Source organism: Ranitomeya variabilis, chromosome 4 (assembly GCF_051348905.1).
Source record: "Ranitomeya variabilis isolate aRanVar5 chromosome 4, aRanVar5.hap1, whole genome shotgun sequence".
Lineage (NCBI taxonomy): Eukaryota > Metazoa > Chordata > Amphibia > Anura > Dendrobatidae > Ranitomeya > Ranitomeya variabilis.
Genome location: NC_135235.1, coordinates 495,744,527 through 495,888,705, shown reverse-complemented (window position 1 = coordinate 495,888,705; position 144,179 = coordinate 495,744,527). Strand labels below are relative to the sequence as shown.

Here is a 144,179-nt window from a genome sequence, read left to right as displayed (position 1 = left end):
TATGACTGGTGGCCTGAGGCTTTTTGCAGGGACTCTATCACGCCCCGGCCTCCACAAGTTGCCACCGTGCCTCCTGGGTATAGGTCGGGCAGGTAACGTGGAATTATCAGTCCTGCCAGTCTCTGAAGTAAAGCATAGAGATTCTTACTCCCTCGGTATTCTGGCTACCGGATTCCTGCGCCTCAGAGGGAAGCAGCTTGCTCCTGGCTGATCTCCCTCTGATATTCCTCTCCTGTGCTCTGCTTTCCTGCACACTCTCTGCAATATGTTCACTTTAGTGTCTTCTTCCAGGAGCTGCAGCACTTCAGGCTCCAGGACTCCTTCCTCTCCCACTGTCTTCCTGACAGGAACTGAACTCTGAACTCCTTTTCCCTCCAGATCAGGATGTTTTATAGGGGAGTTCACCTAAAACAGGCTTAGAGCTCCCCCTTCTGGTCTAGAGTGTGAACATGTTGCATGCATTATGTTACCTGACAAAGAGATCTTTATTGCCTTTAGACGTAACATCACTCCCCCCTAGAGGAGAATGGTATTACTGCAACGACCAGGACTCTGGGGCTCTGCACTCCCCCCCCCCCCCCGTTAAATCCAGTACTCCCAGACTGGGAAAAGAAAACAACAATACATTAGCAAAAGACATGTAAATTTTGAAAAACAGTTGGACAATTACAAAACTTTGGCTTCCCTTTATGGGAGGTGAGGACACTTGAACATTGCAAAAACCAGTTTGTAAAAGTACATCTGTATTGTCTTTAGACAGATGAATCAAGGAAAGGCTCTTACCCACGATAGCAAAGTGGGCAGAACCAGAGTGCACCTTGGAGGTGCCAAACTATTTACAAACAAAGTCTTTGGGTAAGCATTGTCCATTACCGCAATGTCCATTTTTTAATCCTGTAACAAAGATGAGCGAGCAATTTAAACATATAACAGCAATTATTAACACTTTTAATCCCTATAACGAGCTGGGATTTGACTCTTGGTGCTACGTGTAGACCTGCGTAGTTCCTGAGCTACTGTGTCTGTTGTAGCGTACCCACTAATGCATGTACTATGTGTAGGTATACTAGGTAGTCGTCTGCGTGGTCTCAGATTCACCATGGGTCTAACAGTTTCACCAATAGCAGAGGGTGGATTTACCGATTCGACTGCTGGCATGACGTTTTGCTGAGTCACTGTGGAGGTGACGGTTGCTGCTTGAACCTGTTGGTGCGGAGTCTCTTCAGGTTCTGGATGGCTCTGAGTCGCATTTTGTTCTGGTGTTCCCAGCTGGGGAAAAGTCAAGACAGGTATCACAATGGCCTGATTTATTTGAGTCCAGGACTGGGGAAAATCTCCCAGAACAGTGTGTATCATCTTCTCTTCCATAGGTGGAGATGTTCCTGGATCTGTTCCTCTGTTCCTCAATTTATCAGGGCATTTCTTGAGATGGTCTCTGGATACTGGTGTCGAAGTTTCTCCTCCATCGTTGCTGATAAGACAAACTTTAGTATTGTCAAAGTTGGACGGCAAAATGGTATATGCCTCTGCTTCCCACTGATCATCAAGTTTGTTCATTCTTCTTTTACGCTTTAACACTTGTTCAACTGGTGACAGGGGAGTTGCAGGAGCACGTTGATTGTAATCTCTCTCTTGTTTTTGTCTGGCTTGAGATAGACTTCTTTCAACACACTCTTGCACTTGACGGTACTTTTGCTGTCTTTCTGTATCCCAATCTGCATCAGATGATGGATTTTCTGGGGTTAGGACTCCCATATCTAGATCAACAGGTAGTTTGCTGGATCTTCCATTCATCAGATATGCTGGAGTACAGTTGGTGGAATTCACTGGAATGTGGTTATACAGATCTACCAAGTCTGGCAATTTTTCTGGCCATAAGTGCTGTTCTTCCACAGCCAAGGTCTTCAGTAAGTCGATTACCACTTGGTTCATCTTTTCGCACATTCCGTTGGTTTGTGGGTGATACGGTGTTGTTCTGATCTTTTTGCATCCGTATAAGTTGCAGAACTCTTGGAATACCTCTGCTTCGAAGGCTGGACCTTGATCAGTAAGGACCTTCTCTGAGTATCCGTGTGGTCTGCAAAAGTACCGTTGAAAGGCCTTGGCTGCTGTTCTTGCCGTCAAATCCTTGACAGGTACAACTACCAGGAATCTGGAATAGTGATCCACGATGGTCAGGGCGTAGACATAGCCTGACCGGCTTGGTGTTAGCTTCACATGGTCTAAGGCTACCAGTTCAGGTGGCTGTTTGGTGACTATGGATTGTAGGGGATCCCTCTGGCTGTCACGATCCTTCCTGCGTAGGCTACATGGGCCACACTCTCGGCACCACTTTTCGACGGTTTTTCTCATGCCAACCCAGTAGAACCTTCCACGAAGTAGACTCTCCAACTTCCTCCATACGAAGTGTCCTGCTCCATCGTGGTACGCTTCCAGAACCATTGGCGCATCTTGTCTTGGGACTACTACCTGCCATACCAACTCATGAGTGCGTGGGTCGATGCTTCTTCGGCACAGCTTACCATCGTAGATAAATAATCTGCCTTTCTCCTTCCACAGTTGTTGCGTCTCTTGTGGATCATCTGGGCCAGGGTGTGAACCTGCCTGCGTCAGGAGTTCTTTCGCCTGACGGACCGCGGGGACACTGTCCTGGGTCTCTGCCCATCCATGGTGGAGCAGGGGATTCAGCGTGGCGTCCTGCTTGTTCTTGCGCTTGTTCTTCACATGATGGGAATACTGAGCGGCCTTGGGGCGATGGAAAGCTGGCAACTCTATTTCTTCAAGGGTTTCCGAGTCTTCTCCCATTTCTGGCAAGTTGGGCATTCTGGACAATGCATCGGCATTCACATTCTTGTGCCCTGCACGGTACTTGATAGTGAAATCATAATTGGACAACCGGGCCATCCACCGCTGCTCTAAGGCACCAAGTTTTGCTGTGTCCAAGTGTGTCAGTGGATTGTTGTCCGTGAAGACGGTGAATTTTGCTGAGGTCAGGTAATGCTTGAATCTCTCCGTCACTGCCCAGACGATGGCGAGGAACTCTAGCTTAAAGGAACTGTAGTTGTCAGGGTTCCTTTCCGTGGGACGAAGTTTCCTGCTGGCGTAAGCAATTATCCTTTCTTTGCCTTTCTGGACCTGGGTGTTATGACCCCAATGGCAGAGGGTCTCAGGAATAATTGCTAAGTCTGCAAACACAGAAAACCAGCTCATAGGGCAGTGGTAACTGAGCTGACCATATATCTAATCCTAGCACCACAAATACCAGCAGCCGGGGAACGTTCCTACGTTGATCCTAGACGTCTCGTGCCAGCCGGAGAACTACCTAACCCTAGAAGGGAAAAGAAAGACCTTTCTTGCCTCCAGAGAAAATACCCCAAAAGTTGGATAGAAGCCCCCAACAAATAATAACGGTGAGGTAAGAGGAAAAGACAAACATAAGAATGAGCTAGGTATTTAGCAAAGAGAGGCCCACTAGCTAATAGCAGAATATAGAAAGATAACTTATATGGTCAGCAAAAATCCTATCAAAAATATCCACACTGGAAATTCAAGAACCCCCGAACCGTCTAACGGCCCGGGGGGAGAACACCAGCCCCCTAGAGCTTCCAGCAAGGTCAGGAATCACATTTAGTACAAGCTGGACAAAAATGAGAGCAAGCAAATAACCCAAAAAACAAAGAAGCAGGACTTAGCTTAATTTGCACGAACCAGGACCAGCAGATAGGAGCAAACAGAATGTGTCTGATTACAACGATGCCAGGCACTGGACTAAGGTTCCAGGAGGTTTATATAGCAACACCCCTGAACTAACGACCCAGCTGGGTGAAAACTGAGGGAAGAAAATCCCAGAGTCATATCACTAGTAACCACAAGAGGGAGCAAACTGTCTAATTCACAACAGTACCCCCCCCCCTTAAGGAGGGGTCACCGAACCCTCACCAAGACCACCAGGGCGATCAGGATGAGCAGCGTGAAAGGCACAAACTAAATCGGCCGCATGCACATCAGAGGCAACCACCCAGGAATTATCCTCCTGACCATAGCCCTTCCACTTGACCAAATACTGAAGCCTCCGTCTGGAGAGACGAGAATCCAAGATCTTCTCCACCACGTACTCCAACTCGCCCTCAACCAACACCGGAGCAGGAGGCTCAGCAGAAGGAACCACAGGCACAACGTAGCGTCGTAACAAAGACCTATGGAACACGTTGTGAATGGCAAACGAAACCGGAAGATCCAAGCGAAAGGACACTGGATTAAGGATTTCCAATATCTTGTAAGGACCGATGAAGCGAGGCTTAAATTTAGGAGAGGAGACCTTCATAGGAACAAATCGAGAAGACAGCCACACCAAATCCCCAACACGAAGTCGGGGACCCACACCGCGGCGGCGGTTGGCAAAACGCTGAGCCTTCTCCTGTGACAATTTTAAGTTGTCCACCACATGATTCCAGATCAGCTGCAACCTATCCACCACAGAATCCACCCCAGGGCAGTCAGAAGGCTCCACATGTCCCGAGGAAAAACGAGGATGGAAACCAGAGTTGCAGAAAAATGGCGAAACCAAAGTAGCTGAACTAGCCCGATTATTAAGGGCAAACTCAGCCAACGGCAAGAAGGTCACCCAATCATCCTGATCTGCCGAAACAAAACACCTCAAGTAAGCCTCCAGAGTCTGATTAGTTCGCTCAGTTTGTCCATTAGTCTGAGGATGAAAGGCAGACGAGAACGACAAATCAATGCCCATCCTAGCACAAAAGGATCGCCAGAACCTGGAAACAAACTGGGATCCTCTGTCAGACACAATATTCTCAGGAATGCCGTGTAAACGAACCACATTCTGAAGGAACACAGGAACCAGATCGGAAGAGGAAGGCAGCTTAGGCAAAGGCACCAAATGGACCATTTTTGAAAAGCGATCACATACCACCCAGATGACAGACATACCCCAAGACACCGGGAGATCAGAAATGAAATCCATGGAAATATGTGTCCAAGGCCTCTTCGGGACAGGCAAGGGCAAGAGCAACCCGCTGGCACGAGAACAGCAAGGCTTAGCTCGAGCACAAGTCCCACAGGACTGCACAAATGACCGTACATCCCGTGACAAGGAAGGCCACCAAAATGACCTAGCCACCAGATCTCTGGTGCCAAAAATTCCCGGATGACCTGCCAACACCGAGGAATGAACCTCGGAAATGACTCTGCTGGTCCACTTATCAGGAACAAACAGTCTGTCAGGTGGACAAGAGTCAGGTCTACCAGCCTGAAATCTCTGCAACACACGTCGCAAATCAGGAGAAATGGCTGACAAGATAACTCCCTCTTTAAGAATACCAACAGGTTCTGTGACTCCAGGGGAGTCAGGCACAAAGCTCCTTGAAAGAGCATCAGCTTTCACATTCTTTGAACCTGGTAAATACGAGACCACAAAGTCAAAACGGGAGAAAAACAATGACCAGCGGGCCTGTCTAGGATTAAGGCGTTTAGCAGACTCGAGATACATCAGATTTTTGTGATCAGTCAAGACCACCACACGATGCTTAGCACCCTCGAGCCAATGACGCCACTCCTCAAATGCCCACTTCATGGCCAGTAACTCCCGATTGCCAACATCATAATTCCGCTCAGCAGGCGAAAACTTCCTAGAGAAGAAAGCACGTGGTCTCATTACCAAGCAACCAGGGCCTCTCTGTGACAAAACGGCCCCTGCCCCAATCTCAGAAGCATCCACCTCGACCTGAAAGGGAAGTGAGACATCAGGCTGGCACAAAACAGGCGCCGAAGTAAACCGGCGCTTCAACTCCTGGAACGCCTCCACGGCTGCAGGAGCCCAGTTAGCAACATCAGAACCTTTCTTGGTCATATCCGTCAAAGGTTTAACAACGCTAGAAAAATTAGCGATAAAACGACGGTAGAAGTTAGCAAAACCCAAGAACTTCTGAAGACTCTTAACTGACGTGGGTTGAGTCCACTCATGAATAGCTCGGACCTTGACTGGGTCCATCTCCACAGCAGAAGGGGAAAAAATAAACTCCAAAAAGGGAACCTTCTGTACTCCAAAGAGACACTTTGAGCCTTTAACAAACAAGGCATTCTCACGCAAAACCTGAAACACCATCCTGACCTGCTCCACATGTGAGTCCCAATCTTCAGAGAAAACCAGAATATCATCCAGATAAACAATCATAAATTTATCCAGATACTTCCGGAAAATATCATGCATAAAGGACTGAAACACTGAGGGAGCATTAGAAAGCCCAAAAGGCATCACCAAGTACTCAAAATGACCTTCGGGCGTATTAAATGCAGTCTTCCATTCATCACCTTGCTTAATGCGCACAAGGTTGTACGCACCACGAAGATCTATCTTGGTGAACCACTTGGCACCTTTAATCCGGGCAAACAAGTCCGACAACAGAGGCAAAGGATACTGAAATTTTACAGTGATTTTATTCAGAAGCCGATAGTCAATACAAGGTCTCAAAGATCCGTCCTTCTTGGCCACAAAAAAGAATCCCGCACCAAGAGGGGAAGAGGATGGACGGATATGCCCCTTCTCCAGAGACTCCTTGATATACGAACGCATTGCGGCATGCTCAGGTACAGATTAAATAATCTTCCCTTAGGAAATTTACTACCTGGAATCAAATCTATGGCGCAGTCACAGTCCCTATGAGGAGGCAGAGCACTGGATCTGGACTCGCTGAATACATCCTGATAATCAGACAAATACTCAGGAACTTCCGAAGGAGTAGAGGAAGCAATAGACACCGGCGGGGAATCAGCATGAATTCCCTGACAGCCCCAACTTGACACAGACATTGCCTTCCAATCCAAGACTGGATTGTGGGTCTGTAACCATGGCAGACCCAAAACGACCAAATCATGCATTTTATGCAGAACAAGAAAACGAATCACCTCCCGATGTTCAGGAGTCATGCACATGGTCACCTGCGTCCAAAACTACGGTTTATTTTCCGCCAATGGCGTAGCATCAATACCTCTAAGAGGGATAGGATTTACCAACGGTTCAAGAACAAAACTACAGCGCTTGGCAAATGACAGATCCATAAGACTCAGGGCAGCACCTGAATCCACAAACGCCATAACAGGGTAAGAAGACAAAGAGCAAATTAAAGTCACAGACAAAATAAATTTAGGTTGCAAATTACCAATGGCGACAGGACTAACAACCCTTGTTAGGCATTTAGAGCATGCTGATATAACATGTGTAGAATCACCACAGTAAAAACACAACCCATTCTGACGTCTATGATTTTTCCGTTCATTTCTAGTCTGAATTCTATCACATTGCATTAAATCAGGTGTTTGTTCAGACAACACCACCAGAGGATTAGCGGTTTTGCGCTCCCGCAAACGCCGGTCAATTTGAATAGCAAGCGCCATAGAATCATTCAGACTTGTAGGAATGGGGAAACCCACCATCACATTCTTAATGGCTTCAGAAAGGCCATTTCTGAAATTTGCGGCCAGAGCACACTCATTCCACTGAGTAAGCACGGACCATTTCCGAAATTTTTGGCAATACACTTCAGCTTCATCCTGACCCTGAGAAATAGCCAGCAAGGCTTTTTGTGCCTGAATTTCAAGATTGGGTTCCTCGTAAAGCAATCCGAGCGCCAGAAAAAACGCATCAATATTTGCCAATGCCGGATCTCCTGGCGCTAGCGAGAAAGCCCAATCCTGAGGGTCGCCCCGCAAAAAAGAAATAACAATTTTAACTTGCTGAGCTGAATCTCCAGATGAACGGGGTCTCAGAGAAAAAAACAATTTACAATTATTCTTGAAATTCCTAAACCTAAATCGGTCTCCAGAAAACAATTCCGGAATAGGTATTTTAGGTTCAGACATAGGACTACTGGTAACAAAATCTTGTATGCCCTGCACACGAGCTGCCAGCTAGTCTACACTTGTAATCAAGGTCTGGACATTCATGTCTGCAGCAAGCACAAGCCACTCAAAGGTAAAGGGGAGGAAGAGAGGAAAGAAAAAAAAAAACCTCAGAATTTCCTTTCTTATTATCCCACTTCTGCAATGCATTAAACATTCAATGTTGGCCTGGCATACTGTTATGACCCCAATGGCAGAGGGTCTCAGGAATAATTGCTAAGTCTGCAAACACAGAAAACCAGCTCATAGGGCAGTGGTAACTGGGCTGACCATATATCTAATCCTAGCACCACAAATACCAGCAGCCGGGGAACGTTCCTACGTTGATCCTAGACGTCTCGCGCCAGCCGGAGAACTACCTAACCCTAGAAGGGAAAAGAAAGACCTTTCTTGCCTCCAGAGAAAATACCCCAAAAGTTGGATAGAAGCCCCCAACAAATAATAACGGTGAGGTAAGAGGAAAAGACAAACATAAGAATGAGCTAGGTATTTAGCAAAGAGAGGCCCACTAGCTAATAGCAGAATATAGAAAGATAACTTATATGGTCAGCAAAAATCCTATCAAAAATATCCACACTGGAAATTCAAGAACCCCCGAACCGTCTAACGGCCCGGGGGGAGAACACCAGCCCCCTAGAGCTTCCAGCAAGGTCAGGAATCACATTTAGTACAAGCTGGACAAAAATGAGAGCAAGCAAATAACCCAAAAAACAAAGAAGCAGGACTTAGCTTAATTTGCACGAACCAGGACCAGCAGATAGGAGCAAACAGAATGTGTCTGATTACAACGATGCCAGGCACTGGACTAAGGTTCCAGGAGGTTTATATAGCAACACCCCTGAACTAACGACCCAGCTGGGTGAAAACTGAGGGAAGAAAATCCCAGAGTCATATCACTAGTAACCACAAGAGGGAGCAAACTGTCTAATTCACAACACTGGGAGAACACGGCTCCCAGTCCCATGTTGCTGGCATCCGTATACAGCATAAACGGTTGGTCATATTCAGGGTAAGCCAGTACCTCTTCTCCCGTCAAAGCTGACTTCAAACAAGTGAAGGATCTCTCCAGTCCGTCATTCCAGTCAAATAGGGTATTTTTACCCTTGGTTTTCTTGGATTGGCCCACTAACAGGTCTTGTAGTGGTGTGGCTTTCTTGGTGAAGTCTTTGATAAATCTTCTGTAATAGCCTACCAACCCGAGGAACTGCCGGACTTCATGGAGGTTGCTGGGCTTCGGCTAATCTCTAATCACAGTGACTTTGTCAGGGTCTGGGGCCACTCCTTCGGCACTCACTACATGGCCAAGGTTCTGCACTTTGGCCTTTAGCAGATGGCATTTAGATGGTTTTACCTTTAGGCCAAAGTTAGACAGAGCTTCGAACACCTCAGCCAGGTGCTCCAGATGGTCCTCATAAGTCTTGGAGAAGACAATGACATCGTCCAGATAGAGCAATACGGTTTCAAAGTTCTTGTGTCCAAGACAGCACTCCATCATCCTCTGGAACGTTCCTGGGGCGTTGCACAGTCCGAATGGCATGTAGTTGAATTCACAGAGACCCATCGGTGTGGTGAAGGCCGTCTTTTCCTTGTCCGCCTCTGCTATGGGAACCTGCCAGTACCCACTGGTGAGATCCAAGGTAGAGAAGTAGTTAGCAGATTTTAAAGCAGCGAAGGACTCTTCTATTCTGGGCAGTGGGTATGCATCTTTAAGTGTAATGTGGTTTATCTGCCTATAATCAACACACATCCTCATCGTGCCATCCTTCTTCCTGACGAGGACTAATGGAGCTGCCCAGGGGCTACAACTGTCTCTAACTACCCCAGCCTCCTTCATCTCTCGCAACATGTCTTTGGCACACTAATAATGAGCTGGGGGTACAGGACGGTATCTCTCTTTAATAGGTGGATGATTTCCCGTGGGGATATGATGTTGAATCCCTTTTACCTGCCCAAAATCTAAGGGGTACTTGCTGAATACCCACTCATACTCATGAACCACCCTGTAAGCCCCGTTTTTGGTGTAATGGGGTAGAGTCAGTGCCCACGTGTAATTTCTGACACCAATCTTCCATTTGTCCCGCAGAGCCATTGTCCTCCGCCTGGTTGGACGGGACCAAGGGTTCTGTTGCCTGTATCACATTATTATCAACAGCAAACAGTTTGGCAAGTGTGGCATATTTGGTTAGGTGGACCTCTTCCTCTCCACAGTTAAGGACACGCACTGGTACCCTCCCCTTGCGGACTTCAACCACCCCTCTGGCTGTCAGGATTGTGGGCCTACTGTCTGAATACACAGGTTCTACCAGGGCCTGGTAGTCTTTACCTCTGAGGCCTATTGCTGCCCGACACCATATTAACATTTCACTCCTGGGGGGTATTGCAATGGGGATTGAATCACTCACTGTGGCACGGCCAATTTCTCCACCAGATAGTTCTACCTGCTGTCTCTGTACCAGAGCTCTGATTTCTTTCTGCAAAACACGTTGCTCACTGGAACCAGCAGTTTCGGCCACCTGTTGTAACAAGACAATAACCTCTGCAAGACAATTTTCTATGACATTAGTACCAATGGTTATCATAGGGTTACATTCACAGCGATCAATATCAACAATCACAATCCCTTGGTATTTTAACTCTACCCGCCCCACTTTAATGGTGACCTCTTTGTATCCCACTTGTGGTAAGGGCTGACCGTTACTGGCTACTATGGTGAAATCATCATCAGGGCCACGAGTAATGTCTGTGTCAGCCCAATAATGCTTATAAAGAATGAAAGGCATAGTTGTCACCTGAGAACCGGTGTCCAACAGAGTGTTCATGGGGATACCATTGATCACAATGGGGAGAACAGGTCGTCCTCCAAAGTACTTGGCTCGCCAGTTTTGTGGGCCTGGTCGTCCTACTCCTGGGGGTTGGCCCTCTGCCCCAGGGGTTGCTCATTTAAATGACAGTACCTTGCAATGTGGCCCGCCTGATTGCAGCGGCGGCAGATGGGTCATCCGTCCTGATGATAGCGATCGTCGTCTCTGCCTCTGGTCGGCGGGATCCTCTTCTGTTGTCGCCAGGGAGCATCCTCCGGTCTGGAAGCCAGCTTAATCTTCTCATTGGGGGCCTCCTGTAGGGACTGCACGGTCCAGGCTAATGCAGCAACGTTCTTGGTCAGCTCCTGTAGTTGGAGGCGTAGTCCGGCGGGGGAATCATCTTCAAGGATCTGAGCATCCGCCTCAGCAGAGACTTGAGGAAAGAGCGCCACCTCCTGGTGGTACGTGAGGGCTGGACACCTAGGGGGAACTGCACGACTGAGCTGCCGTTCCTGTAGCACCTGGATGGCCTTGTCTTTGAACTGCGCAAAGGTGAGGTCAGGCATGACCAGGAGGTGCAGTTGGGCCCTTTGGTTATTGCACAGGAGTCCCTCAATGAACCGCTCCTTTAAGAGTTTGTCCTCATCTGGCACACTATTAGGGTCAACCTGCCTGATTGCCTGCAGTGCTTCCTGGAGATTAAGGGCATAGTCCCGTAGGCCTCTGCTTGCACCCATAGAACGTCACTTTAATTTCTGCAGCGGTGCGGGTGTCAAAGGTGGTCTTAAGTTTGGCAAAGACCCGCTGCACAGTCTCTTTATCTGCAGCTAGCCAGGATTTCATCTCCCTCTGGGCCGCTCCAAGCAGTTGGCCCCTTACAATGTGAACTTTCTGATGCTCTGTCAGGGGGTAAACTTCAAGCAGGCTGCAGAGTCTCTCTTTAAAGTCAGCTAATGTATGCGATTCCCCGGAATATTGCGGGAGCCAGGCTGCTCCAGGTATGTATAGCATGGAGAAGGACATGATGGCCGCTGTAGCTGAGGCGGCGCCCGGCTGGCTGATAGGAACGGCAGGCTCTGCGGCTGCGCCTATCGCGGGGCCTGCGGGCACGTCCGCTGCGAGGCCTGGAGGTGCTACTAGGTCTGCGGCTGCGACCGCCGCCGACTCCCCTCCCAGATGAGACATGGCAATTTCCCCTCGCTAACCTGATAGAAGCCGGCGTCTCCTTTTGCGGCTCCGCTGTACGACGTCTTCACTTCCGGCGTTCCAGGTAGCAGCACGGCACCCGTTCTTCCTGCCTCGCGCTCGTTTCGGCTAGCTCCGCCCACGAAGGTGCGTCTCCTCCCCCTCGCGCTCCACGCTTGCGCGACAATGGCGGATTTTGGCAGGAATTTTGGTGGCAAATGGCAATACACAGTTCTTTAGTAAATCACAGTTCAAATACAGTTCTGGCACAGTTCTTAGGCGCACATGACATGATTTTCATTTCAGGCTTAAGTAGATCCTGTTCGTGACGCCGAAAGATTGGAGCGCCCCCAGTAGGGCTATGGGGTACTCGGTACCGGGTCCTTCGGTTCTCAGTGGGGATGTCACGGTGGCTGACCCGGTCCGTGGCCCTAGGGACATCCGTTGTAAATTGGGGAAAGGTCTTTAAAGGGATAATGTTCGTGATGCCACCTGTGGTATTCGGTCAGGGTGACCGACGCTGCTTAGGGGTCCGCTGGGGTGATGTGATGGCAGCTAGATGGTATACCTTCCCACAGGTGAAGTGTATCCCCAGGGCTTCCCAGAGTGTAGATGGTGAATGGTGTGAGGTACAGTGAAGACACAAGGACACAAGGTTGCAGTCTCTTTACCTCTACTGAAGGCTTCAGCATCCACAGTCCCAGGGTACAGACCACAGGGTAGGCAGAGTCTGGCCAGTCTGAAGGCAAATCCAGAGTCCCCTTATCCAGGTGGAAATCAGTAGCCTTCCTCTAGCGCCTGGGTGTTGTAGTACCTCCCTGCTGAGCTTCTCGGTAAGGTCCTCACAACTGATGTTAGTGTTCTAGATATTTCTCTTTCTCTCTGTACCCCTGATGGAATGGATAGGACAAACCCATATGACTGGTGGCCTGAGGCTTTTTACAGGGAATCTATCACGCCCCGGGCCCCACAAGTTGCCACCGTGCCTCCTGGGTATAGGTCGGGCAGGTAATGTGGAATTATCTGTTCTGCCAGTCTCTGAAGTAAAGCATAGAGATTCTTACTCCCTCGGTATTCTGGCTACCGGATTCCTGCGCCTCAGAGGGAAGTAGCTTGCTCCTGGCTGATCTCCCTCTGATATTCCTCTCCTGTGCTCTGCTTTCCTGCACACTCTCTGCAATATGTTCACTTTAGTGTCTTCTTCCAGGAGCTGCAGCACTTCAGGCTCCAGGACTCCTTCCTCTCCCTCTGTCTTCCTGACAGGAACTGAAATCTAAACTCCTTTTCCCTCCAGATCAGGATGTTTTATAAGGGAGTTCCCCTAAAACAGGCTTAGAGCTCCCCCTTCTGGTCTGGAGTGTGAACATGTTGCATGCATTATGTTACCTGACAAAGAGATCTTTATTGCCTTTAGACGTAACATCACTCCCCCCTAGAGGAGAATGGTATTACTGTAACGACCAGGACTCTGGGGTGCTGCAATCTCATTAACTCAAACCTGAAAATAAAGATTAAACAACAACCACAAGACGGATTTTATCACCCAGGTATCATTTCAATCAGTATAACGGCCCCAACCTGACACTGTGTAGGTTAGGCTACTTTCACACTAGCGTCGGTACAGGCCTTTCGCAATGCGTTGGGCCGACGTACCGACGCATGCTGTGAAATAACTGCAAGAGGTGGGTAGCGGATGCAGTTTTACAACGCATCCGCTGCCCATTCTGCAGTCCGGGGAGGAGGGGGCGGAGTTTCGGCCACGCATGCACGGTCGAAAATGGCGGACGCGACGCACAAAAAAAGTTATATGGAACTTTTTTTGTGCCGACGGTCCACCAAAACACGACAGATCCGTCGCACGACGGATGTGACCTGTGGCAATCTGTCGCAATGCGTCGCTAATGCAAGTCTATGGAGAAAAACGCATCCTGCGGGCAACTTTGCAGGATGCGTTTTTTCTCCAAAACGACGCATTGCGAAGGACGTTACCCGACGCTAGTGTGAAAGTAGCCTTACTGTGCACAATCCTGCCGACAGGTTCCATTTAAGCTGTGTATGGCGATTTTTTGGGTATTTAACTGCAGTGAAATGTGGGAACTACTGATATATATCAGTAGTAGGTAGGTTCTCAAGTGAGTAGAAGCTAACGGACGGTACTTGTTAGTACACTGTCAGTTTAACTCCACTCAATATTTACATCCATCCACCACTGGAGCTGATGACAACTGATCAGTGGGGATGCCGGGTGTTGGGTACCCACTGATGTGATGTCGGATACTGATCATCTATCCTAAGGGTATGACCAGAGAAAACCTTCAATTGTTCCTCCGTCAAGCTAGAAACAGGTTTTCTACAATCAATATGGATTTATATGTGTTAAAGGGAACCTGAAGTTGTTAAGAACCAACAATTAGACTCAATTTGTAACTACAGGAGATTATCCAGCAGTGAATTTTATAAAGGTTATGTGGCTGTATCCTTCATTTACAGCCATACTGTGATGTTCACAATGTAACTACACTAATATGCAGAGGTGTAGCTTTTCTTTCTCTGGGACAAAATTTCAGTTTGCTCCTCTACCCCTGTATCTAAATACTCTTGCCAAGGCACAGTGGCTTGTTGGCTCCCTCCATAGCAGTCAAAATGTTCCCCACTACAGCTACACCTCATCTATAACAAAATTATTAATTGACGAGACATTTAGTACATAGGTCATCAATCTTTTCAACTTACGAGCAAGTTGAGCCACAGTCGATGTGAAAATAATCTGTTGAGGATATGACCTAGCCACATGACTTTTACCATAATATTAGCTGTTGATGAGATAAATTTGACACTTGTGTCAAAGCTAAATAAAACTACGATATCTCTGGTCCCACCAGGATATATATTGCTTAGAGCTACTAGTACTACCAGCTTGGAAGCCACACTCTTCTATTCAGTTGAGCTACTAGTACTACCAGCTTGGAAGCCACACGCTTCTATTCAGTTGAGCTACTAGTACTACCAGCTTGGAAGCCACACGCTTCTATTCAGGTGAGCTACTAGTACAACCAGCTTGGAAGCCACACGCTTCTATTCAGTTGAGCTACTAGTACTACCAGCTTGGAACCCACTGGCTTCTATTCAGTCGAGCTACTAGTACTACCAGCTTGGAAGCCACGCGCTTCTATTCAGTTGAGCTACTAGTACTACCAGCTTGGAAGCCACACGCTTCTATTCAGTCTAGCTACTAGTACTACCAGCTTGGAAGCCACACGCTTCTATTCAGTGGAGCTACTAGTACTACCAGCTTGGAAGCCACACGCTTCTATTCAGTTGAGCTACTAGTGCTACCAGCTTGGAAGCCACACGCTTCTATTCAGTCGAGCTACTAGTACTACCAGCTTGGAAGCCACACGCTTCTATTCAGGTGAGCTACTAGTACAACCAGCTTGGAAGCCACACGCTTCTATTCAGTTGAGCTACTAGTACTACCAGCTTGGAAGCCACACGCTTCTATTCAGTTGAGCTACTCGTACTACCAGCTTGGAAGCCACACGCTTCTATTCAGGTGAGCTACTAGTACTACCAGCTTGGAAGCCACACGCTTCTATTCAGCTATTGGTTGGGGGACACCGATTTAGTGCCAGTATTATAACAATTGTAATGTATGTGATTTTGAAACAAACTAAAATTAGTGTTTTACCTCAATAGATTGGCGAAAAAACTGTAGAGAAAATGTTGAAACTATAAATATTCATTTTTTTATTAACCTGCATATCTTGAAGAACAATGCTGATACAGCAAAGGTATTTATGAGTTTTATGCACATTTTATGATTGTAATCCAACACTAATAGAAAAAATTGACGAGAGATTAGATTGGAGTACAAAATTTCCCTTATAAGTTTATTTATTACGTCTTAGAATTTTGAGACATTGTGGTTTATTTTCCTTCATTTATTTTTACTGCATTTGGATAATACTTTATAAACATGTTTTTCACAATATCTATGGTGTTCCCAGTGGGAGATGGACTATATTGCTTGCCATTGTAGATGAACGCCTTCTCTACGTCGAATACAGCATGAATGAATTTTTCTTGGTGGAAGGGTTGATGTGCATTCAGGCTTTCAATCAAGCACCAAAGAAATAGGCTCCAGCGTTTAGAATAATAATCTCGCACTAGCCCACCAAATTGTTTGTTAGCATAGTCCAAAATGTTGCCAGTTGGACCCCAAAGGGTGATCTGGTTACGAGCATTCATGTCATAAAGTAAAGCCTCTTCTGGAGTTACTGCCATTTTACTGGCATCTTTCAACCATCTGCCAAGCAAAAACTGGGGTTGACTGGAAAGGAGATTATCTAGTTCAGGGAGAAGATCGTAAACTAACACACCACCTGCAGTCATAAGTTTTTCAAGATCTTCACTTTCATAAAATGTTTTGATGTCTATATAATATTGAGTCACCAACTGCTGTGCAGCTTCTCTAGTTACATCCACCAGATCATAAAGAAACGTGCTACTGTTTGACAGAGCAGGAGCAGCAAAATACATAAATTTCCAAGCTTCAAAGAGGTAGCTTTGATTGTAGCAGACTTCTGTGTTCATTTTAAGAGATGGTCGTCTTACTAGGGGGGCGTGATTATGGTCTTTCCAATATTGGGTACAGTTGTAGACACTTCTAAGAAGAAGATACCAGGCATTGAGAGCATTGGGGTTCTTTTGCCCATATCGTCTGGTGGAATAACCTACGATCCACTCAGTAAGGTTAAGGGGCTGGGAGCTCCAACCTATCTCATTCATCAGTTCATATATCATGTCATTCTGTTCAATCCCTTCTGGGGTCAGTCCTGTTCCAACCATGGTTGAGTCATTGAATGACATGGCCTCAAAGGGCCCAGAGTTGACAGTGTCAACATTTCCATATAAACCATGGTTGCCACCAAAGTTATGCAACATGCACCAAATAAATGGTTGTCCAAAAAAAGACTTTGTTGATTGATAAACAGGCGAATTCTCTGCAAACAAGTCAAGGACAATTATTTTACCAATAGGTGCCCCGTGAAGTAGTGCACGAATCTGTGCTGGCTTCCAGAACGAAGGATTGTTAACAAACAGCCAGCCCTGCAACAACCAGATTGCTCCAGGATCCACTAAAAACAGATAAAAACAAAATGTTAGTTTACGATGTAAAAAACACTAATGGCCACCATACACATTAGAGAGCTGATGGACAAAATGATCGTTCGGACAACAGCTATCTATTCCGACTCCCCCAGACACATGAACATTTAGCTCAGCCAAATGTGCACTGGTGTTTAAAGGGAAAGCAAAGAAAGCCTCTGCCATACAACTCTGACGGCAGCTTACCTAGCGAATAACAAAAGGGTTGGGAGAGTAAAAATCAAATTTCCCGACTCTTATCTCTCCAGACATCATGTGTCGGGGGATACTCGGTGTAGTATGTACTGCATATGCTGATTGAGTAATGACAATATAACTAATATGTACCACATTTGAGATATTATATCATCCTGCAATTAGCAATGTGGTCTAACGCTTCTTGACCCTGGGCTTAAAGCAAAGCAGATTTCTCTTTAGTGAACCAATGACAGTGCCGAATAGCACACTTAATTACAGGTAAGAACATACGTTTTACTATTGGTCAACTTTGCCTAGAAAATTAACCTTAAGGGACAGAATCTTCAAGAAGTTTTTACCAGAAATCTAGCATAAAACCGCTTGAAATGTTACAACATTTTTGTATAAGTCCAGGTCGAAAGTGTCCATTGGGTGGTACCAAGCCAAGCAAAGGCTCCAGCTGTCATCACTAAAGCCTCCATCATTAATCCCCATAGGTGTTGATTGACATCATTTCAGTCTGGACACGTTGAAGTCAGTGCAGTGCAGGCAAAGTCAAGTACCTTGCTGGAGGAAGCAATGGGCAGAGTATATTGACATCATCCATGGCACGTACTTTGCTTAGAACCACACACTAGTCACTGGGCAAGTGATTGAGAAACTGTTTCTATATACAATTTTAAACAAATGTTTTTGTATATAGAATAAAATCCATTCTTCATCTGAAGTTTTGCTAATGGGTCTTTTTGTCATTGCGTTTTCTGTTTTAGAACTGGGGAGGACCAGTGAAGTGGTGATCTATTTATTGACTGTGGATTTTAAAGAACTTGCTCTGACCCTCAGGTGCGAGTGTGAAATATCAAGATCAAATGGTGAAAAAGTTCTCACATTGCCCATACCTAATGATAAATGTGACTTTTCTGTCTGGTCACTTTCACTGTATTTGCAGCAGTGAGAACGTTAAAGGGAACCAGTTATATTAAAAATTGTATGTGATCTGCAGGCAGGATGTTATAGAGAGGAGGATCTGATCACATTGATCTACATTTTAGTGGGAAAAAAATCAATGAATCCTGTCTTTTATTCATTGAATTTGGGTGTTTGTATACATATGAATCCAGGGGGTGGTCTTATTCACTGATTGACACTCTTCCCTGTATGACACTGGGGTCCTGGGTTCAAATCCTACCAAGGACAACATCTGTCAGGCTTTTCTATGTTCTCCCTGTGCCTGCATGGGTTTCCTCCCACACTCCAAAGACATACTGATAGAGAATGTAGATTGTGAGCCCCAGTGAGGACAGTGATGATAATGTTTGTAAAGCGTTGCGGAATTAATGGCGCTATATAAATGAGTAAAATAAATAAATAAAATAAAAATCACTAGTAGGATTGTCCACTGGACTCATATGTACACAAACACCAGCAATTTCAATGGATAAAGCTTCTTCTTCTGTATGACATACTAGTAATAGATCAGACTGCCTGTACAACATGACAGGTTTGAATGTGAAGTGTTGTTTTTTTGTGTATTAACTAAATGGGGAAAAAAAATATATCCAGTTTTTCCCATCTCATAAATGTAGTAAGTTGAAAGGTTAATATAATTAAATTGGGCCTGAAGGTGAAATCTAAGATTACAGGCTCCCCTGGTGCAGAAAGGGGTTGTACATGCTTTTAATACTGTGGACCTATCCTAAGGACTGGTCATCAATGTCACATCGGTGGGTGTCCAGCACCAGCGCTGCCACTAATTAGCTATTTTCAGCTCCAGTTTTTGAGTTGAAAACAATTGACTGTGGAGGGTGCTGACTTTAAAACCCCCTCAATTTGATACTAATGACCTATCCTAAGGAAAACCCCTTTAGTAGCATTAATTCCTGAGTAGTGCACAAGATAAAAAATGATTAATTTACTAATTAGTAGGTTAAATTCATACCATTAACCATGGACTTAAAGATGGAACTACTGATTGCAGACAAATAGGCAGGATCAGAAGAGGTTGGGGTCATCTCGTTGAATGTATCTGCATTATAAATATGGTCAGTTCCAAATTCCCGTATTATCTCAGTCATAAAGAGCCCTCCAATCTTCTGGAAAAGGGGATCCTCCGGGTCTAGTAAATAACTGCACGAGTATGTACAATTGAAGTTGCTCCATCCACCAAGTCTTGTCACATTGATTTTAGGAAATATTCTGTAAAAATAATAAAACTAAAATGAGGGAATTGAACTTTGACCACCCATCATATAGTTTTAGTGCGAAAACAAGAAACGATAAGGAAAGGCAAACTGAACTCAGGATTGGAATAAGATGAGATCGCATCCTTAGGTGGAATTTCTCAGTGTGTAGAAAGTGTCAAAGCCAGGTATGGCTCTACAAGATGAATGGACTATGGGGGCTAATCCCCATCTCACAGCAGAGAGATAGGCTGGATAACAATATATACGAGTCTTCCCTTTGTAACATGTTAGTACTCCATTAGGTACCTCAACTATCTTTCCAGTCATTCTTAAAAAGTTTGTATAGCAACCTTTGACAGTCATACCAGCCATCATTAAATGGGTTGTCCCCTTCGGGGACATTTTTTTTACTGAAATGCGTGTTTTTAGGACATAAAATGATTTTTACAATCAGGACAGTCTAATAGGTACCAAGATATATTTCTTTCCTGTAACTCTTGTATGTGTTTTTTTCTGAGCTTTTCTCAGCAGATTTACGACCACAGACCACATCAAAGTTCAACGTGCAGGGAAACTAAGAGCCTGTAAAAACTAAATGGTTGGAAATATTTAATGAAGCCCAATTGCAAAAATGATCACTTTATCAGGTCATTTGGCCATATGTGCTATTTTAGAGCAGTATAGAATACACACAACTCAACAATAAGTAATGAATTACCTTAGCAGGCCTTGTGGAATATGTCCAGCAAATGCAGGCAGCACCGTGATCATTCCGAGAGATCTCATCCTCTCTACAATCTTGTTCTAAGATTTAACATGAAATAAATGCATTTATCATCAGGTTCAGTTAGGCTCAAAGGGTTATCAACACCCAGTACAGTCATGGCATATAGTTGGGGCAAGTGACATCATCACTTTATGATCAGCGCGATCCGACTCGTGTGACCCCCACTAGCGCTGCTTTATAACTGCAGCCTCTTCATGGTTTCCCTGCACAGCAATGCCCCAAGGAGGACACATTGCTAAATCATTCTCGGGATCAGTGTGAGGCCCCCAATCATAAAGTGATGACATGGTCTAGCAACAAGCCATCACTTTATCAGATCAGACTGACCCTTGTAGCGTTCCTATCCAGTGGGCTTCATTTACTTAGACAGGTGTCAACAGTCTTATTTAGACAGACCGATTTCTGCCCATAAGTGATCAGTTTTCAAGTGGCCAGCTCTTGTTTATAGTCGGCTCAGACTGGCAGACAAAACTGTATTGGGAGAGAACTATTGTTAATGTGATTGTTCTGTCCCCACACTGAGTGCATGTTTTCGGCAGCACATCACGTGTTTACTGGGGGAGATGTGCTGCCGACAGGGATGATGTAATGATCTGCATAAATGATCCAATCAGTCAAAGAAAACATTAATCGGCAGCATGTTTACATAAGCGGATGATAGGGAACTACCGGTCTTATGTACATTTGTTTGCCGATTACACCAGCATGTGTAAATTGACTTTTAGACTATTATTCCCACATAGCCTTTGAAAGGAAGCAGCACTGATCATCATGATCTCATTTAATAAAAGTTGGATATAGCTATTAATGCCATCATCTGTAACACGTTCCTAGAAGAGAACATGTCAGTAGACTCATGCTCCTCAACCACAGGAAGCAGGTATCAGGGCTGAATTTGTTTCCGAAATGAGGAACAACAAGGAAGGGACCTGTCCATCACCTGGAGCACGGCAGGGAGAAGCCGGCGGGGGGTGGTTCTGTTGGACTAGTCTGGTCCATTTCTATAGTGTGTGCATACAATAGTCTTCAAACTCTGTTTTCTCTGAAACACTTAAGAGTTTCAGAGAAAGCATACCAAAATGCAATCATGCAGCCAGGCACCGATTCCTGCTACCTGCAGTTTTGGCAGCAAGAATCGAATGACAGGTCCCCTTTAAATAAAATGAATGAGTAGATCAGGCCATTATGCTCCAGCCACCCAACTTCTTAAAGGCATCAGACAACATTCTGATGCGTATGAGGGTGAGGAGTGTCAATAGCTGATGTCACTGAAGATAAGTGTCAGGAAGTGTAAACTTTAACACTTGGCCTTTGTTATTCCGAGCTCCCCTTTATCCAAGAAGTAACATTTCTCCTTGCGGAGAGTGACATGTTAAGCATGCTGAGATGAGGAGATTTAAAGTAGCAATGCTCCTCTGGGAAATATGCTAATTGTCTCTTTAGAGAGGAAGAGAACTAGAACTCTACTGTGACCTATTGGAAGTAGCAATCCTAACAGTCAATGTCAACCCTTTAACGAGCCTTGTCACATGACTTAGGATAAGAGCCAAACCAGAATCTCAATTAACAGACACTGTGGTTCAGGGTACTGCCCCTCGTCAGTGCAAAGTGCAAGATCTGGTTTGGCTGAGTGAGAGGCGTCTGACCGGTATCCAAGGGGTAACATTTCTCCTTGTGTAGAGTGACATGTTAACCATGCCAAGATGACGGGACTTAAAGCCACAATGCTCCTCTGGGAAATATTCATGTTAAGATTGAAGAGACTATTTGCATGTTAAGGAGAGTATGGAGTCAGGAGAGATAGTCCACAGTTCACAATTCTATTGAAGGTATGGAACAATTTAACATTACTACTTGTATTGCCTGTTATCACATTGCATCTCCTAACCTAACAATTCCTACAAAATCCTGTATAATATTAAATTTGTTAATGCATAAAATAAGGAAATAGATTAGCATTTAGCATTACGTTTCATCAAATTTCTATTCATTATTAGCCAGTTTAATAAAAGGCTAAAACTCAGATCTTCAGCTTCTGATTTTCCCCATTTCTCGGCATGTCACAGTACACGGATTATCTACCTGCAGGAAGAGCTGCTTCTCCATCCAATTGGAAGACAATGGACCACCCCATGTGTGAATATTCCCCATCCGACCCCAGGCAAGAAATGCAGGACCTGTGAAAAAGTCATCAATCTCCGACTGGTTTAATCCCAAAGTCAAAAATACCTAAAATTAGGGGAAAAAAATATATACCTTTAAGAATAACAGTTCCTATGGTCAAATAATTATCAGGCTCAACTGCTTTGTCATAACTTGTTATATGGAGAAAAGAAAATGTATATATAATGGACATCGGGCCAGAAAATGTATAAATAAATAAATAAATATATATATATATATATTATTATTATAGCGTCATTAATTCCATGGCGCTTTACATGTGAGTAGGGGTATACATAATAAAAACAAGTACAGGAATCTTAAACAACACAGGTCATGACTGGTACAGAAGAAGAGAGAACCCGGACCATGAGTGCTCACAATCTACAAATACTGTATATATATATATATATATATATATATATATAATTGTTCCCATTAGGAGGATATATATACCGTATATATGCTCCTAATGGGAGCAATTAATAAATCAGAGATCTAATTAATAAATGGAGCTACCAACACTTCTCAAAGTATTGTGTACAGTGTGAAAGGTCTTTTTGGCAAGCATTTCTATATGAATCAATAAGAAAATTCTCATATCATACCCCACACATGAGCAAACATCTGGAGACCATCTGCTTGACTATTGCATCCTAGGGTTTTCCATAAAATCGAGCACAGTCTCAAAGCAGGGAAAAAAAGAAGCAAAACGTTTTATCTCGGCTAAATTAGACAGTGGTCAAAATGTGAAACAGATGTTTCGTGATCACGAACAATATACCGGTCATCAGGAATGGGTAGTATCTACATACAATTCATATATAATCATGTAGTGCCACCTAGTGGTAAAACGTGGAGCTGGGTGTAACAGAAAAATCGCATAATGCCAATGTGGTGCCGTAGGTTATTTATTTTACTCTGAATCTGAAATATCGGAAGCTATACCAAGCAGTGGGAGACAGATATTTACAGTGGGTACGGAAAATATTCAGACCCCTTTACATTTTTCACTCTTTGCTTCATTGCAGCCATTTGGTAAATTCAAAAAAGTTCATATTTTTTTCTCATTAATGTACACTCTGCACCCCATCTTGACTGAAAAAAACAGAAATGTGGACAGTTTTGCAAATGTATTAAAAAAGAAAAACTGAAATATCACATGGTCATAAGTATTCAGACCCTTTGCTCAGACACTCATATTTAAGTCCCATGGTGTCCATTTCCTTGTGATCCTCCTTGACATGGTTCTACTCCTTCATTGGAGTCCAGCTGTGTTTAATTAAAATGATAGGACTTGATTTGGAAAGGCACACACCTATCTAAATAAGACCTTACAGCTCACAGTGCATGTCAGACCAAATGAGAATCATGAGGTCAAAGGAACTGGCCAAGGAGCTCAGAGACAGAATTGTGGCAAGGCACAGATCTGGCCAAGGTTACAACAGAATTTCTGCAGTACTCAAGGTTCCTAAGAGCACAGTGGCCTCCAAAATCCTTAAATGGAAGAAGTTTGGGACCACCAGAAGTCTTCCTAGACCTGTCCGTCCAGCCAAACTGAGCAATCATGGAAGAAGAGCCTTGGTGAGAGAGGTAATGAAGAACCCCAAGATCACTCTGGCTGAGCTCCAGATATGCAGTAGGGAGATGGGAGAAAGTTCCACAAAGTCAACTATCACTGCAGCCCATCACCAGTCGGGCCTTTATGGCAGAGTGGCCCTACGAAAGCCTCTACTCAGTGCAAGACATATGAAAGCCCGCATAGAGTTTGCTAAAAAAAAACACATCAAGGACTCCCAGACTATGAGAAATAAGATTCTCTAGTCTGATGAGATGAAGATAGAACTTTTTGGTGATAATTCTAAGTGGTATGTGTGGAGAACACCAGGCACTGCTCATCATCTGCCCAATACAATCCCAACAGTGAAACATGGTGGTGGCAGCATCATGCTATGGGGGTGTTTTTCACCTGCAGGGAAAGGACGACTGGTTGCCATTGAAGGAAACATGAATGCGGACAAGTACAAAGATATCCTGGATGAAAACCTCTTCCAGAGTGCTCTGGACCTCAGACTTGGCCGAAGGTTCACCTTCCAACAAGACAATGACCCTAAGCACACAGCTAAAATAACAAAGGCTTGGCTTCAGAACAGCTCTGAAACCTGAAAATGGCTGTCCTCCAACCCTCACCATCCAACCTGATGGAACTGGAGAGGATCTGCAAGGAAGAATGGAAGAGGATCCCCAAATCCAGGTGTGAAAAACTCCTTGCATCATTCCCAAGAAGACTCATGGCTGTACTAGCTTAAAAGGGTGCTTCAGGGCAGCACAGTGGCTCAGTGGTCAGCACTGCAAGGAGTTTGTATGTTCTCTCTTAGTTTGCGTGGGTTTCCTCTGGGTGCTCCGGTTTCCTCCCACATTCCAAAGACATACTGAAAAGGAATTTAGATTATGAGCCCCATCAAGGACAGCGATGATAATGTGTTCAAAACTGTAAAGCGCTGCGGAATATGTTAGTGCTATATAAAGATTATTATTATTATTAATATTATTCTACTCAATACTGAGCAAAGGGTCTGAATACTTATGACCATGTGATATTTCAGTTTTTCTTTTTAAATAAATTTGCAAAAATTTCTACATTTCTGTTTTTTTCAGTCAAGATGGGGTGTAGAGTGTGCATTAATGAGAAAAAAATGAACTTTTTTGAATTTACCAAATTGCTGCAATGAAACAAAGAGTGATAAATTTAAAGGGGTCTGAATACTTCCCGTACCCACTGTATATTCATTTACACACACACCATATACACACACATATATATATAATTTTTCTCGGCATTTGATATCAGGATAGGTTGTTTTACCCGTTGCCATATGACCTCCTGGCCTGTAAATGCGAGAGGCATGTTGATTCCATTCAGCGCCATCCAGTCTATTTCCTTCTCCCACCTAGCCCAGTCCCACCAGACAAATGAATAACTTGAAGTGCAGACATTTTGATAGTAGCGAAACCTTATTTAAAAAAAGAGAAAGGAAAAAAAAGAGGAAAGTCTGTCACACAAACATGATATGATTTACGCTCAGTGGAAACAGCCAGTGTAGATCTGCGCGGCAGCCATGTAATGGTCAGCACAGTTCAGGGGAATAGGGCCCGTGTGCAAGGCAACGCTGTACACATGGACCTTGTATGGCAGCACACAGTTCAATCCTACAGAGCCATATACAGTCTGTATGTTGCCATATGATACCTCCATGAAGCATTTTATGCCATCAGAGGAAGAAACATCCATAATACAGCAGGCACTGGGGCACCCCACAGTATTTCCACTCATGAATTCCATGTGATTTTATGTGGACTCATACTGTAATATCTCTATGCCTCCATCACAATGAACATTGCATAACAGATCAGTTATATACATTCCTTAGAGTGGTTTCACACAACTTTTTTTTATGAAAAAAAATCACAGCATTTTTTCCAGAGGTTTTTTTTTCTTCACACTGTGGCTGGATGTTAACTATAATGTGCTTTTTTTTATTATTTCTTAAGACAATCGCTAAATGGATAACAGATTACTCTAGGCAGCGGAGGGGAGAAGAAATGAAGGCGAGTCAGCCACACGTTTGTATGGTACTTTCTACTTCAGGCAATTGCGTACCACAGAAACTATTGTTCGTCTAGTGATCACTGGGGTTTATAACAGGAACACACTTTTAAGAGTAATAATAAGTAATAAGAGTATTTGGAACAAGTTCAAATCTTGTGACTTATTTGCCATATTACCTTGTAGGTCGAAATGCAGCTCCATTAACTTGCAGTATACAGCTACAGTGGAATACAGCAATCTTTGGCCAAGTTACCTGTATCATGGCAAAAGTCGCCATGTACCCCCAGCCTGAAGTCTGCAGAAAGCCATGTATGTGCTGCACAAACAACCTTATTCAGACATATGAATAGGAATTTCACACGCAGAACTTTCTGTAAAAATAAATCTGCCGCATGTGAACATATCATAAGTTTATAATCTGGTTCCCCTCATTATTATTTACAGTGGCTCTGCCGTGTCGCCTCAACGCAGGCTGCGCAGAGTGTCTCACCTAGTCTGGACCCCCCTTTGCTTCTGCTTACTGGGCCCCATCTAGCCGTAATGGCAGTAATGCCCTTATGGCGACCCTGATTGCAGGGGCGATGTTCTTAATGAGTTAGGCAAAAAGAAATATGCTGCACATTTAAAAATCACCTTGCATGATAGTTTATGTATGGAAAATATTTACAACATTTACGTGAGATTTTTCATATCTTTGTATACCACACATGGCTGCATACATGCACCTCTCTGTGAAACAAGGGTTCACACTGCATTAGAGGCGTCCGTTAGACGGACTACGTTACACCGCGGCATAACGCGGTGTAACACAGTTTGTTAACGCCGCCATTAAAGTCCTATGTCGGACGCATTGCTAGCGCACGAACACAATGGGCGTGCGCTAGCGATGTGCCGTCATTGAGTGACGGACCCTGGGACGCGGGCTGCAGCGTTTCCGGGTCCATCACTGCTAGTGCAGATAGAGCATCTGTTAGCTCTATCTGTGCTAGCGCGACGACATATCGGCACTTGCGTTAACAGCAGCCCGTTAACGCATGTGTTGAACGGGCTGCTGTTAACACAATGTGAACTCGGCCTAACTAGAGTCCAACAAGCCCTGATTCAAAATTTGGGTCTGGGCTTCCCTCAACACAAACCCCGTCCCTGCATGTTGATCAGATATATGGGCTCCGTCCTGTTACATACGTCCCCCATCCTAGTTTATATGTCCCCCATCCTAGTATATAAATATATATGTCCTCCATCCTGGTATATATGACCTCAATCCTGGTATATATGTTCCCCATCCTGGTATATATGTCCCTTATCCTGGGCCCCTTCCTGGTATACGGTATGTCCCCCAATCTGCTGCTCTTCTTTAATGTATAGAAAAAAAAATGAATCTACTCACCTTACCTCTACTCCCTTGCTGCACGGTGTCCTCTTGTGAAGCTGCAGCTGACTTCAGCTTTCAAGCAACGAGAGCGTATAACTTCACTGCCATGCACCCCAGTCATGTGCACGCCAACATCAGCTACTGGCCTCTGATTGGCTAGCAGCATGTATTTCAGCGCACGTACCCGTGCCACAATACACTTCAGCTGAATGTGCGTCCACGCATTCAGTTGCAGTTTGTGCTGGCGTCAGTGGTCCCCTCACCCATACGAGCCCAGTCGCGACCTCTATGCCCTGTAGTCTCGGGCATCTGCTGAATTTCCCTCACTGCCAGGGCTTCTCTAACATCTCATCCTGCGAGGGTAGAAAGAAATGGTAAATGGACACGGACTGGGGTGTGGCTAAAATTTGTCCCTCTTTCTGCTCTTCAAAAGTTGTGAGGTATACTTTACATTTCATCTTCAAAACGATCTCAACGATCTCCCAGGCAGCAGCTGCCAAGGCAAACAGGATCATGGGGTGCATTAAAAGAGGTCTGGATACACATGATGAGAGCATTATACTGCCTCTGTACAAATCCCTAGTTAGACCGCACATGGAGTACTGTGTCCAGTTTTGGGCACCGGTGCTCAAGAAGGATATAATGGAACTAGAGAGAGTACAAAGGAGGGCAACAAAATTAATAAAGGGGATGGGAGAACTACAATACCCAGATAGATTAGCGAAATTAGGATTATTTAGTCTAGAAAAAAGAAGACTGAGGGGCGATCTAATAACCATGTATAATTATATAAGGGGACAATACAAATATCTCGCTGAGGATCTGTTTATACCAAGGAAGGTGACGGGCACAAGGGGGCATTCCTTGCGTCTGGAGGAGAGAAGGTTTTTCCACCAAAATAGAAGAGGATTCTTTACTGTTAGGGCAGTGAGAATCTGGAATTGCTTGCCTGAGGAGGTGGTGATGGCGAACTCAGTTGAGGGGTTCAAGAGAGGCCTGGATGTCTTCCTGGAGCAGAACAATATTGTATCATACAATTATTAGGTTCTGTAGAAGGACGTAGATCTGGGGATTTATTATGATGGAATATAGGCTGAACTGGATGGACAAATGTCTTTTTTCGGCCTTACTAACTATGTAACTATGTAACTATGTAAAAGTGACCGACGCAGCTTAAAGGGGTCCACTGGGGTGATGTCATGGCAGCTAAGATGGTATAACTTCCCACAAGTGAAGCTGGGTCCTTAGGGGCTCCTGGTGTGTATATGGAGATAGTGTGTAGTGTAGAAAGGAACAGAGGACACAGGTTTGCAGTCTCTTTACCTGGTTACTGAAGACTTCAGGCAGCCACAGTCCATGGTCCCGGACTACAGGTACAGGCAGGGTCCAGCCGGCTTGGAAGTGAGTTCAGAGTCCCCTTCCTACTAGCGCTTTGGTATAGTCCCTTGCTGCCTGTGGCTTCTGTCAAGGTCCTCACTGTTCTCTCTGTCCTCCTTAAAGGTGGGACACTAACCCATATGACAGGTGACTCGAGCCTTTTTACAGGGTCTCTATCACGACCCGGGCTCTATTCGCCACTGTGTCTCCAGGTGTTAGGGCGGACATTTGATGTGTAGTCCAGCTATCCTGCCAGTTTCTGCTGTAAGTCTTGGAGTCCCTCGCAACCTCGGACTTCTGGCCACCGGTTTCTGCGCTCTGTAGGGAGGTAGCCCACTCGCAGCTGTCCTCCCCAGTTCTCACTCTCCTGTGCTTCACTTCTCCAACATGCTCTCTACAAATTGTTCAGCTTTCTCCTTCTCTTTCTCTAGGAGCTGCAGCACTTTTCGTGGCTGCACGGTCCCTCTCCTTCCTTCTCCTCTGTCTCTATGACAGGAACTATCTCTCAGACTGGCTGACTTTCCCTCCAGACCAGAATATATATAGGGGAGCCACCCACAAGCTGGATCAGAGCTCCCCCTTCTAGCCTGGAGTGTGAACATGCTGCATGTTTGTGTGTACCTGATAGTGAAGATCCTCCCTCGCTCCCAAGCGTGACATCACTCTCCCCATGAGGAAAGCAATGCCAATGTGACAACCAGGAACCTGGAGTGTCACACGTGTCAGTCCGACAGTGGTCTCAGGGCTACCAGTTTAGGCCTCTCCCAGCTTCTCACTAAGCTGTACTCCTATGATAATGCTTCTGCCATTTTTTCTTGATTCCTGTTCTAGTAGAACTTTCTGACTGGTTGATGCTCACCATGCTGTAACTAAAGGCACTTCTTGTGTTCTTGGCCTCAGCAGCCCCTCATATTGCTACAGCCCCACCCTGAGCTTCCCACTAATTGCTAACCCTTTCCTACCCAAAACTCCTGCAGTTTTTCACAGTAATCTTTAAAATCAATGCATCATATGAAAAATAGCACTATAAGGGCTCATGCAGGCGATCATATTCTCAGTCTGAGCGCGATCTGTTAAAACATTGGATTGCACTTGCCCAAGGAAGCAATAGCACAGCATGCATGATTTCGATCCACTATTCAAATCGCACTGGGCCATACAAGGTAATAACGGATAACATCTGGATGCTGTCCAATTTTCTCGGACTGACAGATTGTTTCCGATTTTTTTTTCATCTTCTCCACATCCGAGAAAATCCGATCACACTCTAATCATAGTATGATTAGCATAATCGGACAGACTTAGTCGGATGATAGAAAATACGGTAGTGTGGCCTTAGCCTAACACATAATATTTATTATACATCAGGGTATGTGCAGCGCCCCAGAGTCCTGGTCGTTGCAGTACTGTAGCTCCGCCACTAAGGGGGGCTATGGTACGTCTGATGGCACTGAAGGAGTTCATCTGACCAGGTATCACAGTCACCAATACACTTCACAGTCTGGCCTCCAGGGGGAGCTAAGGGTTCTATTCATTAGGCCACTCCTCACAATCTGGTAAAACTGGGGGTTAGGTAGGAAGTTAGAAGAGAAAGCTGACTGGGTTGGAACAAGGCAACACCTTGTGGCAGAGGGTGTTGTAGGGGAAGATTCAGAGGGGTCCCTGTCAGGGGTGGGATCCTGACAGAGGCCTAGCAACCAGAGAGAACGTTACGGGACCGCGCCTGCACGATATCTTGGTACCCCATGAAAGGATAAGAAGCGAGGTTTATTGTGCTGAGTGAGAAACGAGATCAATGCAACAAGGAGAATAACAGTAGGAGTCGTGCTGTAAGACCGAGGCAACATCCTATTGAGGCGCATAACCGGTGGCCGGAACGCCGAGGAAGTATAGAGCTCCAGGCCAAACTTCAAACCTACGGCAGGACAGTCAGTTATAGGCGGGCTGTCTCATCCAATTCACCTAGGAAGACACAGGGGGTAACAACAGGAGTGGGGCGACGCTAGAGTCCCGGAAGAGCTCCGAGCCTCCCCGTCATACGGGTGCGTCCTAACCATAAGATCTGGGGGACGTGGAAGAACATCAGAATCGAGTTGTGAGGGAACACGAGAAACAGACACAACAGTTGTGGGGTACTATCCCGAGAGCACAGCAGGGGAGGACCACAACACACAAGCGCTAGAAGGTAGGCACAGATTTCCACCTGCAAAGGGAACTCTGGAGGTGCCATCGGACCGGCCGGACTTGCGCAGCCTGGTTATCCGTATTCCGGACTGAGGACCCTGAAGCCTTCAGTAAAGAGGTAAAGAGACTGCAACCTGGTGTCCTCGTTATTTACTGCGACCGGCACTTCACCGCACCATAACATCATCACCATACCTCCACTTTCATTGTACGCCCCTCAGCAGGGTCACGGACCAGGTCTAGCCACCGTGACAACCCCAGAACAGAGACTCAGAGGCCCGGTACCGGGTACCCCTCGGCCCTGCGGCAGTGGGGGCGCTGCATATACAGGTTCACTCTGAATCACTTGCTTCTTCCCTCATCCTACCAGCACTCTCCTTGTTTATTCTAACTTTCTAGTCTTACTTTTCTACTTCAAATTTATGCAGAACCCTGTATTAGTTCCATTTTCTTTTATGGACTTGTCTTTGCCCCTTTTAATCAGCACTTAGCGCTCCAACGTTCACCCATGTCTGCACTGGGCTGCGCTTGTGCCCACACTGTCTTTGGCATCTCCTGCTGCAAGCTTGTAGGCATTGCAGGGTAAAGGCAGCAACATGAGCTTTATCCATACTGGATGACTGCATTGAGGTTTTTACTATTTTAAAGAACCTTCTCATTTCTATTCAGTACATTCTTACTCTTGCATGTTTATTGAATGCTTAGTGTAAATTTATAGCTTTATACCACAGCATTTGGAGAGGCAATATCTGTCAATAAAATCCTTAAAAGACATCAGGCTATTATGACCAACAGGAGGCCAGGAAGTTACGGCTAACCCTTCCAGATGTCCCATTACTACAACTACTTTGGGACTGACCACAGGGAGAGTGCAGGGCATGTTTGTGCAGGGGTAGCTGTGGACTGCCCTTGTAAGGGCAGGAGTTTTTGGGGATAGACTACTGTTAGCCCCATAGGGAATGACAGGGTATTGTCAGTTCCCTTTTTCATACTCCGGACCGCGGCCTGAACAAGAGGTGTTCCGGGTCTCCTGCCTATTTATCCTGGAGTTGGTGAGAATGTTCCATTTTTTTACCATGACTCTAACTAATGACACCGTGGTATAGGTGCTATGTTTTTTGCCATTGTGCAATATCTCTCTATTTACATGCAACCAATTATGTGTACTATTGCTTCATGACTCATATGTATTTGTTTCTTGTAGCTAGCTTTTAAATCATATATTGGTCTGCTTTCCATCTGCAAGCGCCTCTGCAGGCGGTGTTTTTTGAATCCTTTTAGGGGTTTTTTTGTTAGGTCCCTTTGTTGAGACCTTTCCCCTTGTGGTTTTATATCACTTTTTTGGGTGGCTTTTTTTGATTTGTACTTTTATATTATCTTAGTAAAAGTTACGTTTTAATTCCACTTGCGCTGTATTTAGTTAATTGTTCTAGTGGTTACATCTGTGTGGCTCATCTATATACAGAGTTATTTGCTATTTTTTTTGCCATTACTACAATGGACTTGTTAAATTAATGTGCATACCATGTTTGAACATATTTTTTATCGTGTAAGACCTGAAGGTTTACAGCCATTTGCACTGGGGCGGCCACAGTCATAAGAGGGCCCCTGTGCAGTAACAGTATATGGGCCTTTGGAAACCAATATCTCATCATAATACACTACTTTTTGTGTCTGCGACAGGAGCTGTTTGCTTTACTTCTTTGGCCCATATGCAACTGCAAAGGTTGTCCAAATCGATGTCTTTCCCTACATCTTCAAACCTCTGAAGTAGTACCGAAATGGTTATTCAGGCTTTAGTGCAGAGCCTGTGAGCCAATGGCCAAAGTGGCTAACGGTAAGGCTAGGGCGAAACAGTGACGTGTATCGCAACAATAATTCTCAGACAAGTAGTACACAAATCGCAAATTGTATGCAACTTGCATGGAAGTATATGGCATGTGTGTCGCATGTTACCCGGTTGAAGGCAGCAATGCGACGCAGTGATTTCAGGTAGCCCTAGGCCAGGGATGTCAAACACAAAATACTAAATAGAACAAATATACAAATTTGGACAAAGTTGCTTGCCAACCTTGATATTTATTTAAAAAAATTGAGGAAGTTTTTCCTTATTAAATAAAACAATTAACTTTTTCATATAGAAACAAACTCAAAAAAGATTGTCCCATGAAGAAAATACATTTTAATTAATAGATCTTAGAATAAAATATTGGAATAATATAATTTGTTATGCAAGAGCAGTAAAAAGCATATGGCCCTAATGGCCTAATTTAAATATGTAATAACAAAGAATAAAGAACCTTAAATAATACAGATCATAAAGTATGATGCAAACAAAAGTGCCCCCAAACGCAGTATGATACTCTCACAATTTCTTCATAGTACCCACGACATGCATGCTATGATGAACCTACTGTACCAACCTCCACCCCCGACAAAGAATAATGACCCCATTACAGTATGATTCCCCAACTGTAGTCCCCATATAGCCCTCCATACAGTATAACGGCCACAAAAAGTGCTCCATACAGTATACTGGCCTCACATTTACTCCATACAATATAAATGGTCTCATATAGTGATCTATATAGTATAATATGCTCCACGTAGAGCTTCATACAGTATCATGGCCCCACAAAGTGCTCCATACTGTATAATAGGCCCCACATTGAAAAAATAAATACTCACCTCTGCCCGTTTCCCCGCTGCTCTGGTGTCTTCAGATGCTCTGAATATCTCGGTACAGCAGGTGCATTGTAATGAGGTCACCCGCTGCGCCGAGACGTCAGACACTGAGGGGGAATGATGGGAAAGGGAGCGTCAGCTGACGCTCCAACCTCCATCATTACTTTCAATTGTATCAGCATCTACCATACCTACAGTGGGGCAAAAAAGTATTTAGTCAGTCAGCAATAGTGCAAGTTCCACCACTTAAAAAGATGAGAGGCGTCTGTAATTTACATCATAGGTAGACCTCAACTATGGGAGACAAACTGAGAAAAAAAAAATCCAGAAAATCACATTGTCTGTTTTTTTATCATTTTATTTGCATATTATGGTGGAAAATAAGTATTTGGTCAGAAACAAACAATCAAGATTTCTGGCTCTCACAGACCTGTAACTTCTTCTTTAACCCCTTAAGCCCCGAGGGTGGTTTGCACGTTAATGACCGGGCCAATTTTTCCAATTCTGACCACTGTCCCTTTATGAGGTTATAACTCTGGAACGCTTCAACGGATCTTGGCGATTCTGACATTGTTTTCTCGTGACATATTGTACTTCATGTTAGTGGTAAAATTTCTTCGATATAACTTGCGTTTATTTGTGAAAAAAACGAATATTTGGCGAAAATTTTGAAAATTTCGCAATTTTCCAACTTTGAATTTTTATGCCCTTAAATCACAGACATATGTCACACAAAATACTTAATAAATAACATTTCCCACATGTCTACTTTACATCAGCACAATTTTGGAACCAAAATTGTTTTTTGTGACGGAGTTATAAGGGTTAAAAGTTGACCAGCAATTTCTCATTTTTACAACACCATTTTTTTTTAGGGACCACATCTCATTTGAAGTCATTTTGACGGGTCTCTATGATAGAAAATACCCAAGTGTGACACCATTCTAAAAACTGCACCCCTCAAGGTACTCAAAACCACTTTCAAGAAGTTTATTAACCCTTCAGGTGTTTCACAGGAATTTTTGGAATGTTTAAATAAAAATGAACATTTAACTTTTTTTCACACAAAATTTATTTCAGCTCCAATTTGTTTTATTTTACCAAGGGTAACAGGAGAAAATAGACCCCAAAAGTTGTTGTACAATTTGTCCTGAGTACGCTGATACCCCATATGTGGGGGTAAACCACAGTTTGGGCGCATGGCAGAGCTTGGAAGCAAAGGAGCGCCATTTGACTTTTCAATGCAAAATTGACTGGAATTGAGATGGGATGCCATGTTGCATTTGGAGAGCCCCTGATGTGCCTAAACATTGAAACCCCCCACAAGTGACACCATTTTGGAAAGTAGACCCCCTAAGGAACTTATCTAGATGTGTGGTGAGCACTTTGACCCAACAAGTGCTTTACAGAAGTTTATAATGCAGAGCCGTAAAAATAAAAAATCATATTTTTTCACAAAAATTATCTTTTCACCCCCAATTTTTTATTTTCCCAAGGGTGAGAGAAGAAATTGGACCCCAAAAATTGTTGTGCAATTTGTCCTGAGTACGCTGATACCCCATATGTGGGTGTAAACCATTGTTTGGGTGCAGGGCAGAGCTCGGAAGGGAAGGAGCGCCATTTGACTTTTCAATGCAAAATTGACTGGAATTGAGATGGGATGCCATGTTGCATTTAGAGAGCCCTTGATGTGCCTAAACATTGAAACCCCTAACAAGTGACACCATTTTGGAAAGTAGACCCCCTAAGGAACTTATCTAGATGTGTGGTGAGCACTTTGATCCAACAAGTGCTTTACAGAAGTTTATAATGCAGAGCCGTAAAAATAAAAAATCATATTTTTTCACAAAAATGATCTTTTCACCCCCAATTTTTTATTTTCCCAAGGGTAAGAGAAGAAATTGGACCCAAAAAATTGTTGTGCAATTTGTCCTGAGTACACTGATACCCCATATGTGGGTGTAAACCATTGTTTGGGCGCAGGGCAGAGCTCAGAAGGGAAGGAGCGCTATTTTACTTTTCAATGCAAAATTGACTGGAATTAAGATGGGATGCCATGTTGCGTTTGGAGAGCCCCTGATGTGCCTAAACATTAAACCCCCCCCACAAGTGACACCATTTTGGAAAGTAGACCCCCTAAGGAACTTATCTAGATGTGTTTTGAGAGCTTTGAACCCCCAAGTGTTTCACTACAGTTTATAACGCAGAGCCGTGAAAATAAAAATTATTTTTTTTTTTTCACAAAAATGATTTTTTAGCCCCCAGTTTTGTATTTTCACAAGGGTATCAGGATAAATTGGACCCCAAAAGTTGTTGTCCAATTTGTCTGGAGTACGCTGATACCCCATTTGTGGGGAGGGACCACTGTTTGGGCGCATGACAGAGCTCGGAAGGGAAGGAGCGCCATTTGGAATGCAGACTTAAATGGATTGGTCTGCAGGCGTCACGTTGCATTTGCAGAGCCCCTGATGTACCCAAACAGTACAAACCCCCCACAAGTGACCCCATATTGGAAACTAGACCCCCCAAGGAACTTATCTAGATGTGTTGTGAGAACTTTGAACCCCCAAGTGTTTCACTACAGTTTATAACGCAGAGCCGTGAAAATAAAAATTATTTTTCTTTTTCACAAAAATGATTTTTTAGCCCCCAGTTTTGTATTTTCACAAGGGTATCAGGATAAATTGGACCCTAAAAGTTGTTGTCCAATTTGTCCTGAGTACGCTGATACCCCCTATGTGGGGGGGAACCACTGTTTGGGCGCATGACAGAGCTCGGAAGGGAAGGAGCGCCATTTGGAATGCAGACTTAAATGGATTGGTCTGCAGGCGTCACGTTGCATTTGCAGAGCCCCTGATGTACCCAAATAGTACAAACCCCCCACAAGTGACCCCATATTGGAAACTAGACCTCCCAAGGAACTTATCTAGATGTGTTGTGAGAACTTTGAACCCCCAAGTGTTTCACTACAGTTTACAACGCAGAGCCGTGAAAATAAAACATATTTTTTTTCCCACAAAAATGATTTTTAGCCCCCCAAATTTTTATTTTCCCAAGGATAACAAGAGAACTTGGACCCCAGAAGTTGTTGTTCAATTTGTCCCTAGTACGCTGATACCCCATATGTTGGGGTAAACCCCTTTTTGGACGCACGGGAGAGCTCGGAAGGGAAGGAGCACTGTTTTACTTTTTCAACGCAGAATTGGCTGGAATTGAGATTGGACGCCATGTCGCGTTTGGAGAGCCCCTGATGTGCCTGAACAGTGGAAACTCCCCAATTCTACCTGAAACCCTACCCCTAACCGTTTACTGAACATTTTCTGACAGTCATAAGTGCCACGTATATAAATGCCACGTATATAAGTGCCACGTATATAAGTGCCACGTATATAAGTGCCACGTATTTAAGTGCCACGTATTTAAGTGCCACGTATTTAAGTGCCACGTATTTAAGTGCCACGTATTTCAGTGCCACGATATTTCAGTGCCACGTATTTCAGTGCCACGTATTTCAGTGCCACGTATTTCAGGCACTGAAAAATACGTGGCACGTAAATACTTCAGTGCCACGATATTTCAGTGCCACGATATTTCAGTGCCACGTATTTCAGTGCCACGTATTTCAGGCACTGAAAAATACGTGGCACGTAAATACGTGGCACGTAAATACGTGGCACTTAAATACGTGGCACTTAAATACGTGGCACTTAAATACGTGGCACTTAAATACGTGGCACTTAAATACGTGGCACTTAAATACGTGGCCACTGAAATATCGTGGCACTTATATACGTATATACATATATAAACGTATATTTCAGTGCCACGTATTTCAGTGCCACGTATTTCAGGTTAGGGGTAGGGTTAGGGGTAGGGTTTTTTGTTTTTTTCTTGTTTTCTTGTGTTTTTCTATAAAAACGCATGCGTTTTACCGCGTTTACATGCATTTTTTCACACATGCGGTTTTTTTAAAAAACGCATGCAGATAAAAACGCAAGTGTGAAACCAGACTAAAAGACGCTTTTTATAGCAAAAAAGTTTTTGCGTCTCCACATTTTGAGACCTATAATTTTTCCACATTTTGGTCCACAGAGTCATGTGAGGTCTTGTTTTTTGCGGGACGAGTTGACGTTTTTATTGGTAACATTTTCGGACACGTGACCATTTTTTATCACTTTTTATTCCGATTTTTGTGAGGCAGAATAACCAAAAACCAGCTATTCATGAATTTCTTTTGGGAGAGGCGTTTATACCGTTCTACGCTTGGTAAAATTGATAAAGCAGTTTTATTCGTCGGGTCAGTACGATTACAGCGATACCTCATTTATATCATTTTTTTATGTTTTGACGCTTTTATACGATAAAAACTATTTTATAGAAAAAATAATTATTTTGGCATCGCTTTATTCTGAGGACTATAACTTTTTTATTTTTTTGCTGATGATGCTGTATGGCGGCTCGTTTTTTGCGGGACAAGATGACGTTTTCAGCAGTAACATGGTTATTTATATCCGTCTTTTTGATCGCGTGTTATTCCACTTTTTGTTCGGCGGTATGGTAATAAAGCGTTGTTTTTTGCCTCGTTTTTTTTTTTTTTTTCTTACGGTGTTTACTGAAGGGGTTAACTAGTGGGCCAGTTTTATAGGTTGGGTCGTTACGGACGCGGCGATACTAAATATGTGTACTTTTATTGTTTTTGTTTGTTTTTTTTAGATAAAGAAATGTATTTATGGGAATAATATTTTTTTTTTTATTATTATTTATTTAGGAATTATTATTTTTTTTTTTTACACATGTGGAAATTTTTTTTTTTTACTTTTTTACTTTGTCCCAGGGGGGGACATCACAGATCGCAGATCTGATAGTGTGCACAGCACTCTATCAGATCTGCGATCATACTTTCATCGGAGCAGGCTGCAGCTTTCATCTGCAGCCTGCTCCGACCCGGAAGTGCTCCCTGCAGGACCCGGATACAGCCCCTCGGCCATTTTGGATCCGGGGCCTGCAGGGAGAAGACGTTCGGTACGAGGTGAGTACATCACCTTGTACCGATCGTCTCAGGGAAGCCCGCAGGGAGCCCCCTCCCTGCGCGATGCTTCCCTGTACCGCCGGTACACCGCGATCATGTTTGATCGCGGTGTGCCGGGGGTTAATGTGCCGGGGGCGGTCCGTGACCGCTCCTGGCACATAGTGCCGGATGTCAGCTGCGATATGCAGCCGACACCCGGCCGCGATCGGCCGCGCTCCCCCCGTGAGCGCGGCCGATCGCGTATGACGTACTATACCGTCACCGGGAATTAAGGCCCACCCCACCTCAACGGTATAGTACGTCATATGGGATTAAGGGGTTAAGAGTCTCCTCTTTCCTCCACTCATTACCTGTAGTAATGGCACCTGTTTAAACTTGTTATCAGTATAAAAAGACACCTGTGCACACCCTCAAACAGTCTGACTCCAAACTCCACTATGGTGAAGACCAAAGAGCTGTCAAAGGACACCAGAAACAAAATTGTAGCCCTGCACCAGGCTGGGAAGACTGAATCTGCAATACCCAACCAGCTTGGAGTGAAGAAATCAACAGTGGGAGCAATAATTAGAAAATGGAAGACATTCAAGACCACTGATAATCTCCCTCGATCTGGGGCAAAATCCCACCCCGTGGGGTCAGAATGATCACAAGAACGGTGAGCAAAAATCCCAGAACCACGCGGGGGGACCTAGTGAATGAACTGCAGAGAGCTGGGACCAATGTAACAAGGCCTACCATAAGTAACACACTACGCCACCATGGACTCAGATCCTGCAGTGCCAGACGAGTCCCACTGCTTAAGCCAGTACATGTCCGGGCCCGTCTGAAGTTTGCTAGAGAGCATTTGGATGATCCAGAGGAGTTTTGGGAGAATGTCCTATGGTCTGATGAAACCAAACTGGAACTGTTTGGTAGAAACACAACTTGTCGTGTTTGGAGGAAAAAGAATACTGTTGCATCCATCAAACACCATACCTACTGTAAAGCATGGTGGTGGAAACATCATGCTTTGGGGCTGTTTCTCTGCAAAGGGGCCAGGACGAATGATCCGGGTACATGAAAGAATGAATGGGGCCATGTATCGTGAGATTTTGAGTGCAAACCTCCTTCCATCAGCAAGGGCATTGAAGATGAAACGTGGCTGGGTCTTTCAACATGACAATGATCCAAAGCACACCGCCAGGGCAATGAAGGAGTGGCTTCGTAAGAAGCATTTCAAGGTCCTGGAGTGGCCTAGCCAGTCTCCAGATCTCAACCCTATAGAAAACCTTTGGAGGGAGTTGAAAGTCCGTGTTGCCAAGCGAAAAGCCAAAAACATCACTGCTCTAGAGGAGATCTGCATGGAGGAATGGGCCAACATACCAACAACAGTGTGTGGCAACCTTGTGAAGACTTACAGAAAATGTTTGACCTCTGTCATTGCCAACAAAGGATATATTACAAAGTATTGAGATTAAATTTTGTTTCTGACCAAATACTTATTTTCCACCATAATATGCAAATAAAATGATAAAAAAACAGACAATGTGATTTTCTGGATTTTTATTTCTCAGTTTGTCTCCCATAGTTGAGGTCTACCTATGATGTAAATTACAGACGCCTCTCATCTTTTTAAGTGGTGGAACTTGCACTATTGCTGACTGACTAAATACTTTTTTGCCTCACTGTATATAGTTGAAAGTGCAATGCAGGGTAAAAGTGCGATGCCGATTGGGGGACCTGCCCGTCGTCGAGGGCAAAATATACTCCAAAGATACCATTATTGTGTTGAGGGCCAAATATACTCTCCCTGTGGGCCAAATTTAACCTGCTGGTTAAAGTTTGACACATGTGCCATAGACCAAGTCAGATGAATATAACATTACAGGAATTTATGATCCCAGACCACTCATATATTTTCTGGTGTTTTTAAGCACAGGACTACTCTTAGTTAAAAGTCAACTTTGGCAGCATACATTTTGTGGCGATTTATAGGTTAGGAATCACAAAAGTGAACTGATATGAAGATAAGTTTCAATCCTGTACTCAACTTTTTTAATGATGTATTATAGGCATTGACAACTGCTCATCTGAAAACCCAAGGCATCCAAAGAAATTGGAGCATGGCTACACTACATATGTTCTTTATGTGCATAAAATTATATAACCATAGTAAAAAAAAAAATACAAACACATTTTTTTGTTTATTTCCTTTTTTAATATAAGCCATATGTTCACAAGTCTGCTTTTCATTAACACTATGGGGACATTCTTTACCTCCACTCAATACTATAGAGGCACATCTGCATTTACTAAACGACCCCATGGAATCTGTATTCCTAAATTAAAAGAAGAATGAATATGCTTTGATACACGTTGGAGTTCACTTGGGGCAATAGCTGACCTCAAGGGTTGCTGATGTAAGTCATAACCCCTGCCTCCCAGGTCCATTGAATGTCATAGTAGAGATCAGACTTTGATGTTCTCCCTGTGAACTATTAATGACGTCAGGGGGGGCTGCTAAACTTTGTAAAAGATTTTTTTTGTGATTTCTCATGGGAAACCTGTACTGCTCTCACTACTCTGCTATTATTATTGATGAGAGGTGTTATTTTTATGGGAAACAAGTATTTGCTTAAATTAATTCCTCCGGAGCAGATGACGCATGTGGTTATCTCTATGAGAATAGCACCAGAACACTAATTCTCATGATCGTGGGAACAAAAATGTAGTCCCTACCTACGGTATATTAACATAATTCAGATGCAATGAGTAGAATGCCGCTTTAAGAAGCAGCAAACTTGGATACTTGTAAGGCAAAAAATGCAAGCTGACAAAAAATGCTTAACATATGAGGAAGTAACGTGCGTATGACGGCCTGCATTATCACGTGCAGAAAGAAGAAGGAAGTAATGTGTCCTCAAGGAATGAATCGAAAGAAAAAAAGGGAATAAGAAACAGCTCCTGGTCCATGTACAGTAAAAGTTGGAAATCAAAATGATACAACTGTCACATGACTCGGCTATCAAAAATTATCTTCTTAAACTTGTACATCAGAAGAATTAGGATACATCTGTATAATGACACACACAAACTCGTCCTGTACAATAAATGTGTGAAAATCAGAGGATACAAGGAATGAGTGTTGTGGCCCAATTCTGTGTTTAGAGGTGTAATCTGGCTCTGATTACTTCCACATCAAGACATGAGCAGGGCCAATATCTGCCGGCTCGTGTGCTCGGGAGGCAGGTATCACACACACGTGCTATTCTAATAATAATGTTCCTGTGCTGAGGTAATCTCACAAATGTGCTACTGTATAATGGAAGTGTCTGACCGTGCAGGAACAAGGTCTGATACACCACTGCTCCTGGGTAAGGGAGGATGCAAAGGAGAGAATGCAGCCATTACAGCAGAGAATCGTAGCCGACTCGTTCTGTGACGTAAAACACCAGGAACGGAAATGTTTTTCCTTACAGAAACCTGTCCTGCCTGTATACTCTCTTTTGCTTCCTCCCCTGCCCAGGAGCTGTGGTATGATCAGAGCATGTTTCTGTATGGTCAGACACAGCCATTACACAGTACACAGCAGGGACACATTTATAAGATTATCTCAGCACAGGGACATTTTCTAACACCTCCAATAGGTGTACTTATTTTTATTCCAATATGTATTGATTAAAGTGTATTTTTGTATGAGAAAACCCCTTAAGGATGCTATATATTGTGTGGTATATTTCACGTTTTTTACCTACATAGATAAAACATCTTTCACTTTGAACTTTTATATATGGCATTAAGCCATTGTACGGCCATACAGGCTCCGTGAGGTGTCATTGTAGAGATATTCTCCCCTAGAAACAAGGCCTCAATGTTATTTTCATCAATTTTATAAACAAAAATGCTGTAAATTTGATAGAAACAAAATAAGTCAAGAGCGTATGGAAGGAAAATAAAGCCCCACATGCTTCTATAGGTGTCACATTACAGTACAACTCTAGCGGGGTTTCGTTTTGTATTTCCCCATTCGGTCTTCTGTCATTTCCAGCGCAGTTCCTGTCCTGCTTCACGTGATCACAGCTCCTTTTTGTTGGTTCACATCATGAACCGTTCGTTCCAGTCTTCATGTAAGTCTATGAAAGCCTCATCCTGAGTCTTATAGACATATCATAATGTCAATATACATTACCCAATCCCAAACCCTGATCAGTTACGTGTGGGCCCTGTGCGGCTGCACAGATTGCATCAATATGTCCGCCCCTGGTTTAATACCGTTTACCCAGGCAGACTGCATCCTAGATGCACCATAGGTAAAAAATTGTTCAGTGCAGATAGGCTGCCATTATTTTCCTCAGCATGAGTCCGGTTTAGACAGTATAATGTGCTTCCGAGAGCCATAATCTTTTGTGAAGCACAAATGATCATTTCACCAGACGAATAATCTAAATACTCGTTCGTCAGCTGAAACAACCTTTTGTGCTACACATCCGAGCGTCTTTTGTCGGATGATCGGCAGCCTTCAGACTGCACAGTTATCATGAAACAAGCTTTCCTAGGAACTCATTTATAATACTGTAGTGGAACTGCACCTTTACATTAAGAAAGTGATTTTTGCTGCACACAGCACTGCTGTCTGAGCCAGCTAGTCACTCACAATTGTGGTCACGTGATCCATGAGAGGACGGGAGTAGTTCTGGAAACAGAAGACCAAGACCGGTAAGTATTTTAATGCACACACAAAATATACATTACTGGATGGGAGAAAAAAGTGGAGCCCAAATACGGACATGCGATATGCCGTAAGCTTGCATTGTCCCAATTTTTGCCGATCTATTGCTACTAGTGATGAGCGAATATACTCGTTACTCGAGATTTCCCGAGCATGCTTGTGTGACGTCCGAGTATTTGTAAGTACTCGGAGATTTAGTTTTCCTTGCAGCAGCTGAATGATTTACAGCTACTAGCCTGCTTGATTACATGTGGGGATTTAATAGCAACCCCCACATGTACTTAAGCTGGCTAACAGCTGTAAATCATTCAGCTGCGGCAAAGAAAACTAAATCTCCGAGCAATAAAAAAATACTTGGAGGACACCCGAGCATGCTCGGGAAATCTCGAGTAACGAGTATATTCGCTCATCACTAATTGATACGTTTTTAGATTTCTTACCTATTAGGTGTTTTCACAGTGATGGGTGAAGGCACTCTAGGCAGAGGTGATGGGACTTGCAGCTGGACTCCTGACCATGAAATGTGGCAACCACAGAAATATTTCAAGTAGTTGTAGCATCCTGTGGCAGCTGCTACCCCAGTGCTGCCCACAACAGCCACTTTCTCAGCACCCACAGAGCTTAGCTGATAAGTTTCCAGACCATCCTTTCCAGCCAAAGATCTGTTTACTGTGATCACAAACTCATCCGCACGGTCCCCAAGCAGCCGATGAAGGAGATCTTGAACGGCGGCTGTCTGTACTGCATCCCTGTACTGTGGCTTAAGGTGGGATAAAGTCTGGAAAACTTTTCCTGAATCCACCAGACCAAAAGAGGACAGAAGAATCAAAGCCAGATCCGCTACCTTCATCTTTGTGTTTGCTATCAAATGTTCATTGAAGACTCTTGGTCAATGTTGTCCACCTCAAGTGTGCAAGAGTTCTTCCTTAAATCCTGGATTCTTCATCCATGTCATCTACAGCTTGGATGCATTTGCATGTAAACTGAGTTTTAAGAATTTGTGTTCTCTAAAGAGTTAATAGTTCAGAGCAATTGCAAGTGTGGGCCACTGCTGAGCCTTTCCCCAGCCTGGGACAAGATGCATCTGCATTATAGATCAGCTGAGGGAGACTTGTACATTTCCTGAATGTGGTAACATGAGACCCAGCGCCTTATTGGCCTCATACAGTATGGTACTATTGGTGGGCTGTCAGACGCTGGAGGATTGGTTACGGCAGAGATATGATTGGTTCTTAAAGTGTCTCATTAGACGAGGCTGACAGTTTGAACAGGCTGTAGGCACAACAATGGACAGGTCTGCTTCTAGTTAGTTGCAGGGAATTGCCTGGAGAGAGGTTTTGCAATCCTTTATGGTTAATGTATGTAGTAACTAATCCAGATGGCCCTAGTTCTGGGTTACTACACCCCGCCTTGCTGTATATAACACGGTGGAAAAAGAAGCTGGGGTTTAGACTAATTCTTCAGGTATTGTTCACGCAAACATATTTCGTTCCATGTGGAAAACAAACCACACACAGACAGCAAGCTGACAAACGATAATGTGTTAGTTCACATGAACGTTCTTCTGCATGGATCAACTTTTTAGTCTGATTCATTTAGCATTAGGCCAGGGTCGCACGACCAAAAATATCATTTTGATTATGCTAATCATGATCTGATCAGAGTTTGATCATGATTTTGTGATCTGATTTTCTAGGACAATGAGAAGAAAAATAACATTTCTCCATTCTGGTAGTCCGTGAAAATTGAACCGGATTCCGAGGTCATCTGAGTGCCGTTTAGTATATATATTTTTTCCATGGACTCATTTACTTGCATGGCTGAGTGCGATCTGAATATCTGATGCCAACCATGCATGCTGCAATTTTTTTTTTTTTTACCTTGGACAGATTCAGTCCCAGGAAAAAAATTTAACATGTGCACGGCCCCATAGAAATACATTGGTCCAAGTGCAATCCGTTGTTTTGTCGGATCGCCCTCGAACTGAAAATACGGCCGTTTGCACGAGTCCTTAGACTTGCCATTATATATTTTAATGGGTGTCCAGAAAAATGGATACCATACAGACCCCATTCTTGTGGCATCCATTATTAATGGATCCAATTAAATTACTAACATATATAATGGATTAGTCTATGACTAAGGGTGTGTATACACCTGAAACGCGTCAGGAGGCCTCGCCTTTTAATGTTTTAACTTTGAATGAAGAATCCATTTTATCTCTGGATGGTTGTGCCGGAATTTTTCCCCATTTTTCGTCTATCTTCCTGTGATTACCAGTGGAAACAGCACTCTCAGGAAGAACTCCTGGCCAAATTTCCAGCTACACATTCACAGCATGGTAAGCTCCTTCATCCCTCTTCCTCTCTCTGCATCTCATAATGGATTAACCCCTTACTGCCATCGGACGTACTATTTCGCCGATGGCAGTACCCCCCACTTTGATGTCAAACTCTGACAGTGGCATTTAACAAGCGCTTACGGCCATCGGCCAGAAATGCACGTGCAGCGCCCCAGAGTCCTGGTCGTTGCAGTATCATGGCTCAGCCACTAAGGGGGGCCATGGTGCGTTCGATGGCACTGAAGGAGTTCTCTGAGCAGGTATCACAGTCACCAATACATTTCACAGCTGGGCCTCCGGGGGGAGCTAAGGGTGCTATTCATTAGGCCACTCCCCACCATAGTGGGTAAACTGGGGGTCAGGCAGGAAGTTAGGGAGAACGCTGACGGGATTGAACGGAGCAACACCCTGTGGCAGGGGGTGTTGTGAAGGGAGAGACTGTAGGGTCTCTGCCAGGGGTGGGATCCTGGCAGAGGCTTGGCATTGAAAGAACGTAACGGGTCCGCGCAGGCTCCTGGAAGCGGCGGGACTCAAGAAAGGATTAGAAGCGAGATAGATTGTGCTGAGTGAGAAACGAAATCAAGCGAAAGGAGATACCAGTGAGGGTTGTGCTGAAAGAGGCAGCACCTTACTGAGGCGCACTACCGGTGGCCGGAACGCCGAGGAGGTAAAGAGTTTCAAGCCATACCTCAGACCTACGGCAGGGCAGTTAGCTTGAGGCGGACTGTCTCACGCATCACCCAGGAAGGCAAAGGGGGGTACCAACAGGAGAGGGGCGCAGATAGAGTCCCGGAAGATCTCCGAGCCTCCCCGTCATACGGGTGCGTTCCTACCATAGTATCTGGAGGGACGAGGAAGATCATTGCGAATTAAGTTGTTGTGAGGGAACACGAGAAACAGACACAACAGTTGTGGGGTACTTTCCGTAAGCACAGCAGGGAAGGACTGCAACACATAGCGCTAGAAGGAAGGCACCGATTTCCACCTGCAAGGAGAGCTCTGGAAGTGCCATTGGACCGGCCGGACTTGCGCAGCCTGGTGAGCCGTATTCTGGACTGAGGACCCAGAGAGCTTCAGTAAAGAGGTAAAGAGACTGCAACCTGGTGTCCTCGTTATTTACCGCGACCTGCACCCCACAACTGCACCGCTACACCGTTACTACACCACTTATTGCACCGGACGTCCCCCACTGAGAGACAGGGCCACGGACCGGGTCTAGCCACCGTGACAACCCCAGGACTGAGACCTAGAGGCCCGGCTCCGGGTACCCCTCGGCCCTGAGGCGGTGTGGGGGCGCTCCAACTTGGCGTCACGAACAGGATCTACTTAAGCCTGAAGAATCAGGTCATGTGTGCCTAGAGACTGTGATTTACTGTGCTTGGACTGTACTTTATTGCAAGACTGTGTGCTGTGCCATTTGCCGCCAAAATCCGCCGCCATTGCAGCGCTGAGGAGAGCGCAGGAAGAGAAGAGGGGCGTGGAGTGGGCGTAGACGAGCCGCAGAGCGCGAACAACAATGGCCGCCCAGTCTAAGTATTTCTGTGTCCTGAGGACGTGCCCGTCAACAGCCGAGGTACGCCTCCTGATCCTGGTTGGGGGGTGGAGACCATGGGGACGGGGCCGCCCACGAAAGAGACCGCGGGAAGAGAACGCGGAAGAGGAGAAAAAGATGGCGACATCCAGAGTGCCACGCGGAGCTGACCCGGCTCGGCCTGAGGATACGCAGCCTGAGGTAGCCTCAGGGACGCCCACACTGCGGGGTTCGGCCTTGGCAGGGCCACCGATGGGACGACCCCCTCCGCCGATGTCCGCGGAGTGTGCGGCTGCAGCCGAGACCCGACAGCTGGCACGCCGCCTAAAGGTTGACACCCGTGTGCTAGCTCGGATGGGGCAGCCAACAGAAATCCGCCTGTCCCCAGTGCCCCCCGCTTCTTCCCACCTGGCCGCATCCGAAGATACACCACCGACGCCGGACTTGAAAATAATCCCGGATGCGGAACATTACCGGCGTCCGATGACAGCCTGGCGGAGCCGGCCCCAGCCCGCTGAGCAGATTGACCTGGTGAGCCCCCCAGAGATCCCACCGTCGCACTGGGGTGTAGTGGTGGCCTTCAATCCCCAGTCTGGACGGGGGATAATCCAGGAGATCGGGGAGCCACTACAGGTCCGTGTGGATCGGATAGAGGTGGAACCAAGCAGCGGGAGGTTTGATTGCAACTTAGAGCCAGGTGATGCTGTCACCTACACGCGGTGGAGGAGGGCCGCGGGTGAGACGGGCTGGATAGCCCGAGGCGTGCAGCGATGCGTTGCCCTCCAGGCTGCTGCAGGAGCACCGGAAGACGATACTCCGGCGAGGAAAGCTGCAGAGCCCGGTCCCGCGGAACCATCAGAAGCTCGACCTCACCGTGCCCCGGGGGAACGTGTACGGTTACCGACCAAGAGGATCTCCCAGCGGGGGATTCTGGCAATGCTGGGACCGGAACGACGCCCTGGCTCACCAGAACGATCTGTTGGTTTGGTGAGGCCGGAGAGGAGACCCCCCGCCACATCTCAACGGTAAAGTAATACCACTGAAAAATGTAAATAGTTAACTGTTCATTCCTTTAACTGTTCCTGTTTGCTGCTAAACCCGTCTAGGGTTAAAGGTGACCCCTTGTTGACCCGGGGCCACTATTGTTGTTCTCAAAGTTTTGCACAAGTTTAAAAGAACTGCAGAAATCATGGACTGTGCATGATTCGAACTTCCCTTGTAAATAGTTTGCACCTTCTTAAAGGTGCTCCCTACTGGTTTTAGCCAAAGACACTTTGCGAAGATATTTGCCCTATTTGTTTTAGTTAAAGACACTTTGCGAAGAAACCTTTCCTACTAGTCCTAGTTAAAGACACTTTGTGAAGATCCCGGACTGGAACTTTGCATAAGACTGGTAGGCTGAGAAAACGAGCTACCTCAGAAAGACTTGGTCCCCTCTTAAAGGGGATGTGACGAAGTAAATTTGAAAGAGATACTGTTACCGAACAGTAATGTGATAATGATGCCTTGAAAAAGAAAATGTAACTGTTTTACATGCCGAGTTATATGTGTTGAAGTTGTTGAAATGTGAAATCTGAATAATGTTTTGAAGAAAGGAAAGATGCAGAGAGCCCGTAGGGGTAGATGTAGAAGCCTGCATAGTTGAAAGTAAAAGAAGTAATAATGAAAGTGAGGATAGAAGGTAAACCCCGCGTCCCCATTGAAAAGTTACTTTGTTACTAAGGACAGAGAGTGAACCCGTAGGGGTTAGAGAGTGAGTCCTTAAAGGAGCCGAGTAGAGCTGGCTCAGAGTTCTTCAACCGAAAGGAATGTTATGTCTATACTGTGTATAGTAGCGAAAGGCAGTAGGCCCTGGCTGAACAGGGCGGTCCTGTAGAAGAAAGGAGAGGCAGTAGGCCTGGTGCCGTAGGGACAGGCGGTCCTGCAGGTTCACAAGAAGGAGAATGTAAAGTTGAAATGCCTTATAATGTGATTATAGGAAGGCCTTTGATAGACTAAGAGTGTGAGTTTCTTAAAGGCAATGTTAAGTTATTGTTCCAAAAATTGCACTAAGTAGAATACCCGGTTGGGTAACAGAAGTTATTTATGCTCTGTAATTTATAATGTTGATTATGTTTGTAACGTTAAAAGTGTCCTCACCTCCCATAAAGGGAAGCCTACTTAAGTATACTTACTGTTATTTGCACTCAACAAAATTGTATGTCTTTTTGCTAACCTGTATTGTTGTTTTTCTTCCCAGTCCCGGAGTACTGTGTTTAACCAGGGGGGAGTGCAGCGCCCCAGAGTCCTGGTCGTTGCAGTATCATGGCTCAGCCACTAAGGGGGGCCATGGTGCGTTCGATGGCACTGAAGGAGTTCTCTGAGCAGGTATCACAGTCACCAATACATTTCACAGCTGGGCCTCCGGGGGGAGCTAAGGGTGCTATTCATTAGGCCACTCCCCACCATAGTGGGTAAACTGGGGGTCAGGCAGGAAGTTAGGGAGAACGCTGACGGGATTGAACGGAGCAACACCCTGTGGCAGGGGGTGTTGTGAAGGGAGAGACTGTAGGGTCTCTGCCAGGGGTGGGATCCTGGCAGAGGCTTGGCATTGAAAGAACGTAACGGGTCCGCGCAGGCTCCTGGAAGCGGCGGGACTCAAGAAAGGATTAGAAGCGAGATAGATTGTGCTGAGTGAGAAACGAAATCAAGCGAAAGGAGATACCAGTGAGGGTTGTGCTGAAAGAGGCAGCACCTTACTGAGGCGCACTACCGGTGGCCGGAACGCCGAGGAGGTAAAGAGTTTCAAGCCATACCTCAGACCTACGGCAGGGCAGTTAGCTTGAGGTGGACTGTCTCACGCATCACCCAGGAAGGCAAAGGGGGGTACCAACAGGAGAGGGGCGCAGATAGAGTCCCGGAAGATCTCCGAGCCTCCCCGTCATACGGGTGCGTTCCTACCATAGTATCTGGAGGGACGAGGAAGATCATTGCGAATTAAGTTGTTGTGAGGGAACACGAGAAACAGACACAACAGTTGTGGGGTACTTTCCGTAAGCACAGCAGGGAAGGACTGCAACACATAGCGCTAGAAGGAAGGCACCGATTTCCACCTGCAAGGAGAGCTCTGGAAGTGCCATTGGACCGGCCGGACTTGCGCAGCCTGGTGAGCCGTATTCTGGACTGAGGACCCAGAGAGCTTCAGTAAAGAGGTAAAGAGACTGCAACCTGGTGTCCTCGTTATTTACCGCGACCTGTACCCCACAACTGCACCGCTACACCGTTACTACACCACTTATTGCACCGGACGTCCCCCACTGAGAGACAGGGCCACGGACCGGGTCTAGCCACCGTGACAACCCCAGGACTGAGACCTAGAGGCCCGGCTCCGGGTACCCCTCGGCCCTGAGGCGGTGTGGGGGCGCTCCACACGCACCGGTGACCCCATCACATGATCGGGGGTCATTGATGCATCGGCATAACAACCAGAGGTCTCCTGCAAACCTCTATGGTTGTTGATGCCAGATTGCTGTGAGCGCACCCTGTGGTCGGGGCTCATAGCAATGCTGTAATTCTCCTACATAGAGGTGATGTGAGCATCGCCTCTATGTAGCAGAGGCAATCAAGTTGTGCCAGCTTGTACCTATGGAGGCAATTGAACAATGGCAAATGTAAAAAAAAATGTTTTTAAAAATATGAAAAAAATAAAAAATATATAAAAGTTCAAATCACCCCCCTTTCGCCCCATTCAAAGTAAAACAATAAAAAACAAATCAAACCTACAGATATTTGGTATCGCCACATTCAGAAATGCCCCGTCGATCAATAAAAAAGGATTAACCTGATCACTACACGGCGTAGCGAGAAAAAAATTAAAAACGCCAGAATTAAGTTTTTTTGGTCTCCGCGACATTGCATTAAAATGTAATAACAGGCGATCAAAAGATCGTATCTGCACCAAAATGGTATCATTAAAAATGTCAGCGTGGCACGAAAAAAATAAACCCTCACCCGACCCCAGATCATGAAAAATGGAGACGCTACGTGTATCGGAAAATTGCACAACTTTTGTTTTTAGCAAAGTTTGGCATTTTTTTCACCACTTAGATAAAAAAGAACCTAGACATGCTTGGTGTCTACCAACTCGTAATGACCTGGAGAATCATAATATCAGGTCAGTTTTAGCATTTAGTGAATCTAGCAAAAAGCCAAACAAAAAACAAGTGTGCGATTGCACTTTTTTCGCAATTTCACCACACGTGGAATTTTTTTCCCGTTTTCAAGTACATAACATGGTAAAACCAATGGTGTCGTTCAAAAGCACAACTCATCTCACAAAAAATAAGCCCTGACATGGCCATATTGACAGAAAAGTAAAAAAGTTATGGCTCTGGGAAGGAGGGGAGCGAAAAACGAAAATGCAAAACCGAAAAAAAGCTAAGGGGTTAATATTTCTCCTTAGAGAGAGCGACATGTCAAGCATGTCGAGATGAGGAGACTTTATATATATATATATATATATATATATATATATATATATATATATATATATATATATATACAGTATATATTGGACATACAGATGAACATTCATCTTTTTTTCTGGATAAAAAATGGACAGTCTTATAGTCATCAATCATATAGTACTTAAAAGACAATTTAATTATAAATTTCGTTAAAAAACCACCAACCTGTGGTTACACCAAAGAAGAACACACAAAACACACCGTGAAAAAATAGTGTGGAGGAGCTGTAATACCCCTATACTCCGTCTACGCTGAGAACTGCCTAGCTGCGGGGGTTAGCGCCCTATGGGATGCGTATTGGCGCCCCTGCTCAACGTAGGCTGTCCCTGGGGTCCCTGGGGTACCCTGATCTACCCGTTGGGCCCCTCTACCCCTCTACCCACACAATATTATCTAAAGGTCCTCTATAGACTAAACATAGACCATTCCTGTATCTAGGGAATACTATACCCCACACTGTGATTTAAAAACAGACAGAGAACATGAAGAAAAGGCTGTCAGCGGTAATTGCGAAATGGCTGAAGTTAATTTCTCCCCACTGGAGTAATAACAAAGCGGTTCACTCATAAGTGATTTCAAAACGATACCCACGCTTTTCTAGCTAACAGCCATAATGTGGAACCAACCACATACAAGATCTTATTGCCACATTGCACATAGAGATATAGTATATTGATAAAGATCTTGATACTTATCGCAATGTCAGATCCCGCCCGCCCTATGCCTGTGTAGCCTCAACGCGTTTCGCCTCTCTGGCTCATCAGGAGGCTCGATTAAATGCCATGTGTCTCGATATATTATGATGATCGTCTTATAGTCGGAATATACTTACAAGTAGTGTGGCGGCAGCAGGAGTCGGGCGATTCTGCGGCGGTCCGACGCTGCTGGGCGATGATCACACTCCCTTCCCAAGCTGGTGCGGCAAGTTCGGCGGTGCTCTGTGGTGCAGGGGGCTCCGCTGGCATTTTGTGAAAGCCCAGAGGTCCCGCACATCCATTGCTGTGATGCGGTGGCCTCTGGGAAAATGGCCGTATATGACTTCTATTGCTGAGTCCAGTTAAGCAAAAGATTTGTCATGTTCTAGAAAAGTGTCCAGTATTGTCCTATGTGGCAGTCAGAGGACCAGAAAAGTCAAAGTCTACGTGTGACATCTTCCTCACCAGGCCCCAATACGTCAAAACAGGACTGGGCACTACAGAAGGATTGCAAATAAGTTCATAAAGGATGGCATACGACTGAAGCAAATGTTCAGACTGGACCAGAAGCATATCTAGGGGTAGGCAGCCCGGGCATGTGTCCCAGCTGCAGGGGGCTCAGTCAAGCCGCCTACAGCGGCGGTCAGATGTGTCTTCCCCTGCATTCTGCCGCCCCTCAGACTGCTGGCTGTCAAGCTGACAGCTGACTCACAGAACGAGCAGCACGCCAGTTCCCAGTGATCAATTGTACGTGTGTCCTTCAGACATGAGCACAATTGAAGCTCTGGCCGCCGGCTCAGAGCGACTTCAGCAGTGTGATCAGGTCATGTGATCACTCTATTGACATCACTCCCCGACACAGAGAACACTGGTGGGAAGTGCTCCACGTTAGTGGAGCTGAAGACACTGAAGATGGGAGGGGAGTATTTACTGTGTGTATTGGGTATTTATTTCCTGGGGTCTTATTATTGTGTGTGGGGGTGCATTTACTGTAATGAGCCTGGGAGAGATTTATTGTGATGGGTATTTAGTGTAATGGGGTTGGGGGAGATTAACTGTACTGGGGGATGATTTGAGGTCAGAAAGAAGGGACAGAAGCAGACACAATATGAGTAGGAAGTGGTGAGGTGAGGGGATGAGTACAGACACAGTATGGTGAGTGGGGGTATGGGTGAGGACACAGTATGAGGAGCTAGGGCAAAATGTATGTGGACACAGTATTGACAGCAATGAGAGCGAAGGTGATGGGATGGGTGCGGACGAAGTATGGGGAGTCAGGGATGTGTGAGGAGGCAGTGTGGAAAGTGAGAGGGTAAATGTATGAGGAGGGAGGGGGAAAGTGTGAGTAGACTATTGAGGGGAATGGTGCGAGGAGACAATATGGGGGAAGAAAAGTGTGAGTGGGCACAGAATAGAGACTGAGTAGTGTGGGGGTACCATGGCGGAACAGTGCAAGCGCAAGAAGGGGGGAGTGTAGTGAGTGGGGAGCATAGTATAGAGAATTGGCCCTATCGGAGGGATCCAGTGGGAGTGAACAGTGTGAAGAGGGGGCAGCACGGAGAGCATATACCATGAGGGACAGTGTGGGGATCATATTTTGTGCAGGGAATATAGTGAGGGGCAATTATTCATTTAGCTGCTCAGCGTAGGGCAGATATCTTTATTCAGGAGCATTATAATGACGCTGCTATCTTTAAGGGCAACATGTGGGGATGTGCTGCAGAAGACCAGAGAAGATGGAAGTCTTCAGAGATGGGCTGTGGATGAGAAAAGTCATCATGGCATCTGGGCAAGATGAAGAAGGAAAGAAAGAGAACGACTCCAGAGACTACATCACATCATACATCAGATACCTGGTGTAAAATTTTTTTGCGATACTAATTCTCATATGTTTATTTATATTAGGCGCATTAAAGGAGTTGTCAAAGTTTGCAATGAGTCTGCAGACATTCTATGTGACTGCAGACTTCTGAATTCTCACAGTGCGCACTGCACGCTGTTAGGATTCTCTTGTGCCGGTGATTTGCATACATGTGGTCATGTTCCGACTAGACATATGTAGCTTCAATAAATTAAAATGAATTGAGCGAGGCAGGACACGTCTAGTCCAATCGCATGCTTGTGCAAGGGAGAATCAAAAGCGTGCAGTATATGCACTATGTGAATTCACGAACCTGCAGCCACTTACAGTGACTGCAGACTTTCATCTCAAACCTGGGCGAGCCCTTTCATTATAAAATGAAGCACTGTAGCCAATCCTAACAGGGTGTCATATACAGTTAGTCCTCGGGTTACAACGGTCTCGAGTTACATCGTTTTGTGGTTACAACGCTTTATACGAGGCCTCGTTCCGACTTACACGGTTTGCGTCGTAAGTCGAACTACATGCAACTACGTGCAGTGGCAGAAGAATAGAGTCCAGTACTGTACACTGTACCCGGTTACACGAGGAAAACGAGTCTCCTGCACGCAATAACACCCTAATTATGTAGGGTACTGTGTTAGGATAGGTGTTTGGATAGGCTAAGCGTTTGCAGTACTGTACTGTTATTATGGTACAGTACTGTATGAATGTATGGTCCGACTTACATCGAAACTCGGTTTACGACGCTGTGTAAGAACGGATCAACGTCGTAAGTCGAGGACTACCTGTACTCACTGTCAGGATTCAGCTCTGCCTGCTGGTTCCACCAGTCATCACATGACCACTTCCCTCAGGCGATTTTCATACTTATGGTCACATGACAACGAGCTTTTCCCTCAGTCTTTCACTGAACATTGAATTAGGGTGAGCAGCTCGTTGGCACGTGACTAAGTGTGGATATCCCATATGTGCTAGGAGGTGGGATTGGGGGGCACCAAACTGAATTCTTTCCCTGGTGCCAGAAAATCTGGATACACCTCTGGACTGTCTGCACGTTAAACCCAGAAACCTCTTCCCTGACTGCAGGGGGGTAGAATACTGTCAGCTCTATACTCTAATTGTACTTTTCCCTTTCATAATTTAAGAATAGTTAATTAAAATAGGAAAAAAATCTACAGTTATTAGTGTCATCAGTAGCGAGGATTGGGCTTGTTTCACATCAAAATCTTGGTATGCTAATTGGAAAGTCGGGTTCACTGACATCAAAACGTTATGTTAATTTGGAAATAACTGAAACCCAACACATACTGGATAGTTGTAGAACAGATAAATGAACATCTTCAGAACTTAAAATTTAATGCACTATTCTTTCATTAATTTTTCTACAATTTACCATATCCCGTCTTCCATCAGCATCTCCAGCTTTCTACCTATTGAACTCCTGCAAGTTGTTCTTTCATCACCAGCCCTTGGTTGTGTAATTATAGACCTCCAGGACTGGTCATTGTAGCGCCCCCACCGCCGCAGGGCCGAGGGGTACCCGGTACCGGGCCTCTGAGTCTCTGCTCTGGGGTTATCACGGTGGCTAGGCCCCGGTCCGTGACCCTGCCGAAGGGCGCACAGTATCTGATAGATGTGGATAGTGGTAGTGGTGGTGGTGGTGCGGTGCAGTAAATAACGAGGACACCAGGTTGCAGTCTCTTTACCTCTTTACTGAAGGTCTCTGGGTCCTCAGTCCGGAATACGGTTCACCAGGCTGCGCAAGTCCGGTCGGTCCGATGGCACCTCCAGAGTTCCCTTTGCAGGTGGAAATCTGTGCCTACCTGCTAGCGCTATGTGTTGCGGTCCTTCCCTGCTGTGCTTACGGAAAGTCCCCACAACTGTTGTGTCTGTTTCTTAAGTTCCCTCACAACTTGATTAGATGATGTTCTGCTAATCCTCCGTCCCTCCCTGATGTTACGGTTAGGACGGCACCCGTTTGACGGGTAGGCTCGGAGCTCTTCTGGGACCCTAGAGTCGCCCCTCTCCACAAGTTGCCCCCCAAGACTGCATAGGTGATTTAGGTGAGACAGCCCGCCTGAGACTGACTGTCCTGCTGTAGGTTTGAAGTATTGCCTGAAGCTGTATATAGAAATACTTCCTCGGCGTTCCGGCCACCGGTTGTTTGCGCCTCAGTAGGATGTTGCCTCGGTCTTACAGCACGACTCCTACTGGTATTCTCCTTCTTGCTTTGATCTCGTTTCTCACTCAGCACAATATATCTCGCTTCTGATCCTTCCTTAGGGCACCGCCGCTATGCTGAGCAGGCACGGTCCCTTGACGTTCCTTCCTGTAGCCAGGCCTCTGTCAGGATCCCACCCCTGACAGGGACCCTACCGAATCTTCCCCTACAACACCCTCTGCCACAAGGTGTTGCCTGGTTCCAACCCAGTCAGCTTTCTCCCTAACTTCCTGCCTGACCCCCAGTTTTACCAGTATGTGAGGAGTGGCCTAATGAATAGAACCCTTAGCTCCCCCTGGAGGCCCGGCTGTGAAATGTATTGGTGTCTGTGATACCTGGTCAGATGAACTCCTTCAGTGCCATCAGACGTACCATGGCTTCCCTTAGTGGCGGAGCCACAGTACTGCAACGACCAGGACTCTGGGGCGCTGCACTCCCCCCCGGTTAAATCCAGTACTCCTGGACTGGGAAGAAAACAACAATACAGGTTAGCAAAAAGACATACAATTTTGTTGAGTGCAATAACAATAAGCATATTTGAACAGAGCTTCCCTTTATGGGAGGTGAGGACACTTGAACGTTACAAACATGGTTAAATATTATAAATTACAGGCTATAAGTAACTCCTGTTACCCAACCGGGTATTCTACTTAGTGCAAAATTGTTGAACAATAATTTAACATTGCCTTTAAGGATGTACACTCTAAATCCACTAAAGACCTTCTTATAACACATTATAAGGCTTGAGCAACTGTGCTACATTCTCCTACTTTACGTCTGCAGGACCGCCTGTCCTAACTGCTCCAGGCCTGTTGCCTCTCCTTTCTTTACAGGACCGCCCCTTTCAGCCCGGGCCTACTGCCTTTTCAACTACTATACACAGTATAAAACATAACATTTACTTTCAGTTTGAAATCACTGAGCCATCCCTATATGGCTCCTAAGAGGACTCACCACTAACCCCTACGGGTTCATTTTCTGTCCTCATTCTTCTATTAACATTATCAAACATTTTCTGTTAAATAAAGCATTAAACTTCCTTCATTACTTTCTTACTGACATGTATGCAGGACGCTATGTCTACCCCTACGGGTCTGCTGCATCTTTCTTCTAGCTTTCACCTATGCAGGACTTTATGTCTACCCCTACGGGTCTACTGCACCTTTCCAATAATTACTTTATTTCAGAGTGCATTATCAACATTTCTTATAATTGTCTACCTGACTACATATAACTCACTATATCAAAACATTATCATTACTCATTTAAGGCAACATTATGCGTTAAGTATGACAAGTCAACATTCCCTTTAAGAGGGAACCAAGTCTCTTTGAGGTAGTGCAACTTCTCAAGTTGCAAGTCCGTTTTCCGCAGAAACTCTTGGACGGTTTCCAGGAACGGTTTCTTCACAAAATGTCTTTGATAACCCAGTAGGGAGCACCTTTAAGAAGGTGCAAATTATATACAAGGAGTTTGTATCATGCATTGTTCATGATCCAGCAGTTCTTTGTAAACTTGAGTAAACAAGGAGCAAAAGGAAAATAAAAACAAAAATAAAAGCAATAGGGATCCCGGGTAAACTAAGGGATCCCTTTAAGAATAACCCAGGTCGGGTATTAGTAGCAAAAAGCAGGGAAACAAACAGTTAACTATGTACAGTTTCAGGTTTCCGAGGTTTAGTTGGACGGCTTCCAGGGCTGCACCTGGCACTTAACCCTTCCTGGCCTGGGAAAAGTGAGGTCCAGGGCTACACCCAGTGCTGGACACACGCCGTTAATCCGTCTTTCATGTACGGTTAAATCATGCGCAGCTATGGAGGTCTGCGCAGCTTGAGTATGGGCATTTGCTGCAGCAGAGGTAGCAGCTGCTGCAAGATCAGTCACTGGAACGGAGTCAGCAGCTGTGGCACTAGCAGTCACTGGAGGGGTGTCGGTCGTCAGGGCAGGGTCGCCCTTCATACCTGCTTCAGATGCGGTTCCTCCAGTGCCGGTCTGCTCTGCCTCCGCTGGGGTCTGGAACGCTGGTTGCAGGGCCTCGTGCTGCGACGTTGTCATCTCTGCTTGCAGCATCTCGCCTTCCGGCAGGGCCTTGCTTTCTGGCTTCGGAGCGCTGGAACTTCTTTCTCGCTCCGGACCAGATGAGGCTGCCGACAGACTTCTGGCGAGGCTCCCGATGATGGTCTTCTTCCACCCGACCTCAGTGCTCAACTGCGTCTGCAGGAGTTGGTGGGTCAGCTCGTCCGCTCCGATCTGCAGGAGGTCAGCGTCAGCTGCGGAGGTCTGGCTGCGGTGCCTCTCCGGGTAGCTGGGGGAGTCCTCGGCTCCGACCCCACACTCCGGCTCCGGGCGGCTGGCCATGGCGTCCTCCATGTCGCTGACTTCTTCTTCCTGGTCCTTTTCCCGCTCTCTCCTTCGTGGGTGGTTTCGTTTTCTTTGTCTCTGCCCACCATTGAGGATCAGGAGGCGGATCTCGGCTGCTGACGGACACGTCCTCAAGGGGCCGAAATATTTAGACTGGGCGGCCATTGTCTTTCGCGCTCTTCAGCTTGTTCACGCCCACTTCCACGCCCTTCTTCTTCTCCTGCGCTCTCCTTAGCGCTGTAATGGCGGCGGTTTTGGCGCGAACTTTTGGCGGCAAGTGACAATCCACAGTCTTTGCAATAAAGTACAGTCCAAGCACAATAAATCACAGTTCCAAGGCACACATGACCTGATTCTTCAGGCTTAAGTAGATCCTGTTCGTGACGCCAAGTTGTAGCGCCCCCACCGCCGCAGGGCCGAGGGGTACCCGGTACCGGGCCTCTGAGTCTCTGCTCTGGGGTTGTCACGGTGGCTAGGCCCCGGTCCGTGACCCTGCCGAAGGGCGCACAGTATCTGATAGATGTGGATAGTGGTAGTGGTGGTGGTGGTGCGGTGCAGTAAATAACGAGGACACCAGGTTGCAGTCTCTTTACCTCTTTACTGAAGGTCTCTGGGTCCTCAGTCCGGAATACGGTTCACCAGGCTGCGCAAGTCCGGTCGGTCCGATGGCACCTCCAGAGTTCCCTTTGCAGGTGGAAATCTGTGCCTACCTGCTAGCGCTATGTGTTGCGGTCCTTCCCTGCTGTGCTTACGGAAAGTCCCCACAACTGTTGTGTCTGTTTCTTAAGTTCCCTCACAACTCGATTAGATGATGTTCTGCTAATCCTCCGTCCCTCCCTGATGTTACGGTTAGGACGGCACCCGTTTGACGGGTAGGCTCGGAGCTCTTCCGGGACCCTAGAGTCGCCCCTCTCCACAAGTTGCCCCCAAGACTGCATAGGTGATTTAGGTGAGACAGCCCGCCTGAGACTGACTGTCCTGCCGTAGGTTTGAAGTATTGCCTGAAGCTGTATATAGAAATACTTCCTCGGCGTTCCGGCCACCGGTTGTTTGCGCCTCAGTAGGATGTTGCCTCGGTCTTACAGCACGACTCCTACTGGTATTCTCCTTCTTGCTTTGATCTCGTTTCTCACTCAGCACAATATATCTCGCTTCTGATCCTTCCTTAGGGCACCGCCGCTATGCTGAGCAGGCACGGTCCCTTGACGTTCCTTCCTGTAGCCAGGCCTCTGTCAGGATCCCACCCCTGACAGGGACCCTACCGAATCTTCCCCTACAACACCCTCTGCCACAAGGTGTTGCCTGGTTCCAACCCAGTCAGCTTTCTCCCTAACTTCCTGCCTGACCCCCAGTTTTACCAGTATGTGAGGAGTGGCCTAATGAATAGAACCCTTAGCTCCCCCTGGAGGCCCGGCTGTGAAATGTATTGGTGTCTGTGATACCTGGTCAGATGAACTCCTTCAGTGCCATCAGACGTATCCCATTAGTGGCGGAGCCACAGTACTGCAATGACCAGGACTCTGGGGCGCTGCATCATCAATGTCTTAGAAATCAGCTGGAGTTTTGGCAGCGTTCCCGCTCTTAACATATTAGGCCGGTTTCACACGTCAGTGGCTCCGGTACGTGAGGTGACAGTTTCCTCACGTACCGGAGCCACTGACACACGTAGACACATTAAAATCAATGCATCTGTGCAGATGTCATTGATTTTTTGCGGACCGTGTCTCCGTGTGCCAAACACGGAGACATGTCAGTGTTCGTGGGAGCGCACATATTACACGGACCCATTAAAGTCAATGGGTCTGTGTAAAACACGTACCGCACACGGACGTTCTCTGTGTGCCGTGCAGGAGACAGCTCTCCAGTAAGCGCTGTCCCCCCCACATGGTGCTGAAGCCGCGATTCATATCTTCTGTGCAGCAGCGTTTGCTGTAAAGAAGATATGAATAATCCATTTTTTTAGTGGTATTTCGTGTTTAAAATAAAGCTCCATGTCCCCACCCCCTGTGCGCCCCCCCGCTGTTCTGAAAATACTCACCCGGCTCCCTCGTTGGCTGTCGCTGCTTCCTGTCCTGGCCGCACCTTCTACTGTATGCGGTCACGTGGGGCCGCCAATTACAGTCATGAATATGCGGCTCCACCTCCCATAGGGGTGGAGCCGCATATTCATTACTGTAAATGAGCGGCCCCACGTGACCGCATACAGTAGAAGGTGCGGCCAGGACAGGACACTGCGAGGGAGGCGGGTGAGTATTTTCAGAACAGCGGGGGGGGCGCACAGGGGGTGGGAGGGGGGTGGGGACATGGAGCTTTATTTCAAACACGAAATACCACTAAAAAAATGGATTATTCATATCTTCTTTACAGCAAACGCTGCTGCACAGAAGATATAAATCGCGGCTTCAGCACGATGCAGGGGACAGCGCTAAACTTTAGCGCTGTCTCCTGCACGGTGCGTGTGGTACCCAGTGGGCACACGGGAGGCACACGTGTGCCACACTGATGTGCCACAGAAACGCAGGGGCACACGGACACGGATAATTCCGGTACCATTTTTTTCCGGTACCGGAATTATCTGGACGTGTGAGACTGGCCTTAGTGCTACTTAACTGGTACCCAAGCTGAAGAAGTCTTAGGCCATGTGCACACGCTGCGGATTCCATTGTGTTTTTACTGCGGATTTATCGTGGTTTTTATTGCGGTTTCCGCTGCGGATTTTCACCTGCAGTTTCCTATTGGAGAAGGTGAAAAACCGCTGCGGATTCCGCACAAAGAATTGACATGCTGCGGAAAATAAACTGCAGCGTTTTTTCCCGCAGCATGTGCACTGCTTATTTCATTTCCCGTAGCTTTACATGGTACTGTAAATGCATGGGAAAGCGCTGCGGATCCGCAGCTACGGAAATGCTGCGGATTCGCAGCAAAATCCGCAGCGTATGCACATACCCTAAGGCTGCGTGTCCACGTTCAGGATGGCCGGCGGTATCGCCGGAGCGGCGAAGCCGCTCGGCGCTAAGCCCCACCCCCTTCTGGGACGCGATGATGCCGGATGTGTTAACTGTACACATCCGGGATCATCGCCCCCCTCCCATAGGGCCCTGTGTTATGCCTTGCGGGGACGCTGCGTCCCCGCAAGGAGTACGAACATGCTGCGATCTGAAAAGACGCGCAGCATGTCCGGAGTCGCAGGCCCGCCGCATGCGTGTTTCCACGAATAGTGGACACGGGATTTCAAAAAATTCCCTCCACTATGCTGGAACATCTGGACGCTGCGTGTTTGACGCTGCAGCTCTGCGCAGCGTCAAACAAGCAGCGTTTACTGACCGTGGACACATACCCTTGGGGTATGTTTCCACGTTCAGGAAACGCTGCTTGTTTGATGCTGCGCAGCGCTGCAGCGTCAAACAAGCAGCGTCCAGATGTTCCAGCATAGTGGAGGGGATTTGATGAAATCCCGTCTCCACTATGCGTGGAAACCCGCACGCGGCGGCCCTGCGACTACGGACATGCTGCGCGTCTTTTCAGATCGCAGCATGTCCGTACACCTTGCGGGGACGCAGCGTCCCCGCAAGGCATATCACAGGGCCCTATGGGACAGAGCGATCATCCCGGATGTGAAGAGTTAACACATCCGGCATGATCGCGTCCCATTAAGGGGGCGGGGCTTAGCGCCGAGCGGCTTCGCCGCTGCGGCGATACCGCCGCCCATCCGTACCGTGGAGTCATACCCTTACAGGGTTTCTGCCATACTCCTCTAGTGGCTTACATCAAAGCTAATAGCACCTAGGTTGCTCCTTGAATATAGCAGATAATTGCTACATGCTTCTGGCAACCACACTTAGTATGATGGGGAGAGGTTTAGACAAGTCTGTAACACCAGGATTGCAGACTGATGATATAAACAAAACATGTTACCAATAAACTAGAGACTCCCCCCAATGGAGAAAAAATGCAACAAAACCTATTTAATGGTATGTGCACATGTTGCGGATTTGCCTGTGGAATTTCCTGTGCAGATTCTTACCTCTCTAGCCAGAAAACGCAGGTGCAGATTTGTTGCATTTTTTTTATCTGTTTTTGATGCGTCTTTTGTGCGGATTTACATGCAGTTTTTAGTGCGGTTTTGTATGTGTTTTTGTAACCTACATAAAGATAATACAAGTGAAAAAAAAAGGTTGATGTCATTTCCTAGTCCAACCTCTTCTGATTCTCCATTTTGGAAAGCCTTCCATTACCACTAAAATAAGTTCACAGGACATTTCACAGCGGAGCCCACAGCGTGGCGAAGAGAACACAGAACATCAATTACGGCTACGCAGACCATATCGTCTGTTGCTGTTAGGAGTGTTGCTCCAATTGTTAACTCGTCAAAGACAGCAGGTTAGGCTACTTTCACACTAGCGTTTTTGGCTGTACGTCGCAATGAGTCGTTTTGGAGAAAAAACGCATTCTGCAAAGTTGTCTGCAGGATGCGTTTTTTCCCCATAGACTAACATTAGCGACGCATGGCCACAAGTCACAACCGTCGTGCGACGGTTGCATCGTGTTTTGGCGGACCCCCGGCACAAAAAAAGTTACATGCAGCTTTTTTTGTGCGTTGAGTCCGCCATTTTCGACCGCGCATGCACAGCCGAAACTCCGCCCCCTCCTCCCCGGACATTAAAATGGGGCAGCGGAAGTGTCGTAAGACTGCTTCCGCTGCCCACGTTGGGCATTTTTTTCACAGTATGCGTCGGTACGTCGGGCCGACGCAGCGCGACAGCCCCGTACCGACGCTAGTGTGAAAGTAACCTTAGCTAAACTATTTTTAAGAATTACATTTCTTTGGCTGGTTTCACATTTGCGTCTCTGTGCGCAGCGTATTAGGCTTCTTTCACATTTGCGTCATCTGGCGGCCGTCACAATGCGTCGGCGCGACGTATCGATGGATGCGTCAAAAATAATGAAAAACTGATGCAACGCATACAGTATTTCGACGGATCCGCTAGACGGTTCCGTCGAAAAACTGGATCCGTTGCATCCGTCTTGTCAGTTTTTATCATCCGTTTCATCCATTTTTTTGACGGATCCGTTTTCCATGACTAAAAATGGGAGTCTCCCAAATGTGATTGGGTACTGGAAAATAAGGGAAACCATATATTGACTGTTTTTACAGCCCATCTTTGACAGGGTTCAGAGAAAGTGGCAGAGATGGAAGGAGTGCTTGTGAAGATTGCTACCATATGTTCTGATGTTATTTTTGAGACCAATAGGCTGGCAATAATAGTTCGGGAAAAGGAGGCAGCAGCAAGAGAGAGGATTCTTCGACAGCGACGTCGCCGGCGCCGCCTATGGATACATCCCATAAACGCACAGCGAATGACCCGGGCATGTATTCAACACTCTACATGGAGTTACGGCAGAACCGGATAAATTCTTTAACTACTTGCGAATGAGGTTGTTTTATTGGAACTTGTTGGGGATGTCATCGGAAGGAAGGACACACAGTTGAGGGTTTCCATCTCTCCGGCGGTAAGCCTATTTTTATGTATTTTTTTTATCATTGTTCATAGTTAATGCCATGTGCACGTTAACCTATGAAAAACCACATCAGCAGTGAACATGCTGCAGAAAATACTGCACTGAAAAACTGCGTTGCATTTTCTGCAGCATGTTAATTATTTTATTATTTGTGCCCATTCCACAGTGTTTAACACCTGCTCCATAAGGCCAGTCTCACACGTCCAGATAATTCCGGTACCGGAAAAATCGGTACCGGAGTTATCCGTGTCCGTGTGCTCACGTGGCACATCAGTGTGGCACACGTGCGGCAGCCATGTGCCGCCCGTGTGCCCACCGAGGATCACACGGACCGTGCAGGAGACAGCACTAGAGATAAGCGCTGTCCCCTGCATCTAGTGCTGAAGCCGGAATTCATTCCTTCTTCCCAGCAGCGTTCGCTGGAGAGAAGGAATGAAAAATCATTGTTTTTTAATTTTTTTTGTGGTTAAAATAAAGATGTCACCTCCCCTCTCCCACCCCCTGTGCGCCCGCCCGCTGGAAATAAAATACTCACCCAGCTCCCTCGATGCTTCCTCTCAGCGCCGCAGCTTGTCCTGTATGAGCGGTCACGTGGTACCGCTCATTACAGTGATGAATATGCGGCTCCACCCCTATGCAGCTTCTCTACATGCATTTGCATATTTCCCATAAGGGATGGGGGCAGTGTTCTGGATCACTGCGTTGAGAAACACGTGATGGTGTCTCCGCGGTGTTGGATGTTTTGGTCTCCCCGAGGCCAATCATCTGTGCCTTTACAGCCTTTTCACTAGGCACTGCTCCTAATAGCCAGATTCCTATTCCACACTGATGAGGGGCAAACACCCCAAAACAGCTGTGTGTGGATGGATACCATGCTTGGCATAGGTGGTTTTCCTGTATTGGATGTTTTCCTTTATTGGATGCTGCCCTTCCCGTGGTTGTTCCTTCCCGGGGAAAGGCCTGGCTATTCACTGCTTGCGTTGAGAAACACGTGATGGTGTCTCCGCAGCTTCTCTACATGCATTTGCATATTTCCCATAAGGGATGGGGGCAGTGTTCTGGATCACTGCGTTGAGAAACACGTGATGGTGTCTCCGCGGTGTTGGATGTTTTGGTCTCCCCGAGGCCAATCATCTGTGCCTTTGTTGTCTTTATGGAGACACCTATGATGTTCCACTCCTGGGAACATCTGGCCCACCTATGCCATTTGTCTGTGTTGGTGATGAGGCATCCAAGCTGTCACCACACCTACTGAAACCTTATGCAAGCAGTGGATTGACCCGAACAAAACGAGTGTTTAACTACCGTTTAACGAGAGCCAGACGAGTGGTGGAGTGCGCGTTTGGCATTTTAACTGCAAAGTGGTGAGTGCTGCTAACCGCCATAAAACTACAGAGACTGTGGATGAGGTTGTCAAGGCCTGTGTGGTGCTGCACAATTATGTGATTTCCCAGGAGCCAGTTTCCATGGATGAAGAGGACTCTCAGACAACCTTGTGGGACTATCAAAGCAACTCTGTTCGGACTGCACTTGCGGTTTCCAGAATGAGGGACCACTTCGCTGATTATTTCATTTCACCTGAAGGCCGAGTTCCATGGCAAGAAGACATAGTTTGAGATGTTTCTTTGATGTCTATGGCAATAATGTTTCTGTACAAAGTCACTCTTCTGATTTTATTGACACCAAGTTTTACTTATTTCCCTAAAGTTTGGTATGTTTTCTAATAAACCAAACATGTTATACCTTTACAACGTCTTATGTTTGTGTACCTTTTTTATATTACTATAGTTAAATGAAGACACTTGACAATAAAAAAAATTTTAAACAAAACCACATTTTTATTACACTTATTAACAACTTTTTGTAATCAATTTAGATTAAAATTAGTTTATTTTACCCAATTTTTTTTTTTTAATTTTTATTAAACTTTAACAATTTAAACTTTACAAATCTGTAAATTGTGGGGTGGAGATACTATTGGAGAGGCTGGAAGGTTGGACCACGTCGATAGTGGGGGAAAGCCTACTGGGTTGGGGTTGATCTGTAGTGGAAGGAGGGGAAAAAACATGAGGCTGAGCAGGGAGGTCAGGTTGGACAGGGGGTGGTGTTGGGGTAGGTGGAAAACTAAACGGGGAAGGAAAATTTGATAGGGAAGGAAACAGTGGGGAAGACATTGGTTATTGGCCCTGCGTTGGGAATTGGGCCTGCATTGGGAATTGGGCCTGGGTTGGGAATTGGGCCTGGGTTGGGAATTGGGACTGGGTTGGGAATTGGGCCTGGGTTCGGAATTGGGCCTGCGTTGGGAATTGGGCCTGCGTTGGGAAACAATAAGTAGTTTGGAAAGGGTTGGAAGGAGAGACAGTGGCTGTGTGGGGAGGTGTGGGAGTTGGAGGGGCTTTGGTGATGGCCTGCACTAGAGCAGCATGGCAGCCTTGCATTACATGCATCTGCTGGTGAAGAGTTAGCTTTTCCATGCTCCTGAGCATTGATTGAAAAAAAAGGTTGTTTGGAGATTCCCTTGCATCTGAATGCAGCCTATCCAAGCGACTGCTGAGTTCACTGATGCTTTGTTTCACCATGCTGAACCCAGCAGTCACTTGCTCTCCCAAAAGTTTGAAAGAGCTCTGGAAGGATGCATTCAGATGCAAGAACTCAGGAGCATAACTCCTTTCCTGACCCCTCTGTCGCTGCCGCCCTGAACCTAATGGTGTTCTAGAGGTGGCAGGATCAGAGGGGTGGGGTAAAGGGAACGCTAACTCGTCACCAGCAGCTTCAAGTAACGAAGTCTGCGATGATGCTCCAGCGCTGGCGGATGTTGAAGTGGATGGGGCAGAGGTACTGGAAGTGAGGGAAGGGCCAGACGAGGGGTCAGAGGGGTGGGGTCTACCGACATGGTCCACTGTGGCGGACTCCTGTGGGATCGCTCCAGAGGGGTACAAAGTAGAAGCAGGCTCCCGAGTGCTACAGACGGTGCTGTGAAATAATAGAAAAAAATAACAATTAATATATTGATAGGAAAAAGCCCTGCCTGAAACAAAAAAAAAGGTTAGACAGGTAAACATGGTGAATTATTCAATGGGCTGTTGAATATTTACCTTCTACTCAACATCGTTTCCCGGAGGAAGGACAGGGCATGGCTGTACTTATATTGTGGCCTTCGTCGTCCTCTTGAGCCACTCGGGGCCTGCATCTCCTTGTTATACTCCCTCTTGAAGCGATCGCTGAGTGACCGCCACCGCTTCATAACCCTTTCACCTGTAAGGAGAAGAATGAAATAAAAAATGGGTTAATTACAACACATTCCGTCCTGCTCCAGAAATGACTGAAATGTGACTACTTACGTTCTCGAGTCTGCTGCTTTGGATCAAGGTCCTCCCAGTTGGCCACAATGTTCTCGCATATTTGCTCCCAGAGCCGACAAGTCACAAACTGATCTGCATGGCCTCATCATCTGAGTTGGGAGCACGCTGTGAAGATTCTGAAAAGAGCAAAAAAAAAATTGTACACTGAAACACAAAACTGCCAAGAGAAAAAAGAAAAAAAAACCTCACTGCTGGCTGACCGCTGCGGCGATTACGACTCCGACTCTGGGAGCGGCTGGGAGGACCTTCATGGCGTTGGCCAGAATGTGCAGCAGACTAAAAAAATGAAAAAGAATTATGTTGGATGTAGGCATATGTTGTATGTGTACTGTGATGTATGATGATCTGTTTTGTATGTGTTGGGTGCACTGTGATGTGTGAAGCAACTGTTTTGGCACAACTTACACTCTGTGCGCCCACTCCTTGCGTTTCTTCACCCACCCCGTCTCCTTCTGAGAGGCCCTTGGCTGCTTCAGCTTCCTGTGAAAACATAATTAATGCATATAGTGTTTAACAGAAATTTTAACAAGAACCAAAAACTATTTTTTTTTAAATTACCTCACTACACAGATGCCCAGAAGAAGACTTTTTTTTTGGCTCAGTGGTCCCTGGTGTATCTGTAAGTATAAAGACACTTTTAGCTACTATACAAATTAAATTCAAAGATTTGTGGTCTTTAATACTTACATCAGGAAAGTGGCTTGTTGGCTTGGTGGTCCCTGCTGGCTTGGTGGTCCCTGGTGTATCTGTAAGTATAAAGACACTTGTAAGCTACTATACAAATTAAATTCAAAGATTTGTGGTCTTTAATACTTACATCAGGAAAGTGGCTTGCTGGCTTGGTGGTCCCTGCTGGCTTGGTGGTCCCTGATGGATCTGTAAGTATAAAGACTTTATACTTAGACCCACAAACCCCCCAAACTAGCTAATGTAAAAGATTTAAAAACCACCCTGTTTAAATGAATCTGAGCAATGTTCAAGCAGGCCAATAAACAACGTTTTGAGAAACAACCCAAAAAAATATACCCAAGGCACACCAGTCTGAGCTGGATTACCTAGTTCAACAATATGCGCAAGCTGTAAAGCCATTTCCCCCCCACCCAAAAAAAAAACAAAAAACAATGCCCTCATGAAAAATTGAAATGCCTAAACACCAGTTGAAAATGTATAGACCACATATGTGATTTGAAAAGATCTCTTTAAAAATTACTAAAAAAATTAAAAAAACCTATTAAAAATTTTCAATAACCTTTTATATCTACTATATAATTGTCTAAGGGTCACTTCCGTCTTTCTGTCTGTCCTTCTGTCTGTCCTTCTGTCTGTCACGGATATTCATTGGTTGCGGCCTCTGTGTGTCATTGAAATCCAAGTCACTGATTGGTTGCGGCAAAACGGCCACGACCAATCAGCGACGGGCACAGTCCGGCGGCAAATGGCCGCTCCTTCCTCCCCGCAGTCATTGCCCGCTCCATAATCCCTTCCAGTCAGCGCTCACACAGGGTTAATGGCAGCGGTAACGGACCGCGTTATGCAGCGGGTAACGCACTCCGTTACCGCTGCTATTAACCCTGTGTGACCAACTTTTAACCATTGATGCTGCCTATGCGGCATCAATAGTTAAAAGATCTAATGTTAAAAATAATAAAAAAAATAAAAAATCTTTATATACTCACCGTCCGTCGGCCCCTCGGATCCAGAACCGGCCTTTCCCGCTCCTCGCGATGCTCCGGTGACCGCTCCATGCATTGCGGTCTCACGAGATGATGACGTAGCAGGTCTCACGAGACCGCTACGTCATCATCTCGCGAGACCGCAATGCACTCTTGGGACCGGAGCGCGCGAGAAGCGTCGGTAACCGCTTCACCTGGATCCGGGGCCAACGGAAGGTGAGTATATAACTATTTTTTATTTTAATTCTTTTTTTTTTAACAGGGATATGATGCCCACATTGCTATATACTGCGTGGGCTGTGCAATATACTATGTGGGCTGGGCAATATACTATGTGGGCTGTGCAATATACTACGTGGGCTGTGCTATATACTGCGTGGGCTGTGCAATGTACTGCGTGGGCTGTGCAATATACTACGTGGGCTGTGCAATATACTACGTGGCCTGTGTTATAAACTACGTGGGCTGTGCAATATACTACGTGGCCTGTGTTATAAACAACGTGGGCTGTGCAATATACTACGTGGGCTGTGCAATATAATACGTGGGCTGTGCAATATACTACGTGGGCTGTGCAATGTACTACGTGGGCTGTGCAATGTAATACGTGGGCTGTGCAATATAATACGTGGGCTGTGCAATGTACTACGTGGGTTGTGCAATATACTGCATGGGCTGTGCTATATACTACGTGGCTGTGCTACATACTACGTGGCTGTGCTACATACTACGTGGCTGTGCAATATACTACATGGCTGTGCTATTTACTACGTGGGCTGTGCAATATAATACATGGGCTGTGCAATGGACTACGTGGCCTGTTATAAACTACGTGGGCTGTGCAATATAATACGTGGGCTGTGCAATGTACTACGTGGGCTGTGCAATGTACTATGTGGGCTGTGCAATGTAATACGTGGGCTGTGCAATATAATACGTGGGCTGTGCAATATACTGCGTGGGCTGTGCAATATACTACGTGGGCTGTGCAATATACTACGTGGCCTGTGTTATAAACTACGTGGGTTGTGCAATATACTACGTGGCCTGTGTTATAAACTACGTGGGCTGTGCAATATACTACGTGGGCTGTGCAATATACTATGTGGGCTGTGCAATGTACTACGTGGGCTGTGCAATGTAATACGTGGGCTGTGCAATATAATACGTGGGCTGTGCAATATACTGCGTGGGCTGTGCAATATACTGCATGGGCTGTGCTATATACTACGTGGCTGTGCTACATACTACGTGGCTGTGCTACATACTACGTGGCTGTGCAATATACTACATGGCTGTGCTATTTACTACGTGGGCTGTGCAATATAATACATGGGCTGTGCAATGGACTACGTGGCCTGTGTTATAAACTACGTGGGCTGTGCAATATAATACGTGGGCTGTGCAATATACTACGTGGGCTGTGCAATATAATACGTGGGCTGTGCAATATAATATGTGGGCTGTGCAATATACTACATGGCTGTGCAATATACTACGTGGGCTGTGCAATATAATACATGGGCTGTGCAATGTACTACGTGGGCTGTGCAATGTAATACGTGGGCTGTGCAATATAATACGTGGGCTGTGCAATATAATACGTGGGCTGTGCAATGTACTACGTGGGCTGTGCAATATACTGCATGGGCTGTGCTATATACTACGTGGCTGTGCTACATACTACATGGCTGTTATATACTACATGGCCGGCCGCGAACAATCCTGTGTATTCAATGTATTATTCTAAAATCTTCATAAATAAACTACATACATATTCTAGAATACCCGATGCGTTCGAATCGGGCTACCATCTAGTTTAAAAATAAACCCTCAACCAACTCTGTATTGCATGTGTGTACATTTGTACATACACCACACTTTAAAATTTACCTTTATGAAATGATACTATGGACATTTTGAAATAAAAAATTTTAATAATTCTTTTTTAAGGGAACCTGCCACCCCCAAAATCAATGGTGAGGTAAGCCCACCGTCATCGGGGGCTTATCTACAGCATTCTGTAGATAAGCCCCTGAGGACGGTGGGCTTACCTCACCATCGATTTTGGGGGTGACAGGTTCCCTTTAATTTTCATTTTTTTTTTACCATCACAATTAGGAGCCTCAATGCTCTTTATCTTAAATACAAGTACATTAACTGTAAATGTTTTCAACAATATAATTAAAAAAAAAATTTAAATAAAAAAACCAAACACACACACACACACACACACACACACACGCACACGCAAGACACACGCTCACACCACCATTACACACACACTGAAACCACATGCTGCACAGATCACACTACTTGTTTAACCCCTTAATGACAGCCAATACGTCTTTTAACTGACCTGAGATATAAGAGAATAGCCTCCCCATACAGGTGACAATCCAGCAGCTGTCGGCTGTACACTATAGCTGACAACTTGCTGCATCAGCCACGATCAGTGTTGGCACTGATTATATCTGTTTAACCCCTTAGATGCTGCTGTCAATAGTGACTACATCATATAAATGGTTAACAGAGTGTGGGCGCTTCCTCTTTATCCCAATTGGTGCATTCAGATCAGGATTGTGTGGTCCTGATGTTTGGCATGGCAATTCATGACCAAATAGCGGCCTTAGAGTCTGATGGCTGTTGTAACTTGTTCAGAAGTTAGTGACATTTAGGTGGTAAAAATACACATTTTCATCTCTGTTATGCGACTTTGCATTAATTCCTGAAAATCACCTGAAGAAATAATAAACTACCTGACTGCAGTTTTCAATATGTCAGGGGGTGCTATTTTTAAAATGGTATAAGTTTTGGGGGTTTCCCAATATATGGGACCTCTAAAGTCACTGCAAACATGGACAGGTCCCTAAAAAATTTTTTTTGTAAATTTCCTTGAAAAAATGAAAAATTACTGCTGCCTTTTTAAACCTCCTAAAATGTTAACAAAATAAAGAACATTTGACAAATGGTGCTGATGTAAAGCCGACATGTTGGAAATATTATTTATTAATGTTTTGCTATGGTATGACTATCTGAATTAAAGGGATAATCATTCAAAGTGTGAAAATTGCTATTTTTTTACATTTTTCTCAAATTGCTGACATTTTTTGTAAATAAACACAAAACATATCGCGCTAAATTTATCATTATCATAAAGTATAATGTGTCACGAAAAAATCTCAAAATCACTGAGATTTGTTGAAGCATTCCAGAGTTATTACTACATAAAGTGACACTGGTCAGATTTAAAAAATTTGGCTCCGTCACTAAGGGGTTAAATACATCACAGTAAAAAAACCATGCGCACGCATGCATGCACACGCATGAAAGCACACAGGCGCACGCACAACGCATGCACATGCACGAAAGCACACAGGTGCACGCAAACACACAGATGCACACATGCACATGCGCAGCGTCGGACTAGAGCACCTTGGGCCCACCAGAGAAAATTATTCTTGGGGCCCACTATGTAGCTACATAGAAATACATTCAAGACCATCAATTGTGCGGTAAAACACGCTAATATCAGGGCATAATATAAGGTAGTACATGTCTTAATTATGTAGCAGGGGTTGGGGTAGCCCCCTCATAGAATATAAAGTTGCCCCCCTCATAGAATATAATGTAGCCTCCCACAGAATATAATGCAGCCCCCATAGAATATAATGCAGATCCCTCATAGAATATAATGTAGCCTCCCTCATGGAATATAATGCAGCCCCCCTCATAGGGTATAATACAGCACCCCACAAAATATAATGCAACCCCCTCGCAAGGTATAATGCAGCCCCCCATAGAATATAACGTAGCTCCTTCATATGGCATAATGCAGCCCCTCCACAGAATATAATATAGCCCCTCAGAATATAATGCAAACCCCCATAGAATATACTGTAGCCTCCTCATAGGGCATAATGCAGCTCCCCTCATATAGTATGATGTAGCCACCTGAGAGAATAATGCACCCCCCACATATAATATAATGCAGCCCCTCCACAGAATATAATGTAGCCCCTCATAGGGCATAATGTAGCTCCCTCATATAGTATGATGTAGCCCCCTCAGAGAATAATGCAGCCCCCACAGAATTATAATGTAGCCCCCTCATAGGGTATAATGCAGCCCCCCTGAAAGAGTATAATGCAGCTCCCTCCACCATCATCATTGTTCTCCCCCTTCACCATTGTACTCATTACCACCTCCATCATTGCCTCCTTCCCCACCACCATTGTCCTTTCCACCACTACCATCTTTTGTCCTTTACACCACTACCATCATTGCTTTCTTCCCCACCATCATCATTGCCTCCCCCACCACCATCATCATTGCCCCCACCACCATTGCTTCCCCTACCACCATCATCATTGCCCCTACCACCATCATCATTGCCCCACCACCATTATCATTGCCCCCACCACCATCATAATTGCCCCCACCACCATCATCATTGCCTCCAGCACCACCATCATTGCCTCCAGCACCATCATCATTGCCCCACCACCATCATCATTGCCTCCAGCACCATCATCATTGCCCCACCACCATCATCATTGCCTCCAGCACCATCATCATTGCCTCCAGCACCATCATCATCATCATTGCCCCCACCACCATCATTGTCTCAAGCACCATCATCATTGCCCCACCATCATCATTGCCTCCAGCACCATCATCATTGCCCCCACCACCATCATCATTGCCTCCAGCACCATCATTGCCTCCAGCACATCATCATTGCCCCCACACCATCATTGCCTCCAGCACCATCATCATTGCCTCCAGCACATCATCATTGCCCCCACCACCATCATCATTGCCTCCAGCACCATCATCATTGCCCCACCACCATCATTATTGCCTCCAGCACCATCATCATTGCCCCACCACCATCATCATTGCCCCCACCACCATTATCATTGCCTCCAGCACCATAATTGCCTCCAGCACATCATCATTGCCCCCACCACCATCATTGCCTCCATCACCATCATCATTGCCTCCAGCACATCATCATTGCCCCCACCACCATCATCATTGCCTCCAGTACCATCATCATTGCCCCACCACCATCATCATTGCCTCCAGCACCATCATCATTGCCCCACCACCATCATCATTGCCTCCAGCACCATCATCATTGCCCCACCACCATCATCATTGCCTCCAGCACCATCATCATTGCCTCCAGCACCATCATCATCATCATTGCCCCCACCACCATCATTGTCTCAAGCACCATCATCATTGCCCCACCATCATCATTGCCTCCAGCACCATCATCATTGCCCCACCACCATCATCATTGCCCCCACCACCATCATTGCCTCCAGCACCATCATTGCCTCCAGCACATCATCATTGCCCCCACCACCATCATTGCCTCCAGCACCATCATCATTGCCTCCAGCACATCATCATTGCCCCCACCACCATCATTGCCTCCAGCACCATCATCATTGCCCCCACAACCATCATCATCATCATTGCCTCCAGCACCATCATCATTGCCCCCACCACCATCATCATTGCCTCCAGCACCATCATCATTGCCTCCATCACCATCATCATTGCCTCCAGCACCATCATCATTGCCTCCCCCCACTCACACACAGCTGCACACATGGAGGCAGAGACGCACACGCACACACACAGCCGCACACATGCAGGCGCACACGTGCGCGCACACACACACAGCACCCACTCACCTCTCCGCACGTTCCCAGCAGCCACAGCACATCCCGGCAACTTTCTGTCTGAAACAGCTGCGCTGAATGATGACGTCATCCAGCTGCGCTGATTCAGACAGGAAGTGCCGGGCAGGAAGGAGGATGGCGTGGATCCCTGCAGCTCCGCTCTGGTCCCAAGCTGCAGGGATCGCAATCAAGGATCGCCGCCCTTTAGGTGCCCACCTCCGGGGCCCCCCATTCAGCAGCAGCGGCGGGCAGTGTTAGCCTCAGCCTGTGGCTAACTCTGCCCACCATTAAAGTGAAATGGTATTCACGCCTCTCCACGCCCATGGGGGCGTGGGGAAGTGTGAATATTCATTTCTCTTTAGCAGCGGGGACAGGCTCCTGTCCATCTGCTGCTCTCTGGCACAAGAAGGGCCCCACTTTACTCAGGGGCCCCATAGCAGCTGGGTGTGCCGCTATTAGCGACACTCCACTGGCTGGGGGGCCCCTGGAGCAGTGGGGGCCCTAGGCAGCTGCTGGCCAATATGCCAGCAGGTGTCAGTGCCTGGCCCACCGGAGAATGCTCCGGTTCTCCGGGGGGCCAGTCCGACCCTGCACATGTGCGAAAGTACACAGGCGCACACAAACAGACACGCACACAGACACACGCATGCACACACAGACGCACGCAAAAATGGCAGGACTCACACTGGCTGGCAGGCCTCTGGCTGGATGCTGGCAGGTCTCTGGCTGGCTTCTGGCTGGATGCTGGCAGGAGTCTTGCTGGCACATTTGGGGGTGACGCCCCAGGCCAGGTTTATATAGATTTGGGGCTGTCTGGTGAATTGGCTACAAAATCCTGATTCTGAGCATGCTCAGTGTAAAAAGACGTATTCCAGCGCTGGATTCCGTCATACGACGTGCCACGACGGATCCTGCGTCCATAGGCTTCCATTCTAGCCAACGACGTATGCCGCAGGATCCGTCACGACACGTTTTCCGACGCAGACAAAAAACGTTAGGCCTCTTTCACACTTCCGTCTTTCTTTTTGAGTCACAATGCGTTGTTTTGTGAAAAAAAACGGATCCGGCAAATGTTTCTGCTGGATCCTGTTTTTTCCCATAGACTTGTATTAGCGACAGATTGTGACAGATGGCCTCACGTTTCATCCGTCGTGCTCTGGATCCGTCGTAAAATAGCGGTCCGTCGTGCGGAGACAATGTTCAGAGGAACGTTTTTTCTGTACGTCGGAAAATCGCTCAGTGACGGATCCTGCGCTGCCCGTCACTGGCTATAATGGAAGCCTATGGGCGCAGGATCCGTCGCTGACTGTCAAAAGCAGGAATCCAGCGACGGGTTCTGTCTTTTGAAACAATGCTTCTTGGATCCTGGCTATTTCCTGGGTTTTCTTACATAAAAAGGGCACTTTTAGTTTTATTTCCATTCATGGATATTACATGTTTGGGTTCATTGCGCCTGATTTTACGTTCTCTCTTCCAATACATCCTTCTGAGGGCGCTGATTACTTTTAGAGCCCATAAACTGAGATAATGAAATATATAGATGTTCTAACCTGCCCCCGAACCCCGGAGGGCAATAGATGCGCCTGACCCAGGGTTACGGGGTTTTCCATATTCATAAAAGTGGTCCCCAAAAGACTGGATTCTTGTAAAAAAAAAAATCAAACACGCAGTGCGCTCACTCTGCCCGGTCCAGGACCCGCTGTACCTGTGTTCTTTATTTTACATTTATGCACTTGTTTGAAAGTGGAAACCCCCTTTAATGAATATGATGGGTGCTTCCTACAGCCCGTGTTGGCTGAAGATGGCGATCCGCTTCACGACGTCATTACTCCAGAACGGTGCAGCCATTGCCGCGCAGTGATCGCCCCCCGGTGTCCCCGGCAGAGGTCACGGCACGTGACGTCACCGCCGGCCACTCAGGAGCTGCTCCCTCACTGTGTCCCCAGCTCCACCCATTCCTGCACAAGCCACACCCACTCCGTTCCTGTGCCGAATAATGATGACGTAACCAACTGGGTCCTGATTGGTCGGCAGAGCTGTACCACTTTAGCAGGGGTGTTCGAGCTGCGTTTTGCTTTCCATTTCTGCCTCCCATGGAAATGCTCGCAGCACGGCGATCCCTTTTCGTGCGCGAAGTGGTACAGTCTGGGCCTCGCTGTTTTTTCGTTGTTCCCGGGAGCGGAAGGAGCCTGGACTCCGGTAATAGGTGAGGGCGTCTCTTGTGGGGAATAACGGAGCGAAGTGCGGGAGGCGAGTGAGGCCCGAGAATGGTGCTGTGCACGGGGCTGTCACGGGAGGGCGCATTCTGTGTGCTGGGGGGGGGCAGAGGACACTACGTGGGTGCTGTGGGTGCCCATGTGAGCAGTGCAGGTGGCACAGGCCGGACACTGTGCCCCCATATGGCCGCTGGCTGCCCCCTGTAGCACGAAGCTGCTGCTGTCACTCCTGACACCTGACAGTTTGTGGAGCTGGTGACTGGGTCTGACAAGGGGCCGCTGAGTTCGGTGCTTGGTCTGTGGGCTGAGGTTGGCGAGCCTGTGCCCCCTCCTGGCTTGTACGGGGCCTGTGGTGATGGGGGCACCGCTCAGTCCGCTGGTCACGCGTGTAGTACGGATCCTCCGAGACGACAGTGGTCTCACACGGGCGCTACCGTCCTGTCCATGTCTGTGGGACAGGGGGGGGATAACCCCGCACAGTGGGCAGCGCTTTGCCAGGCTTTCGATGCGTGCGCCATGGAAACTGTGAATAATATTTGTGGTGTGGCACATTATCCTGCTGACTGGCGCTGCCAGAGCATGACACTACTGCCACCTGCTCGTCTGCTTCCCCTCTGTAAGGGGTGCACCCGCCACCCGGCCGTCCACAAGCATCCAGGTCCGCCCTTTGCTCTGTAGCCCAGTTAGGATGTTTCAGTGCCCAGGGCTCAGCAAGGGCACTCTGATCCCCTGCCGAGTCCCTCCGAGCCTTATTTTTGCCATTTTTCCCTCATCCTCAGTCTGATCACTCACTTGCTTCCTAACACCGCTGCCAGGAGCCGTGGTCATGAACTAATGAATGGTGTTCCCTTCACCTCTCGGTGACGGTAGATGAAGGGCTGCCGTCCCTTTGGAGCCATTTGGGGCAAATCCCCGAATAACCTCTGAGACGTTATTGATGATCTATAGGCTAGGATTCTCTCCATGGCGTGCCCCTCCATTACGTCTTCTGGTGACTGGCCTCCCATAGAGGTACTCGCTCTCTGTAGCATGGAGCCATAGTACTGTGCTGATGTTTTCCTGGGGAGATTTTCGTTCCTCCATGCGATTCCACAGTTTTACACAATTTTCATTGTTTTAATATTCCATTCCATGTTTTCCCCCAAAAGTCAGTAGAAACTCACAATAATCCTCTGTAGTGCAGTTTGTGTGTCTGTACAGGGCCCCACAGGGTGCAGTATTTGTCTTGTTCCTCCAGACAGGGAAAGGAGAACACAGGCGAGGAAGTCACCACCTAACTGAATATAGGGCAGCCGTCCTTCATGGACATTTTCTCTGCCTTTTACAGAACACAAATCCTTTATTGTTCATGGGTATGTGTATGGGTTTTTTGTGGTCCATAAATTAGAAAAAACAAAGCAAAATAAAGACTTTTGATCCAAATTATGAAAATGGGCAGAGACAAAATATTGGATGGTACTTGGATGTCATCTGAGTGCTGTCCATTTTTATTTTTTTTTAACAGTTAATGGACGGGAGAAACTTGGAATGTTTTTCTTTGGAGGTGGCGGTTGTCACACTAATGCTAAAAATGGCCATATGGATCTCTGGATTGCTGGGGGTCCCATTGGTCAGACACCCACCTATCAGTACATTATCCTCTATCCCGCGGAGACTCTGACATCCACCTCTGAGATTAATGGCATCTTGCAGAAGTAATATGGCTGGCATTCTCATGCTTTGACATTTGGCTGATTTTGGTCCCCTATGTGCTGCTGTCTCGGCTTGTTGTCACCACTCATGCCTTTTTGAACAAGCATTAGAGCTGACATGTGTATTACATTTATTTCCTATAGTCCCTTCCAGCAGTAAAGAAACGTATATGTTAGAAACAGTTGGAGATTTAGACGTCTCACTCATATTTTTGTATTCCCGTCATGTTTTCCAGGACACAATCGGGGAGCTCCAGCTTGCAAATCTGACTGAAGATGTCTCCTGCTGCCTCCTTCCTGAAGAGCGACCACCATGTAGAAACGTAGACGGAGCTCACATTTTGAGCTGTGTCGGTAATAGAAATTTAGCTATTCCGCAAAGATGGAGGTTTATGTTTCCCACGGCACAAGACTTAGTTTTCTTACCCATCTTCCCATTGCAGAGTCAGAGCGAGACTGTGATGACAAACACAGCTATGGACTCAGAAAAATGCCTTGACCCAGGAGACACCCAAGAAAGACCGTTCTCTCCTGAAACCAATCACGAAGGTGACAATGACTCTGGGATTGAGGATGAGCTGAGAGCAGAAGACAACGGATCCACAATCTTTGTAGCATTTAAAGGAGACATAGGGGATCTAGATCTACAGGGCAAGCTAGAAAACATTTTGCAAGGAGTACCCCATCTGATCAGCATGGGTAAGAACATTTCGCTTGCTAGTGCTCCAAGTTGCTTAGTTTTCAATATTTTAATATCCTACTTTAGTTTAAAGGGAACTGGTCATCTGATTAATGGTGCCCAGACCATGGCCATGAATCAGAGTTTGGCTATTACATCCAGGTAAGTTTTTTTTTTTTTTTTTTTTTTCTGAAATGCTGCGGTAATCCAGAGAAAATATATCTTAAAAAGCCGTCCAGGAGTGTCTTGAATGAAATGCCAGCTAAGTTTCTCAAAGTCTAGGACTCATGAATAGCATACACCAATCCGCATCTGTCAAGCACTAATCTGTTCTTCGGCTAATTATGTATCTAGTGCTAAATATCTGTAAAATCCTGGTTCCGCTGATCTCATCTTTCCTGTACCCCTCTCCCTTTTTTGGGGGGTTTATGTGTTTGAAGTTGTATGCTGAATTTGAAACTTGGTTAAAGTTGGCTATAAATGTGTTACTGCTCTCCTGTGTATATCGGCCTTAGGGCTCCTACTCACTTGCGAGCAACTCGGATGAGTCTTGCATGTTTAAAACCCGGCTCTGCACCCGGCACTCAGATCGGAGCATGCGGCCGCATAGGAATACATGCAGCCGTACGCTCCGCTCCTCTGTGCCAGGTGCAGTGCCGTGGTATTGTCGTGCGAGACTCATCCGAGACTCACGCAAGTGAATAGGAGCCCTATGACTGAGCGTCATATGAGATGGTGATTTTCACAATATGTCAATACTTTGGTATTGATAGCAATAGCTTCAAGTACCCTTAGAAAGCTAAAAAGTTTAATTTCCCTCCCCCCATTAAAATTAAATAAATATAAAAAAAATAAACATATGTATTGTTTCTGCATTTGTGAAAGCCCAGACTATCAAAATATATAAATAATGAACCAATACAATAGACAGTATTAGGAGAAAAAAAGTGAGAATTTTTTTTTTTTTTCCCCGTCACCACCCCTCTCTAAAATAGTAATATAAAAACGTTGTGTATGTGCCCCAATTTGGTATCAATAATAGTTGGTTCTTACATAGCTCAATTTCCAGAAAAATAAAAACTTTACACAGCTCTGAAAATGGTAGAAACTAATTTTTTTTTTTTTTAATTTCTTCAGCAAACTTCAGAATTTTTCAGTTGTATTATAGAGCAAAACAGCCCAATTAACATATACTTTTTATTCTATTATTAAAATATGTATATTTAAAGTAATATACAGTACAGACCAAAAGTTTGGACACACCTCATTTAAAGATTTTTCTGTATTTTCATGACTATGAAAATTATACATTCACACTGAAGGCATCAAAACTATGAATTAATACATGTGGAATTATATACTTAACAGAAAAGTGTGAAACAACTGAAAATGTCTTATATTGTAGTTTCTTCAAAGTAGCCACCTTTTGCTTGGATGACTGCTTTGCACACTCTTGGCATTCTCTTGATGAACTTCACTGGGAATGGTTTTCACTTCACAGGTGTGCCCTGTCAGGTTTAGTAAGTGGGATTTCTTGCCTGATAAATGGGGTTGGAACCATCAGTTGTGTGGTGCAGAAGTCTGGTGGATACACAGCTGATAGTCCTACTGAATAGACTGTTAGATGCTTTTTTCTTGCCATAATACAAATTCTAAGTAAAGGAAAACGAGTGGCCATCATTACTTTAAGAAATGAAGGTCAGTCAGTCCGAAAAATTGGGCAAACTTTGAAAGTGTCCCCAAGTGCAGTTGCAAAAACAGTCAAGCGCTTCAAAGAAACTGGCTCACATGAGGACCGCCCCAGGAAAGGAAGACCAAGAGTCACCTCTGCTTCTAAGGATAAGTTTATCTGAGTCACCAGCCTCAGAAATGGCAGGTTAACAGCAGCTCAGATTAGAGACCAGGTCAATGCCACACAGAGTTCTAGCAGCAGACACATCTCTGCAACAACTGTTAAGAGGAGACTGTGCAGCAGGCCTTCATGGTAAAATAGCTGCTAGGAAACCACTGCTAAGGACAGGCAACAAGCAGAACAGACTTGTTTGGGCTAAAGAACACAAGGATAAGTCCAAATTTGAGATCTTTGGTTCCAACCATCGTGTCTTTGTGCGACGCAGAAAAGGTGAACGGATGGACTCTACATGCCTGGTTCCCACCGTGAAGCATGGAGAAGAAGGTGTGATGGTGTGGGGGTGCTTTGCTGGTGACACTGTTGGGGATTTATTCAAAATTGAAGGCATACTGAACCAGCATGGCTACCACAGCATCTTGCAGCGGCATGCTATTCCATCCGGTTTGCGTTTAGTTGGACCATCATTTATTTTTCAACAGGACAATGACCCCAAACACAACTCCAGGCTGTGTAAGGGCTATTTGACCAAGAAGGAGAGTGATGGGGTGCTACGCCTGATGACCTGGCCTCCACAGTCACCAGACCTGAACCCAATCGAGATGGTTTGGGGTGAGCTGGACCGCAGAGTGAAGGCAAAAGGGCCAACAAGTGCTAAGCATCTCTGGGAACTCCTTCAAGATTGTGGGAAGACCATTCCCGGTGACTACCTCTTGAAGCTCATCAAGAGAATGCCAAGAATGTGCAAAGCAGTCATCAAAGCAAAAGGTGGCTACTTTGAAGAACCTAGAATATAAGACATATTTTCAGTTGTTTCACACATGTGTTAATTCATAGTTTTGATGCCTTCAGTGTGAATGTACAATTTTCATAGTCATGAAAATATAGAAAAATCTTTAAATGAGAAGGTGTGTCCAAACATTTGGTCTGTACTGTAGCTTGGATAGTTTCCAAGCATGAAGTAACACATATGATCATAAAATTTGCTTAAATAGCGGGAAAAAAAATCCCTTGATTGTGTTGAGGTATTATACATTAGATATTAGGAATGTTATAGGGACATTTTGGGACCTCTTTCAATGAAAAAAGTAGGATGGTAAAATATATATTCATTAGGTATTGTATGGAAACTACATTGGCTTTGTCTTGTATTGTTCTCTTTCTCTTACTAAGAGCATCTTTACAGTTCTGTTCATTTTATTGCTGTTTGGTAACAGATCTACCATTCTGTTTTGCGGTACTTACTATGTAGAGTCCAACCAGCTGAAGCTTAGAAAGGTGGAGCCATGGAATAGTGTCCGAGTCACATTCAACATCCCCAGAGAAGCCGCTGAGCGCCTACGCCTCCTTGCCCAAGGCAATAACCAGCAGCTGCGGGATCTAGGAATTCTGTCTGTCCAGATTGAAGGTATAACGTTGACACGCTGTTGTTTCTGTTTGTTTCTTTGCTAGTACAATGCAGCAAGCTGTGCATTTCGCTAGGAGGGCATAGTCAATTCAGTGTTTTGCAGATTCAAGTCATAAAGAGGCATCAAAGGGTTATTGTTGTTTATAGTGACATTCGAACATGCTTGGATAAGGTGACTTCGACGTGCTTGAAAAATATGTTCGAGTCCCCGCAGCTGAATGTCTCGCGGCTGTTGAACAGCCGCAGCACATGCAGGGATTGCGGATGTTGAACAGCCGCTGGGATTCAAACATATTATTCGGGCACGCAGAAGACACAGTGAGCACACAAGCATGCTCGGATAACACCTTACCCCAGCACGTTCGCTCATCACTAGTGGTTTCCCTAAACATTTTGCAGCATGCACTTCCCATCAGTACATACAGGGATATAACGTACGATGGCCAACATTTCAGGTATTTGTAAGTACAGTAAAGGACAAGTGCCTTAAAAGGATTAGAATGTGCCCAAAAAGACCAACATTTTCCAGGTCTTTAAAGTCAGTGACCTATCTTTAGGCTGTCAATACCTGATTGGTTTGGTTCCAAATCTTGGCACCCCTGACAATCAGCCGTTTTCTTTGGTTTCATTGCGCCGTACACCTGAACGTGTACTTTTAGTAATGGCTGTGCTGGATAGTGAAACATCGCTTTGTTCACTTGAACATGCTAAAATGAACAGTTTTAGGTGACTAAAACCTTTACTGCAGAAACCATGGTGGGGAAAGGAATTGTAGTAGAAAATGTTATAACTTTGGTACCGATCGATTAGGTTTATTTACTCTACCTTTTTAATACAACATGTGTTTTCTGTCTTAAAGGGATGCTGAGACGTCCAAAAATGCTATTTAGCTGCAGATATAGGGTCAAGCTGCAGGTAAATAGTGTTTAAACCCTGTGCAGCAGCTGCAGGGGGAAAAAACGTTTTCTTCTCCCTGCAGCCACTTGCTGCCAGTCATCGGGGTGGTGCAGGGGCTGTATCAGTCACTGATCACTACACTGTGAGCACAGTGTAATCACTCCTCAGCACTATGACAGTCTGCTCTAGTGTATGTGCAGCTTCTCTTCATTTTCTCTCTGTACTGCTCCAGTAAGCCAACTAAACAAGATTTAAACACTATGTACGTGCAGATGGCTACTACATCTGCAGGTAAATAGCGTTTCTGGATGTGACATGTTCCCTTTTCATGACCAAGCGATTTTTAGCAATTTTCTGCTTGTACAGGATAAGCTTTGATGTTGTGACAATCTGACAAAGTTGGTTTGAGAATTATCTGTTATCAGAGTGAGATTTCCATGTGCTTTAACAATCTGATTAAAGAGATTTGTTATTTCTATTGTGTTTCAGGAGAAGGGGCCATTAACCTAGTGTTACCCCAAAATCCTGCTCAAGAGGTGAGGATGAACGGCCCGGTGGCCGCAAGTAACGCAATGAGGATTGACCCCAGCTTTGCAGTGCAGAATAGAGCAGGTATGCCCAGCTATAGTGGGTCAATAATAATTGCCTCTGGTGAATACTTTCTCACACCTCGCTCCAGAATACACATTGGCTAGGCACGGACTATGAGTGTTGTGTATAGCTGCAGCTTTTTATCTTTGGTGTTAGTCACACAAAAGATGAGTTTTATGGGTGTTACCTTCTCGGAAATCTAGGTCTAGCACCCATCTATAGTTTATAACTTGCATTAAGGCCAATTTATGCCCATGAACTAGTGCAAAATGGATATATAACAAAGATTTAATGGCCCACATGAGCTGGCCAAGCAGACAACAAACAATATGGCATATTGCTTGTTCAACAGCTGATTGGCGTCATGTTTACATGGGTTAAATGATGACGTAATTGTTACCGTCCTATAAAATGTTAATTCTGTTATGTGACTGTTCAGGCTTGGTCAGGATGAACAGCCCTGCAACAGCCTCCATGATGTCCCAGGGTCCCCATGTTTCATCAGCTATGATGGCTGCCGGTGTAAGCAATGAACTCCAGCCCAGGACTCCTCGGCCTGCTTCACAACAAGGTAAAGTGGGTGAGATGAACTAAAACTTTCAAAGACCATGCAATGAAAAATCCTATACCAATCCGTTAGTTTGCAGCAATCTGATTGTTCAGGGCAGTTATTGCACTTTGGCTTTGCACTGCTTCGGATAGCTCTCTATTGATCCATGAACTGCATGTCCGGTAAAGCTGCTTGACGGTGAGGTTGGCTTGATTTTATAGTTGTCGCTTACCTAATCCATAGTCACCTTTTTGGCAACTTATATCACCTCAAGTGTACACCCTGGTAGTATATCTCTGCCCCCTTCCCAAGATGAAACCCATCCAGCTATGCCAGCAAGTGATCTAAATTGATGGGTTATCCATTTAATTGCATAGGTGTTGATTTATTTTATTGATGGTTGGTAATTTTGAAAGTAAACAATGTATTTTTCCTCTATGAATTGTGTTGTTGTTCTTACCTGTCAACGTCCCATTATGTACTTCTACATGTTTCTTTTATTAGATATGATGGATCCCTTTGTGCCTGGTTTAAATACACAGCCACAGAGTCACCCGTCCAGTTCCATGGCTGCCCAGATGCTCCCCATGCAAAGTGTTGTTGCTAATCGGCCAGTCAATCCAGCCAACTTTCAACAGTTTCAGCAGCAGACTCGTCTGCCCCAACATCAGCAAGTAACCCAAGGTCTTCGTCCTTCTTTTGCAACCCCTGCACAAGTTCCTGTGCCTCCAGGCTGGAATCAGCTAGCATCAGGAGCTCTGCAACCTCCTCCAGCACAAGCAAGTATGGGGACAGTGGCCTCCAACCAACAGTGGAAGAAATCTGGTCTGGGTGGAGGTCCATTACAGCAACAACAGCAGTTTCCACCGAGGCCATCACTGTCCACAGGACAAACACCTTCTCACCCACCACCTCCATACCCATTTGGCAGCCAGCAGGCATCACAAGTTCACTCTAATTTCCCTTCCATGGCCAATTCAAATCAGTTCAGCTCACCTCCAATGAAACCAATGCAGGGAGCACCTCCAAGGGTGCTCACTCCATTGCAGCAGCCTCATCTTTCCAAGTCTCCTGCCTCATCTCCTTCCTCCTTTCAGCAAAGCTCTCCTGCCTCATCCCCTACAGTGAACCAAACACAACAGCAAGCCATGGGACCACGGGCAGGACAGGGCGGCACATTGCCTCAGGGGTTTCAACCACAGCCTGTAAGCTCTCCAGGGCGCATGATGCCACAGGGAAGCACAGCAGGAAACTTTATGATGCAGCAGAATCAGGGTCCACAAAATATACACACAGGTACGTGATAACCTAATGGTGTACATATTTCTGAAAATGACAGCAGTTGAGAAACCTGATATTTACCATTTAGAGAAGGGTAGCTGTTCTGTTAAAAACTACCTATATTATTCTTTAGCAGTAGAGTAAACATAAGTAGCCACGATTTGGGTGAAGGGATGTGAAATGCGTTAGCGGTCCTATAAGAAAATGTATTGTGTTCTTAAGAATACAGCAGGGTTGTAGTCTCCATTTTTAAACATTAATAAGGTATTAAAGTAAAAAACTAAAGCATTACCTGTCTGTTGAAGCTAATGCCGCTGTGGTGCCATGTCTCCCTTTTCCCATTTTGGTCTTGTCACCTACCTTGGCATGACTGAAGTGATTGGCAGATATGCTAAACAAGACGTCACAGCTTCAACCCAGTGTGCAAAGCAGCTGGCAGCGGTGAAGTAGTAGGAACTTCCACATGCTTGATGGTTTTTATTGTTTTTAATAAAGCAAATTGGCTAATTTAGATGGAAAATGCACAACCCCTATAATAACCAATTAAATTTAAACCGTATGGTTGATTACATTGAATTTGGTAAAGACTACCTATCACCCCTCCTTTTTTATTTTATGTTGCACATATTTTTTAAAAAGTTTTTACTTTCTAATTCATTTAAAAATTGCTACCTAAAGTCATTTGTTTATCATGTGAGTGGTACACACATGGTATGTAAATCCGACTTTCTGACGAGACGCTCCCAGCATTACGTCGATCCGCAGCATCAAGAACTTGCTTAAAGCTAAGAGATCATGCTCAGGGCAGTGGCGTGGAGCTGCTGCCAGGAGACAATGTTCCCAACCTGAATAGAACACTGCTCTGATCATGTCCTCACAGAGTGCAGTAAAACAGTAATGGACACTTGAAGTGCCGCAGGGAGCACTGATACTTCTGGTGACTCTTCTCCTGAGGAGATATTCCCCGGCAGCCGTGCCCACAATATCAGTCCCTCTGCACTAAGCAGGGGAATCTCACAAATTATAGTGAGATCTCGCTGCTTAATGCAGAGGGAATGATGCACACTGCTGCTAAGTTCATCGCTTTAGAAGAAGAGTCATCAGAAGTAAGTACTGTATCGGTGTTCCCTGCCTCTCCGCAGTGCTTCAGGTATCCTTGACTGCTCCGATCACTGTGCTCTTTCACCGATCAGAGCAAAGACCAGTGTGAAGATACTGACGCTGTCCCCCGGCAGCAGCAGACTTTCTGTTCCCTCTGCGAGCTCACTAGAAACATCCATGGTGCAGAGATACCGGTGAGAAGCCATTCCAGCAACAAGATGGAGTCATGCTTCCATTGAATAATTGGTATATAAATCAATATTTTTTTTTAGATGCTGACTGCTTTTAAAATCAGTACCTAAAACAAGTAATCACGAATATAGCTAGATTTTCTAATTGTAAATAAAAGTTTATTCTTACTGATAGGTTGTCTTTAACTGTTCCTTTTTAATGTTTCAAGGAGTTCCCAAACGGCTTCCACTAGGTTTTCCAGCAGGACAAACCAATCCAAATTTTCTACAAGGACAGACTCCGCCCAGCGCTGCTGGATCACCGGCCAACAGCGGAGTGGCGCAGCCGCAGGCAAGCACTGCTGGGCAGCCAACTGGTATGTGTCCTTCTGATTACACACTTAAAGGGACTTCACCTATAGGAAATGTAATTGTATCCCAGCAATGGCTCCCGTCACCTTTTTGCTTCAAAATGCAATAAAAATTGAGCAATCTACAAAGAACTGTTCACTGTGTGGCCCAGGATATCAGTCATGTCCTCTTCACCTTCCAGCGTTTGCAGCAGGAGCTGCCCCATTCTATTAGTCGTTCCTCAGCCCAAAATTGTAACATTTACGAAAGATGATGATAATAAAAAAATTCCTCCATATCCAGCAACTCTAGCAGTCAGTTTAGGAATCACTGCAACCCATTACTTTTATAGGAAAGCTGGAAATTGCAGCAGCCTAGCCATTAAAATGAGTACTCGTTCACTCCAGTTCTGATAAAATAGAGTGGTACATTAATCTTCTCACTTTGTGGAGGTCTCCCACCTTATCAGTGCATTCCCCATCCATGTTGGCATTGAGGCAGCACAACCCTCAGGCCATGTGCACACGTTCAGTATTTTTCGCGTTTTTTTCGCGTTTTTTCGCTATAAAAACGTGATAAAAACGCGAAAAAAACGCTTACATATGCCTCCTATTATTTTAAGTGTATTCCGCATTTTTTGTGCAAATGTAGCCTTTTTTTCCGCGAAAAAATCGCATCGCGGAAAAAAAAGCAACATGTTCATTAAAATGCGGAATTGCAGGGGATTCCGCACACCTAGGAGTCCATTGATCTGCTTACTTCCCGCACGGGGCTGTGCCCACGATGCGGGAAGTAAGCAGATTATGTGCGGTTGGTACCCAGGGTGGAGGAGAGGAGACTCTCCTCCACGCACTGGGCACCATATAATTGGTAAAAAAATAAGAATTAAAATAAAAAATAGTCCTATACTCACCCTCTGATGGCCCCCGAAGTGTTCCCGCCTCTGTGCTGCACGCTGGCTTCGGTTCCTGACTTCCTGTAGCTGGTGTGCGGTGAAGGACCTTGCCGAATGACGTCACTGTCCTGTGATTGGCCGAGACCGCTCACGTGACCGTGACGTCATGGAAGGCCCTGCGCGCACACATCAGCTATAGGAACGGACGCCGGTGAGGAGATCTGATGTCTGCGGGTGAGTATAAGCATTTTTTTTATTATTTTTAAACGTTCTATCTTTTACTATAGATGCTGCAAAAGCAGCATCTATAGTAACAAGTTGGTCACACTTGTCAAACGCTATGTTTGACAAGTGTGACCAACTTGTCAGTCAGTTTTCCAAGCGATGCTACAGATCGCTTGGAAAACTTTAGCATTCTGCAAGCTAATTACGCTTGCAGAATGCTAAAAAAACGCAAAAAAACCGGAAAAAAAACGCAAAAAAAAAAATGCGGATTTCTTGCAGAAAATTTCCGGTTTTCTTCAGGAAATTTCTGCAAGAAATCCGCAACGTGTGCACATACCCTCAAGACTTGTGATGCAATCAAGGATGGCATATCACTAATTTAGTTCCTTAGTTGTACAAACTAAATGCTTTGCGCGAAGTAAGCATAGTTGCTAAGGTACCTCTCATTACAAATTCTAAGATGAATTGTTATGCTCGGATAAGGTGTTTTCGCAGCATGCTCGGGTGCAAACCGAGTGACTTCGGTGTGCTCGAATAGCTTGTTAGTCCCTGCGACTGCATGTCTCGCGGCTGTTTGACAGCTGCAAAACTTTGTGGGGATTTTGTGCAAAAAAAAAAAATAAAATAAATAAAATTATTTCACCTTACAAAACAAACGTATGTTTTGCTCCTTTGTAGGGAAATTGGAAGCCTGTTTAGACTGCAAGATTATCGTTAAAACAGCATTTCAGAGTACTCATTCACCCCCGGGCCTTTTTCTGTATTTTTTTTTTCCCTCTCCTTCTTCCCACAGCCATAATTTCTTATTTTTTATTTTTTCTATTGATATAACTGTATGAGGGCTTGTATTTTTGCCAGACGAACTGTACTTTCTCCTTCGCCTCATTGGGGGACACAGACCATGGGTGTATGCTGCTGCCACCAGGAGGCTGACACTAAGGCCGGGGTCACACTAGACCGTAATACGGACGAGTGCTATGCGATAAAAAATCGCATAGCACTCGGCCCAATGTTAATCTATGGTTCAGCTCCTATCATCCGATATTTTCTCCACCGTATTTCGGATCCGAGGGAACTCGCAGCAGGCTGCGATTGTCAGCGTATCTCGGCCGAGACTCGCCAATGCAAGTCTATGGGTGCGAGAAAAAATCGGATTACACACGGACCATGCGTGTGCATTGCGAGAAATACGCAGCGGTGTTCTATAGAAAAGCCGGTAATTCAATTGCCGGCTTTGCATTTCTCCTTCACAAACCCGACAGGATATGAGACATGGTTTACATACAGTAAACCATCTCATATCCCCCTTTTTTTTGCATATTCCACACTACTAATGTTAGTAGTGTGTATGTACAAAATTTGGCCGCTGTAGCTGCTAAAATAAAGGGTTAAATGGCGGAAAAAATTGGCGTGGGCTCCCGCGCAATTTTCTCCGCCAGAGTGGTAAAGCCAGTGACTGAGGGCAGATATTAATAGCCAAGAGAGGGTCCATGGTTATTGGCCCCCCCCGTGGCTAAAAACATCTGCCCCCAGCCACCCCAGAAAAGGCACATCTGGAAGATGCGCCTATTCTGGCACTTGGCCACTCTCTTCCCACTCCCTGTAGCGGTGGGCTATGGGGTAATGAAGGGTTAATGCCACCTTGCTATTGGAAGGTGACATTAAGCCAGATTAATAATGGAGAGGCGTCAATTATGACACCTATCCATTATTAATCCAATTGTTTGAAAGGGTTAAAAAACACACACATACATGATTTAAAAGTATTTTAATGAAAGAAACACAGCGGTTGTTTTAATATTTTATTGCTCTCTCAATCCATTTTCAGACCCTCGCTTGGCAAAACAATAAACACACAATATACATACCCTCTCTGATGTCCTATCACGTCCCACGAGGTAATCCATCTGGAGGGGTTAACTAATATTACAGGCACGAGCTGCGATAAACCACTCGCTCGTGCCTGTAATCCCCGGGTGCTGAAAGGAAAGCTGGATCTGTACTTACATTGAGTCGCGGTGATGCGCCCCTGCTGGATGTTCTCATGAACTGCAGCCTGGGAACTTTTTCCCACGCTCCAGGTCATATGAGGACATCCACCAGGGGGCGCATCACCGCGACTGAATGAAATGTAGGTCAATGACCTATAGTTACCTTTCAAACAATTGGATTAATAATGGATAGGTGACATAATTGATGCCTCTCCATTATTAATCTGGCTTAATGTCACCTTACAATAGCAAGGTGGCATTAACCCTTCATTACCCCATATCCCACCGCTACAGGGAGTGGGAAGAGAGTGGCCAAGTGCCAGAATAGGCGCATCTTCCAGATGTGCCTTTTCTGGGGTGGCTGGGGGCAGATGTTTGTAGCCAGGGGGGCCAATAACCATGGACCCTCTCTAGGCTATTAATATCTACCCTCAGTCACTGGCTTTACCACTCTGGCGGAGAAAATTGCGCGGGAGCCCACGCCAATTTTTTCTGCCATTTAACCCTTTATTTGCGCAGCTACAGCGGCCAAATTTTGCACATACACACTACTAACATTAGTAGTGTGGAATATGCAAAAAAAAGGGGGATATGAGATGGTTTACTGTATGTAAACCATGTCTCATATCCTGTCGGGTTTGTGCAGGGGAAATGAAAAGCCGGCAATTGAATTACCGACTGTTCACAGATATCGCGCTGAATGAAATATAAGTACAGAATATATATATATATGTGTCTCAATGAGATATAGATATATATATATATATATATATATATATATATATATATAACTGTATATATGTTTTCCCGAACATTTGAGCACATAAATCCATTAGATGTCGGTTTTGCAAGCCTGCGAGAAAATCTTGGCATACGGATGTCACACGGATCATTTGATGCAAGGAAATCGCATCCTCGCACTGCACACGGATCACTGTTTTTGAAACATTTGTGCGATTCTCGACCGTGAAAAACGGACCGTTTTTTTATACGTTAAGTGTGTCCCCGGCCTAAGTAATACAAAGAAAGTTAGCTCCTCCCCTGCAGTATACACACTCCTGCTGGCTCCCAGCTAACCAGTTCTTGCTTAGTGTCTGTAGGAGGCACACGGGTCTGTTTCAGACCCCAACGTTTTTATTTTATTTTTTACTTTTCTGTAAATTTTTATTTTTTAATTAACGGAGTGAAGGGGGCGACGGTTCCTTTCAAGGTTTCGATCTCCCCCGAACCATCAACAGGCGAGCACGGCGAGTATACCTCCCCGTACCCTCTCCTGCGACGTGGGAAGCCATGCCTGAGCTCACTTCAGGGACGACGGTTCCTTTCATGGTCCCGATCTCCCCACACCAGCAGCAGGCGACCACATGGAGTGTCGCCTCCATGTATCCTCTCCTGGAGCCAGGCCTAATGCCGGACAACTGGCCCTGTCCACCAGGTTTTACCCTCGGCTGTACAGAGGCCCCTCTCTATGGCGTCCGAGCAGCCCCCACTGTCCCACCACTGTGAAAGCGGATGGCACAAGGAGGCGGACGGTTCCTCTCCACCTCCCTAACATACGGATGATGAATTGAGGTTTATCCCTGCACCGTCCACGCTGCACAGAACAGTGCTGAAACCCACATCCGCGGCAGCTCCATGCCGGGACGCGCACCGATGGTGAGTGGATCCATCTTCAGAGGGATATCCACATGCTGACAGGCAGCCTCAGCCACTTTCCTGTGGCCCACCTCTCTGAGGTAACGCTCTGGCCGGCTGCAAAAATTTAGCCCCTGGCTTCGGCCGATGTGTAGGCCGCATCCCGGAAGTCTCGCCTGAAACGCCCCGCTGGTGTCGCCCGCCTGCTACAGAAATTTAGGCCCCGGCTTGGGCCTATTCAACATAGAGTCCATGGCTCCGCCCCCTGAGTTGGCGCTTCTCGCTCTCTGCGAGATTTTATCAACTCTGCAACTCACGGTGGCCATCTTGGTCCACCCGGCCGGCTCACACTGGGGCAACGATTTTTAGCATTAAAGGGGCACATCCACTCTACATCACAATGACCGGTATTCCCTGGTCTTAAAGGTGCATGACCAGTATTCCCTGGTCTTAAAGGCACTCGGCCAGTATTCCCTGGTCTTAAAGGCGTATGACAAGTATTCCTTGGTCTCAAAGGCGCATGTCCAGTATTGTCTGGTCTTAAAGGCGCATGTCCAGTATTGTCTGGTCTTAAAGGCGCATGTCCAGTATTCCCTTGTCTTAAAGGCGCATGTCCAGTATTCCCTTGTCTTAAAGGCGCATGACCAGTATTCCCTTGTCTTAAAGGCGCATGACCAGTATTCCCTGGTCTTAAAGGCGCATGACCAGTATTCCCTGGTCTTAAGGGCGCATGATCAATCCGAGGAGCCCTCCGCCGCCAACCCCAGCTTATCCTCTAGTTCCCCTCAGTGGACTTCGTCACTGACCGCAATCCATGGTTCTCTGACCAAGAGATTAACCCCTTCACCCCCGGAGCTTTTTCCGTTTTCGTTTTTCGCTCCCCTCCTTCCCAGAGCCATAACTTTTTTATTTTTCCGTCAATTTTGCCATGTGAGGGCTTATTTTTTGCGAGACGAGTTGTACTTTTGAACGACATCATTGGTTTTACCATGTCGTGTACTAGAAAACGGGAAAAAAATTCCAAGTGCAGTGAAATTGCAAAAAAATGCAATCCCACACTTGTTTTTTGCTTGCCTATTTTGCTAGGTTCACTAAATGCTAAAACTGACCTGCCATTATGATTCTCCAGGTCAGTACGAGTTCATAGACACCTAACATGACTAGGTTATTTTTCACCTAAGTGGTGAAAAAAAATTCCAAACTTTGCAAAAAACAAAACAAAATTGCGCCATTTTCCGATACTCGTAGCGTCTCCATTTTTCGTGATCTGGGGTCAGGTGAGGGCTTATTTTTTGCGTGCCGAGCTGGCATTTTTAATGATAGCATTTTGGTGCAGATACGTTCTTTTGATCGCCCGTTATTGCATTTTAATGCAATGTCGTGTCGACCAAAAAAACGTAAATCTGGCGTTTCGATTTTTTTCTCTCATTACGCCGTTTAGCGATCAGGTTAATGCGATCAGGTTAATGCTTTTTTTATTGATAGATCGGGCGATTCTGAACGCGGCGATACCAAATATGTGTAGGTTGGGTTTTTTTTTTATTGATTTATTTTGATTGGGGCGAAAGGGGGGTGATTTAAACTTTTATATTTTTTTTATTTTTTTCACATTTTTTTTTACTTTTTTTTTTTACTTTTGCCATGCTTCTATAGCCTCCATGGGAGGCTAGAAGCAGGCACAACGCGATCGGCTCTGCTATGCAGCAGCGATCATAAGATCGCTGCTACACAGCAGAAATGCCGGTGTGCTGTGAGCGCCGACCACAGGGTGGCGCTCACAGCCACCGGCAATCAGTAACCATAGAGGTCTCCACGACCTCTATGGTTACAATGTACAAGCATCGCCGACCCCCGATCATGTGACGGGGGTCGGCGATGCGCTCATATCCGGCCGCACGGCCGGATGCGGTAGTTAAATGCCGCTGTCTGCATTTGACAGTGGCATTTAACCAGTTAATAGCGGCGGGTGATCGCGATTTCACGACTTTGATGTGCGCTCACCGCCGGAGCGCACATCAAAGCAGGGGACCCGACATCTGACGTACTATAACGTCAGATGTCGGGAAGGGGTTAAATCCCCTCGGGTACCCTCTGTGGCCCGGAGTGCTCGCAGGACTGATATACATGGTCCCTATCCTACATGGGAGCCGTCAGCTAGCAGGGGCCGCAAGTATTCTAGAAACGTACAGGCGTCTTGAAACATACAGGCATCTAGAAAACGGAAGTTTTCGTTTCCTGCTCCCTCATCAATGATTTGATAACAACAAGGCTCTGATTATATGATTGGATATTGCCTGAACTTGCCAGAGCTTCAGAGACGAGTAACCAATCTCGGTACATTGACGAAGACTCTGGTTCTGCTCTAGACTACGCAGTGTCCCTCATAAGGAGTTCACTGGACAGAAGCCTCTACGTGGGATGCCATGCCTGGCCTGATTTTTAAGGGCGACGGGTCCTTTTAAAGGGCCCCGATCTCCCCACACCATCAGATGAGCACATGGAATGTCGCCTCCATGTTTCCTCTTCTGCATCCAGGCCTAACGCCAGACAACCTGTCCTGTCCTCCGGAAACCTGAACTCTGTGGATATACAGAGGCACCCTTTTTTGGCGTACGAGCACCCCCCTCTGCATCACCACTATTTAGCGGATGATGCAAGAAGGCGGACAATTCCTCTCCACTTCCCTGTTAAGAGGATGATGGATCGAGGGTTCCTAAGTTTTATTTCTGCACTGTCAAGAGAGCGGCGATGGCAAGAGACTATGACCTGCTGGATGCAGCCGCACATTCCGCCATGGGGTAGATTAAGGCTACTTTCACACTAGCGTCGGGCTCGGCCCGTCGCCGTGCGTCGGGCCGAGGTCCCCGACGCTAGCGTTGTCCCCGCCGCACAACGGGGGCAGCGGATGCATTTTTCCCACGCATCCGCTGCCCCATTGTGAGGTGCGGGGAGGTGTGGGCGCAGTTCCGGCCGCGCATGCGCGGTCGGAAAAAGCGGACCGTCGGGAGCAAAAAACGTTACATGTAAGGTTTTTTTTTCCCGACGGTCCGCTACCACACGCCCAAGCGTCGCAAAACGGACGCGACGTTTGGCAATGCGTCGCAAATGCGTCGCTAATGCGTCGCTAATGTTAGTCTATGACGAAAAAACGCATCCAGCAAGAACTTTTGCTGGATGCGTATTTTCGGCAAAACGACGCATTTGCGACTTATTGCAGTTAACGCTAGTGTGAAACTAGCCTAACCGGGTAGAATCTCCTGTGGTATACCTAACCAGTATCCCTACCTGATAGGTCATCAATTAAAAATACCACGGACTGTCAGATAGCAAATCTGGTTTGTCCCGTCTTGCGCCTTCGGGTTCAGCTCTCGACCTTCCCTAGCCGCCGCATGGATTGCTAGAGCAATGGTCTCCTGGCTGGAGACCTTATCTACCTTGATTCACACCAGTAACAACTGGCCAATCAAATCTTTTGAGCGGGAGACTGACAAAGGATTGTTTAAGGATTGTCCAGCACAGTCTAGACTGACCCTGGACCTCAAACTTCTAACAACCTTTGACATGGTCCTCCTTCGGATGGAGTTCCTCAGCTCAGTCCTTACTTCAACAGAACAAGGTGCAGTTTTTTTTTTGTTTTTTTTTTTGTTTTTCGGCATCCATCGACACTCGGGATGCTTACCCTCTTTAAAAAATTCCTTCGCCTTTCCATCCGTGAACAGCATTTTCAAGTCACAACCTTGTCCTTCGGCCTTGCTTCCGCACCCAGAGTGTTCGCACAGGTCATGGCGGATGTCATGTTTTCTCTTGCACCCTAGAGGCGTGCTCGTCCTGCCCTGTTTGGTCGACTGTCTAGCCGCCCTTCCAGGACTACGCTGAGTCGTCTAGATCACTTGCGATACCCTCTCACCTGGACTGGCAGCTACACTTAAACAAATTCTCCTCATTTCCAGCCCAGCAGATATCCTTTTTGAGGATAATCCTGCACACTTCTAGAAGGCTGGTAATTCTCCCTCGAGACAAGGTCATGGCCCTTCAACAGGGATCTCGTGCAAGGAGAGTTCTGAGGGCTTGATTACTCTCCCCCTCATTTCATTCGATTTGCTAGGAGAGTTCTGAGGAAAAATGGTGACGACAATGGAAGCGGTTTCCTTCGCTCCGCTCTTTTTCAGCAAGTCAAAAAGACTTTCAGGCGATAGTCTCTGAGCTCCTTCTTCATCCAGGGCCTTTCTCCTGGTTCAATGGTTATTAGTAACTACCAATGCCAGTCTTCCTCTCCCTATCATTGCTCTGGAGATCCGAACGGTAGTCCTACAGCAGGTCCACTGCCTTCTGGCGGGTCACCCTATCCAAATTCAATTGGATAATGCCACGGCAGTGCCATAAGTCAATCATCTAGCAGGTACCCATGGCCAGGCGCCATGACCGAGATACCTCACATTCTATGATGGGCCGAGATCTATCATTCAGTGATCTCAGCAGTATATATCCCAGGAGTAGAACTCTGGACGGCAAACAAATTCAGCCATCAGGGTTCCGCCTCAAGTCAGTGGGAACTTCCCCCCGAGGTCTTCCATCAGATCTGCCTTCACTGGAGCTCTCCACTTGTAGGTCGGATGACGTCCAGACCGAATGCCAATGTACTCGTGTTCGTGGTTCGGCCTCGAGATCCAAGAGCCATCGCACTCCATGCTCTGGTTCTGCCGTGGTACCAGTTTCCATAACTCTCCTTCCACTACTTCTGAAAGCCTTTCGGAAGCAGAAAGGGGCCCCAGCGATCCTCCGAGATTCGCATTGACTACGTCAGTTTTTTTGTTTGCGGAGCTAGTATCATCCCGCCTTATCGCAGCAAAACTGCAATTAGGGACTTTCTCACAGGAAGTTTTCACACGTAGTTCTTCCCTATCGCATACCGTTAGGTCATTGGGACCTTAATGATCCTAGGAGTCTTACAGTAGACTTCTTTTCATCCGAGCAGACTTTACTATCAGGGAAAGTCGCCCTTTTTTCTCTGCGATATCCTCACTATGACGAGTCTTTGGAGCTAGCTGTTCTGCTCTTTCAGGTTTTTTCCCTTATTACCTTCAAGGCAAGGTTGTCCTCAGGCCATCCCCTTCACTTCTTACCAAGGTGGTAATGTATTACCACTGTTATGAGGGCATAGATCTTCCCTCATCTCTTTCGGCACCAGTCCACAAAATGGAACGAGTTCCCCATATTCTGGACGAAGTGAGTGCTCTGAGTAGGTACGTCTCGAGGACGGCGTCCTTCCGACGGTTGGACTCTTTATTTGGGCTTCCTGACGGTAGAGGAAGGCTTCCTGACGTTTTCAGGAAGGGTTTAGCCATTTCATCGGCCATGCTAACATGGTGAATCCGTTTCACCATCCAGGAGTCCTTCCATGCTAGATGTCAGCCTATCTCCCTGTCTGTCGAGGGTTCTAGGCACCAGGCGTCGGCAAGGCACGCCTGCAAGCTTGCGGATTCGTCCAGTCCGCATGCATTGTTGAAGCACTATAATTCCCACACTTCCACAGATGTGAGTCTGGGCAGGCGGACTCTGCAGGCCGCAGTGGCGCACTTGTAAGTAGCGGTTACACGGCCTGATCTGATGTTGTCCCCACCCAGGGACTGCTTTGGGACGTCCCATGGTCTGTGTCCCCCAATGAGGCGAAGGAGAAATAGGGATTTTTGTGTACTCACCGTAAAATCCTTTTCTCCGAGCCATTCATTGGGGGACACAGCTCCCTCCCTATTATTAGTTGTACTTGTTTTTATCATTTGATATGTTATACTCTCATATATAATGTGACATGCTATACGCTTATATGTTGTTATTGATCTCCTACTGCTTTTGCACCGAACTGGTTAGCTGGGAGCCAGCAGGAGGGTGTATACTGCAGGGGAGGAGCTAACTTTCTTTGTATTACTTAGTGTCAGCCTCCTGGTGGCAGCAGCATACACCCATGGTCTGTGTCCCCCAATGAATGGCTCGGAGAAAAGGATTTTACGGTGAGTACACAAAAATCCCTATTTTGAATGACTCCATTGATTTTACCATATAGTGTACAAGAAAAATTTTGTGTGGTGAAATTGGAAAAAAAAAAGTGCAGTTCCACAATTGTATTTTGGAAAAACTGACTTGCCACTATGATTCTCCAGTGCAGTACGAGTACGCAGATACCAAACATGCATAGTTTTTGGGGGGTTTTTTGAAAGTGGTGAAAAAAAATTGAAAATTTGTCTGAATTTTTTTTTCTGGTTTTGTCACCATTTAACAAAACCCCTAATGTTTTGTAATTTCATGTAAAATAAGCTCTGGAGGCAGCGTGATCTTCCAAGCAGCATCTTCCCCACAGCCTGGAAGGAGGTCATCTGATATAAGACACACAGTGATCACTCTCTTCAGCAGTCTGCAGCCTGTATGCCCATACTAATGGGGCATACAGGCTACAGACGAAGTCCTGCCACCCAGTGCTTCATGGAGGAGCCAAGCATTGAAATGCTTGGCTCCGACCTGCTTGTTTTTCCTCAGTCTCTATCCCCCTCTTCTTTGACAGCTCTGGCTTCATAGGGCCAGAGAAAGGTGGAGATAGATGGAAACCAAGCAGGTGGGAAGGTGTATTTAGATGCTTGGCCCCGCCATGAAGCACTGAGCGCCTGTTCTTGGTTTCAACAGTCATTCTGTGCAGACAGTCCTTTTAATTTGCAACAGTTTAACCTCAAAATGCCACTGTAAAGCAAGACTGTGGCATTTAGAAGGCTTCCATTGTGACTGTTGTCGTTTCTCCCAATTCTCACCCTTACTTTCTCCTTCTTCCTTTCTCCCTACTTGATTGAATTGCCTGGTGCCGATGTGTTGTCTTATCCTCTTGGGGTCTACTGAAGACCCCATGTCTGCCACATTAACCCCTTCATGACCCAGCCTATTTTGACCTTAATGACCTGGCTGTTTTTTGCAATTCTGACCAGTGTCCCTTTATGAGGTAATAACTCAGGAACGCTTCAACGGATCCTTGTGGTTCTGAGATTGTTTTTTTTCGTGACATATTGGGCTTCATGTTAGTGGTAAATTTAGGTCGATAATTTTTGCGTTTCTTTGTGAAAAAAATGGAAATTTGGCTAAAATTTTGAAAATTTTGCAATTTTCAAATTTTGAATTTTTATTCTGGTAAACGAGAGAGTTATGTGACACAAAATAGTTAATAAATAACATTACCCACATGTCTACTTTACATCGGCACAATTTTGGAAACAAATTTTTTTCTTTGCTAGGAAGTTATAAGGGTTAAAATTTGACCAGCGATTTCTCATTTTTACAACGAAATTTACAAAACCATTTTTTTTAGGGACCACCTCACATTTGAAGTCAGTTTGAGGGGTCTATATGGCTGAAAATACCCAAAAGTGACACAATTCTAAAAACTGCACCCCTCAAGGTGCTCAAAACCACATTCAAGAAGTTTATTAACCCTTCAGGTGCTTCACAGCAGCAGAAGCAACATTGAAGGAAAAAATGAACATTTAACTTTTTAGTCACAAAAATGATCTTTTAGCAACAATTTTTTTATTTTCTCAAGGGTAAAAAGAGAAACTGGACCCAAAAAGTTATTGTACAATTTGTCCTGAGTACGCCGATACCCCATATGTGGGGGGGGGGACCACTGTTTGGGCGCACCACAGGGCTCAGAAGGGAAGGAGAACCATTTGACTTTTTCAATGAAAAATTGGTTCCAATCCTTAGCGGACACCAAGTCGCGTTTGGAGAGCCCCTGTGTGCCTAAACATTGGAGCTCCCCCACAAGTGACCCCATTTTGGAAACTAGACCCCCCAAGGAACTTGTCAAACCAATTTCCCCATATGAAATAAATGAGGAAAAAACGAGGCTTTTGCAAACTCAACCATATAATTAAAATATATCATTTTATTAACAATAGTTAAAATAATATTTACAACAAGAAAACCTCTTCGTAAAAATAGCTGGGAACAACATCTCAGCAGGAGAAATGCAAAAAATGGCAATAAAATCTGCAGGCTACCTTTACCAATATGCACACCAACTGCACTAATCTAGTGTGATTCTAAAGAACTAGGAGCTGTAGTAAACCATGACAGGATTATTATGGAAACAAAAATTCCTACAATATCTGTGGCTATGTAAGCCCATTAACAAACTCCTAATGCTAATGCAGAGCTGAAAAAAAGTGCATCGTGCTATAGAAACTGGACCGTGCCCATAAATAATGCCAAAAAGATCAAACTTACATCAGTGTAAACTCACAGCAGAGAGTGCTCCACAGCGACCCCGACAGCGCCGTTTCGCCTGACTGGCTTCCTCACATAAGGGGCGTAAGTCCCCCAAGGAACTTATCTAGATTCATAGTGAGCACTTTGAACCCCCAGGTGCTTCACAAATTGATCCGTAAAATTGAAAAAGTACTTTTTTTTTTTTTCACAAAAAATTTCTTTTAGCCTCAATTTGTTCATTTCCACATGGGCAACAGGATAAAATGGATCCTAAAATTTATTGGGCAATTTCTCCTGAGTACACAGATACCTCACATGTGGGGGTAAACCACTGTTTGGGCACACGGCAGGGCTCGGAAGGGAAGGAGCGCCATTTGACTTTTTGAATGAAAAATTAGCTCCAATCCTTCGCGGACACCATGTCGCGTTTGGAGAGCCCCTGTGTGCTTAATCATTGGAGCTACCCCACATGTGACCCCATTTTGGAAACTAGACCTCCCATGGAACTTATCTAGATGTGCGGTGACCACTTTAAACCCCAAGTGCTTCACAGAAGTTTATAATGCAGAGCCGTGAAAATAAAAAATAATTTTTCATTCCTCAAAAATTGTTTTAGCAAGCAATTTTTTATTTTCGCAAGGGTAACAGGAGAAATTGGACCCCAATAGTTGTTGTCCAGTTTGTCCTGAGTATGCTGGTACCCCATATGTGGGGGTAAACCACTGTTTGGGCGCACGTCGGGGCTCGGAAGGGAGGGAGCACCATTTGACTTTTTGAACGCAAGATTGGCTGGAATCAATGGTGGCGCCATGTTGCGTTTGGAGACCCCTGATGTGCCTAAACAGTGGAAACCCCTCAATTCTAACTCCAACACTAACCCCAACACACCCCCAAACCCTAATTCCAACTCTAGATATAACCCTAATCACAACCCTAACCCCAACACACCCCTAACCACAACCCTAACCCTAACCACAAGCCTAATCTTAACCCTATTTCCAACCCTAGCCCTAATTCCAACCTTAACTCTAATTCCAACCCTAACCCTAAGGCTATGTGCCCATATTGCGGATTCGTGTGAGATTTTTCCGCACCATTTTTTAAAAATCCGCAGGTAAAAGGCACTGCGTTTTACCTGCGGATTTACCGCAGATTTCCAGTGTTTTTTGTGCGGATTTCACCTGCAGATTCCTATTGAGGAACAGGTGTAAAACGGAATCCGCACAAAGAATTGACATGCTGCGGAAAATACAACACAGCGTTTCCGCGTGGTATTTTCCGCACCATGGGCACAGCGGATTTGGTTTTCCATAGGTTTACATGGTACTGTAAACCTGATGGAAAACTGCTACGAATCCGCAGTGGCCAATCCGCTACGAATCCGCAGTGGCCAATCCGCTGCGGATCCGCAGCCAAATCCGCCCCGTGTGCACATAGCCTAATTCTAACCCTAACTCTAGTTCTAACCCTAATTCTAACCCTAGCCCTAACCCTAGTGGGGGAAGAAAAATTTTATTTTGATCACTGTGATTGTGGTTTTATCACAGTGATCAAAATTTACCTGGAACGAATCTGCCGGCTGGCAGATTCGGCGGGTGCACTGCGCATGCGCCCGCCATTTTGGAAGATGGTGGCGCCCATGAAGAAGACGGACGGACACCGGGAGGCTCGGTAAGTATGAGGGGGGGGGGGGGATCGGAGCACGGGGGAGCGGACTGGCTGGGTTGTAATATTTCACCACTTTTCATAGGTGAAATATTACAAATTGCTCTGATTGGCTGTTTCACTTTCAACAGCCAATCAGAGCAATCGTAGCCACGGGGGGGGGGCTGGCGATCCCTCCATGACGCCACATAGGCGTCACAGGTCGGATTGGCACCGACTTTCATGACGCCTATGTGGCGTCACAGGTCGGGAAGGGGTTAAAAGGGTTGTCTGGTCCAAATCGATAAATGTGCTATCATGCTGTGTGACTGCAGATTTATGAATTCCCCCAGTGCACGCACTGTGCGCTGCAGGGATTCGCCGTTTCAGACCAGGACCGGAGGGAATGTATGCGTTACACATACTCCCGGCCCCGTGGCCTCACTCTATACACTTGTATGGATCGAAGCCGCGCCCTGTCTAGTGATGCGGCCATTTAGTGGGCGTTGCTGATTAGCTGGAACCGCCTCCCTCCATACAAATGTATGGAAGCGAGGCCACACCCACTGGTCGAGACTATGGACTTATCTATTTGGACTGGACAACCCCTTTAAAGCTCATATAAATCCCTGCCTGTTGCTGGACACATGAGATCATAAATTTAGTATTGCAGGCTATTCTATAGGCAATTAAGCAATCGCAGTCTCCAGTGCCCTAGGGAGTCTACCGTAATTAAAAGTATAATAAGAAATGTAGTTATATACAAACAAAAAATGGCAGTTTAAAAGTAAAAAGTTATATTTATTCCAAGCATAGCTACGTAACGTTTCAACTCTGGCAATAGGCCGATTTCAAGTGCCTTCAGTGTTCTTTTCTTCAGCGAGTCTTTTAGTTATCTCTTGAAAAATGTTACTTGCCAGAGCTGAAACGTTGTGTACATGGGCAGGTAAACTGTACCAGATTTTGTCTTGCCACCTGCATAAGTGCCCAAACTAACGGAATAATAAAATATACTGTAAGGTGAATACGGAAAAGACAGACAAAAAAAAATTAAAATGCCAGAATTACAGTTTTTTTAGCTGACTGGTTTCCGCAGTAAAAACTAATCAAAACTTTATTTGTACTCAAATGTCAGTTCACAAAGAACAAGCCCTCAAGCAGCTCCATCGACGGAGGAATAAAACTGTTATGCGTCTCGGAAAACGGTGACACAAACTACTTTTTTTCACTAAAAATTTCTATAAAACTTTTACTGCGTAAGGAACTGTATAAAACAAAACTAAATGTGGCAGAATTGTGTTCTTTTTCTCACTATTTCACTGCGCTTGTCATTTTTTTTTTTTTCCCAGCTTTTCATTCCATTATAGGACAAAATGATTGATCTCATTCAAATCTAAAGCTTGTCCCTCAAAACACAAGCCCTTAAATGACACTCCACGCTAAAATAGTTATGCCTCTGGATGAAGGGGAGAGAAAAATCTACAGCGCAAAAAAGACTCCTTAAAGGTACCTTCACACGAAGCGACGCTGCAGCGATAGCGACAACGATGCCGATCGCTGCAGCGTCGCTGTTTGATCGCTGGAGAGCTGTCACACAGACCGCTCTCCAGCGACCAACGATGCCGAGGTCCCCGGGTAACCAGGGTAAACATCGGGTTGCTAAGCGCAGTGCCGCGCTTAGTAACCCGATGTTTACCCTGGTTACCAGCGTAAAAGTAAAAAAAACAAACAGTACATGCTCACCTGCTCGTCCTCCAGTGTCTGCTTCCTGACACTGACTGAGCTCCGGCCCTAACAGCACAGCGGTGACGTCACCGCTGTGCTTTCACTTTCACTTTAGGGCCGGCGCTCAGTAAATGTCAGGAAGCAGACGCTGGAGGACGAGCAGGTGAGCATGTACTGTTTGTTTTTTTTACTTTTACGCTGGTAACCAGGGTAAACATCGGGTTACTAAGCGCGGCCCTGCGCTTGGTAACCCGATGTTTACCCTGGTTACCAGAGTAAAACATCGCTGGTATCGTTGCTTTTGCTTTCAAACACAACGATACACAGCGATCGGACGACCAAATAAAGTTCTGGACTTTATCCAGCGACATCACAGCAGGATCCTGATCGCTGCTGCGTGTCAAACTAAACGATATCGCTAGCCAGGACGCTGCAACATCACGGATCGCTAGCGATGTCGTTTCGTGTGAAGGTACCTTAATTCCTGGGCCTTGAGGAGTTAAATTAGATAGGCATATTGGATTATAGTGTCTGATTGTGATCCCTGTTTTTTGTGTCATCTTGTAGGTGGTCAAACAAATGGAGCGTCCCACAGTCAGATGCAAGGAGGTGGTCCTAATATGATGCAGACTAATCTCATAGGACTTCATAACAACCTGAATGCCCAGCAGACAAGTGGTGGTGGGGTGAGCCAAGTGAATATTGGTGGTCTGCATGGCCAACCCCAGCAAGGAGCTCAATCTCAGATTCTTGGCATGCACCAGCAGATCATATCCTCCCAAGGTCAATTGGTGAACCTTCAAGGACAAGCCCCTTTGAATACACAGGGACAGTTGGTACTTTCAAGAAATCAGCTTATGTCACAGGGACAGATGTTGGGCACATCTCAAAGTTTGGGTCAAGCGACTCAGAGAATGACACCTCCTAAGCAAATGATTCCACCTCACAGTCAGATGATGGTGTCTCAAGGTCAAACTTTAATGCAGCAGAATTCTGTCATGGAGCAAATTATGCAGGGCAATAAACAGGGATTTAGTAACCAAAACCCTGGAGGTGTGATGGCAGGACCTAGCCAGATAGTAAGGGGACAAACCCCTGGTCTGGCCAACAAAATGTTACAGTTCCCAGGGCAGACTGTTTCCCAACAGGGCACAGCAGGTGGTAATCCTTCACAGGGAAGTAATATGCAGGGTCAGGTCATCCGACAAACTGGACCTGGCCAGCATCTTCAACAAGTCCATGCTGATGCCACAGCTCAATCTGCCAGTGATTTGGGCGCCATTTTAAATGACATTTCCATGCAACAACAAGGAAACATGGCACAACACCAGCAGCACTTGCAGAACATGCCAGGGAGTGTCGGCCCTGGACAGCACTTTCCAGGCCATGGTTTACCTTTTGCATTTGGTCAGGGGGGCAATGGAAATCCGCTTTCCTGTGGTCAAAACCCAGCTTTCCCTCTCAATAAAGATGTCACTCTGACCAGCCCTCTCCTGGTGAACCTGCTCCAGAGTGACATATCAGCTGGACACTTTGGTATGAATAACAAACAGAATAGTAATGCTGCTAAACCTAAAAAGAAAAAGCCACCAAGGAAGAAGAAGAACAACCAGCAAGGGGAGGAACATATGAGGTAGGTAGAAAATGAGAATGGGAACCATATTGTCAATTTGAACCCTAAATGAAGACATATTTTCTTAAAGGGAACCTGTCAGCAGGATTGTACTGAGTAACCTACAGACAGTCAGGTCGGCGCCGTTATACTGATTACAATGATACCTTGGTTGATGAAATCTGTCTTGTTGTTTAATCTTTATTTTCAGTTTTGAGTTAGATATGCTTTTTCAAAGATAAATATGTATTATTCTTTCTGTAAACTAGGGGACAGGTCAGTGAGGGATCAGTGACCTGTCAGAAGCCATACTGGTGAATACCTAATCAGAGCACCACATGAAGACCCCCCACAGGCTGCCCGAAGCACGAGCATATCATTAATTCAGAACTGAAAATAAAGATTAAACAACAACCACAAGACAGATTTCCTCAACCAGATATAATTTTAACCAGAATAATGGCGCCAATCTGACACCGTGTGTAGGTTACTGAGCACAATCCTGCTGACAGGTTCCCTTTAAGTATGCAAAGATGACAGTTCAAAAAATCATGAACAATACCGTATGTGTGGGTTCACAGGTCATTTGCAGCCAAGGGCACATTTGACATGAGGCGAGTTGAACTTTTGTCTCGGTAAAGCAGGACAGAGGCAATATGAGATAAAGAACAGGTCACTGTGTGGCATCTGCAAGACAAATTTTCGGCACTGGTTTTCTGGCTAACCTTGGTGTGAGCTGTCAGATACAGCCCTACTTTTTAAATTAAGAACAGGGAACATATCAGATGTAAAGGGGTTTTCGGTGGTTTTCAAAACTCTGCTCAATGGTGTGAAATGATGTATCTCATCTTAAGCAATGCCTTGCTGGTTCCTGTTCATACTGTAAATGATCCCCACGTGACAACTGAGGCCAGTAAATCTATGTATTTATTTTATACTATTTACTACCCTTTTAGGGTCTGTCCACACGTTGCGTTTACGTTTACTTTTTTGTAGCATTTTTTCTGCGCAATTTGTAACAAGATCTGAAGGATTTCCTAGTTCCAGCAAGGTGAATGAGAATCCTGACATCTCGTTGTTTAATTTTTCCTTGCAGATTTCACCAATACTAATGGGAAAAAAGCATGTATTTTATATTTCGTTTTTCCTTCCAACCCATCAGTGCTTGCAGCAGATTTTTCTGCTGCAAATACTGAATGTGTGCACATACCTTTTTAATGGGAACCTGTCACCCCCAAAATCGTAGATGAGCTAAGGCCTCCGGCATTAGGGGCTTATCTACAGCATTCTGTAATGCTGTAGATAAGCCCCTGATGTTACCTGAAAGATGAGAAAAAGAGGTTATATTATACCTACCCAGGGGCGGTCCCGCTGCGGTCCGGTCTGATGGGCGTCGCGGTCCGGTCTGGCGCCTTCTATCTTCATCAGATGATGTCCTCTTCTAGTCTTCACGCTGCGGCTCCGGTGCAGGCGTACTTTGTCTGCCCTGTTGAGGGCAGAGCAAAGTACTGCAGTGCACAGGCGCTGGGCCTCTGACCTTTCCCGGCGCCTGCGCACTGCAGGTCAGACAAAGTACGCCTGCGCCGGAGCTGCAGCGTGAAGACAAGAAGAGGACGTAATCGTAAGAAGATGGGAGGCCCCGGACTGGACCGCCCCTGGATGAGTATAATCTAACCTCTTTTTCCTCATCTTTCAGGATACATCGGGGGCTTATCTACAGCATTCCTGAATGCTGTAGATAAGCTGGTGGGCTTAGCTCATCTACGATTTTGGGGGAGACAGGTTCCCTTTAAAGGGATTCTGTTGCCAGGTTTCTGCTACCCCATATGAGATCAGCATAATTTATGGCAGAGACCCTGATTCCAGCGATGTATCCCTTACTTGGCTGCTTACATTTTGATAAAATAGCTTTTTATCTGCTGAAGATCTGTATAACCTCCGCCCATACCGCTGACTGGCAGCTTTCTGCTTATGTACAGAATATACAATACACATTTGTACACAGTTGCCTATCAGTGGTGTGGGTGGCGTTATGCAGAGCTTATGAATAAGGAGGACTACATGACAGCAGGTTTACTAGTCCTCTAGTGATAATCTCCTGATAAGATCACTGTTTTATCAAAACTACTGCAAGTATTTCAGTAAGTGATACATTGCTGGAATCGGGGTCTTTCTCCACATTATGCTTCTTTCAGATTAGGTGGCAAAAACCTGGTGAAAGATTCCTATAAGCAAAGAGCCAAGACCGGACACTTGATAAACTAACTTTTAGCTCATTCTTGCATGTGCCCACACCTCCTGACTAAGCGCATTACTACTTTCGGCAATTTTTTCTTTGTAAGGGCAATGGAGAAGGAGATGTAGAGAGTGGATGATCGTCCTCCACCTTCCACTACCTTCAGTTGGGGACAAAGTCAATAAATGCACAGTACCCATATTAAGCAAAAAACGACTCTGCCACTAGCATTCAGTCTCCAATAGTAAATAGTGCATATATCATGAGCCCTCTGTGGCAGGCCACGTGGCAATGCGGTCAAGCCAAGTGTGGTGCCGCCTCACCCAGACACCAGCTACTTCTGTAGGAGCCTGAGTGGCTGGTTTGTCATTTTATCACACATTTTCACACTGGTGTTGGTATTCATTGCCCCTGTCAAAGGTGTATGGCTCTATCTAGGGATTTTGCACTTTTACAAAGAACTATTTGGCCAGTGGTGGCTTTTCCCACCATAAGCTGCAAATAAATAATAAAGGTCAGACAGCTGTTCGGCAGGACGAGAACCTGTCTCTGACCATTATCTAAGGGCATCAAAGTAGTGCCTTTACAGTGCTCATTAGTATATTTGGGTATGTGCAGATCCCCTGGAAACGTGCCTTAGAAAGCACCCTAAAAACACTCAAGACTATACATGCACTTCTCTGCCTAACGATTTGCTGTTCAGTCTTTCCATAGTCCTTTAACTGATTCAAAGCTCACATAACTGTTAAAAGTGGTGACATGACCATTCTTCTGGTGTCTTCTGCTTGTAAGATGCTACAAAATAAATAAGGAAGTCTATATGGGAGTCCAAAAAAACAGACACCTGGTGCCTTTTGTAGTTTCTTAAAGATGCCACAAAAAAGCTGGTGTTTCTGAAAATGGATTCCTTTAAAAAAACAAAACAAAAACGTTTGAATCACCAAAGGTAAAAAACAAAATGTTGTGTGTACATACCCCTATGCCTCATAAATAACCCCCAAAGTTCGAAATGGGAGAGAAAGCACTTTTTTTTTTTTTTTTTTTTTTTTTTTTTGTCTTTTAACTTTCTTGGGGCATGCATGGGCAGTGAAATGCTGTTACTTGTCAGATAGATGTATATATTATAATTTATAGAGAGAGATTTTTTTAGCTGATGAAATAAGTATTGAACACGTCAACAATTTTCTACCTAAATATGTTTCTAAGGGTGATATTATGGTAATAATGAGAAATGATTCAGGGAAAAAGTATTGAACTATGGAAAGTCAAGACACCAGCTGAAATATATCAGTAATCAGAAAACAATCCCGCCGCTTAGTGAAAAATATCAGCTGGTTCAACTAATGGCCCATAAAACAGTGTCTCATTACCAAGGTGTAAATGCTAGGATTTCATCAGCTCACCCAACCAGACGCGTTGGACTCCAGTTCTCCGTAGACATGTGCACGGATCACCACAAAGTTCCTGCTGGCCGACTCCCAGGTGAAAATGCAAATCACGCACTTGTCCAGCTCATACAGATATTGAATGGAGGGGATGGAGATAGAATAAAATCTTGTCCTTTATTAGTGCTTCGTAAAAGCAAGCTGATACGTGTCAGGCAGTTCTGCCCTTAGTCATAGCATAACAAAAACACATCGTAACACAATCTATAAAGGCACATAACAAAAGGCTACAACCAATCACAATACACGTCAATTAACCATATATCAAACACCTGAGTACCCATTGGACGAAGTCACACACCCTGCCCAACCTGAGTGTTATACAAATGTTATAGTCACTAAGTCTATACAGTATACAATATTGCAAATACAACAATATCCTTACTCATGTATATAAATACGTATAAAATATATAAATACCTCCACATATATACATAAACCTCATATCTTTATTAAATTTATACATGAGAACATCACTTAATAAAAATACATCAGATCTGTTTTATAATTCATTCCTTTGGGGAAACGGAAACAAGTATCTAATTTTAAGATCCAAGCCGCCTCTCTGGCTCGTAGTGTAGATCCTGTGTCCCCTCCTCTGACTGCCCTCTTTACTTGCTCAATGGCAGTTACTCTCATAGAAGTTGCGTCACCAGCATGAACCTCCTTGAAGTGTCTGGACACTCCTGACAAACAGCGTTTATCATTGCTATTACCTGTAGCGGCTCCTGATACATGTTCTTTAATTCTCTACTTTAATTTACGTGTGGTCGATCTCACATACTGCACATTACATGCCTGACAAGAAACCAAATTTATTGCAGATCTGGAATTACAATTAGCAAAAAAATGTGATAGTGTAATCATGCTGTGCATCTTTTGCTCTAAATTTAGCAGTTTTTTTTGCATATATTGACACAATCCACATCTGCTCATGTTGCATTTATAGTTACCTGTACTTTCTAACCAGGAATAAGCTCTTTTTTCTGAATTATTTGATCCCACATATAAACTGGGTGACAACATGTTGGCCAAAGTCTTGAATTTTTTGGCTACAAATCGCACTTCATTATCTAAAATGGTGTTAGTTTTTTTCATCTTGCCTCAAAACTGGAAGATGCTGTTTTATAATTTTAACTATTTGTGGATATTCAATGGAAAATGGTGTAGAAAAAAACTACCGTGTATACTCGAGTATAAGCCGACCCGAGTATAAGCCAAGACCCATAATTTTGGCACAAAAAACTGGGAAAACTTAGTGACTCAACTATAATCCTAGGGTGGGAAATGCAGCAGCTACTGGTAAATTTCAAAAATAAAAATAGATACCAATAAAAGTAAAATTAATTGAGACATCAGTAGGTTATGTGTTTTTGAATATCCATATTGAATCAGGAGCCCCATATAATGCTCCATACAGTTCATGATGGGCCCCATAAGATGCTCCATAATAAAATATGCCCCACAAAATGCTCCATAAAGTTATGATGGGCCCCATACAATGCTGCATAGGGTGATTATGGCCCCATAAGATGCTGCGTAGATATTGTGCCCTATACAATGCTGCATAGATTGATTATGGCCCCATAAGATGCTCCATAGATAATGTGCCCCATACAATGCTGCATAGATTGATTATGGCCCCATAAGATGCTGCGTAGATATTGTGCCCTATACAATGCTGCATAGATTGATTATGGCCCCATAAGATGCTCCATAGATAATGTGCCCCATACAATGCTGCATAGGTTGATTATAGCCCCATAAGATGCTTCATAGATAATGTGCCCCATACAATGCTGCATAGATTGATTATGGCCCCATAAGATGCTCCATAGAAACATTTGCCCCATACCCGACTGCTGCGATTAAAAAAAAAATAAAAAATCACATACTCATCTCTTGTCCTGAGCAGGCCCCCGGCACTTGTAATATTCACCTGTCCGCGTTCCACCGCTAGGCGCCGCTGTGTCTTCCGCATCCTCCACAGTGACTGTTCAGGCAGAAGGCGGCACGCACACTAATCGCACCATCGCGTCCTCTGACCTGAACGTCACAGGCAGAGGACGCAGAAGACACAGCTGCAGACAGGTGAATATCGCTCAATACTCAACCTCCAGTCCCCATTATACTTACCTGCTCCCGGCGCGGTCCCTGGCAGCTTCTCACTGACAGGTGATCTTCCTGTGTTCAGCGGTCACATCGTACCGCTCATTAAAGTAATGAATATGCTTCCATATTCATTACTTTAATGAGCACAGGAAGAAGCTGTGGGCGCCGGAGAAGCAGGAACGTGCAGAGACGCGCTGGGAGCAGGTACTGTAAGTATGATTTGACAGCTGCCGCTCCCCCGCCGACCCCCTGGGACAATGACTCGAGTATAAGCTGAGAGGGGCACTTTCAGCCCCCAAAAATGGGCTGAAAATCTCGGCTTATACTCAAGTATATACGGTACTTCTGATTTGAGAATCACATATACTGCGATCCATTAAATAGTTCTCGTTTCTACTGCTGCTATATTTCTGGCCCTGTTCATACATGCCTGTGAATAACCTTGCTGCTTGAATCTCCTTGCAATTACTTTGCACTCCTGATTGAATTCAACATCATTAGAACAAGCACGCCTCGCCCTAAAAAATTCTTCTATGGGCAGATTTTTTATAGTGTGAAGAATACGGCTTGCACTGGACGCATGCAAAACTCCATTACCCATAGTTGGTTTACGATATAATCTGCTACAGATTTTACCATTATCCACTTGTCCTTCAACAAATACATCTAGAAAAGGTCAACTTTGATCCTTGTATTCTGAGACAAACTGTAAATTCCGATCATTGCAATTCAAAAATTAAAAAACACTTGGTGATCTGCCATTTTTTAATAAAAAATAAATCCTCAATGTAGCGTCCTGTCCATACAATCCTGTCATAATACGGATTAGATTTTGAAAACAAATAATCATATTCCCAACATATCATGTAAATGTTTGTCAAAGAGAGGGAGCACTTCAATATTTGGATGCGCTGGATAAGTGAGTGATATGCATCATTACCAAGGTGCCACACAAGAAACCTCTCATGATGCATAAAACCAGTGAGTTGTCTCAAGACTTTTGCAACTTTATTGTTGCAAAACATCCTAATGATATTGGTTGCAGAAGAATTTCTAAACTACTAAAGGTTCCAGTGAGAACTGTTGGGGCCATAATGCAGAAGTGAGAAGAACTTCATTTCACCATAAACCTTCCACGACCAGGTGCCACTGCAAGATTTCAAGCAGAGGAGTGAAACAAATGATCAGAAGAGTTGTCCAAGAGCTGAGAACCACCTGAGGAGAGCTACAGAAAGACTTGAAATCAGAGGGTACACTTGTTTTAATGAAAACTAATAATAATATTTATATGGTGCCTACATATTCCACAGCGCTTTACAATTTAACAGTTCATATACAACAGTCATAACAAAGATAACGATAATACAATAAGTCAAAGATATTGACAACCCTGCCCGTAAGAGCTTACAATCTACAATGAGGTGGGCGTGACAAAGTACAGGGGCTTATTTACAATGATGGTCCAGCCATCTTGCTGGAATGGGGGTTAAATAAAGGCTGCATGAGCTAGTCAGCATCCAATATTTGTAGTGCTTTTGGGAGTGATGGCGTTTGATGGAGGGTTCTGATCAGAGAAGTAGAGAATGGATTATATATAAAAGGATTTCAATTAGTGATCATGATATGCAACCCTAAACAGGTGTGTTTTTAGGGAGGGCCTAAAACTGTGTAATTTATGGTTAGTCCTAATTTTTTTGGGTAGAGCGTTCCAGAAGATTGGTGCAACTAGGGAGAAGTCTTGGAGCTGGGAGTGGGAGGTGTTAGTTTAAGGTCGCTTGAAGAGCGTAACGAGTGGGTAGGCTGATAAATAGGAATGAGGGAGCAGATGTAGTGGGGTTCTGCACTGGGGAGAGCTTTGTGGGTGAGAACAAGCAGTTTAAATTGGAATCTATAATGTATGGACAGCCAGTGCAATGACCGGCAAAGAATGGAGAACGGAGGTGTCCGAGTAACGATTAGCCTGATAGATGACCCTGGCTGCTGCATTAAGGATGGACTGGAGAGAAGGTCAAGTAAGGGGAAGGCCAATTAATAGAGAATTATTGTAGTGATTGCTGGAGTGGATCAGGTTTTTGTTTCCATCGTGATAAAGGGGCAGATTCTATAAATGTTCTTTAGGTGCAAGAGTGGACAAGAGATTGTATATAGGAGGTGAAGGAAAAATTGGTGTCAAACAAAACACCCAGACAGCGCGCCTGCTGCCTAGGTGTTCTGGTGCCACACACGGAGAGGGCGATGTCAGCTTTAGGGAGGTGAGTAGACTGCGGGAGCTGAAGTTCAGTTTTGGAAAGGTTGCGTTTCGGATAGAAAGCAAACATGATGTTGGTAACTGCGGACAGACAGTCGCTGGTGCTCTGTAATACAGCAGGGGTAAGGTCAGGGGATGACGTGTGTAGTTGTGTGCATCAGCATGAAAGTCAAATTGCTGATGGTCTCTCCAATTGGGGTCGTGTAAAGAGAGAAGAGAAGAGGGCCCAGGACTGAACTCTGAGGGACCCCAATAGTGAGAGGAAGAGGAGACGAAGTGGAACCAACAAACGATACACTGAAGGATCTTTCAGTAAGATAGGAAGAGAACCAGGAGAGAGCAGTGTCCTTTATACCCATTGATTGGAGCATAGAGAGTAGGAGATGGTGGTCAACAGTGTCGAAATGAGCAGAGTGTGGTCACCGTTACTTTTTGCTGTCAAAAGGTCATTAGTCACTTTGAGTACAGTTTCTATAGAATGTAGGGGGCGGAAGGCGGACTGGGATGGCTCTAGGAGAGAGTGAGTGGAGAGGTAATCGGTAAGGCGGGAGTAAACCAGGCGCTCCAAGAGTTTAGAGTTGAAGGGAACATTAGAGACTGGTCTGTAGTTATTTATGCAGGATGGGTCGAGAGAGGTTTTTTTTTTTAATAATGGAGTAATGGTAGAGTGTTTGAAGGAGGAGGGGAAGTTACCAGAAGAGAGGGAGAGATTGAAGATTTTAGTTAGGTGAGTAGTGATAACTGGAGAGAGAGACTGGAGTAGGTATGAAGGAATGAGGTCAGTAGTGCATGTAGTAGGATGAGAAGAAGAGCCTGGAGACTTCTGTGACCTGGTCAAATGTAGAGAGTGGGGAGGGATTGGATTTGTGGCACTTGGTGGCTGGGAGTTGATTTCCAGATGGATGTTTTCTATTTTCTCAGTAAAGTGGGAGGCCCGATCATCAGCACAGATCTGTGATAGGGGCCTGTGCTTTCGGACTGAGGAGGTTGTGAAAGGTGTCGAAGAGCTTTATAGGGTTTTTTTGATAGTGAGGAGGTCAGGGTGGTGAAGTAGGTCTGTTTGGTGAGGTGAAGAGCAGAGTTATAGATTCTTAGCATGAATTTATAATAGATAAAATTATCTGGAGTGCAAGTTTTCCTCCATAGGCGTTAGAGACTCCTAGAGCATCGCTGGAGAAATCGAGTTTATGATGTGAGCCAGGGCTGCTTTACTCTGTGTGTAGGTTCTGAGGGTGAGGGGCGCTACTTGATCCAGGGTGCTTCTGAGAGTGACATTGTAGTGATGTACAGACAGATCGGGACAGTGATGAGTGTACGGAGTCTGTAATTGTATGAGGGTTAATGGCTTGTAGATTTCTATTTCTGAATGTGTGGTAGCTAGGAGTGTGCTGGGGTGGGTGAGGATTTGTGAGCGTGAAGGAGACAATGTTGTGGTCAGAGAGGTGAGTTATCTAGGTAGGAGATTGAACAGAGCCTGACAAAGACCAGATCAAGGGTGTTGCTCTCTTTGTGTATCTCATAGGTTGAGAGCAGTGAGAGGCTAAGAGAAGTGGTTAGAGATAGAAGCTGGGATGCAGCTGGGAAAGTCGGGCTGTTTATTGGGATGTTGAAGTCTCCCAGGATAAGGGTTGGTAATTCTGAGGACATGAAGTGTGGCAGCCAGGCAAAAAATGGTAAAGAAAGTGGGTGAGTGAGCCTGGGTGACGGTAAATGACCGCTACTCTTGAGGGAGAGGGGATGGAAGAGCCTGATGGTGTGGACCTCAAAAGAAGGGAATGAGCGTGATGGAACTGGGGGGATGACCTGGAAAGTGCATTGTGACAGATGTATGCTAACTCCACCACCTAGTCTGTTTGTTGGTCTCAAATAATGGGAAAAATGTAAGCTGCTATGAGAAATAGCCGCAGAGTAGACCGTGTCAGAGTCCTGAATTCAGGTTTCAGTGAGGGTCAACAGATTAAGAGAGTTGTTTATAAAGTAGCTGTGCAGGAAAGGAAGCTTATTGCATATAGACCATGGATTCCAGAGTGCACAATTAAAAGGAGATGGCGTGATATAAGTAATGCACTCAACCTACTTGGCCTGTATGCATGCTCACCATGCAAGACTCCATAGTCTGGTCCTGTGAGACCAAAATTTAACTTTTTAGATGCCTTAATACAGACTGTTTGGAGGCCAAAAGGTACTGTATATCACCCCTAAAACACCATACTAACAGTGAAGTTTGGAGGTGGGAACATCATGGTGTGGGGCTGTTTTTCAGCATACAGAACTGGACAAATGTACTGTGATATTCTTGATAAAAATCAGCTGCCATCTACCAGGATGATGAAATGAAATGAGGGATTTCAGCAAGACAATGATCCCAAAAGCACAGCCAAGGAAACTCTTAATTGGCGTCATAGAAAGAAAAGAAAGATGCTAGAGTGGCCCAGCTAATCGCCTGACCTCAATCCAATAGAAATTTTATGGAGGAAACTAGAGCTCAGAGTTCATAGGAGCCCATGGAACCTTCAGGATTTGAAGAGTGTTTGTTCGGAAGAATGGTGAAAATCACACCCGAGCAATGCATGGAACTAGTTTCTCCATACCGGAAGCGTCTTGAAGCTGTCATCACCAACAAAGGCTTTTCTACAAAGTATTACATTTTAGTAGGTTTGTCCAATACTTTCCCTGTGTCATTTTTCATTATTACACATAACTTAATTTATGGACATCTATGGTTTGATTTCTTTGCCTGTGTGGACTGGATGGGTTTTTACTGACATGTTTCTCCATACCGGAAGCGTCTTGAAGCTGTCATCACCAACAAAGGCTTTTCTACAAAGTATTACATTTTAGTAGGTTTGTCCAATACTTTCCCTGTGTCATTTTTCATTATTACACATAACTTAATTTATGGACATCTATGGTTTGATTTCTTTGCCTGTGTGGACTGGATGGGTTTTTACTGACATGAGACTTTCATGTTAATAGCACATTTAGAAATATATGAACTTACATATATTATATATGTGGGTTTTAAGACTGGAAAATATCAAAGCATGTTTTTCTCATCAGCACCAATGAGACTCGTATCGAGGACTCTGATCAGACTGGAATAGTCGGTGACCAACTGGGAAACCTGGAGACTGGGCAAAAGCTTTCAGATTTCACGAACAGGCCATCAGGTAAGCTAAGTTCTTAATAAATAAATTATACACAATATATCTTCTCTTTTTTTTCTTACATTTTATCTATGGATAGATACATCCATGGTACATAAAAGACTATGTAAATTGTTCTTGGATAACTTAATAGCTGGTGATTTAAATAATGACATAATGGAAGGCAGTGGGCACAAATTATGTTTCTTGCATATCAACTGGTAACTATCTGAAAACTGATGGCTTTCTGGACCACCATGCAAACACGGTGCTTAGCTGACGTAGCCATTGCAAAATCTGATACAGTTGATGCTCAAGTTGTAAGTGATAACTTTACTTTAGTCTTTTCTCCGATGAGTTTTGAAGGTATCTCTTAGTTTAAGGTAATTGGTTGCATAGAAAACACCTTCCAAATAAGCACTATGTATGAATGAGTCAATAACCTGTGATTTAACCTTGGTGCTTAAATTATACAAATCTGTCTGACACCCCAGTTTGTTTGACTAGACTTACCATCTTGTTCTGGTAGCAGAAATTCCTGTTGGTGGTACGTGAAGATGCAGTAGCACGACCCACCTGTGGTTTGAAAAGTGCAGTCCCTTGGGTGGCAACTTAATTCATAAAATTTAAAATATAACTTTCAGAAAGCATCTTCAAATAAAATAGTTGCCCTCACCAAATCTTTCTTCATTCATCTTATTACTTACATTATGGCATTACAAACTTCAGCAGTAGGGGAGGGGTTACTGGCACTTGACGTGATGGCTGTTTCGCATACTCCTATGCATGTACTGGCCATTAGAAGGCTAGTAGTACCATAGGAGTATGCGAAGGCGCTGTCTGCTCAAGCACCAGCAGTCGTCTTCAGTGCTGAAGTTTGTACTGCCAGAATGTAAGCAGTAAAGATGAAGAAAGAAAGACTTAGTGAAGGCCACTATTTGAAGATGATCATTGCTATGCGTATTTATTTGTAGAGTTGAGCATCGCCTGTATTAGAAGCTCCCCAAGGACTACTAAGGAAGTGTTGCCACCAGTGCTCCACTGCAAGCAATTCTGGTTAGTTTCTATTTGTGGTGGGTAACTTTCTGAAAATTGAAAGTGATTCTTGATTAATTGGTGTCTGGGTGCTGAGACCCCACTCATTGCAAAAATGAGTGACAAGCACCCAGTGAAGCTTCAAGTGTCTCTTGCGTGTTTCTATGGCATTGTGTCTATCCTCACTATATGTCTTGGGAGAGCAGCACTGTGCTGAGCACTTTTGTACCTTTGTGTTACTTTTCACCTGGTGAACGAATGTGACTTCATTACCTCATTAACTACCTTTTCACAATATTATTGTAATACTTACAATTTTGTTCCAGGTTATCCAGCCCAGGGGATTGAGCAAAGACAACTTCAGCAGATTCCTCCTCAGTTAATGCAGCTGGGACAACAACCGGGTCAAAGTGGACCGACTCCTCCACAACAAATGATGATGATGTTGATGATGCAACAGCAGCAACAGCAACAACAAGACCAAAAACCAATAAAACTACCCTTACAGCAAAATGTATTCAACCCCCGGGCATCTATGAACTGTGATGCACAGAGGATGCCCGTGCAGCAAGGTGGTAACTTTTCTGTTTTGGTAAACTTACAGGGTTCTGGTTCTATACCACCTTCTCCAGACAAGCCAAGGATGTCTATGGTGTCCAATGCATCATTAGGAGGCAACGGTAGAAAGATGGGATTCCCAGAAACTGGGCAAAATCAATCTGGATCACCTCTGGGTGATGGATCCTCAGCAGCTCCTCTTCCTGACATTCCTGACCTTCCCACAGCCTCTGGACCCCAAGGCGGCATGGCACCACACTTGCTTGTCTCTCAAAATCCAATGATGATGTCTGGGACAAAACCAGGAGCTGCTTCCTCTCTGTCTTTGGGACAAGGTACAAGTCCCCAACAACAGCACTCCAACACTATGGCAGGCTCTCATGGACACCATTACCAAAGTGTTCAGACCCCATCACAGTCATCGAGGCCTAAAACCCCAAATAGAGCAAGTCCCAGACCTTATTACCCACAGACTCCTAATAACCGCCCTCCTAGCACAGAACCTTCGGAAATTAGCCTTTCCCCAGAACGACTCAATGCATCTATAGCGGGTCTCTTCCCTCCTCAGATCAATATTCCATTACCTCCGAGACCTACACTAAGTCGGGGCTTTGATCAGCAAGGTTTGAACCCAACTACCCTAAAAGCTATTGGGCAGGCTCCCCCTGGTTTAACTGTAAACAGTCAGGTTTTTGGCCAACATGTGAACAAGATGGATAATGGTTCAGGAAAACCACCAAATGGTGCTAACAAGCGAGCAAGTCCCAGCAATAGCAGGCGTTCAAGCCCTGCATCAAGTCGCAAGACAACACCGAGTCCTGGTAGGCAGAATTCCAAGACTTCAAAAATGATGGTTGGAGGACCACAAACCCCTGGTGTTCTACATAACATGGAGATGCAAAGGAACATGGTAGCCAACCAAATGTTAGGGCAAAACCAGGCAATTGCAGCTCCAATTGGACAATATCCTCCTATTTCTATGCCAAGTACTGCTGTCATAACTGAGGAGATCAAAGAAAACCCAAGTATGATTTCAGAGAGTGAAACACTATGTATGCAGATGGTTGCTAAAGAACAAGCTACAGTAGATTTTAAAGTAAGTGGCCACCAACACATTAGGATGACATCTCCCGAAGAGCTTCCTAAGAAAGATGCACTGTATATAGACATCCCAAAGCCTCCGAGTGGTGAGGCCTTGGCTGCCATTTCCCCAGCCATGAGAGATGCTCCTACATCATTAAGTCAATTACTTGACCATTCAAATACCCCCAATGTAAATATGAAGCCTTCAAATCCGTCTCCTGAAACTTCACTCATGCAGATGCCCACAGGGGAGACAAAAACAGAAGGTGCTGGTTTATCAGGAGATGCATTAAATAAAGAATCCCATTGTGTAACAAACACACAACAGATCCCAGAAACAAATTCTGTTCAGTCTAGGTTAGATACAGCAGAGCCTAGTGCTAATGTACAACTGACCCTGCCTGGCTCATCGTTGAAGAGACCTGCTGGTCCCCCAAACGTTTCCAGTGGTTTGCCTTCAAGCCAGATTACGGTCTTTGTGACATCAAATCCTATCACCACTTCTGCAAGTGTATCTTACTCCATGGCTTCACATCTGCAGCCTACTTTGGTACCAACTGTGGTTACTATGCCAAATGTGGGTAATAAGGTTATTGTATCTGAAGGTCAGGCCTCTGTCCAGGCGAATAGTCGCCCACAATTTATCACTCCAGTCTTTTTTAATTCTTCATCCATCATCCAAGTTATGAAAGGATCTCAGCAAAGTAATATACCTACTTCCAGCACTAACCTGGTGCCTCAGTCTGTTGCCGTTGTGGGACCTTTGCATATTTCACAAAATATTCAGTATCCTGGACAATCTACTGCTTCATCTCCTACCAGTAGTAGCTCTAGCCTTCCTACCACTCTACCAGGCCTTATAAGCCCGGTGCAAAACGCACCCCAGGTTACACCTTCCCAGTCATCCTCACCTTTGCCATTACCACCTCCTCCAATGCAGAGCAGCTCAGAAGATGGTAGCTCCCAGCTGGGAAAAACTCCAGAATTGTGTTCTCCTGCGCCATCACAATGTACAACATCACCAACACTGGACAACAACCCGGAGATATCTACAAACCAGTCCATGACTGCCCCCTCCATAGAAAATTCCAGAACTGAAAAGGACAACTTTACTGATGTACCTGGCTCAGTTCCCGAATGCTCTGATGCAAATGTCCTCTCTATTGGTATGCCAGGAGGAACCATACCACAAGGCAGCCATATTTCTTCTGAGACCAGTAGTACGTCCACACTTTCCTTGGATCCTGTAGGTCCTATTGCGAACACTCCTGTTGACCTTCTGTCTTACCCTTCTGAACCTTTATTGTTGGCTGATAAACCCAGCGAAGCGTCACTAGTGGAACGGATCAGCACCACCTTTGATGAAACCGTTCCTGAACAGATCTTAGAAACAGGTATATTTTATGTAATTACAATAATGCATTATTTATTTTACCTCTATAACACTAGCTCTGCATTCAAACTGTTGCAAGAGTATTGTGGTTTCGGCAGCTAAAATACAAAAACAAAATAATAAATAATTGTCCACGGTTATGAAAACCTAGGTGAATGACCTACTGAAAAGACAAAGCATAGTAATGCAACAGTTCTCCAGCAGAAAACATGGCGGACCGAGCAACTCATATGCCAATCACACTGTTGACTTCTTTGTGAAAAGGCATTGTCTTCATGACACCTTCCCTTTATGCTATTTATTGGTGATCAAGGTTTATTATGAGACCCTCGTTATCATAGATCTAGATGTTGTCGATATCATCACTGAGCAAATATAAGAGGAAAGATGTATGTGAATGTCGTGTATACCAGAAGGGAATATACAGTAGTAGACTAATGACCTTTTCTACGATGCAGGATTTTACACTGATGATTTTATAGTGAAGGTAGATGGTAAGACCCCTGCCCATTGTTGGACCACTTAGTTGCCACTCAGACCTGTTCAGTGTCGAGACCGGTGAACTGAGATTTTTTGACATGATGACCCATATTTTTGATGGCTAGAAGCTCTGTCTACATCCACTGCCTTGTGTTCTCCTCATATTTCTTCTTCCTTCCTTAAAGTCTAACTATAATGGCAAAGACTCTTCCATCCTGATAACTCTAAAATCATGGCACGGCTGCAACCTCCCCTCCTCCTCCCTGTTTCCTCTGTATTGGGTACTCCCCATGCTACCTTTGGTTGACGTCTGCTGAGTGGACATGACCCTCATGTTCTTGTTTTTGGATATTGATGAAAGTCCATTTTGGTGGCTTCTCTGCTTTCAATACCTTTCTTTTCTTTGTTAACCTTCCCTTGACAAAGCTCCTTCTGAGAACACTGGGCAGGAGGAAGGTGCAGTCAGTGACAAGCAAACTGTTCCAGATATCGTAGGTAAGATGTCATGTAATGCTTTTCCGTGCCATGAAGGTGCTGTATCACACATACATTGGGCGTCATGTATGAAAACCATCATGAAAGAGTGGACGTTTTCAGACCATATCATTTTGAGATGAGCGGCGTTGGCATTGTCTGGCAGCTGCTTATCCCTCCTCTTTGCACTGGTGTCTAAACAGACATTCTCTAAATGTAGTAAGTTTTCTTCTTCATATTGTCTGGGACAGTCTCGATTTATATTCCTTCCCCTTGGCCGTTTTTCTTTGCCATCCACAGCAGGTGTGCAAGCGAGGAAATCGTGCTTAGATTACATGTAATCTGCTCAGTGATCTTCGACAGAACCTCAGTGTGTGTGAAGCATAAGCTACATATATATATTTTATTTTTTTTTAGATCCAGAGTCACAGGATACAGTGGAAAGGTGAGTGCATCTTTGCTTCTGACTCCTTCTTCAAGCTGATATTCTTATCTTATGCTATAAATGTCTATGTATCCAGGACTCCCATAGAAATCAATGAAGAATGTTTTCAGCTAAGAGCAGCTGTGGCACCAAGTAGGACTGGGGCTGGTGTTTGTCATGGGACCTCCGAGATAGGTGCAAGTCTTCGCGATAGTGACCTGTGGTCTTTGAAGGCAGGCAGGTTCAGGGTCTTTGACGCTGCTTGGGTACATTAGTAGGACCGTCGCAGTGTAACTTGAAGCTCTTGGTCCCGGATGCAAAATCTCCCAACAGGGCCCCCAATGATCACAGGTCATTAATAGAAATAGTCTTTTCATATGGACGAAAGGGATCTCTTGGGCCCCCTAGACTCCAGAGCCCGGGTGCGAATGCCACCCGTGCACCTGCTGTCCATTGTGGGCTTCTAAATTGTTAGACCTTGCCCAGATGGCTTAGTTACCACTTTCGCTGATTGTATTGGGATTTTCTGTAACAAGTGGTTAGGTTGGGAATAAGCATGTGATGGACATTCTATTAGTGGATGTATGCAGAACCCTAATGTTTCCAGGTCTCCTGGAGCAATGTGCCTACTGCTTGTATGCTCCCACTGTCATAGCATTTTCTGTACTTGTATTCCTTCTTCATGCTTACATTTCTGATGGTGTACATCTCTGCCACCATGGAGAGGTTTAGAATAGACTGGTGTTTGGGGTTGTTAGTGTAGTAAGAGAGGCAGATGTTACACTGATGTCTGCAGTACACCACATTGGCATATAAAGCACCTTGTGGCCTGTGATTTCCTCATTGTACAATAGTTCAGCATTAATAATGCCACAATCTGTCCAACCTTCCTAGATAGACCGTGCATGGTGATACACTCATGTGATAGTGCATAAAACGACTAATTCAAGGCTTTTAGATCTCCGCTTCCTAAGATGTATTGCATCGTTTTTCCTGTATAGTGAACCAGCTGAGCAGTCGCGGCCTCCAAGCCGAAGAAATTCAAGAGCAGAAGAGTTTCCCATGACTCAGGATAGTATGGAAAGTGGACAGCGAAAGCGTTCAGCACGTCCCAGCTCTGCATCCAGCTCAGCGAAAGGTGAAGGAAAGCAGCCAAATAATTTCCAGCAGATACATATGACTGAGCGTGAGTCCGGCATGTATAAAAGGTGGTGTACAGTCAGTGGCTTTTACAGTGTGGAGGCATCAATGGGTTTCCTTCATCCAGTACATTAAAGGAGTTGTTCAGGACTTCCATATCGATGACCTATTTTGTAGAATAGGTGATCAGTTTCAGATCGGAGTGGTGCAACACCTTGCTTCTGCACCCGCCATCTGATATCTAGTCTGGTAATGGCAATGTACAGAGCAGAACGGCATGGCCAGAACATTTAGTGGCCACTGCTGGAGCGGGTATCAGACCAGCATCTCGTATTGATGACCTACCCACTGGATCCCCAGACAGAGAAGTGGGGTCACTGGGAACCAGGACATATAATCATGTGGCCTAGCAGTGCTCATGTGTACAGCCGTACAGTAATCTCCTTCCGAACATGATGCCACCACAGTGGATTTACTTGATCAGTCCTCTGGCAAATGTTCTCTATCCGCTGCTCTTAGTAACCAGTTATTTCTTCGTTTTTGTGTTTCTTGCAGAATCGGGAGCCAGCCCCCCTCAACCCAAACGGAGGAAGTCCAAGTAAAGCTTGTTTTCATGTCTACTACTTTTCCCACTTTTTTTCTACAAATCTGCTGACAGATATGTATATGTTCGTGAGCTGTGATATATCTATTTTTTTATTGACTGGAGGTGAATACGCTTGTACAGTTCTCATTGGCTTTAATTATTTTTTTTTTCCCTGCTTCTGTGAAGAAACCTTTTCCTTTGTTAAATGAATCTAATTACGCTACCTAACTTTATTTGGACCTGTCTTTTACTATTTTTTGTACCACTAGAGGGCAGTGGGCTCCATGATCATTAGAAGACATCTGATCTAATTGGAAAAGTGTTTCCAACTATTGCAATGAGTCTCAAAGTGTTTGTAACCTTTTATTGAGGCATACTTGTACAGCTATGGCAGCCTCTGCGGTATTCAGCCTCATCCTAAAACATGAAGCAGCAAAACTCTGTGATCCATTGTAACCTATTTAATGAAATGTCTAGTGTATAAGCGAAAACCTAGGCTTAAAAGTATTTGTGTGCGTGACATCAACACTTCTCACAGGTTTCCAGTATAGCATCGACACTCGTGAGATAAAATATATGGCATATCAACCAAAGGGGTTTTCTCATATTGTCCGGTGCCATCCTGCTTGGCTGACGGTTTGGACCAGCCGCATTATTGTGTCGCAGTGGCACTGAAGTTGGCCAGAGAGGCAGGCAATAATGCTTTCCAGTGAGCCAGGCCATCTTTAAAGCGGCACTTACAAGCTCTCTAACTTGCTTAGATAAGGTGTTATCTGTGCTAACTAAGGGTTTACGATGTGCTCAAATAATATGTTTGAGTCCCTGCGCCCTCATGTCTCACAGCTGTTCGACAGCCGCAACACATGCAGGGATTGCCTACCAAACAGACAATCCTTGCATGTGTTGCGGCTGTCGAAAAGCCGTGCAATATGCAGCCGCGGGGACTCGAACATATTTTTCGAGCACATTGTAAAGCCTTAGTTAGCACAGGAGCATGCTCAGATAACACCTTAACTGAGCATGGTCGCTCATCGCTAATTTTCACTCATTGGTTTCCACTTATAGTAGACAGTTCAGTGTATCTGGCGGTTTTAATTTCTCAATGAATAGTAGCTGCACACATGGGCATAGCTACCACTTTTAGGATCTGTGGGGGGCGCCAGTGGTCTCACCTTGGCAGATAGACTTCTACATCACATGAGATTGATATGCCATGAATGTTCAGAATGGTAAAATCCCTAGTAGAGATTCATCCAGCGTGGATGCCACTGCAAGGGCAATAAATCCATAACTGCTGATTGCTGCGCCCCAGCAGCACGACCCCATACATGTTTATTACTAGCCCTTGTACAGAGCTCATACCTTCAGGATAATCCCATTGTAAACTTTTGTGACCATACAGAAAAAGATTTAAAGGGAACCTGTCAAATGAAAAAAACGCAGCAGGGCTCTAAGTGCAAGTGGTAGGTTCAGAACGCTATTAACCTGCAGATTAACCCCATATCTGCGTTTTTTTTTTTCACATGACAGGTTCCCTTTAAGGCCGCCATGGATGAACAGCCTCTAATATTAGGCAATTTGATGTATTTATGCACCTTACTTGTAAGTCAGTCATACAATTGGGTACGTTGTGACTCGCCATCTGATGTCATGATATATATAATATATCTCCATGCAGGCACATGAAATCAGACAGTGTTTCACAACGCAGCGGGGTTGTTATATGGCCTCGGCATATTTGGTTAATTGCCCCTTAAAGTGAACACCTCGATCAGTACTGTCTAATAGAAGACTGGCCTTGTTTCCCCTAGCACACAGTCACCGTGCAGTGTTAGACATGGAAGCTGAGCTCTGACAGGTTAGGCCAGTTGTGGGGTCAGGCACTGTTGTACCCGGGCTACAGTGGTACCACTAATTGTATTAAACTAGTGGCTTTACTTTTAGTTTAGACCCTAAAACGTGCATTTCCATCCACGGCGCTCCTAATGTTGTGAAGGTGGAACTCTCGGCACACCCTGAGGTGCCTACTGGGAGGTACACCCACAACAGCCGAGAGCCGCACGCTGTACATAGCTGCAATATTCTGTATATAATAAAGGTGATCTGTGACCACAGAATTGAATGCGTGTCCCTCCCTCGCTTTTTACAGCCGTGAAAACGTGGCCTATTTTGTGTTGTCAGAGTACTGTATTTATATAGCCGAGTAATAAAGCATCAGCTCGCAGACTGAAATGTTGTAAATAGTTTTAACAATCATATGGTTAATTTGTTGTAGAATTGGACCAGTGGAAACGTTTGTAACAAATATGTGGATGTTTTAAAATTAAATGTTTTTTTTTCTTATTGACAAACGTGTGGCTTTTGTTTTGTGTGGCTGGCATAGAATTTCTACATGTAGGGTCTGTAGTCATCTCACCGACAGCGCACGGACTCATATTCTATGGGGCTACTCACTTGTTAGTTCTTGGTTTTTTTTGCCCAGTGGTACACATAAAAAACCCAGAAATCTCCCACTCTGCTCTTTTTTTAAAGAGGCCCTTTCACCAGATGTTTCATGTTAACTGGATACACATTGTAATAGTGAGTAAAACATTTTGTTTTTAACTTTGCCTGTATGCTGCAGAGAAAGTTGAAATCAAGTATTTGGCTCTTAATGAGTTCATACAGTTTTCACTAGGGGGGTGTAATTTTTTTTCTTTAAACTTTTTCTCCTTGTATGATGCTGACCAATCATAAGCAGGCAGCAACACTGAAAGGAAAGAATAACACCACCCCTCTCCCCCTACAGAGTGTAGTTCAGGTTTCTGTGTGAGAGCTGTAATAACACAACTCTCGTCTCCGGGGCCATTCTCCTGCATGAGTCATTGTGGTTAGAGGAGCAGTGCAGCTGAGTTTAGCTGTGTCACGTTACAAACCTGTCTATCAGCTCTTCTGATTACTGAGTGTTTGGCTATGTGCACGCAGTGCGTTTTAATGCGTTTTTGCAGCATTTCTTTCTGCGCAGAAATGGACCAAAAACACTATGGAATCCTTATGCAAGCTAAGTCAATGACAATCCTGAAGTGTTGTGCACATGATCAGTAATTTTCCTTGAGTATTTGCAGTGCGTTTTTTTTCTGCAGCTTGTCAATTCTTTGTGCGTTTCTGCAGTGTTTTTCACCCTTTGACTTCATTTGAGTCCGTCAAATCCACAGTAAAAACTCAGGTATAAAAATGTTTGCAGATTTGCTTAGTTTTTGTTTGTGTTTTACTGGCTTCCTATGGTTTTTCCCACGCTGTCATCTGTGTGACAGCGTGGGAAACACCGGCGCGGTGGTTCTTATCGGTTATAATGCTACCACCTGTAAGATTATTTTCTGCAACAAGGCTATGTTCATACCAGGCGTATTTTATGCAATTTTCAGCTGCATTTTACAGTACCAGCAAAGTCTGAAATTTCAAAAATCACATGTACACACCTTGGTTTTTTGTCCAATATTCTATGCTTTGCATGTTTTTTTGCACAATAGAGCATGTCCCTTTCGGCGTTTTTCCAGCGTTTTTCACCCATTGAAAGCAATTGGTGATGAAAAAAAGCTGCAAAAACGCATGTATCAGATTTTGCAGCATTTTTAATGGGAAAAAATGCAAGTACAGCAGTATGTGAAATCTATTTATTTTTGTGATATTCCCAGGTTTGCCATCTTGTATTGGTCACTGGCGATGGCAGTATGGATTAGTACAGTTTAATTAAATTAAGGATATGTAAAAAGTAAACATTGGCTTACAAGGTATAAAATTAAATAATGCCTGTGGTCCACCAAGGTGTCAGATTGAACAATGCCTGAGCAGCTTAATGGCAGACTAAAGTATGAAAGTAAATGGTGTGCTACAATTCAATTTACCTCACCTGCTACATTTGTATGTGTATTTTTCTCTAATAACCCTCCAGGACAGCATACCATAGGATGTTACCCCTTTCCTAGTAGGGACAGGAAACACAAAAAAGGTCAGATAGCTGCTCCCACATCCTCCCCCCAGTGTTTTCCCTGTCCCTATCAGGGATGAAGAGGTCATCTGATGGTGTGCTGTGCCAGCCACAGACACCCGGAGAAAAATGTACATAGCCGGGCAGCAGGGAACCGACAGGCTTAAGGCCCCGTCTCACATAGCGAGATCGCTAGCGAGATCGCTGCTGAGTCACTAGTTTTGTGACGCAACAGCGACCTCAGTAGCGATCTCGCTATGTGTGACACGTACCAGCGATCAGGCCCCTGCTGCGAGATCGCTGGTCGTGTCGGAATGGCCTGGACCTTTTTTTGGTCGTTGAGGCCCCGCTGACATCGCTGAATCGGTGTGTGTGACACCGATCCAGCGATGTCTTCACTGGTAACCAGGGTAAACATCGGGTTACTAAGCGCAGGGCCGCGCTTAGTAACCCGATGTTTACCCTGGTTACCAAAAAAAACAAACAGTACATACTCACCATCTGATGTCCGTCAGGTCCCTTGCCGTCTGCTTCCTGCTCTCACTGACTCCCGGCCGTACAGTGAGAAGTGAGAGCACAGCAGTGACGTCACCGCTGCGCTCTGCTCTCACTGTACGGCGGCTCAGCCAGAGCAGGAAGCAGACGGCAAGGGACCTGGACACCGAAAGGCGAGTATGTAGTGTTTGTTTTTTTTGGTAACCAGGGTAAACATCGGGTTACTAAGCGCGGCCCTGCGCTTAGTAACCCGATGTTTACCCTGGTTACCCGGGTGCTGCAGGGGGACTTCGGCATCGTTGAAGACAGTTTCAACGATGCCGAAGTCGTTCCCCTGATCGTTGGTCGCTGGAGAGAGCGGTCTGTGTGACAGCTCCCCAGCGACCACACAGCGACTTACCAACGATCACGGCCAGGTCGTATCGCTGGTCGTGATCGTTGGTAAATCGCTTAGTGAGACGGGGCCTTTACCTATCCTCCCCAGACACTGATCCCGTCTCAGTGAAGGTGTCTGTTGGGGAGAAGAGCAGTTTTTTTCCGATGCATGCCCTGGGGTGCGTGCACTTCCAGGTCTGCACATGCTGGCTGCGGAAGTGACGTCAGACACCGGTCTCAGGATGATGACGTGGTCCCAAGGTCCTTGTGTTCCACTCTGGAACGCATTGAAAATGACCGCTATGGGGATAGCAGTTCTGGCACAGATAGGTGTGGGGCCCTGCTCCCCACACCTGGACATCAGGGGGAGGAGGTCCTCTAATGAAAAGGGCAGGTGCTGGATCCAGTCACCCATATAAGAGCCCCGGATAAGGAAGACACCTAAAGGTAAGACCAACTCTGTGTTATAAAAGAGGTGCTGGTCCCAGTAAGTACATGTGCTTCTCACAAAATTAGAATATCATCAAAAAGTTAACTAATTTTAGTTCTTCAATACAAAAAGTGAAATTCATATATAGTGTCATTACAAACAGAGTGATCTATTTCAAGTGTTTATTTCTGTTAATGTTGATGATTATGGCTTACAGCCAATGAAATCCCCAAAGTAATTATCTCCGTAAATTAGAATATTTAACAAAAAACACCTGCATAGGCTTCCTAAGCATTTAAAAAGGTCCTTTTAGTTTTTCAGTAGGCTTTACAATCATGGAGAAGACTGCTGCCTTGACAGATGTCCAGAAGGAAGTCATTGATAAAGAAGCAGGCTCTTCACAGAGTGCTGTATCCAAGCATATTAATGGAAAGTTGAGAAGAAAAAAGTGTGGTAGAAAAAGGTGCACAAGCAACCGGGATAACCGCAGCCTTGAAAGGATTCAGAAAAAGCCATTCAAAAATTTGGGGGAGATTCATAAGGAGTGGACTGCTGCTGGAGTAATTGCTTCAAGAGCCACCACACACAGACGTATCCAGGACATGTGCTACAAGTGTCGCATTCCTTGTGTCAAGCCACTCATGACCAATAGACAACACCAGAAGCATCTTACCTGGGCCAAGGAGAAAAAGAACTGGACTGTTGCTCAGTGGTCCAAGGTGTTGTTTTCAGATGAAAGTAAATTTTGCATTTCATTTGGAAATCAATGTCCCAGAGTCTGGAGGAAGAGTGGAGAGGCACACAATCCAAGCTGCTTGAGGTCTAGTTTGAAGTTTCCACAATCAGTGATGGTTTGGGGAGCCATGTCATCTGCTAGTATAGGTCCACTGTGTTTAATAATTTCCAATGTCAGGGCAGCCATCTACCAGGAAATTATAGAGCACTTCATGCTTCTTTCTGCCAACAAGCTTTTTGGAGATGGAAATTTCATTCTTCAGCAGGACTTTGCACCTGTCCACACTGCCAAAAGTATCAATACCTGGTTTAAAAACAGCAGTATTACTGTGCTTGTTTGGCCAGCAAACTCGCCTGACCTTAACCCCAAAGAGAATCTATGGGGTATTGTCAAGAAGAAGATGAGAGACTCCAGACCCAACAATGCAGACAAGCTGAAGGCTGCCATCAAAGCAACCTAGGCTTCCATAACACAAGCTGGTGTTATAAAGTATTCTAATTTACTGAGATAATGACTTTTGGGTTTTCATTGGCTGTAAGCCATAATCATCAACATTAACAGAAATAAACACATGAAATAGATCACTCTGCTTGTAATTATTCTATATGAGTTTAACTTTTTGTTTTGAAGAACTGAAATAAATTAACTTCTTGATGAAATTCTAATTTTGTGAGAAACACCTGTATGCTGGCACTGGGTGTCTGTCCCCTGAGTGCAGGTACAATATCCTAATATTCCCTCTCCCCTTTCAGGGGGACAAGAAACTTGCACCAGGGAACAAATCCAAGGCTTCACGCAAATTTGCAGTCTGCATGAAGAAACTGGCTTCTTCACATAAAAATCCCTTATGAGTGTAGGGAGAAGATCATCAGGGAGGAACAACCTTCCTTAATGGAAAAGATCAAGGGTCTTGTCCGCAAGGAGATCAAAACTTCCTTGGCTGCTTTCTCCCAGCCCACACCCCACAGTATCCCTCCAGGGCCTAAAAAGAGAAAACTTAGCCTGAAAGAGGAAGGGGACAATGACTCTCAGGACAAAATGTCCATTCCAGAAGAATGTCTGGAGGAGGGCGAGCTAGGTCTGTACCCGGAAACCTCCCTCTCTACAGTAGAAATACTACTCCTCAGAAAGTCTGTAAGAATTTCTTATGGCAATAAGGAGAACTATGGAGATAGAGGAGGAGAGAACTTCCCAGACAGTACAGGAAGACATGTTTGGCGGTCTCCGGTCAAGGAAAAAACAAGTATTTACTATCCATAAAAACATTCGGGATCTGGTACTAGAGGAGTGGTAATACCCAGAAAAAAGGCTGAACACTCCCACTGAGCAGAAGGACAGATTTCCCGTGGACAATGAGGCAGCTGCATGCTGGTCAGAAATACCAAAAATTGACATCCAGATTGCACGGGTAGCCAAAAAGACTACCCTGCCATTTGAGGATTCCTCACAACTGAGGGACCTCCTGGAGCGCAAGATGGATGGTCTTTTAAGAAGATCCTGGGATACCTTGACGGATTTACTAAATACCAACACCGTTTCTACCTGTGTGGCTCGATCCATGTACCGTTGGCTTGGACAGCTGTAAGAACACCTGTCTACAGGTTCTCCTAGGGAGGACATTCTGGCATTTCTACCTCTAGAAGGCAACAAGGTTCCAGGCAGATGCCTCAGCAGAATCCATAAGAGTGGCTGCAAGGTCATCAGTCTTGTCGCTCTGTAAGATGGGCTCTCTGGTTGAGATCCTGGAGTGGGGACATAACTTCGAAGAAGTTATGCTCTATCCCCTTTAAAGGGAAATATATGTTTGGTCCTGCCCTTGATGACCTATTAGAGAAGGCTTTGGACAAAAAGAAGACCCTGCCTGAGCCTAGAAGTTCTAGAAAAGACCCTTTTGTACCTCTCAGGAGCCTACTCCTCAGTACAGAGGAAAAGGCAAGTTGGGTTGGAGCTACCTGAAAGGTGGAAGAGGCAGAAATCTTTTTCTTCCCCACACCCAGCGGCAAAATAAACCATGACGCCAACAATGCAACTTTCCTCTCCAGAGCTACAGTCCACTTTGATAGCAGGAGTATTATCCTATTATCCTCAAAGGTAGTCTCCCTAGTCCCAGAAAGGGAAAAAACAGGACATTATTCCAACCTCTTCCTAATAAGGAAGCTAAACGGATCACATCCGGTCATAATCAACCTGAAACCACTGAACCAGTACATAGTATACAGGAAGCTCAAGATGGAATCTGTCAGTTCAACAGTCCCTCTGAAACATCAAGATTTCATCATGGCGACGATCGATTTACAGGATGCATGCTATCACATTGCTATTCATCCAACTTATCAAAAATTCCTAAGGTTCACACATGTCCAGAGAGTACATATAGTTCACTATCAGTTCAATGTTCTCCCGTTCGGAATATCATCTGCATCACGGATCTTCATTAAGATCATTTCCGAAGTCATGGCATATATGGTCAGGCTATATGCCTAGTTCCGTACCTCAACGATTTCCTGCTGGTGGCTCCCTTAATACTGATACTCCAGGAACATCTGCAGCTAACAACTCAGATCCTGTCGTGCCTGAGAAGGTTAGTGGGCCTCAAAAAAATGGACATGGTTCGCTCAACAACACAGACATTCTTGGGGGTCTTGTTAGATTCTGCCAAACCAAAGCAGATCTTTTTAAGATCAAGGATAAACATATTGCAAAGCAAGAAGGTGGTGTCGATAAGGTGTGCTATGTCAGCTCTTGAATCTATGGCATCCTGCATACAGATGGTAGCATGGGCCCAGGCACATACCAGAATACTACAGACTCATATTCTTGGGATGGATTCCCAGAGTCCTTAAATAGAAAGATCGTGATACCACCTTGTGTAAGAGCCTCATTAGCCTGGTGGCTCAGTCCAAAGAACCTAGACAAAGGTGTCCCCTGGATGCAGAACCCAATGATCACCATAAAAGTAGATGCAATCAGAAAGGGATGGGTGAGCCAGGGTTTCCCAGGATGTATTCCAAGGACTCTGGTCCAAGCCAGCAAATAATTGTCAGACTTCACGGAACTAAAGGTGGTAGAAGAGGTACTCAGAGCTGAAATATCACTAGTTCAGAATATCCATGTGAAGATCTACTCTGACAACAGGAGCCCACCTCCGTCACCAAGGGAGCACGAGACACGAGGATCTGAAATCTTTCACCAAGAATATTCTCCTGGGCTGAAGAACATCTTTTCCTTGTCTGCTCTTCACATAAAGGGGTCAATCAACATAAAGGCCAACTTCCTCAGCAGAATGAGGATTCATCCAGGGGAATGGGGTATGGACCCTGAGGTCTTTCAGATATTACCAGAAGTTTGGGTCTTCTGGAAGTAGACCTTCGCAAGTGGTCAGAACGCGAAGTGGGCTCCATTTTTTTCCCCCCCAAATCCAGATGATGCCTGCTTGGGGGTGTATGCATTAGTTCACCCATGGAAATTGAAACTGACATACGCCTTCTCCGGTGTCAATCCTATCAAGGGACCTACAAAATAAGATCCGAAGAGGCCAAAGTGATTCTAGTGGCACTTTTGTGGCCCAAAAAAAGCTGGTTCATTACTATAAGCAAGTGTAGATGGGCTTGTAACGCTTCCACCAGAGACCTCCTTCACCAGGGACCAATTCATCATCCGGATCCCAATTAGTTACACCTGTCTGCCTGGCTTCTAAATTATAATAATTTTTATTTATATAGCTCCAACATATTCCGCAGCATTACATGATAGAGGGGACTTGTACAGACAATAGACATTACAGCATAACCATAAACAGGCTGAGACCAGGGAGGAGATGTAGGGTGGTGCTGAGCCATGGAGTTCTTTGTGGATAAGGCTTCTTTCACACTAGCGTCAGCACGGGGCCGTTGCTATGCGTCAGCCCGACGTGCGTTGTGAAAGTAATGCCCGACGTGGGCAGCGGAAGCAGTCTTACGACGCTTCCGCTGCCCCATTGTAATGTCCGGGGAGGAGGGGGCAGAGTTTTGGCCGTGCATGCGCAGTTGAAAATGGTGGACACAACGCGCAATAAAACATGTAACTTTTTTTGTGCCGACGGTCCGCCAAAACACGACGCAACCGTCACACGACGGTTGCGACGTGTGGCATTCCGTCGCAATGCTTCGCTAACAAAAGTCTATGGAGAAAAAACGCCACCTGCGGGCAACTTTGCAGGATGCGTTTTTTCTACATAACGATGCATTGCAACATGCGTCGAACGACGCTAATGTGAAAGTAGCCTAAGGGTAATAAGTTTGTACTGGATTCTGGAGTGGATGGGTAACCAGTGTAATGACTGGCACAAGATAGAGGTATCGGAATAACGGTTGGTGAGGAATATGATCCTGGCTGCAGCATTCAGGACAGATTGGAGTGGGGAGAGTTTGGTAAGAGGGAGGCCGATTAGTAGAGAGTTACAATAGTCCAGACGAGAATGAATAAGAGAAACAGTAAGAGTTTTTGCACAGTCAAAAGAAAAGGTCGAATTCTAGAAATGTTTTTGAGGTGCAGATAACAAGAGCGAGCCAGTGATCGGATGGGGGGGGGGGGGGTGAATGAAAGCTCAGAATCAAGTATGACCCCAAGGCAGCGGGCATGTTGCTTGGGAGTAATGGTGGAACAACACACGGAGATGGCAATGTCTGGCAAAGGTAGGTTAGTAGAGGGATAAAACACGAGTTCAGTTTTTGACAGGTTCAGTTTCAGATACAGGGAGGACATGATGTTAGAGACAGCGGTAAGACAATCACTGGTGTTTTCTAAAAAGGCAGGCGTGATATCAGGAGCAGAAGTGTATAATTGGGTGTCATCAGCATAGAGATGGTACTGGAACCCAAATCCACTGATTGTTTGTCCAATAGAGGCGGTATATAAAGAGAAGAGGAGGGGGCCTAGGACTGATCCTTGAGGAACCCCAACAGTAAGGGGAAGATGAGAGGAGGAGGAACCAGCAAAAGATACAGTGAAAGAGCGGTCGGAGAGATAGGCGGAGAACCAGGAGAGAACGGTGTTCTTAAGGCCGATGGAGCGGAGCATAGTGAGGAGGAGCCGATGATCCAGTGTCGAATGCTGCGGAGAGATCCAAGAGAATTAGCATGGAGTAGTGACCATTAGATTTAGCTGTTAGTAAATCATTAGAGACTTTAGTGAGGGCAGTTTCAGCAGAGCGTAAAGAGCGGAAACCAGATTGAAGAGGGTCGGGATGAGAGTTATCTGAGAGATTACGGATGAGACGGGAGTGGACCAGGCGTTCAAGGAGTTTAGAGATGAAGGGAAGATTAGAGACAGGTCTAGATTTAGCTGCAATTCTCAATCTTGAAAACCAGGGGTCTTTCAGATAGTTATTAGAATGCTGCACTGAAGTAGGAAATCAGTGACAAATGCCATATATCAGAAGATATAGAGATCATCTCATGGAGTGCATCTGAACAACCAGACTTGCATCAACCAAACATCGTACTGATCCTGGATTTCCTGCAAGAAGGTCTAGAGAAAGGTCTCAAACCTAGTACCCTCAAGGTCCAGGTGGTGGCTCAAAGTTCTTATTTTGACCAAACCCTAGCCGACCACTGCTGGGTAAAGAGATAACCACAGCACCTCGCCTACGTCCTAGAATTACAAATCTAGTCCCTTCCTGGGACTTCAATATTGTCCTTAAAGGGATCACACTACCACTCTTTGAGCCCTTACTTCTATAGATTTGGACAAACTTTCCTGGAAAACAGCTTTTCTTGTAGCCAAAACTACAGCCACCACGAGATTCCTGGAGAACAGACTTATTCTTCTACTAGACCTATCATTCCTACCTAAAGGTGGTTTCCGAGTTCCACAGGGTCCAGGAAATAATCCTTCCCTCCTTCTATCAAAATCTGACGAATTAAAAAGAAAGAGTTCCAAATTCTGGACATACGGAGGACAGTTGTTCACTCTCTCCAGGAAACGGAGAAGTGTAGTATAGACCAGAATCCGTGTATCCATCTTCAGGGTCAGAATAAGGGGAAGAAAACCTCCAGATCCACAATCGCCAAGAAAGCACTCAATGAGGCATACCAAATCCAGAGCGGTTAACCTCCAGAGAAGTTCACGGCTCACTCTACCAGAGCGGTGTCAGTCTCCTGGGCTGAGAAACCAGCGCTTCCATCGAGCAGATAGCCTTTGGGAGAAAAGTCCTCCAGGCTATTATCCCTCCCTATTATTACTCTTGGGTATTTCTTCGGGGTGCTGTCGTGGAGGGTTATTAGAGAAAATAGAATTAGACTTACAGGTAATTTGGTTTCCAATAACCCACCACGACAGCATGGGTAATTCCCTCCCCTTGCTTATTAATTTTTGCATTATTCAAATAAGGCAAACAAAATATAATTTGAAGTATTCATACTCCTGTGGTCCCTTATAATTATAACACTGAGGAGAGGATGTGGGAGCAGCTGTTTGACCTCTTTTGTGTTTCCTGTCCCTATTAGGAAAGGGGTAACATCCTACGGTGTGCTGTCATGGTGGGTTATTAGAAACCAAATTACCGGTAAGTCTAATTCTATTTTTCATGAACATATGTCTTGCATTGGTCACCTGTGTTCATGCTTCTGCTTTGGAAGCAAAGCTGAACTTTGGGATCCTAAAAAAGCATTCTAAAACCTGTGGTTTTTTTCGCTGTTTTTTTTTTTTTAAATCAAGAGTGCAGGTTTTGCTGCAGGAAAAAAAAAATGCTGAAAAAATGCCTAGTGTGAACATAAATATATGGATCCATAAAACACGGCTGCAAGTTGGAAGGCTTCTGCTTTACTTCTACTTTGTATCCGTGCTTCACAGAGCTGTTTCTAAGTGATAAATTTGAAATAAAGTGATCTTTTAATTAGAGTGGGATTATAGACATTACTTCAGTGTGAGGGGAAAAAAATTGTAATGCACACCAAAGTGATCTAACGAAAATAAAAAATGTTATGCACAAAAAAGTTGTAAAGAATTTAGGCTTTGTGCACACAAGTGTTTTTTTGGAGCAGATGGTCTCCAAAATCACCTTAACTCCAGAAAAATGGTTTAATATATTTCCATGGAAAACTTGCTGTTCGTTTTGTTTTTTGCACTATTGGAAAAATAAAAAGTGTATGTTACTACATTGAAGCAGAACCTCAAACCTCTCCAAACTAGTCCACTCAAAAGGCTGCGAAAAAAAACCTGTCAAAACCTCTTCAGGAAAAGCATAACTCCAACAATGAGTATCTCAAACATCTTTCTGCTTGAAAAACTTCGCTGTAGACCTGATGATGCTAATGTATTTACTTTTAAAATCCGTGGCAGTATGGCTGTTTAATCCATATTAAAAAGGAGCAGAGCTGGATTCAAAATGCTCATTTTAATATCTGGCAGGTAAACTTTCAGATAGGATAATCCAGCCATTCTCACATGGATTTTTAAAGTAAGTATATCAGCTTCATCGGGAGTAAGATGTATTTAATAATGAAGGAGGTTTGTCTTGCAACATCTGATGACAGATTAGTTGTAAGTGTTTTACTCCATCTCCGGCAGTCCCATAGGCAATGAATGGATTAGTGACGTGCTTGCATGGCTTCTGCTCCATTCTTCTGGCACATTTCAGTACTCTGTTCTTGAATTTGGTGGTGGCACCAGTGATCAAATATCCAGCAAGGTACGTGAGGTGGTGTTAACTTGCTGAGCTAACTAAACACTTTAACGAGTTATTCCCACAAAATGAAGCTATCCCCTATTCATAGGCTAGGGCAACATTTGCAGATATCTTGGAATCCAACCATTGGGACCTCGTCCCCCCAGATATCACAAGAATGGGACTGTGTAGCCACATTTTGAATTGGGAGGTGGGCATGTGCAGTCTGCACTCCATTCATAGTCTGTGGGTCTGATGAACAGCAGATCCAGCGCTCAGCAGCCCCCATAGGCAATGAGTGGAGCACAGTCCGCACATGTACACCTGGGCACTATTCAGGAAAGGCGGCAGAGCCCTGTTCTCAGAAGCGAGAGAGGGTGGCAGTGAGACCATCAGCAAGTTCTTGCCTATCTTGTGGACAGGGGGTCACCAGACACAACCCCAAGGCTTGGCTGTTTCTGGAAGACTGCAGTTAGATCTTTCTAATCCTGTACCATCCCTTTATCTCTTCTGAATAACAATCAGACGTCTGATGGGGAGAATGTCTGTGCAAGACATACATTGTGGGAGTTGGGTGTAATCGGGTGCTCCACACTGGGCAAGATGGGCACCATTGTAAGAAGTGTGGCCATGGCTAGAATCCAAGATGACTACCATCAATAATCACACAACACATAGCATTAAGTAGTACTTTAATTCTTTGCATTTTATCCTTTTATATATTTTTTTTTTTTAGTCAATGACATGTTACATTTTAACAGCCTCACCTCGACAAAAAATAAAATACAAATTAAATCTTAAACCACATACAGCCATCCAAAGATATAGAATCTATAGTCAGTCTGTACCCACTAGTGATAATAACACATTATCGCCCAAACTCACACAATAGCGAACACACTATAGTAATAATTCAACTCTATTCCCTCTAAGAGGGAGGAGGCAAACAGACGTAACCCTTTAACTACCACGCGAGTGCAACTTTCTTATGTGGTGGCGGTGACAGGGTTACATAGATCAGCGTACAAACTCATTTATGACCCTCTTCACTGGAAGGAGGTCGCTACACAGGCAAGAAGACAGGACAGCTAGACAGCAAAGATCTCACTTCTCATTATTAAAGAGCCTGGCAGAACCCCATTTTTATCTACTCTCCAGAAAGATGTTTTGTTGTAAGGCATAGAATGGGTTAAAAGGCTTCACCCCCTCCCAACACTCAGGGATGAGTTTAATACATGTCTAATTGCACTATGCTTATTAATAATAACAGATCATCAGCTACATACACAGACAGATACACTACTGAGGGCAGAGAGAGCGCGGACAGAGAGTGACAGGTTAAAAGGCTTTGTGGAAGGACGGAGCGTTAGCGCTGGTTATAGACACCAGCTGAGAATATACTGATAATGGGGTAGTAAGACTGACCCAGCTCAGAGTCACTGCTAATGGCTACTACTTTGTTACAGGGAGTAACAGCTGGATTTCCAACTCCCCAAGCAAGGGAGCAGAGAAATAGATGAAGGGTACATCCGGGATCACAGTTTGGGCTCATTCAGACTGCCAATTTTCACATCCGAGGGCCAGCCGTGTTTTTCACGGATAGCACTGGTACCTGGGATAGTCTATGAGGCCATTCGAGTCTGTATATCTTCACGGACCACTCTGTCCATGGAAAACTGTGGAGATATGTCAGATTTGTATTCGAGGGTCAGCTCAAAATCGGAAATAAACTACTGATCTGCCAATCCATTTTTGGTATGTTTCCCACAAAAAAAAAACAAAAAACAAAACACTAATATAGAACATGTTTGCAGATGCAGAAATGATAAATATTTCAGTTTTTAAATCTGTGTACAAAACTCGCGCCAAATTCAGCAAGTGTGAACCAAACCATTGGCTTTTTTTTTTTTTTTCAGATGTAGTGTTTGGGCTCCAGCTTTGGCCGCACAGCCTAGAACCACTTGACAAAACCTCTAAATAGTTTCTGTCGCAGTTTTGCAGCTACGATAAGTGAAGGTCTTTAAACCTGCCACCACTCCCGGTAAAACAATCTGAGGTTTTTGCCACTATATTCTTACCTGTGTGGCAAGAGCCATGGTGCACCCACTACATGTGAATCTAAGCGTTTCAGTATGTCAGCCTATTATATATATTAGATCCATGTAGAACTCTACGTGACAGGCCTAAATACACTGACTAATCTCAAATAGAGTCTGTCAGCACGGAACGACTGTCCAAACCAAGCACAATGTTCTCCGAGCGCCCTCCACTTACTTGTTTTCAATGTATCTGTCCTTCTCCGGCTCCTGTAAAGCCAGAGCGGTCAATCACGGAAGAGGGGGACGAGATAGATGGAAACACGCCAGATGAGACGGTGCACCGAGCGAGTGTGCTTGGTTTGATCAGTTATTGTGTGCCGACAGACTCCCTTTACGAGCTTCCAATGACTTGGAGGACCGCTCTCTCACATACGCTGGTTGTATTCAGCACTTTTAACCCCTCTCGCTCTGTCTCTCTCTGCCAGTTGCTGGTTTGTTGCCCTGTTATGGGCGTCAAAGTTTTTAAAAACATCTGCTCACATCTCAAAAGGACTCACACGATGTTCTCACAGGAGAACCGCAAATATTCACCCGGTCTAATTAAAGTGATTGAAAATCCATGCAAAAACAAGACTAAAGGCACATGCATCGTATATACCGCAAGGATGTCTGGAATCCCACTACTATATACAGTGTACTTACCAGTGCCCTGCAGCTTGTGCCCATCCAGCTGCTGAGAAGCCAGCCCGGAGATGCTGGGAGTTGTAGTCTCTCAGCAGCTGGACGCTCACAGCTCGCGGACCATTGGATTTCATATTGCTGCAGATCATTTCACCACACAAAACTCTTCTATCATTGCAACTTGTGTTTTGTTTTTTTTTACGTTTTAAATAATAATCTAGTTCTTAGCGCACACAAATGATCAAAACTAGCACCCAAAATAAAACAATAAAACACCAGGATTATATCCTAATCTGGTGCACGTTGTACATACACTGAACAGCACCATCAAGCTGTGATATTCTCTGGTTTCCACTGATGCCACACATACAGTGACCAACATGGCCGACCTATGGAAATGGCACACTAAGCACCACAGGTTAGTGAGGTGATTGTTTTTGCCATCCAAAATGCTCATGAGACAGTAGAGACAGCCATTATTAATCCTGTGTTAATACTGTCTATACATGTAGGGGACAATGAACCCATTTTATCATTGTGTAATAGAAAAACTGGCCTTGCCAGCAACAACCAATTAGACTACAGCTTTCATTTCTAGACAGGACCTGAAAAAATGGAAGCAGTCATGTGATTGGTTGCTATGGGCCTAATGCCATTAAATGTAACAATCTTTATCATCGTCATTTTTGGAGGCACAGCTGACGTAAAAGATGGAGGGTTGCCTAGAATATGACAGTATAGAGATACTTGCGCACTATCGCTTTACCCCATGCAAGCAACAATGGCACCTGCGTAGGGGAGCTGGGCATCCAGAAACAGCAATAATAAAAGCACAGGAATGGTGGATCCCTAATATGGCTGTGTCGACTGTATGAAGACAATGAGTATACGCCAAGATGCCATGTAGTTGCAGACTGACGCTTTGCTTGTGTGCAACCAGAAATCTAATCTGGATCCTAGCTGGTTAAATGTCTATTCTTGCACATCATTAGCTTTTCATTAAAATAGCAGATGACTGCTTGTTTACTTTGGATCCCGCTGCATCAAATGATGTTAATTATAATTGTGATGATGCACAAGCTTGCCAAAAAAAAAAAAAAACGAAACGTACACTCTATAGATAAAAGCAGTGACTACAAATCAGATCATAGATCTTCAAATACATGGCCTTCAAATGGAGTTGAGGAAAAGATTCATAGGAGCTCCTACAGTCACTACTGGAACAGATCATGGGAAATTTCCTACTACCCCAAGGGGTCCTCTTTGACTCCTCTGATTAGTAGGCCCCTGCAAAGTCATGGATGCGTCACAGGACCTACTAGGCAGAAGAAGCACCAGGGATGTAGGAGGTCCACAGTTCTCTGGCACTGTGGCCACTGGACCAAGGCCCTGCTTATCGTTTTGCTAAACTCTACTTTTAAATCTAGAGCCCTGAGGAAGTTCAGCAGCAGGTAAGTGACATGATTGTTGGCATGGTGACTATCTGGGACAGATTAGGGAGTTTGGACAGTTCTAGATTCCATTAGTGTATGTTCAAGACGTTTTCAGAGGAGAAAACTGGGTTACAAACTGGGGCAAAATATTTGCTCTTCTCGTTATGGTGTTTCGCTACACTGTCAGCACAGATTGGACAATGTCAGACTGTGTGGGCACATGCCACATTTAGAGGGGGTAGGGTAAAACCCAGTTTGAAGATTAATAGCATATTTAGGTGCCACAAAATTATGTAATGGGAAATACTAGTATTTACTTATAAAAGAGCTGGCAGAAGCTCCACAGCATGAGAATCTGACCATGAATGGCATAATGTGTGGGCAGATATTGGACACGTCTGATTAATAAGGTTCAGTAGCATATTCAGCTTCCTGGAGTGCGATGCCACACCATTGGATGTAACCAGGTATGGCCATATTGTTCATCTCTTGGTCATGTTCAATATCTCTCCACCATGGTGGACCAGTGCCGCAATTTTCCATGAGTTTTTTCTTCTGGCTAAGAAATAACCTTTCAACAAAACAAAGTTGGTTCTACTAGGGGCCTTACACAAAATAATGACTCCTGCAGATTCCTTACTGGAAAATCTCAGCTTGGTTCCAGTTTGTGCCCCTAAATTTCCCTGCTCGGTTCTGTGCACCATGAAAGGAGGACGTGCCCATTAGGCCCCTTCACCATTCCTGTATATATTGGCTGATACTCATGTCCTTTCACAGAGGAGAACCTACCCTAAGGCCGGTTTCACACGTCAGTGGCTCCAGTACGTGAGGTGACAGTTTCCTCACGTACCGGAGACACTGACACACGTAGACCCATAAAAATCAATGCATCTGTGCAGATGTCATTGATTTTTTGCAGACCGTGTCTCCGTGTGCCAAACACGGAGACATGTCAGTGTTCGTGGGAGCGCACGTATTACACGGACCCATTAAAGTCAATGGGTCCGTGTAAAACACGTACCTCACACGGACAGTCTCCGTGTGGCATGCAGTAAGCGCTGTCCCCCCCACATGGTGCTGAAGCCGCGATTCATATCTTCTGTGCAGCAGCGTTTGCTGCATAGAAGATATGAATAATAGTGTTTAAAAGAAAGATCTATCTGTCCGCCGCCCCCCCACCCCCTGTGCGCCCCCCCGCTGTTCTGAAAATACTCACCCGCGTCCCTCGCAGTGTCCTGTGCTGGCCGCCCCTTCTACTGTATGCGGTCACGTGGGGCCGCCGATTAGAGTCATGAATATGTGGCTCCACCTCCCATAGGGGTGGAGCCGCCTATTCATGACTGTAAATGAGCGGCCCCACGTGACCGCATACAGTAGAAGGCAGGAAGGCAGGACAGGAAGCCGCGACAGCCAACGAGGGAGCGGGCGAGTATTTTCAGAACAGCGGGGGGGCGCACAGGGGGTGGGGGGGGGGGCAGACAGATAGATTTTTCTTTTAAACACTATTATTCATATCTTCTATGCAGCAAACGCTGCTGCACAGAAGATATGAATCGCGGCTTCAGCACGATGCAGGGGACAGCGCTAAACTTTAGCGCTGTCTCCTGCACGCTCTGTGTGGTACCCACTCGGCACACAGGCGGCACACGTGTGCCGCACGTATGGCCTATGTGAGCTCACGGACACGGATAACTCCGGTACCGATATTTTCCGGTACCGGAATTATCTGGACGTGTGGGACAGCCCTAAGCTGGAGCGTCTCATTAGGCCACATTCACACATTCAGTATTCGGTCAGTATTTTGCATCAGTATCTGTAAGCCAAAACCAGGAGGGGGTGATAAATGCAGACGTGGTGACAGGTTTCTATTATACTTTTCATCTGTTTCACTTCTGCTTTTGGCTTTCACATACCGAGTTAAAAAAAGGTAAAATACTGACTTATATGAGCGACTGTCCTCAGCGCAAAAATACATGTCTCCTTGCTATTTTTTGCAGAAATACGGTCCACAAAAATAAAACAAACATGAGAAGAGCGCTGACTTTAACATGTACATGTTATATCCATGAAAAACAAATGACAGAGCTTGTACGTGAAAAAAGACGTGTGAATGAGGTATAAGCGAGTATGATTTGGAAACCATCT

At 45.3% G+C, this 144,179-nt stretch overlaps 3 protein-coding genes across 12 annotated transcripts; 1 reads left to right on the top strand and 2 right to left on the bottom strand.

The window, feature by feature from the left end:
- Positions 1 to 15,763: 15,763 nt before the first annotated feature.
- NAGLU (N-acetyl-alpha-glucosaminidase) lies at positions 15,764 to 44,475 on the bottom strand. The gene is made up of 6 exons (XM_077251985.1): positions 43,788 to 44,475; positions 25,246 to 25,393; positions 22,299 to 22,445; positions 20,148 to 20,233; positions 19,186 to 19,442; positions 15,764 to 17,038 (listed from the first exon to the last, which is right to left on the bottom strand). The coding sequence occupies exons 1-6, from the start codon at positions 44,195 to 44,197 to the stop codon at positions 15,828 to 15,830; spliced, it is 2,259 nt and encodes a 752-aa protein (XP_077108100.1). The 5' UTR covers positions 44,198 to 44,475; the 3' UTR covers positions 15,764 to 15,827.
- Positions 44,476 to 54,113: 9,638 nt separating this feature from the next.
- On the top strand, positions 54,114 to 126,575 carry NCOA6 (nuclear receptor coactivator 6). 9 transcript variants are annotated; one of them, XM_077251981.1, is made up of 15 exons: positions 54,114 to 54,277; positions 79,262 to 79,379; positions 79,469 to 79,724; positions 82,806 to 82,961; positions 84,348 to 84,470; positions 84,889 to 85,020; positions 85,504 to 86,295; positions 87,782 to 87,928; positions 104,829 to 105,894; positions 116,975 to 117,084; positions 118,422 to 121,130; positions 122,036 to 122,104; positions 122,501 to 122,528; positions 123,509 to 123,693; positions 124,203 to 126,575. In XM_077251981.1, the coding sequence occupies exons 3-15, from the start codon at positions 79,487 to 79,489 to the stop codon at positions 124,247 to 124,249; spliced, it is 5,802 nt and encodes a 1,933-aa protein (XP_077108096.1). In that variant the 5' UTR covers positions 54,114 to 54,277; positions 79,262 to 79,379; positions 79,469 to 79,486; the 3' UTR covers positions 124,250 to 126,575. The 9 variants fall into 9 exon arrangements, with proteins under 9 accessions (XP_077108096.1, XP_077108091.1, XP_077108092.1 ...); XM_077251976.1 differs by lacking the exon at positions 54,114 to 54,277 and adding an exon at positions 63,118 to 63,244; XM_077251977.1 differs by lacking the exon at positions 54,114 to 54,277 and adding an exon at positions 77,030 to 77,317.
- LOC143769064 (uncharacterized) lies at positions 66,317 to 69,731 on the bottom strand. Of its 2 annotated transcripts, XM_077257648.1 has the most exons (5): positions 68,564 to 69,731; positions 68,434 to 68,492; positions 68,305 to 68,363; positions 67,480 to 68,226; positions 66,317 to 67,357 (listed from the first exon to the last, which is right to left on the bottom strand). In XM_077257648.1, the coding sequence occupies exons 4-5, from the start codon at positions 67,626 to 67,628 to the stop codon at positions 66,562 to 66,564; spliced, it is 945 nt and encodes a 314-aa protein (XP_077113763.1). In that variant the 5' UTR covers positions 67,629 to 68,226; positions 68,305 to 68,363; positions 68,434 to 68,492; positions 68,564 to 69,731; the 3' UTR covers positions 66,317 to 66,561. The 2 variants fall into 2 exon arrangements, with proteins under 2 accessions (XP_077113763.1, XP_077113762.1); XM_077257647.1 differs by lacking the exon at positions 68,434 to 68,492.
- Positions 126,576 to 144,179: the final 17,604 nt, after the last annotated feature.

Coding starts and splice junctions, on each gene's coding strand:
- NAGLU (XM_077251985.1), bottom strand. CDS start 44,197: ATGAAGGTAGCGGATCTGGCTTTGATTCTTCTGTCCTCTTTTGGTCTG. Junction 25,394..43,787: donor ACTGTGAAAACACCTAATAG/GTAAGAAATCTA, acceptor TTTTTAAATAAG/GTTTCGCTACTATCAAAATG. Junction 17,039..19,185: donor CTTTAAGTCCATGGTTAATG/GTATGAATTTAA, acceptor ATCTGTTTTTAG/TGGATCCTGGAGCAATCTGG.
- LOC143769064 (XM_077257648.1), bottom strand. CDS start 67,628: ATGAAGCGGTGGCGGTCACTCAGCGATCGCTTCAAGAGGGAGTATAAC. Junction 67,358..67,479: donor GAAACGATGTTGAGTAGAAG/GTAAATATTCAA, acceptor ATTATTTCACAG/CACCGTCTGTAGCACTCGGG.
- NCOA6 (XM_077251981.1), top strand. CDS start 79,487: ATGACAAACACAGCTATGGACTCAGAAAAATGCCTTGACCCAGGAGAC. Junction 105,895..116,974: donor CAAGGGGAGGAACATATGAG/GTAGGTAGAAAA, acceptor TTTTCTCATCAG/CACCAATGAGACTCGTATCG. Junction 117,085..118,421: donor TTTCACGAACAGGCCATCAG/GTAAGCTAAGTT, acceptor ATTTTGTTCCAG/GTTATCCAGCCCAGGGGATT.